General features: G+C 43.0%; 1 protein-coding gene across 1 annotated transcript; it reads right to left on the bottom strand.

Moving 5' to 3' along the window:
- Positions 1-735: 735 nt before the first annotated feature.
- LOC139303206 (zinc finger MIZ domain-containing protein 1-like) lies at positions 736-76,567 on the bottom strand. Its single transcript, XM_070926942.1, has 22 exons — positions 76,468-76,567; positions 36,282-36,401; positions 30,446-30,559; positions 26,508-26,613; positions 7,511-7,646; positions 6,967-7,081; positions 6,323-6,540; positions 6,009-6,210; positions 5,398-5,655; positions 5,125-5,307; positions 4,934-5,005; positions 4,664-4,832; positions 4,423-4,564; positions 3,401-3,611; positions 3,032-3,137; positions 2,781-2,941; positions 2,602-2,669; positions 2,424-2,492; positions 2,082-2,326; positions 1,800-1,963; positions 985-1,275; positions 736-893 (listed from the first exon to the last, which is right to left on the bottom strand). Exons 2-22 carry the CDS (start codon positions 36,348-36,350, stop codon positions 786-788), a joined length of 3,207 nt encoding a protein of 1,068 aa, XP_070783043.1. The 5' UTR covers positions 36,351-36,401; positions 76,468-76,567; the 3' UTR covers positions 736-785.
- Positions 76,568-121,896: the final 45,329 nt, after the last annotated feature.

Genomic DNA, 121,896 nt, shown 5'->3' with positions numbered 1-121,896 from the left:
TTTTCTGTTTTGGTGGGGCCAAAATCTTCTCCGTTCCAGCTGTCAACTGTCAGATGACTGAAAAGCAGCGATATCTCTTTTTGACAAAAATATGTATGTATCAAATTGTGGAAAAAGTGGAAGCCGATCATTCCCAAAAATCTTTTTTAAAATGTTGGCAGAGGAGCAAAAAATCTTTTAAAAAACATTTTGTCAAGGACAGACATTCGCTGATCTAATTGATCTTCCTTTTTTTTGTAAAGACAGATTTTCCTTTCTTTCTTTTTTTTTTGCATTGCCAAAATCTCTTTGTGCTTTTAAATGATGTGTGGTGGACAAAAAACAGTGCGACTAACCAGACCAGTCAGGGAATGGAGCTGTGACACCAGGAAGCTGTGGCCTCTCAGATTGGAATAACAATATGGACATAACGCACACTGGCCAGATAGCGCCTTTTTTTCAGTTATTTTTCTGTTTTTATACAGTGAGTTCCTTTTTCTTCTCAAAAGGAAACAAAACATGAATAAAAAATGCTACAACACGTTCCTAATGTGCACACATACACCTGTGTGTGGCGTTAAAAAAACTGAGTATAGCTGCACAGTTCAAAAGTGTCGCCACGGGGTGAGCCGCCGTGTCTTTGAGTTTTAACCTCTTTCAGTCAATCTGCGCTGGCCAATGAAAACTGTACAAGAGGAAGAAGAGAAAGGGAGTGCATCTTTGTGTTTATCAAGTACTGAGGGACCGCCCTGGGTTCTCAGGGAAACTGCAGGCAGTCAGAAAAGTTTATGTGTGTCTGAATTGCCTCAGTTGTTTTCGAAGAGCGATAGAAGGTCGTCGTTGCTATTGCTGGGGAGGTCTGGTGGATCCAGGTACGACAACAGCTCATCTGGGTTAGCGAGCTCTGGAAGAAGCTGTGAGGAAGACGGAAAAATGTTGGTTAGGCATTCAAGGGAACACAGATTATTTAAGACTGGACTTTTTCTGCTGCATGTCAGAACTCACGTCTAAAGATGGCTCAGGCATGTCCGACCCTGCTTGGCTGTCCAAACTGCTGGAGGGGTTGAAGGCCAGGTCGCCGTGGGGATGGTTGTTGGGGCCAGGCTGCTGCTGTTGTTGTTGCTGCTGCTGCTGCTGCTGTTGCTGCTGTTGCTGAGGAGGCAGAGCTTGTCGTGATGGCTGAGGAGGCCCGCTGTGGTGTAGCTGCTGCCCTGATTGGCTCCCAGGGTGCGGAGATGCATGTAAGCTCTGCTGCAATGGACCATGTGACTGGTCACTGCCGGCGGAGTGAGGTATCTGTAGAGAGAGGGGGGAAATATTCAGATTAGGGTTGTAACTAATAGTTATTTTGATTAATGGCTTAATCATTTAGTCTGAAAAACAGTGAAAATAGTGAAAAGGCCCATCACAATTTTGGTGACATATTCAAATTGCTTGTTTTGTGAGAGAATTCGAAATGGATTCTAGTTTCCGTAAATTCAGCTTACTATTATGAACTTATCTTAGCTTTAAAGGAATAGTTCAATATTTTGGGAAATATGCTTATTTGCTACCACATACATTTTTACACTTTACACAATTTTTGTATGGATTAAAAAAACAAGATATAACATGTTAATTTGTTTACTTAAGAGGAGCTGGTAGGTGGATTTTGTTACCTTTGTTTGAGCAGAGCCAGTCTTTGTGCTAAGAAAGTGAATAAATGTATTTCCCAAAATGTCAAACCATTCCTTTAATTCCCCTTTTCTGGTGGTTTCTGGTAAAATCTTATTTTACAGTTTTAAGTCAGCGTTGATAAACGAAATGGCGAGAGAACTCACTGAGTCAGGCATGTTGTGGGAGAGTGGCTTGTCTTGGGCCATCAGGCTGTTGGGCATGTCAGGTGGGTGAGACAGCTGGGGACCGTGCATGAAATCATTCATCGACGTACCACCAGGGGTGACGTGAGGGAAGTCAAAGTTCCCGTGCCCCTGGTAACTGTTGCCTAGCACACAAAATAAAAAAACAGTAAATACATGTGTACATTTCTTATTATTTTAAGCTCCTTTTGTAGTATACCCAACATTTAGAAGACGTTTATTTGTCTACATGTTTGTATCTACCTTGGCTGCCGTATTCGCTGTTGTTGCCCCCTTGCTGAGAAGATAGTAACGGGTACGGTGACGGTCCGGGGCCGAGCTGAGCTATCATTTCCATCACATTGGGCATGATCATCTGGCTGGGACTCATCGTCTTGAACCTCTTGGCTAGTGGTCCATCCGGATCCTCCTTGATGTGGATATCAGATTTGATAGCCACCGGCCGCCAACTACATGTCGGGTCAATGGTCACCTCCTCAAACTCCGAGCTGGCGAAATATAGATTAAATCAAATGGTTAACATGTAAGTAAATGAAGAGAAATACATTATATGCATTAAAAATGTGTTTCTTTCTCTCAACTTACTTTTGAATGGCGTTCAAGATTCCCCACATGTACTGGTCCACTTCGAGTCCTTCTAACAACGCTGTTTTACTGAGGAGAGAAGAGAGACGGGGGTCAAAATGCTGAGAGTGACAGCTATGTGGATTACACTCAAAACTATAGACAAATACTGTTATGTATTTTAAATGGATGAACTTACTTGCATACAGGACATCGCCATGTCCCCCGCTCACAGTTCAGTTGTAAATATGATTCCAAATCAAAACACTGCAAGAAAAAAAAAAAAAGTCACATTTGTTATCCAGTGCACCATTTTAAAATTCTTCTTCCATCAGATCTTTGACTCTCAGTGTGTTTGTTTATCCCTGCAGTGCTTACCTGAACGTGTTTGCAGTCATGGCCTCTTGCTGGAAGCTGTATTCGCCGGAAGGTGATTGGACATTTGAGGGAAACCTTAATGGCCGTCTGCTCCACGCCGTCCTCTCCGTTGAGCGTCGCATTGCCCGATGATGCTGCTACGCTGCTGAAGTTCCTCTTAACTTTGAGGCAGAAGGAGAGAAATATAGCATGTAAGCAAGGACTCTGGGAACGATCAGGACATTAGGGCGCCTCTGTTCTTTTGTGCATACCTTTGGTGATGCAGTGCTCTGCAGGCAGAAGCCTCTTCTTCAGTAAACCCTGGAGGACAGACCGAACTGAGGGCCTGTGGACCAGCTGCAGCACAAACAAGTGCGACTGTGGGAGGAAACATCACGGTCACTATCACAAACATCCCCAGGAGATGTATAAGTTTAATGGTTTCTTTACTGTTTCAATGTGTGTATCCAGAGATAAAAGACCTGACAGATCAATTTTTTATTTGGTTCTAAGCTTTAGCATTAAACATCATCTGCAGGTAGAGTTTTTTTATGGCTGACTTTTATTTATCTGGCAACTACTTTTTGTGTCTGGATTTGTATAAACCCCTTTTTATTAGTTCTGGAGATTTGTGTACTCACACAGCAGCAGGCAGTAACTGTGATCTGGATTGTGTTCCTTCCAGGCTGGCATACGTGTTTCAAGTGCAGGGGTTTGTGGGAGGTCTTATTGTCGCCCCGCTCGATGGTGAGCGGCGTGGCGTTTACACTGACTTGGACCGATGCCGGCCAGTTGGTGTTCATCTGGCGGTCTTCGTGGTGGTAGCACTTAAACTGCAGCTCCAGGTCCGATCTGCAGAGAAAGCAGAGAAAAACATTTGGTGGGTGTAGATGATCCTACACCTGTACAGACAAAGTGTATGAATGTAGATCCTGTTATACTATATGTAATAATAAGAGCAAGAGTTCCATAGACTGTTCATTCTCCAGCATTTGGGTCCTAATGTACGTTTCCTCCTTTCTTACCTAACTCTGAAACAAACAGACAACCAGAGGTGGGAGGCTAAATTTAGGATGATGTGATTTCACAGTTTGGCACCAGAAAGTTTCCTCAATTCATGATCTTGATAAGCTCCGGACATGAGAGCGACTTTTGCTTGAGAGGGGAGTAAAGGGAATTACAATCGTCTAAATCAGAGAAAATGAATGCATGAATGACCTTCTCCAAGTTAGCTGGGAATAGTGGTGGTTTGATTTTCTTTTAAAATAATTCTCAGCTGCAGACAGTATGACTGCACAACCTTTTCAATCTGACTGCCAAAGGTTAAAAGGAATACCCATTGGTTCTTGATTACAGGATTCTTATGTGAAGCTAAATTTCCCTGTTGACTGAGAACCAAATGATCAGAGAGACAAAATAAGGGTGCTTTACTTACAGGAGTTTTTGACCAAATAGTCCCAAAACATACACCTTGAGACCCAAGAACCAACAGCCAGGAACTAAATCAGGGATTAAATGTTCTTTTTGCACATTCATACTTGTATTTCCACCATGTGTCAAGAACTATTTAACCACATTTTTTTGAGGCTCTAACAGGAGATAAAACATCGGGGATAAATACCTGAAAATATACTATATGTGGATTCAGTGCATGATGTCTTACCTCCACATGAGCGTCTGGTGTACAGAAGGCCGTAGGTGGAAGACATGGTTGCTGACGGCCAGGTTATGCTCTAGCCTGAAGGGCTCTAGGACTACCCCATCCCGCACTGGGAATGTCAGGCGCAGTTCCTCGTTGTGATTTGCTACATGGTTGAAGAAGAGCCATGGTCAGACTATCATGAACTTTGAAAGGAATGATTCACTGTTAAGATTGTTTCATTGGGCATCTTCCAGTTACTGACCTGGAGGGGGAGGGAGAGCCGTGATATTTGGTTTGATGTCAGGAGGGAAGGGTGGCTTCACGTCCTGGTTTGGCGACAGGTATGGAGGGATGTTACTTCCTGGAGTCATGGGAGGGGTGGGGTTGCCTGGCACTGGGGAGTGAGGGTAGTTACCCACCGGTCTGGGCGGCTATAGTGAAGACAATCGATTAGTAAATCAAATGTTCATTGGACTATAAACACCACAACCAAGAGTGTGATGAAGTGATGAAACAAAATTGGTTGACTTACCCCATTCATATTTCCCTGGCTGTACTGATATCCACTCCCAGAGAAGTTATTTGTTTGACCATTAAAAGGTGGCTCTTGCTGTAATTTGATAAAACAGATTAAAATAAATTTCTTCTCCAAATGAACCTCCATTATTTCTACAACAAAGCAAATAATCATCACATTTTTGGTGACTAACAGTATCACTGCACCTTATAGTACTGGCCCATGGCACCGCTGGGAGGCGGGTATTGGCCCTGCAGCTGCTGTCCAGGCATCCTCTGGCCGGGATAGTTGGGGGACGGCAACGGCCTAGAAGGGTTGGGTGTAGGGTACTGCCCCTGCTGGTTTGGGAACTGGTTGTTTGGTCCATACTGCTGCCCACCATAGTTTGGCTGTGGAAGCAGTGATGACAAACATACATTCAACATACAGCAAACGAGCTAAAACGTGAAGGTAAAAGCGTTGAATTCACATCCACTCACCTCCCCTGGGTACGGTCTTTTCATGCCCTGCATACCCATGCCCTGAGGCCGGGGTCCTGCATAACCTTGCTGGGGCATCCTTTGGCCGTGTGCCCCGAAAGGCGGCATGCTTTGGCCCCTGGGCTGGTTCATTCCCATGGGGGGCCCGCTCATGTTGGATGCATTCATGCCGGTGCCCATGTTACCAGGCAGGGACGGAGGGCCACGCGGTCCTGGCTGGTTCATGAACTGGCTGTTGTACGCCTGGTTTGGTCCCATCTGGAAAGAGGAACTCATCTGGAAGACCAAATGGGTTCAATCAACCATTAACTGTCAATGTGGCAAATCTTGCAAGAGAAAAGAGTCTATTAAAAATCACAAAGGACTAAAATCTTCTAACTATCAAAGGACAAAAATGTTCTAACCTGAGCCTGTTAGCTTTTGTTACAGCTAAATGCTATAGTCTAAATCCACTTCTCTCAGCTCCCTGTTCTAGTAGTATTTGCTAGTATTGAAAGGAAAAGTCAGTGAGCACTTCCAAGTAGTGAGTGATGTGCACAAAAATGCAATAATTTCCTTTATGAACACAGATGTCAACACACAGGTGCTATCACTTGTTTGTCTCGTCCTACCGGTCCGTATTGGTTCATGTCCTTGTTCTGAGTTTCCTGCAGGGCAGCTACGGTCGCCGTGGCAGTGGCGGTCGCTGTGGCGGCAGCAGCAGCAACTGCGGCAGCGGCGGCAGCAGCGGCAGGCTGGGCGAAGTCTGAAGGAGGACGGGAGTGCGGAGGGATACCCATTCCTCCAGGTCCAGCATTAGGACCTCCAGGGTAACTATGACAAAGAGCAACACAATATATAAAAATCACCTCAGAACATCATGTTGGAGGAGTGTCAGAACTACTTCTCTGGATCATTGCAACGACCAGTACTAATGTCCACATACTTGCCACCAAAGCCTCCTCCTCCGGGGTAGTTGGGTCGTCCGTACATGCCCTGCTGCATGTAGCCCTGGTTGGAGTTGCCTTTGTTGGGGAATTGCTGCTGAGGGCCTGGAAACTGAGGAGAGTTCATCCCTGGATTGTTACCAGACATACCCGAGCCCATAGGGTTGCCCCCAGGGTTCATGGGATTGTTGTTGTTGGCCATGTGATTCGCCAACACCTGTTGGACATAGACACACAGGGGGATAAACGTGTAAATGTTGGCTGCTTTAACTTCAAGACAATGTTAAAAAAAACCCAACCCAAATCAGAATAGAGGTCCATGTGACTGTTGATTTCTCACCAGTGAAACAGTGACTGTATTTATTCAGAAAATAAAACATTTCCAGTTAATTTTCATCACCATAACCTTGAAATTATAGTGGAATAACCTGCTTTATTTCATAATTATGTCACTTACACAAAAACCTTGAAACTAATCACACTGCAATGGAAGCGAGCTATTCTTTAAAGAAAATGATTACAGAACTTAATAGAAAAACTGAATATTGACAAAAAGCACAACGTTTGCATATCTGAGGGCCTTGATACCCTCTCAAATGCGACTGTCGACATTCCACTCAGACACACAGGTATGTAGTCTCACCTGGCTCTGCGACGTGTTGGTCACGCCCCAGACGGTAGTCACCACAGACAACGAACCTGGAGGCTGATTGGTGTTCTGTTGCCAGGGAACTGAGTCGTAGGGAAAAGACCCATCTCTGCAGGGAACGGACAAAAACACATCATGTAGGCAAAACAACATGTGCCCTGCGTCACTTCACAAATATTTGCCCTGTACAATAGCACAGTCGAAGTAAGTATATTTGAATTTGCTGAACGATAGGGAAAAACAAAGGTTTTATTGTTTGGATTATAAAATAAGAGCACGTTCTTCTTCTTCAAATGCACAAACATTGTGTTGTAATTATTAACTACATGTGCTCGGCTGTGAGGTACCATTTGTCCCTATTGACTGTGCTACAAGCAGTTAGTCTGGCAGTTTGTCTGGCCACTGATCCATAAGGAACACCGTGCTTCATGTGGAGAGGAAGGGCTTTCCCCAAGGGCCAGGACTGTCTGTTCACACACCCAAACATACAAACACACCTCACACACAAGCCAAAAAGCGCAGCAGTGTGAACACTGACCCGTGCGAGAGGCTGGGCTTCATGGAGCTCATGGGGGGCTGCATGGGCACTTTTCCTGGAGGCTCGTTCTGCCTGTTCTTCTGGTGACGGAGGAGGAGGAGGCGTCCCAGCTCCTCACACCACGAGGACAGAAGAGCTGGAAAGAGAGCAGGAGAAGAGTGTTTCAGTGCTGTCAGACTCCTGTGAGAAATAACTGCAGAGGTAACGGTCCTCTACTGCAAGAGAAAAAACCTGCAAAAACTGATTATGTGAGAAGAGGAAGGCAGCAGATGAAACAACAACTTAGGAACAGAAGCTTCTGAGCAAATTTGGACAAAAAACTGAAAAGCAATGGCCTGACTGACAAAATGATGTGTAAAGTCTTTGTGCAAAATACCCTATGACAACTCGGGGAGTCCTGTCTGCGCAAGGTACCTCCAAAACAGAGCAAAATGTCAGTCCATGTAACTATGCAACAACATGAAACATTTGAACATCCTATAGGCCGAGAAAGAATACTGAAAACATTTAACACTAATTTAATCTGCTGAGTGAATGTTAATTATTCATTTTTTAGTTAGTTTATTTGTTTATTTATTCTACTGTTTAAGGGTCATTCTTTTTTTTTTTTCCTTTGGACAAAAAGGACTTTTATTTTGCTTATGGACTGGTTTATGTTTATCGGACATTTCCGACTGAATCAAAAAGAATAAAAGAACAGAAAATACATTTGCTTGTGACTTATTCTTGCTACATATCATTCTTCTTTTAATATTTATTTGCTAAATTAATAATAGTCTTTTAAACATAATTGTGTGGGATCCACTCATATGCACTGCCACTCTCTTAAGGCTAAGACTTAAGTCATTAGTTAAGTCTTCACTATGTAAAGGCATATCTGTTGAGGGCCATCAGGATTCAGTTTTCTGTGTATACTAGTGAATTTGTTTGCAATAGATAAATCTACAACTAAACCCAAAATTATATTCTACAGGAAGCACGGTTTTACCTTGAAAAATTTAAATGCACATTTTTGCCAGTTGAAGAGCAGCTCACCTTCCAACACTTCAACATGTCAATAAGCTGTACAGCACAGATAAAGAGAAAACAAATCGCTTTCCACACACTGTAGAAAACCCCTCTTACAGTAAGAAACAAAAGGAGGCACCTTTATGCTGCAATATAAAAGATGAGCTTCAATCCAGCATGTCACTACAGCTCTCGGCCACTAGGGTTCACTCTGGGCCTGCAGATGGACTCCAGCCCTTCCCTTCTCTCCACCCTCCTACCTACCGCTTGGTTAGGTAGCTACCACAGCGCGTGTTTGATCGAATCATATGCTTTTCATCTGCAGTGCATGTTTTTGTACTGTGCCAACTACAAAAGACTCACTTTTCCCTTTTCTCTCCCTCTCGCTTCCCCTGCCTCCTTCTAGCCTCCTCTGTGCGGCGTCAGAGCAGAAAGGGAATGTGGATTCAATCAAAGAGCAGGGCAGCCACCTCCTCTTATGATTCACAGCACTTCCAGGCTGACTGAGGAGCGAGGGAGCGAGGGAGGGGCCGGTGGGTGAAACAGAGTGCTCGGTGATTTCAGCTGCGGTTCGCGCAAAAAAGCCACGTCAATATGACAGCAGACAGTGCAGGCTGTCCTCGCAGGCAGATCCACCCTGCTGCCACATGCAAGGACGGGACGCCACAGCACATATCACACAGAGAGGGAGAGAGAGAGAGGGACAGAAAGAGAGAGAGAGAGAGAGAGATAAAAAAAAAAGGATGAGTGAGTCAGTGAGAGAGGAGACATCAGGCTAATGGGACTGATGGGAGGGAGGAACAAACAAAAGCTTCTGACTCCCATCACAAACATGGCAACCAAGAGATTTGACCACACATGAGTGCTTGCAAACAGAGTCTAGTGACACACACATGTAAAGAAAGGCACCACACTGGCTTACATTAACACACAGAGGTAGAATAAATAGGACACGAGATGTCCTCTGAGTGCGCCGAATTTCCGAGGACAAAACAGAATTTCAGCATCGACACACAAACACACACCTTCTCCTCTCAGAGCATCGCACCCCAAAAGGCACCTCCTCTCCTTTCATTTGAACACTGAGCACACCAGCCTCGCTCTGTGTAAAGATGAGGGCTGGAATACAAAAGACATGTACAGATGGTGCCAGCAGTCTCCCTGCCTCTCCCCTCTCTCCCCTCTCTCCCCTCTCTCCCCTCTCTCCCCTCCCTCCCACTCCTTTAAAAGCAGCACGGGGCTCAGGCGCAGAGGCAGCTGGGTTTTTCCTCCTTCCCACCCGCTCATGCTCCCTCTCTTTTTCTCCCTCCTCCTTCCTCCTCCTCCTGTTCTTGGCAAGGCAGGTGCCAGGAGACAGGCTGTGCTGTTCCTCCAGAGGATTGATCTGACTTTACCACGGCTGTGCTTTGCTTGACAGAAAAGGCCTCTCAGGTGCTCTTCTCCCAGAAAACATCACACACGCAGGTAGAGGCGCAGATTTGTAGGTTAGTTTTAAATACATGCAACCCGGTCCAAGCGCAGCTAATAGGTTTACGAGTTTCACATCTATGTTAGAACGTCCTGCCATGTTTCAACAGCACCCCCCTCTCCCAAGACCCCCTTCTGATGGAGAGAGTTTTCAATTCAAGGGCCTGGCGATCAGCCAGCATGTTACAGCTCAATTAGGTCCCATTATTCTCTTCCAACAAGGGGTAACTTGCACTTCTTCTATGTTGATAAACATGTCTCCGCAATTTATCCCCTAACTGTGCAACCGTGAGGCCGTCTGGCTGAGGGGACGGTATCCTCGTTTCACACCGAGGCCGACATCAACAGCCGCAGGACAAAAACAACAACAGCGCCGAGCCAAGCAGGGAAATGACAATACATATTTAAGAGAAGAGGAGGAGAGAGGGAGAGGGAGACACCAGCGCTGCCACTTAAAGAGGAATTATTCTACCCCACCATTAGATAAAGGGCTTATCACCACACAAAATTACCACCTCCACTGAGCACCAACCTGTTCAAAGGAGAGGCGCTCTGTCATTGACTCAGAGGATAAACTTCAGGTTTCATGTGACAGGAGGAGGAACAGCCAACCCGTTACTCCTCACAGTCTCTCCCTCCTCCTCCTCCTCCTCCACCCAAGCATCTCTCAGGACAGTGCGGATGATGAACACAAAAGGATTACTGTTTTTCTTCTCCTCTCCTCTCACAGACGGCCCTTCAATAGACTCATCTGTTTCCCTCCCTGAGAAGAGCCAAAACTGGAGATAACCGTCTCATGACTATTCTGGAGTGAATCAAACTGCCGTTTGGTGCTACAGAGCATCTTTTTGCTCTGTTTACATTGGTCTCCCCGGCGGCAATGGGTCTCTGTCTTCCATAAGGAGAGGAGCCTATCCTGTTTGCCTTGTAGATTGTCCCAGGGGCCCCGGCTGAGTCTGAGCCGTATTGATATTCTGGTGCTCAGCTGTGCAGCCTGATGGTCAGCCACGGCGAAGGGCGGTAAACGCATCTGCTGGGACTAGATGGGTGGTTCGGTAGCTGGGCCTGCAGCTTCCAGCTTCACTCTCTGTCATAAAGCCCCAGGGAGGCATGACAAATGACGTGGACTGCATCCCTGACAGTTGTTCAATGCTCTTTCCAATGATAATGCTCCCCCACCCCAACTTTCACCGCACATACAGACAGGCGGCAGAGAAATAAACTGTGCTGATTAAATACCTTGATTCTGTCTCTTTTTGCTCTACCGAAAGAAATGGACCTCGAGATTAAAGGGTCAGTCCACCAAAACTACAAAAACATATTTTCTCACACCTGTAGTGAGGGATGTTTTGAGCTTTCATTTGCGCTGCTCAAAATGAAATTTAGTAAAAATTCAAAAAATCTCCAGGAATACATGAATACAACATGAAGCAGTCTTCTCCTTTTCAAAGTCATCATTACTGCAACCTTTCTGCCTGCCATGAAACATGGCGATCTACCAATGTAAACACAGTTACTGTGTGGCTACTATAAGCTAATTAACGACACATCTGAGAACAATACATCAAAACTTCTGCTCTAGGTATCTACAGCGAGACTCCTGTTATCCCCTTACTACAAATCCATCTTACCAAACCAGCAGTCCCTATGAAAACTGTTGACAGCATGTTCCAATCACCTCCATTGTATTAGGGTGAAGGCAAAAATAAAATAAATGTGTTTTTGTAACTTGAGTGAGCTGACCCTTAAAAACAGACGTACAGCAAACGCAACACAACCACCGTGAATAGAGACAACAACCTGTGGGAGAGGATAACCCTAAAAACATGACAGGAAGGTCACTCCTTCACTTGCTGCCTGCTCCAAAACATTTTCCTCTTCTCTTCGTCTTATTCCTTTTCTGCCTCCCTCTTTCCCTCCGTTTACTGGCAGGAGGGCTGTAGGGGAGGCAGCAGGTAAGGCAGATGCCAAGAGCTCTTATGATCCTCGTCCCTCCCTCCCCTCCCGTCCACCTCCTCCCTCCCTCTCTGCTCTGTATCTAATAGACACCTGCTCCCTTGTCAACCCTGGACTCCCACCTGGCATCGTCCCACATGGCTTGGTCATTAACGTCCAGCACAAACACACACATCCAGTCATCACATCACACTCACATTATCAGCGGTACTTCCTCACTTATCCCCACACTAACTGTAAAAATGAAGTCCAATTTTTTTGCCATAAACCTGTCAGAGAGATTCATAACCCCCAAACGGCTTGTTTGAAGACATTTAGCCAGAAGGGCTGAAAGGAGAACAAAGACCATGAGCAAACTAACAAGAAGGGCTCTAGTGGGCTGCACTTTTTAGTTTCTGAGGGAGCTCTATTCACATTCTGTTCCTCCCTCCCTCCTCTCTCTCTCTCTCTCCTTCTCTGCCCAGAAAGGTTTGAATGGACACAAGCCTCCTGCAGGCCAAAGTCAATTAAAATAAGAGAGAGTCTAGGGAGCCCTAGTATCCCTGGTTACTGAAAGCACCTAAGAGGCCATGCAAAACTGCCATGTTTAGTTTTAGCCAAAGAATTCCTCGCTTATGTGCCTCATGTAGGATTCCCAGAACTGCTCAATTCAGGGCATTTACCTCATAATACATGGAAAACTATATGAATAACTGGTTGCTATGACATTGCTTACGAAGGCCCAGCGGTGCCAAACTATCCTGCGTAAACTAACCGGCTGGATCGTAAATCATGTCCACACAGTGCCTCGCGGCTCTCCGACACAGTCACCACAGAGCCGTGGATGCCCGCCTGGCAGCAATCAGACCTCTCTTTGTCTTTTCACAGATGCCACAAATTATTCATTGATGCCAATTTGATAATGAAATGGAGGCGACTCGTCAATCACGCAGCCTTTTAGGGAGCGGGTACAGCAGGTATAACAGGTTACGGACCTGTCAACCCATGACAGACCAGAAGTGTGCTACTTGTTCATCCATTCATCCATGGGGGGTACTTTTCTCTCTGGTCACCCTCTCAACGCTCCAACACGGCACAGAGGCAAGTGTGAACTGTGTGTTGTAAAACTAAGTCTGTAAACTGACTTCATTAGCTCAGTCGCTAAGATTTTAAAAGTTGTGTGAGTCATTTCGTGACATATTTCAGGGTGAGTGATGTTTGCAGAAAGCTGATGGAGGATGTGTGAAGTGGGAACATGTGAATGTCATGGCTGCCATGTGGCATCAAAATGTGACATATTTCCCCTGAGGTCCCTTAAACATATGCAGCTATTTCATCAAGTGAAAATGAGCTGAAAGACAAATGAAAGAAATCTCAATGAAAGTGAGTGTTTAGCAGTGGACAAGTGTGGTGAAGCAGCTACATATTGTGGATAGAAAGCATGAGCGCTAACAGTTATAAAACAGCCTGTCTATCTAGGCCAGACGACTGCCTCCTGTCTGCACCTCATCTTTGTCTGCCGTTTTTTTTTCTTCTTGCATTATTTCTCCTGCCGCTCTTTCTCTGGAAAGTCAGTGATGTTGGAGTCTTGTCAATGAGTACTTAGGCCCGTTGCCTCATGGGGAGCCAGACTTGCTGGCTAGGTTTTATGGCCCATTTCAGAGCTGCCCCGGCTTAAATACAGCCTCCTGCTGGCCACATGGCCGCAATGTCGTGCCATGTCCATCCGGCGAGGAGAATGGGGAGGGTGGGTGGGGGGGGCATTTGGACTTGTGCCAAAAAGGTTTTACTGAGGCCACAAGCATATGTGGCCATGTGGAGGCAAGCGGCGCAAGGAGAAAAAGAAAATGCTGCGGATTTGGTGTTTCTGGGTTGCTGTTTTGACATCCTGCGTTCTTTGTTGCAAATCAAAAACCACTAAAGACTACATGACTGACAGACAGGAAAGCTGTCCCTTATCTCTCCTAACTTTCCACATCTGCCATCGTAAAAACGTCAGTATTAAAATATCCAGCTAACCACTTTGTGATGCAAATTTCTATCTATATACACACACACAAATGCAGGATTTCTAAATAAAGATATGAAATGTCAAAGATAAAGACGTTTATCCTTCAATAAAATCTGTGTTCACAGATTTGAGATCAAGATTATGATTATGATATCTTTATAGAAATCCACTTGGCACTAACTGGAAGAAGATACAATATACGCCACCACCTCAAGAAGATTTATGCAGATCTCATCACTCTGACATTTCTTGGTCATGGTTACACAGGAACCAAACCTTTGCCTACGCAGGCCAATGTTTTAAAAGATAATCTGTCTTGGCACATGCAACAAATCTCTTCATTAAAAACAGGGCAAGCCATTCAGGGTCCCTGTAAGGAACGAAGGTGGAAATCTATAGCATTTCACCCCCCTGGTGAGAATTAATTCCTTGTGAATTAAAGCCAAACATCTCCCCCGACCAACATTCAATCTTCAATCTGTTACTGTATGTCGCTCCCCGCAAGAGTAAGCTGATTGGGAGCAAAACTCCTTCTAAACCTACATCTTTGTCTTAATTCAGCAGCTAAAATCTGGCAACAGCATGTCAAAGTGTCCAAGGTCAAGTTTCGGAGCTTCCTTAAAGGACCATAGTAGTGGTTTTGCATGTTTTAGCCTACTTACTAAAAATCATGTATACTCAACATCACAGCTTACCATTTTGTGAAAACAATGCCATTGTGTTTTAGACTGTTTATTTATTTTTCCTACCGTTTCAGGCAACCATTCATTTCCATTACTTTTCATACTGTACAAAAATAAACTAGCAGACTATAAAGTTGCTTGAGTTCTGTAAATGTGCATAAGTGTGAAGTTAGTCATTAGTCGTTATCATTGTGTGGAAAAGCAGTTTAAGTGCAGCTTGAACTGAAAAGTTGAGACTGCCACAATTCCACATCACGATCCTGTAACTTTGGAGGTAATGCAGACGTGATGTTCATTCTTGCTGTTTCATTCTTTTGTCTTTTTTCCTCGTTTTTATTGTTGTTACCTATAATTTGAAATGTTTACTATTTTTCTTGTTTTATGTTGCTTTTCTAAGTTTCTTACAAGTGATATATAAATAAACTCTATGTGATAATATAATATGATTCACTGTTGATTACTCAACTGACGTTTCAAGAGTTGGCTTACTGATTTTCATACTGTACAGAAATTTGTAGAAACCAATGGAAATGATTCAAAAAGGACATCTAAAGAAGTACAGCATGCATTTGAAAACAGTCAGCAAAAATATAATGCATACATGATTTCTAATTAAGGAGGAGAAAAATTCTGACATGGTCCTTAAAGACGGGAAAAGCATCTTTCTACAAGACAAATCTTCGCCAAAACTAATGGATGACCCTTTCACCTGACCACACTGAGGTCCCTGTAACAGCCGAGTGCACCAGCACAGAGTGTGTTTTTAACCGTGCACTTCTGCAACCAGATTATCAGATGAGCAGACCTGCAAAGAAGCGGCTTACAGGAGCCAGACTGCTTCCCCGAGCAACAGGCTGCTATTAACGAAGGCCCAGCCTTAAGCCCTCGTCTACAATGATACTAATTAGGCACGGAGCAGATGTGCCCGGACTAGTGCCCACCTCAGGGTGCTGGGCAGGGCCGGTAGTGTCACGGTGGCATACGCTGGTGGCTGATTCACCTGCGACCTTTTCACAGTGGGCCTGGGGTCAAAGCCTCCCTTTAGAAGTACAGTGGGAACAGACACTGGGGGAGCCTGGGCCGGGTCCTGGCACCCCTCTAGGCTCATTAGAGTCATCCATATGTGCAACAGCGCAGGATTTGAATAAAAAGCTTCCTCGTGACAAACACTAAGGCCAAATAGAAACAATGAAACCTTGAGATCATTCTTATACTGAGCTTTTCCCTACATACAGTATGAGTGGCCTTAGGCAGAATTTAACAAATATACATTTTGCAGATGATGTGCATTTTATTCATATTTACATATTCATCTAATTTCTTCAAATTGGATTCCTGCATTTCTGTTAATGTTTTCATAATTTGTTTATCTATTTTATAATGCATATAATGTATTTCACACTGTAGGAGTCTTTTTAAAATATTAATTTTTATTTCTATTTTATTTTATACAAGTTTCTGGTATTTTATCCATATACAAATCATTTACACACAATATAATAATAATAATTGCCTTTCTATATATGGCCCAGTACTGAAACTCACTGCATTTAACATCCTATTTGTTATATTCTCAGTTATGTTTGTTGTCCCAGTTTCCTTACAGTAATTATTAAAGTTTCATCACATTATTGTGACTGTGACATAAGATCCGTTCACAGCTTTTACTACCTGCTTTTTCACAACAGTGAGGAGGCGGGGGTATAATTAACATACAAGAGGGGAAAAAGGCATAAACTTAGATTGTTAATGGCTTCAATGAACAGCCGAGAACACAAGTGTGAAACTGTGACGCAGGCAAGATGATAAAACAACGTGTTTGACATGCTTCATACTGTAAAAACTCCGACAGACAACACAACAGCAGCCACGTAGCTTTTCTAAATGACCAACCAAAAAAAGAAAAAGCACATCTGATGTCATTCCATGTACAGTATGTCGACACAGTCCAGTGTGAGGACATAATGTAAGGACTGTGATGAGAGGATGGTTGCTTGGATTCAGCCAATGTGTATGAGTTTCCTGTGCAGCACTTCAACACACAGCAAGTACCTGAGTCAGACTGACACCTCCTGCAGCAGTTGGTTTCTGTAGGGTTCAAATTTTACATTTTACTGTATTTTACAAACATTTCTAAGATATTCAGTTAAATGACAGACATTTGATTATGAGTTGCTCCCTTATTCAAACACAAACCTATGAGATGGTTGAGAAATATATCAGGTTATAATTCACAGACTGTCTAAGAACCTACTAAGAAGAGGAGAGAATGATTGAACATACTGTAGTTGAAATAAGCAAAATTATTAAAACTCAAGTTCAAAAGATTATATTTTACTGTTTATATATTATCCAGTGCAGGCAGTTGTTGATCATTACTAAGGAAACGCAGGAACGTCATGTCACATCATGACGTTCGTTGTTTTCCGTGGTGATATATCCAATCACCATGGAATATCTGCTAATTAATTAACCTACTCTTCTGTATTACTATTGCTCAAAATATGACTTGAATGAAAGTGTAGCTCTGAGCAGTTAGCGAGGTTTGATCAGAATTGATCAAAGGTGAAAAAGGGTTTGTTTATGTGTGCAGGGGGCGTTGTGGATTGTTCCATAGCCGCGTGAAAGAGGAATTAAGTTCTATTGATGCCGTTTAAATCACTGCTGTTCGCCTATGGAGTCTGATAAAGGTCATAGATGACTTAATAATTACACTTTAATGTGCTGCTTTAGCATCGTCCAATACTGTCATACGTAATCTCTCGTAAGCCTCATTTTCCGGTTTGTGTCTCTTCACCGGTTGAGGATGCAGATCTCCCTTATCAGATCTCTGAAACATCTTTCCACTGCTTGCAGACTGTCTGAACGCATATAATAAAAGATCGCCTTTACTCCCTTTCTGCAGCAGGTAACTCTGCTGTAGATACAGATCAAGTTAAGCGTTTTCCTCTGCTCTGCACGCTGATACCTGATCCACAGCTGACAAAAAAAAGACCACATGTATGATTAGTTTTCACGTGTGGGATTGATCATAAATTAAGATCAAATAACAGGGCACCCACTGAAGTCCGCTTTCGGTCGCTGTTGTTTGTTCTCTTACAGCGAGAATAACAAGTAGGCAGAGGCGCTTGTGTTCCCCTTTTATGTGAGGAGGAAAATCTCCCCACGGATACACCTGGCATTTCAGTGCAAATTTAAAACTCTGATTGTCAAAATGTTCAGAGATCACATCACTCTGTCGTCTATGAAGCACGCTGGATTTCAACGCTAACCTCCACTGAAAAAGTAACTAAAAATATAATCATTCATGATCCACTACACTGATTGGCTGCTAGCATTGCTGGCCCTACCACCTTCTTTAAGAAAAGTTAGATAGATGATATTATTGTTTTTCCAGTTGTGATATCACTGAGATGCAGCTGAAAATGGTTTGTTTAACTGGTGCAATTTCATCATGTGAAAACGTTGGTGCAGAAATGAGAACATCACTAACCACGACAACCATCCTGAAACTAGACAAACAAACAAAAATATATATACATATTCAAATTGTGTCCCTTGCAGAGACTGTCCGTAATTACAATCACAATTTCACATCTGATCTTTGGAGGATTCGATATCAAATATAATTAAAATCCTATTTTGGATTTGATTGGATGATCACAACACAGCAAGAGGTGTAAACAAACTGTATCCTGTAATTAACTTATGGCTGTCATTAAAAAGCCACATGAAAAAGAGCCTGCGTGTTCTGCAAATACACAAATGCTTTGCTGTTATTTTGATTTGGGACTTTATCGGAAAAACTTCAAAAGGAAAAGGTCAGTGCAATTTCTCAGCTTGGTAGAAAAAAACCCCCGTCTCTGATACAGAGAACAAGAGATTCATTGAAGCTGACAAAACAAAAGTAATGAATAGTTGGAAGTGTGGAATACTTTACAGCTAGCCAGACATCTCTTTACCAATACCGCCTGTTGCAAAACCTCTCTTGTCTTAGCATGTTGGGAGCTGTCCCACAGACACATTTTAGGAAAAAACTGAATAAATGCCCAAACCAGGACTTTACTGTACAGCTCAACAAAACCCCTCTTGGTGGAGAGAAAGCAAAGTGAACAATAAAGAAGCCAACATGCCAGAAAAACTCTCAAGTGAGGTCAACAGTTAACAGAAACTCATTCATTTAAGAAAAATCTATTTTTTGCAAAGAAGGTGGCGCTGAAAAGTTTGGATTCAATGGAGACTCACAGTCACAGCAAAATGACCAAAGGAAACTCCTGCAGTATAACCCACTTCTCAGTCATTCAGAGATTTGAAGCTGATGAGGAGGCAAAAGAGTGACGTGGAAGTAGTTTATTTAGCTTTAAAGTGCAGAAACGGTGAGTGCTGGATGTAGATCAACGGTGGAGAGGTGGATTGTGCTGCATGAGTGGTTTGAAAAGTTTCTATGGATGTTTTGACACTTTTTTTTTGCCTCTGGATCACAATTGGGATCCATTGTAGCTGCTGTGAATGATGAGCAAGCTACAAACCTTTCAGAGCCATCTTTCAAGCCTACAGACAGGGAGTATGAGCTACTCAAAAGATAAATATATGATAATGTATTCTTTTAAGTTGAAAATGAACAAAACAGGTGCATCAGCATCTCAACAGAGTCAAATGTATAAAATGTAAACCTGTTGCTCCTGTTTAAAATAAAAACCCAGTGCACCAGACATGATTGGACCATGAGAAACACTAAATCACTGATCTGAAACCTGTGAATTCCGACATAAGAGGAAAATCTGTGCGTGTCTCTGCAGCGAGCCTGGCTGGTTCTGCTGTGGCACTGAGGGGAGTGGGTGTGATAAACTGCCAAGAGTCTCGCGGAAAACACCGCCTCAAGTAGGTCAGCACGACTCAGAGAGATAATCAAGGCCATTTTGACCCCTTCTGTGTGAGCTGTAAGTGGGTCAAATGCAGCAGTCAGCTGTTGCAACTCTATCACGCGGGGCGCTGCGAGGCACTCGTCATACTGTCAAACCCCATTCCGTTAGTTTAAGACGTGGCAGGGTGCCCGTCTGCACCCACCAATGCAGGAATCAACCCCTCTATCTGCCCCCCCAGGGGTGAAATAATGTGAAGTTCCTCTCAGCAGCAGCAGCAGATCCACCTTCCCTCTTGTCACTGAATACACCCCCAGCAAACACAACCCTCTTTAACTGTTGTCTCCTCCTTTTGACAGCTCACAGCTTCGCAGCTCTGTCCTATTCACAACAGTGAAGACTCCCCCTCTGCCCCCCCCCCCCCCCATGTCTAAAATGCCACCCGCATTTCAACCAGACTAACTCCAGCAATGTCCCTGCTTATTTCTCACTCTTCACTGCACAGAAAAAAAGGGGGACTCATGTGTCTAGAAACACTTCTGAGCACAAATCTGCAACAGCAGAACAAAGGCGATACAGGGCAGCCTTAATCTCTGCACTACTGAAGCCAGCAGCTATTTTAAAGCTCTTTCTCTGTGTCTCTCTATCCCTCCCACCTTCCTCTCTTCTCTCTAACATTCTTCCTCTCCCCCCCCCCCCCCCTCCCTCCCTCTTCTCCCTCTTTTCCCTTGGTGTGTCAGGGCAGCAGCTTCTCTCTGTTTTCCTCTCCTTTCTCCCTGCGTGTCCAGTGACTGACTGCACAATACACATCAATTATTCATGGCTGCTCTCTCCGTTTCGCAGGCAAAACCAATCACAGATGGAGTCATTGCTAATGGGCTCCTGCTGTACTTGCCACCGGCTTCTTTGCACTCAAGCAACAAATACCCCAGAGACAATGAGAGGGAAAACGAGGGGGGGGGGGGGGGGTAAAAAAAAAAAAAAAAAGGAAACTTCATACAGCACTAACAGCCACGAGGAGGAGGACACACGTTTGTGGCCAGAGAAGAAGAAAGGTACGTATCGCCACAAATAATTCAGCAAAAATTAGGAGCCGGCTTCTGCAGCAGTGAAGGGTTAAAGACAGGGGGGGGGGGGGGGGGGGGCACAGAGAGGGGGAGGGGGAGGGGGAGGGAGGGGGGGGGGGTAGGCAGAGTGGGAGAGAGAGAGAGAGAGAGAGAGAGAACCAAATGCTTATCTCCTCACCTCGGATGTATGCAGCAGTTATTGATGTATCTTCTTTTTCTGTCTAGTGATCCATTGCTTGCTCTCCCAATACACACATCACACAGAAGCAGCCACAGCCACTTCGCCAGAAGGGAGAGAGGGAGGGGAGGGGAGGGGAGGGGAGGAGGGAGGGAGGAGAGGAGAGGGAAAAAAATGCAGGCAGCTCACATTTCAAACCTGCAAAGGGGGGTGGTGCCTAATGTGCTAGACAGCCTGTATCTTGGCCCGGGTCCAGAGCAACGAGTAAAAGAAGCCTCAATCAATTCATTTAAAGCAACATTTGTTACGAGGGAGATGCACAGCCAGTCCTGCCGAAAAGTGGCGATAGAAACGGTTCAGGTGGGTACATTAAGCAGTGATTTCAGCCCCCAAACCTTGTCTTTGCATACAGTCGACTTAATCCATCAAACTAGTCATTGTAATTAAGGGGCATAGAGGACCAGGAGGAGGAGGAGGAGGAGGAGGATGGGTATTGTGGCTTCCTAATGCGCAGAGGGTTGGAATCAGAGAGGGCGGGGCCAATTAGACCACATTTGTCTTTCAGCACACATGAGCCCGAGTGAGCTTTTGGATAAATAATTACACACATATAAAACATGTAAACTGTGGGCAGACACACCACCTGAGGCTGTCTGGAGCGTCTACTGTCATCTGCACACAAAAATACTCACACAACCAGCAGCGAGTCAATTCAGGTGTCAAATTAGTGCAACTGATCTGTGGCTAAAAATACAATAACAAGCATTTAATCAGAGGCATAAGGTATGATGCAAATTAATTTCAATATGCAAACATCCGATTTTGTCGCGCTGCAAATTACAGAGCCATATGCGAGTGGCTGAAGATGCTACCAATCACCTCCTGCTGCCACAGACATAATAACTGCGACAACTACACAGAAGGGAGGAAGGACAGACGAGCTCAGCAGCTCTTATCTCTGCGCTTTCCTGTCTGTATTTGCTCTCCTGGTATTTACTATCAGCTAAGTGCACGGCAGGTGACTTACAGCCCTGCATCCCTCCCACAAGTTAACACATCAATCATGGCAGGCTGGAAGACTTCACACACAGTGACCATATAGTGTGAAACACACAGATTGCCCGAAGTAGACGCAGTGTAGATACTCTTATCTTTTTAAGAATCAGGTGAACATACTTGCACATGATAAGCCTTTAACCTCGTGAACTCTGATGTGGGGCCATCTTTACAAACTCAAGTTTTTTTGTGTTTTCAATTCTAGTGGAGAGGCGAATGTTTCCAAAGATACCAAATGTTTTGCACCGAATTTTGGAGAAATGTGTATAAAATGATGCACAACACATCTGCAATATTTCCATGTGATGTAATGGTGCAGCTGTTTGAATAAAATAACTTGTGGCTTACAGAATAAACGTGATATTGTCGTACAGTGAGAGAACAGGTTTTTCTAATTTTAAAGAAAGTTAAGGGAAAGTCTTAAATCTGCATTTACATCTGATTAACTAGTGGCTGTTTATTTTTCATTTCTCAAACACAATCAAACAAGGTCTCGGCCACCAGCAGTGTTTTTAGACGTCCGTGTTATTCTCTATTTAGGAAAAGCCGCAGCTAAACTATATGTTGAAGCACACCGGGTGGAGAGACAAACAGAAAGTTTAAAAAAAAAACATTTTGGTGTGGAAAGCTCTGGGAAGAGAAATTACAGCCCTGCAGGCCCGTGTGTGTTTATCTGACCTCTGCATTGTGTGTAAAATCGGAGACCTTTCTACAGCTCAGTGACGACATGTCTGACCTCCAGCGTCTTAAGCACCACTTCACTGGAAGGCACATAAAGCCGACGTATGATCAGTACTTCAAACTACAGTTTAGAGGAACTTTGCATTAGATTTGCACGCCAGTGAACTAAAGTCAACCACTTCAGTATGAAGTATAAATGCTTTACGGGACACTTGAAAAACGTTCATCTTTTTTTTTCTTTGAGAATCTCTGCAATGTTTCTACAAGCATCAACACACTGTTCCTCTTTCCATTTAAGAAGAAGAAGGAAATCATTAAACTATTCAACAGCATTTGACACAAACTTAATTTACTCACCTGGATTGTACATTTAGTTTGAAATAGAATTAACTGTTATGTGTGTTTTCACTCCAAACACCTTTATACTTTTCCATAATGTAATTCTACTCCTGCTACCTGTCTACTCTGTACATACAGCACCTGTGGTCTGTCTGTCTAAAGAGAGAGAGTCGGATGTTGTACGGATTTTAAAGCCCTCTTGAAAAAAACTTAGATAGATATAATTGACTTTGCTAACTGTTATGATGGATATTGTAGATACATTTTTAGATTTCTATAGGCTAAAGCAGTTGGTCACACGGCCTAATCTTTATCTGAAACTGCAAACAAACACACCGTCCCCTCCTACACTGGCTGCTGCTTCCTCATGCTTGAACTGGTTGGAGACACCAGAAGTCCCACTGTAAAAACTCCCACAGTCAAACCAACTAAACAAGATGAAACAAAGGATAAAAACTCTTGCTGCTTGGATGTTTTTTTTTATCATGCTTACACCGTTAACTACGACCCACAATATCTACTGATCAAACCTGCGTGTGTAAAACAAATGTAGAGACAAACCAGCCTGACAGAGCGAGAGAAGCCCAACTAATTATCTGCTGAATAGCTGATTCACCAGGCGTTTGTTACATGAGAGAATGAACGAGGAGCTGAAAAACTTCAACTGCTCCCCCCCCCCAACTCTCTTATAACTTGGTGCCTCCTTTCACTCTTTCAAACTGAGGAATTCCAAGAGCTTGCTGAGGCGCAAATGATTGGGAATGTGCCACTCTGACCCTCTTGGAGTAAAAATCGTGATTAAGCGTTTTGTCGACGCTCTCCAACCAGACTGAACCACCGCAGCCCTGCAGGAGGGGTGTGACACTGATGAAATAGGCCTAACAGGGTTTGTAATGTAGCCTGTGACAGAGGGAGGCCCTGATGAGTTTATCCACACCGAGCGAGTGATCTCCCTGCTTTGATGTTGCCACGACTCCACGTGCGTGGCTTCGCCCTGCGGTAAGACAGTCCAAGTAATCACAGATTAATAGAGCAGGCTAATCTCATTCACAAAGAGGTCACTACTAGCAGACAGACGCCCCTCCCCCAGCTCTGCCCGAGCATTGTGGGCCGGTTGCAAAAACGGCAAAAGGACTACAACTTCCCGATCCCCCTGAATACATCGACTGAAGAGATCAGCAGTACAATCCACTAAATCACACTGTGTGCAGAGTTTTCATTCCAGGCATTTAACATACAACAAGAGACAATATCTAAACCTCTGCTCACTTTGCTGAAATCCAGTTACATATGTTAACTGATAAAATCAATAGGAGGTGATAATGAAGTTTTCCTCAGGCGAGAAGATACATATTGCTGGTGTCATCAGGATCGAGGTCTATTTCTTTGAGTTTTGTCCTTCTAAGCTTTTTCCTTACAACAAAATATAACAATCTAATGCCTTAAACTGTTGGAGGCATTTCATGATGAATCGATTTGTCAAAGCTACAACCTGTTTCAGCTGTAAGTTGACTGTGAACATTGATTTCCTACTGTTGAAATCAGCTCTGCCCTCCCCCTCAGCACAATTTTCCCCCTCAATTTTCTCCCATGTTTGGGCGAGGAATTTGGATGACATAACAGAAATGTAATAGCTCGACCGTGCCGTGTGTCAGACGACTCAGAGCCAAGACAAGTTAGGCCTGGTTAAAATGGGACATTAAATCTGATTTACTTATTAGCGCTCATCCATTGACCTGATGTCCTGCCACGACTTTTAACATAGATTTTCAGAGCAGATTACAAGATGCATGACAGCTGCTGAGCAGGCAAGTGGTTATGAGAGTAAGATTTGCTCCCTGGACACTTTTTTCTTATAAGAAAACTCCCAGGGTTAGGGCTACACAAGCCCCTTTGTTAGCAGAGATAAGGAACAAACTTAAGGTGGTTCAAGCTGACTATATCCAGAATGATAGAAAAGCTTGTTATGCAGCAAATGGCAAACTTGGAAAAACTAACACGTCTAGGAAAACTGTCAGATTTGGCTAAACTAATCCTTTTGACAGCATCATGCACAGGACACTGAATTCAATTAACCATAAAATTCTCCACATCCCATGTCCTCTCTACCCAGACTTAATCTAGCATCTCAGATTTGTTCTCGGCTCTTTAAGGCCTCCAAAAGTCTCCTCGGTGAACGGCAGTCTGTCTCTGGTGGCGGATGGCTGACCTGCTGCCGCCATCCTGGCCCTGTCATGTGACTCACTCCCTTCCCCCGTCACTCGACAACGGCCCCCGCTGGATGGCGGGGAGTGGGTCCTGCCCGTGGGGCCCTGTGGGAGTGTCGTTTAAGAGCCACCTCCCTCTGGCTGCCAGAGAGGGCTTTCTATCCGCCTTAACAACCTCCTCGACTGGGGCCTCCACTCTAAAGAGCTTCTGGGAGCTTTGCACAAGAATGACTCCTCAGTGGTTTCCATTGACTCTATCCCTCGTTCTACAGGCCTCTCCTCTCAAAATATTCATGCATATACAGGTACATAATTGTCCATGAAATGCACTTTGGGATGCTGCCTAGACTCGAGTACTTGCCGGTTTCCAAATGACTACTGTTGCAGGAAATTATTCAGACAGAGAATCAATTGGCAATCTTATCTAAGCCCATAAAGTAGGGCCTGAGATTTGATTTAGCATTAAGTAGAATTAGAACATTTGGCAGAGTAAGTTAATTGCAGGCACAGAGTGATTCCCCTCCCGTGGCTGACATGAGAGTGACATTGCATGATTTGAAGCTTCATATTACCACATGTAAAGCCATGGGCGCCATAAATTAGAGAAGGCAAATACAAGCAAAAATTCAAACAATATGTGGGTCTGACTTTTATGTCCTAGTCGACTTAAGACGGCTCAGCGGAGAGGCCGAGCACACAGAAGCAATTGCACAACCCCGGTTTTCCTCGTAACCTGAGACAGGTGGAAACCACAAATCAAAAACTGTAAAGGAGCACGAAATATTCCTGTTATCTTTCCGAGCTGCTGACAGCCTATACATCTTCATTCCCATCGTGCTTCAGCATGCTTTTTCGCCAGCTTGATAACAACATTTAGCAGTATACATCTGTCCCAATAATCCATCACTGTACCAAGATGACGGTGCTGTACGAAAACAGGATCTCATCATCACTGATACAGTAGTTTTTTGCCACGTTTGACAAATGGATTATACTGCTGTAGACACTTTGTCTTAAACTCCAGAGAAGAATCCAAATCGGGCAAGTTGTGAACAAGTTTGGAAGTGAGATGTGACATGAAGAAGTCAAAGTTTATGCAGATATTACAGGGTAATGTTCAGTAAGATTGAAAAAGGAAAACATATTATAGTGCTATTTTTGTTGAAAACCCCCCCCAAAAAGATGGTTGGACTGTTTATCACGCAGAGAGATATTAAATAGTTATCATTTGTCTCATTTAATCTTTGCAAGAATACGATAATCGACTGAAAACGTTAAATGACACGAATTACAACATGCCAAAGACCATTTGGCATACTTGAAACGCTGTCCAACACACTTAGGTGTACAGTACTTTTCTGGAGTATCGGGATCTTACACAGTCTAGTAGAGATGGGTGGGTATCATGAAATGCTGCCAAGAATGCAGACAGGAACTTTCAGCCCGGACAGGCCAGCATGGCCAGATGGTCTGAGACGGTGGTTGAGAAAACTCTGGTCTTACCTGCTGATTTTGGAGTGAACTTGTCCCTGTTGGCAGCGCACACGGCCAGGAGCCGGTAGCCCAGGTCCAAGTCGTAGCCCTGCTGTGCTGCTACGCGGCTGACCACCTGAACACGACGACAGCATGCAGTCAGGACAGTATCAGATATTCTGTTTTTATGAGGCTCATTTCTACTGAGGAAATAACTAAAAGAAAAACATTAGCACATGTCAGACATCACATAAATATTATGATACTGTAAGGCTGCGTATAGACATGTAAAGACATAGACATGTTAAATACACATGGTGACAGTCAATCGTGGGATGTATATGTGCCTGATTTTTATAAATTGAATGCAGAAAACATTCGGGTTTTTAAGAAAATATATTTTTTAATCACCGGTTCTGCACCAAAAGCTCTTCTTCTTATGGCTAAAGTGTTCACCAAATTTCACTGAAATGTGTGACCTAGTTTTAGAGATATCCTGCTAACTAACAAGCAAAAATACAAAAGACAAATAAACAGCAGTGGATATAATCTACTTGGCCAAAATGATAATATTGTTCTGAAATGAGTATTCGATTCTAATTTTCAAAGCACCGTTGCATCCACAGATTACTTCAGAAAAGTACATTGAATACAGGCCCATCCTGGAAGTTAAATTCATCAAAGGACTTAACATTTTGTCTTGACATTTTCCCAGATTCTGACTCTTGCATAAGAGCAAAGTTTGGCAGCATCAAAGACCCAGTTTAACTTAAAGGATAAAGTCACAACAAGTTTATCAGTTCCATATGAGTTGCTGGAGAAACTGTGGCCTCCAGAGCAGCGTTGCCCACTGAGAGGAAACATTAAGTGAAACATCCACATGCCACGGGAGGTGATGTAAATCAACCTTATGTGGCAGACGTTGTTTTGATTTACCATCCCCATTATCAGCTCAAAGAGATCCGCTCAAGACATTTAGACCTTTAGGACATGAGGCCTGTATGGACCAACGTGCCTCACTGGAGACGGATTCTTCTCCCTGCCTGGGTTTTCATAGCCACGATCCTGCTGTCACACTCCGAAGTTCAAGACGAGCCCCGAGGTAGTACAGCTGAACACTGCTCCCTGCACCATATCATTATCTCCTGTAAGTATAGTCTTGATGTGACACCAAAACAAAGTATGGTATATCTGGCCTTTATTTATAGGAATCCTCCATTAAGAAGAAGATATATGAGTATAGAATTGAAACTTATGAGGGACGTTTTGCTAAATGGTAATTCTAGTGTAAGAAGCTACAACAAGTGGTTCTAACTCCAGGACTTAAATTGTACACAGTCAGTGGAGTTGTGGTGCTGGATCTTCCACCATACAGTAGTCACTCATTTTTTTCGGCCACTTAGCCGTCGCGAGGCAACTGGTGGCTTACGGCATGAATACTGCAAAGTGTACGTGAGAAGGGGGGAGACACTAGAGGGCAGCAGAGAGTCAGCATAGCACCAGCAGCTGGATTTAAAGTGTGGTGACGTCATCTCAGACTGGAAATTAGCATTTACAGTATATTTATTTACAATGACCGCATTCTTTCTCTATCAGAATCAGAATCAGAATCAGAAATACTTTATTGATCCCCGGGGGGAAATTGTACTCTAACCTTAACCAAGTGGTTTCAGTTGCCTTAACTTAACTATATTGCAGAGAGAGAGAAATGAGGGCATTATGTTTTTCCTCTTGCTTTTCTCGTTTGCAGTGTTTTGAATAAAGAAATGCAAAACCAAGTGAAAGAGATGATGAGAGAGAGGCTGCTGAACTGAATGCGCTGGCAGGAGGTGCGCTCCAGTAGCCAACGCACAACAATCACACAGAGGAGTACAAAACAAAGCAGCCCATGAGCCATGATACTCCAAATAATCTAAATTGTCTTGCTTGCAGTGTGAATACTGCATAGCAAAAAGGGTGATTCAATCTCCTGGTGAAACTCCAGGAATAAAGAAGAAGAAAATATGCTATTAAGATGATTTAAAAGACAAATAACGTGGTTTTAAACACCCTTTAAGTTTTTACAGTCAGATATGTTTCGTAGTTCCCTGATTTTTTGTCCAATTTCAAGAAATCTCATCATGTCATTTTTGCTCACCCGATCGGCAGACTGTAAATTTCTCTTGATGACACAACATTCAGCTGCTTGTAGAAAGGTTTTATTTTTCTATGCAGTGTAGCCACCTGTCTGACATCACTGAATGCCACTGTTGAGACAGCGGTGAGATACAAACATGCAGGCAACAGGGTGAAATGTTTACCAAGACAGTCTGAGACCGGATAATTTCACAATCACATCAGATTCTCTTTGCTCCCTGCCAGTGTGGCTCACGCTCAGGTCTATACAACCCATAAACTAAAAAGGAAAAGCCTTGAGATTTTCACGGCAGGAAACAAATTGAATTGGCGAAATGGAGGAAAAGGCACCTGCTGCTGCACATTAAAGCAGTAACACAAACAATCCCTTGAATGGAGGGATGTGTCACAGCGGTTTCACTGTGGTGCTCGAGTACAAATCTCTCGGGTTCCTTCGCTTGCTACAGCCACGCTTGCTCGACGGGGTTACAAATTGCGCCTAACAGGAGCTATATGTATCTCTTATCTACTGCTGGAGGCAGTATGGAAATGTGCAAGTAAAAGAACAGTATGGCCCAAGGTGACAGGTGAGTGACACATCCATCCATCCAGTCCATCCATTGTTCTACCTGACTGCCTGTTCTGTCCAACATTTCCAGAGGGGAAACATTCATTTAGTAGCTCTACTGTCTGGATTGACACAGAATAATAAAGAGGATTTTATTGAAGAAATACACCATTAAAAATATATCTATCAAATAATTGTCATTCGTGATCAACATAAGCTATCGTAGTTGCACAAAGCTGAACAGCTAACCGTTCTAGCAACATATGCTGTGTATTTAGGCATAGTTTGGTTGATGAAACACCCCTCTGTTGTCCCTCTGAATGTTCAACATGTTTCAAAGACTATTTCTTTAACAAAAATATACCAAAACATGTCTAAATGGACAGCTTCCATTTGCCGCTTCTGCAGTTAGCTGTTTGTCTTTGTTTGCACGTAACTAGCTGCATTTGCTAACAATGGTTATGGCTGGCAACAAACAAAGCTGTGTATTTAGCCATATTGTTTCGGAAATATGAGCATTCGACAGCAGAATACTGCATTAGGAATGGTTTGAGAAGTTTTTTTTAATGGACATTTTGATCCTTTTCACCATGAAACTGCATTGGAATCCATTGTACCTGCTGTAAATCAGCTGCAAACTTTTCAGAGCCACCTTTTAAACCTACAGAGGGTAAGTGATACACATATGAAATATTTGGTGGAGACATTGAACATGAGAGAGAGTGTGAAGGATTCTTCAGGCTACAAGTGAATATTTACCTCTTTCCACAGTTTAGTGAAACACTGTCTGATTAGATCAACTCAAGATATGCAAACCTTCCTGAAAGCTACTCAGATGCATTCTGTGTTTACAGTATCAAACAACAGTCAAGTCTTTTTTTCCAAATGTCATGGGACACTAATTATTCAATTAATCAAAAGCCCCTTGGCATTTAAGGGAATTAAGGGCTTTGTAACTGTATTTTCCTATAAGCACTGATTGCTTTGTGGTTTGAGGACGTTGCACTCATTTTCGTGTTCCAGTGTTCCGACTTCATGAGCCACAGCACAAAGTGTAACTGAAGTCCCTGAAAGGTGACTAACTCTCAGTAGTTTCTACAGGGTGAAATGCTTTTTATTTTCCATTGACCTCAGTGAAGATCTGGCAGCTAAACATTAGTTCCCTCGTCTCCCTGAGGGAGTTCTGGAAAGAGCCAATGCAGCAGTTGTTTCAGCGGCCCTTTCATTGTCCTTGAACCTTTGAGTATGAGGCTGCAAAGAGGGGGGGTCGTGACTGGCGACTTACCGTTAGGCATCCCATCAGGCTTTGCTCGAAGGGGCGCTGGAAGGCTCTTGGGTCGCCACACCAGTCCAGCAACTCAGTCGCTGCTGTTTGGAAATTTGCTGGATTTTGTAAGTGCTGGAGGGCAAAAAAAAGGGACAAGTTTGGGAATATGTTAGAGTCCAGTAACATTCAAAGGTCACTGGGAAACAGAATAGAGATTATATCATCATTAAGTTACCAATTTATTTATTTATTTGTGGATAATGGATCAGCATAGTAAGACAAGATGAGAAGGCACTGTCATAAAACCCAACCAGTCCTCCATACCAAATAGATAGATACCAGATGCCACCAAATAACACCAAAACATTTAATCAGTATGGGTCGTGTACGGGAAACATGTAAAATAAAATAAAATAATAAACACTGTTAAATAAAATTGAAACACAATCAAGATGTTATGCATAAAGTTGAGGAATGACAGGATAAAAAAAAAAAGATGTTCTGGCCTGCATACATGAAAGTTGTGACGTGGTGATTTAGTCATTAAAGGTATTAAAAACTAATACTAACACTGTATAAACTGCAGTTTTGCTAATCTCCAGTCTTTCAATTTCCTTTAATAAAAAGTTTTACAGTTTTATGTCAGAAATCGATTATGAACATCAGACCTCAAAATCTACATCACACCAATAACATGATGAATAATTAAAAGCACTCAGAGTGGCTTAAAAGACAACAGCATTTTTACGACCACATTTCCCAAAATGTATCTTATTACACTTCAGATGACTTATGTTGTCGGTTTAAAGTATTAATGCGCAGGGCTGAAGGGGTATGTCCCCATTAGACTCATGCTTCTTCTTCACTCTCCCCAGGTTTCTATAGCACTGCCTCGCCACTGAGTGCAATAAATCTCCCTGTATGGCTGCATGAATACCCGAGGACCCCTTATTTCACCAGCCGGCCCTGAGCTGTGCTGTGACTTTATCTGACAACAGGCTCCTTGACCTACAGGCACCCCTTTATGGCATTCATTCCCCAACTGGAGCCGGCAGCCCACTCGCTAACCCTGTTGTATGTCTTGCTGTAGAGCAACAAAACGAAACTGAAAAATGAACCTATCTGGGTCGCCTCATCGGACTCACTGTTGGTCATTTCTTCTCTAAAAGCTTTCAAACCTCAATATGAATCACTTCATACAGAGAAGAGCAGACACACCACCTCAACTCTGCAGCAATCTATTGCCTTTGGAGAGATAATGCACACAAGCCTTTGCAGTGCACTTGTACAAACCAGGAACAAATGGACCCCCACTCCACGGCATCAAAGGTAAACAGAGAGGTTTGTCAGATTAAAGTGAATGGCTGCCTTCTTACCACGTCTGTGTGCTTTGATTTCACTGTCAGGGAGAAAAGGAGAAGAGGAAGTGACAGTGGTACAGTCACTACCTCGCAGTGCTTTTTTCTTGTTTGCTCTTTAGGGGGCAGCAGAGGTCAGGATTTGATAAGGCAGCTTTCATATCAATTCACAAAGCCGGCTTTTGACAAGGGCCGGATGAAACCAGTCTTGTTTATTTTATGTTCTATCCGCGACTGTTACCCACTCGCCCAACATGTCTTTGTTGGGGGGGGGGGGCTAAGGCGAGATGTGGTGGGTTTGCTGAGCATGTAAAGTCTACTGGTGGATAAAGTCTCCTGGAGAAACACACACATCCACAGATGCTAAATTTAGATGAGACTGGAAGCTAGACAACACACGCAATCAGTGCACCAAGGATAGAAAGGGGGAGGAAAAGGGGGAGAATATGTAGAGGGGAGGGGGGAAAAACACACCACCAACACTTGGGCTTGAAGTGATTACTGTTCTTTGCACTCAGAACAATTGGTCCCACCAGTGTGGCTGTCACATGGAGAGCTTGGCACTGCCACGCCACAGATGTTCCCCCTTCTCCGGCCAAAATCCACCAATCAAACCTAAACTAGTGGCCAAGAGACCCCCTCACTCCCCCTCCTTATCCTCGTCCCCTGGGTGAGAATGATCCTCCAACATTTACACTCCAGTCAAAGCTTGGCCGAGTTCGAGGGAAACAAAAATGGACAGGAACTCGCAGTGTCCTGAGAATACAGCTTTCTTCAGATACAATCATCCTCTGTAGTCACGTCTGGAAACAACTTGATCTGCACATCTGCAGCTAAACTGAATGTGACAGCGCACGCGATCTGGCAAAGACTCTCTTCCCTTTCAAAATCATAGCTTTTGGTTTTGCTGCTGTTGTTGACGCCCCAGAGCACCGAAAACATATTAATGGAGACAATTAACCCTGGAAAGAACCTAGTGGCAGGCAAAAACAGCTGCATAGCCGTGCAGCGCAGCAGCAGCAGTACAGAGAGGGTTGTTTTCCAGTTTATCTTGAAATATTGATGCTTGCAGTCTGAGGAAGTGCTCCCACAGCGAGAGGAGAGCTCATAGTTTCCGCCAAACCCCCGTACGTATCACTGGAGTGGAGAGTCTGACAGCAAACTGGCTTCCCCACAGTGAGAGGAAAACTACTGTCTCTGAAATAGATACCAGCAGTATCACGGAGCCCATCTTCCCCAAAGTGTTCACGATGGTGCAATTCCAGGATGGGAGAGGAAAACAAATTGCCGCTGAGAAACTGTGTGTTGCGGGTGAAATCAGATAACTGCTTTTATGTATCATTTTTTAAGCATCCTCGTCTGTTTGGAGGTTAAACAAGTGAACATATTTATTTTGCTCTTTGAAAGTTATACACATGTTCCCTCGAGGTATTTAGCACCACCTGCACACATCATAAGGAAACGATCACTATCAGTATTGTTTACCTTTTCTAAATTATGCTTTTAAATAGTGAAAATTGGCCATCACAAGTTCCCGGAGCCTAAAGGTGACACCTGTCTTGTCCCGCTAAAAGTCCAAAACCCAAACATAACCAATTTATAATGATATAAGACAGCAAAATCACATTTCAGAAGCTTTTGTCTGGCATTTTTGCTTAATAAATGAGAAAAATGATTAATCAACTATTAAAATAGTTGTCGAGTAAATTCCTGTCTGTAGACTAATCAGTTAGTCCACTAATTGTTTCAGCATTAAATTGAATAATTCATTTTATAAGCTGAAATCAAAACAAACCTTAAATCACACAGGGGTTGGATGTTGTCATTGACTTCTACCTATTTACTTATTTTCTTAACACTAATGTAAAGTAAACCAGACATCTGATGGATTTTAGTGTACTGGAGTGAGAAATAAGCATGTTTTCATAGTTTATGAAGAGTTTGGTCAAGTTGTTGTTTATAAATCACATTATTGCAATTTCACAACAAGACGGTAATTTAAAAATTACCACCGTAATGATTTCTGATTTAACTTTCAACCCATGATTCAATCAGGCTGACAGATTCCAATTTCCGCTACTTTATCATCGCGCTCAGCAGTAATTTATCATTTGAGCAACAAAATCAATTTGTTCCCCTGTCCGCTGCACTGGCTGGGAGTATTCAGACAGACATGTCACATCTCCCAGAAAACAACAACACAATGGAGGAGGCTTCATTTATATTCCTGCTCCACGTCCGTATTGCCTTCGAGATGCCAAAATTTCAGCATGTGCACACTTTCAATTAAAGCAAACAGCTGGATTGGTTTACAATATTTCCTTAATTATTTTAATGGCTTGGATATTGGACAATGGGGAGCAGGGGGAGAAGATAGTGAGTTAATTGTTCTGATCTCCCCTGATGATCATCTTTGTGTGCGGGGAGGAGAATAGACGGCTGGCTGAATGGGCTCACTGCTAGTCTAATTGGCAGGACATAAATGGTATTTATTATGCGGGCCTTCCAAACCCTGATTGTCTGCGGCACAAAGCTGCCTCTATTAGCAGGGTGCTGGCTCTTACTGGTTGGTTTGAAATGACCCGGTGTTTAACCATTTATTAGATGGACTGGAGGCCTCCTTGTATGCCATGGATCTCTCTAATTGGCATGTTTACCCATGTGCTGCTTCCCCCGGCCGCTAACATTGGGACATGTTTGTTTAAATTTTTGCCTTGCGGGGTTAATACATTTGACCCCGCAACATTTGAACTGTTTACACTTTTGTGTTAGACAGATGCAAATCCCTCTTCCTGATCTGTGAACGTCCTTTACAGAATAATTCATGAGCTGTTAGCAATACAGTGCTTTTATAGAATCCAATTTCACCTCACATATAACTAAAGAAGGAGTGGATATTGAATATTTAATATCCTGCTGTGAAGAAGGTAACCAGATTGAGGACAGAGAGTGTTTACCTCTCCCTACCTTATTACTTACTTAAGGACATCAAAGCCTGTCTCTACACATAGGGGCTTCCCTCTGTTTGCTCCCTAAACACTCGCCCTGTCTTGCTATCTGCCTCACCCTGTCTCTCTTTCAGTAATAGCTGGGAACTCCCTGCCGAGGGTAAAACAATTTGCCACGTCCACACTTGTGTTTAAGTACAAGCCCCATGCATTGTCCCGAAGGCCTTGTGATGTACTTTTCAGGAGGTGGACCTCAGCACAGAGCCACAGAAACAAAACGGGCCGTCAGTTAAGAAAAGAGATCAAAGGGAAAGCCCTGTAGCCCGGGGTTACGCAAGTATGTCTGTTTAATTCTGCCAGAGATTCGTCCCGCAGCAAACGGTAGAGAGAGCAGAACAAAAGGACTTGCTGGGAGTCAGCAGTGGTGGAGAGAGAAAGAAGGGTGATGATGGGGGAGGGAGGGGAGCCTCCGCTCTTTGACCCCAGTCAGTAACCTGACTCACCCCACAGTCCTGATAATAAGACCGAACAGATGATTGTGGATGTGTGTACAAGCACGATCTTAAAAAAGGAAATCCAGAGTGATAGTTTCCTACCTTTTTTCTGTCAACGGCAAACAGCCAAAGTTTAAACTAATTCTTTCTCAACCCACTGAAGATCCTTTAACACTTAAACTTTGTTGCACCAATTGGTGGAAGAAGTACTAATATCCTTTAATTACTCTTCTCACTGCAACATATGTCCAACGCACCATATGTTATGTTACACCGCTCATCTGAACACTATACTGACAAAAGCTCCATCTCCACCAAGCATCCACCTGTAGTTATTTTCCTTGGGGGGGGGGGGTTATTATTGTCACTCCCCACTCCCTGCTGTGCTGAGCCTCCTCTGGGGGGAAGGACGAAGTCGGAGCCTGGATGTCAAATATCAGCGCTGTACATACTCTATGTTTACATAACAATATGTCCTACGGCAAACTGAAATTAAGTGGAAGTCATAATACCACAGAGTATTTTTACACAGTTTCCCTCTGTGCAAAAAATGAAGTGCTCAAGTATGAAAGTAAAAGTACTTATATTTGGATTAGCCCGTTAGCCTGTTAGCACAATATATGGTGCATGTTCCAGGTGGAGCTGAGTCTGACTATTGCATTGTACTTTTGGGGAGGTTTACTACACTGTCAAGGAAATATATTGTATATCTAGTTTGGGGAAATCCCCTGAAATTCCAAACTAGAAGTTAATGTAAGAAGATAACATTTTCCTCTCTAGTTTCAGAAGTTTCTCTTTAAAATGCAAAAATGCATCATTATCAAGATAAAACAGCTGTTTTTCAGAAAACCTGGAAAGTTGACCTCCCCCTAAAATAGTCGGACTAAAAGTAAAACGTTTCCCAAAAGTACCAATACCTCAGTATACGTAAGATTTTACTTAACTACAATACTTATGTAAATATACTTAGGTATGTAGCATACATTTTCCTGATGTGCCTTATGTTTCAAGCCCTCACATAAGGTAGCGACCTGGTAAATCAGACAACACTCACCTGTTTGATACACTGCAGACGGTCATTGGTCTGCTGTATGTGTCTGTCCATCGACGGAATCGAGTTCATGTTGATTGTCCCTCTTCGGCCTCTACCTGCCAGCCATTAAACTGCAGCGTTCTGCAACAGAAACACAGACACGTGTCAAAGCTCGCCTCTTCCCAGGGAAGCTGCCAATCCCATCACCACCAGGATATTGCAGTTTAGAGTGTGTATATGTGTGTGTGTGTGTGTGGCGCTGTGAGCTGTGTAGGGAGATATTGATTTGGCAGGTGACAAGCACCTCAGAATGCCCAAAGGATGACATTCCTCTCAGCTCCTTGTGACACTCTTAACAAGCCCTGGCGGTTGCCCCGAACGCCACCATACACCTTCGGAGAGGACACACTGGATGACTTAGAGAGGATGTCTGACCATGTTTAAAGCACCTCGGGGTGAAAATGAACAGAGGTAGAGGGACACACACACACACACACACACACACACACACACACACACACAGTGTAGAGTCTGGCAGCATTATCTCAGAAAACTACATGAAATCCTTCCATCCTGGCCTGTGAGAACATTAACTTGGCATGTGGTGCTCTGTTTACATTACTTAGCCATTATGTAATCTTTGGTTAACAATTATCTGTTCCCTGGGCCCAGACATGCTCTACATTTCATTTCTCCCTCCTCCTCCCACCGCTCTCCAGCTACATAAGAGTTCCTCTAACAAAACCCCTTACAGTGCACTATTGATTTTGGAGCAGCAGCTTATGGAAAACCTCTTTCTCTCCATTTTTTTCCCCCAGACGAATAATTTTTCACGGAAGGCAAACAATAGGGCTGTGATCTGACATGCTACATAACATTATCACAAGGTAAAAAGTATTACAAGCTGCATTAAAGGTTATCAATTTAGCCAGTGGGGCCCTGATTTAATGTTGCATTCAACATCAAATAAATATCACACCCGGGTGTCGGCTATAACTCATAGTGACCAGCAGCTTCATGTGGGGTAAGTGAGTTAATAAGCACATATATGGGTGGTGGTGGAAAGCGGACCCCTCCTTCTTCACCCGTCTTCTCACTCCCCCCTTCATCTCATCCCGTCTCAATCTTTCATTCTTGCTACTGCAGGGGCATCTCTTCCTGCGGTGCATCATCTCTCACTCAAACACTCGCCCCCATCACTCAGACCCCTCCCACCCCCACGCCATCTTTCTCCATTACCATCACACAGTGAGAAATTTCACTGCACAAAGTACCGGTGAGATGAGGGAGAGAGAGGAAAAGAGAGAGTGAGAGGAGGCAGCATGCTGCACCATACTGATAATGCTCACTTAGGGGTCTCTAGCTGGATTTAACGGTAGGGCCAGTAATCTACTCCACTAGACAGCTAAAGAGCTTTTATGCTACCTATTGGAGCTGCTCATGCCTGTACTTGAGAGGAGAGAAGGGCACACTAGTGCATTCCTCTCCATAAATTAGAAAGCTCATAAAGAAAAGAGACATCGGATCGGAGGAGTTTTTCCACTCAGACTCTCTTTGCAGATGAAAAGTATTTGTTTGTTGACATTTCTGAAGTCTCACATAGGTGGACTGTTGAGACTTGAGGGAGGTCTGGGCTCACCAGTTGAACACCTTTGGGACTTGGCAGGATTTTGGGAGGGTTGTAAATATATGTGTCATATGTATAAATTTGGTAATTTGAAGGCATTTACGACCATGAGTCAACAAAACTGATTCAATATATTCTTTTCTCGAATAAGAAATGTCCTGATTTCAAGAGACTATCTGGTTAATAAACGAAATACATTAAACAAATCATTTAAAAATGTATCATTACCACCACTACTAGCATAGAAATATTTTAAGTATTTTCAATGAACAAGAGAAAAAATGTCACCCTAAGCGATAATATATGTTCATGCGCTGACTTTCTTTACATCCCTCTGGTGTTTGCTGCCATAACACCCCCCTACGTCCCCTCCCCGTGCCAGCTGATACTGAGCTGATCCTTGGCAAGGGCGACCCTGAACCATTGTACCCCTCAACCACCAGCAGGTGTCTCCCTGGCCCTTCAAAGGCCTGGCTTGTGGTACAAAGAAGGCGGAGCGGTGTTGCTTTAAGCCTTTACAAGCTCTACAAATCCTCAGCTGCTGCTTCCTAACAGGGCCCACTCAGCCCGGCACTGCCTGTCTGACCTTGTGGTTATTGATGAGCGAGTCGACCTGCTCTCTCCGTCTCTCTTCCCTCCTGCCCTTCCCTTCGCGCTCTCTCCCTCCTTCTCTCTCTCGATGTCATCTCTCTTACCTCCAACAGTGAGTTAAAATGAGGGGAAAGAAAGAAAGAGGCTGGGCTGCCATTCACCACCCCTGCTTCTTTCTGTTAAACACACATTGTAATGATACTTCTGACCTCCCTGCACTGTGAAGCCTGCGTCCACATACTTACATTTATTTTCTTCCCAAGATAATTTTAAAACGTATAAAATGACACTGCTGGGGAGTAATTTAATTTTCAGATATTCACTTGTTCTAATTAAACACTAGTCCTTTGTTATATCTTTAATGACTAACAAGAGCCAAATTAAAGATTAAACCCGCGATGCTGCGGAGATACGACAACAGATGCAATTATGAGCCTTCCCCTATTTACATGCTCTTTTCTATCTCACAGATTATCATTTATTATTTTCTCTGCGACATTACCTAATGTGAACTTATTTGCCTTGATTCAGCAAGTTACCCCAGAAATCCTGCGGTACGCTTTCCACTGTGTGCGTGTGTGTGGGGGGATCAGTGCCGATACATCCGTTACTTGACCTTAATTTACTAAACAGCGTGGCAGGCGTTACACAACAAGTTGAGGGCTGTAGATTCCTGCACAGCAAAAGACACATGGGGGGGGGGGGTGTAGGTGGGATGGCGAGTGGGAGGGGACGAGGGAGACCAGCTTTCCTTCCCTATTCAAGGGGGAGCTAAAATATATGTATTGAGTGGGAGCTGTAATAAAACGAAACGGGTGAGGAGATGCAGGCTGGGAACAAATATGAAAGGCAGTGGAGGATGGCGGCAAGGTGATGGAGCACCACCGGAGGATTGGATGAAATTATCTCTTTATAATCAGGGGGCTTCTGCATGGCTGCCTCCTCCATTGCCCAGTGACAGATGAGGCCTACCTCTTCAAATGGGCTTTTCACAGTGCTATCAGCCTACCTCTAGGGTAAAACAATGTTTTTCTTCCCCCCTTGTACCACCACTTTAAAAGCTTTGTTTCCACACGGAACCCCACGGAGGACAGGATTGTCTCCCGTCAGACAGGGTCCATGTTTGTCTCATTACGTGATCATGTTACATAAGTGTACCTTGAAAAGAGCTGCGGATTTAATTTGATGACAAAACTGTGCCACGACGGGGACTGGAAGATGGTGACGCTAAATAATGTTGAATGAAGACGCTAAAGCAGAACATTATCTCCAGTAAGTAAGAGGGATTGCTTTTTGAACTGTCACAGTCGCACAGTTTGGAATCTAAACATTTTTTCAGACACCCAAAACCCAACCTTCAAAGAGAGTTTCTAGCCTGTTAATGTAACATAGACGAGTTGTGCGCCTCTGCTCTGCAGGATGAAAACAGTCTGAGGGGGAGAAGAGTAGACAATGATTAGCTTTATCCCACCATCACAGCAGAACAAATGGATCACGAACCCTCGCCGCTTTACACAGTCTCTCAGCTGAGCTGTCAAGGCACAGGGAAGTGGTAAACAGATTTAATTTATTCATATAAATGGTTTGTGAACCAAAGCAGTCAGGCTACTCTGGGGCCAGGCACAGTGCTGCTAAAAGGATATTTCCAGTTTATTACAGCGTGGGTCTTATTTTTGTAGTCTTGGCTATTGGTTATGATAACATTGTGCTCAGTAAAGTGATTGTTAAGTTCTGGGAACATGGTGACAGCGCTACAACAAAGTCTGACAGGGCAAGAAAGAGCCGCCAGACAATCAGACAGGTTGTAAACAAGCCAACAGCTTAGCCAGATTATCTAAAATAGTAGGAATAACAGGAAAACAGTGCACATCTACGGCAAGTACAATAGGTCAAAGTTGAGCCAGGATGTTAGTTTGTAAACTGTAATGGATGTTGACAACAGACAGTTTGGGTAATAATTGTACCGTTCACCTTTGTTTTCTCCTCCAAATAAGTTTGTCTAACCGGGGGGTTCGTTTAAAATATGTACGATCACCGCTTCGATATTGCTGCATTCTCAGACCTCAGCAGTTATCTTGGTGATTACAGTGTTATTATTATTGATAGGAATGATGTTTAAAGATCCCATCCAGACATATTTTAAGATATATAGTGTAAAAATACTTTGCTTGGAATAATCATTTGTATCCGATATAGTTTTTACACAGAAAAAGTTAAATTACCTAGTTAAAGATTCCTTCATCTCCTTCTCTCCCAGTGAAATATACGTGATCTATGAATATGCAAATATTTGCCCTTCAAAAGTTCAACTGCTGGACAAAAAATGTCTCCTACTTCACTGAAAAGTCCACTCTCAGAGTTCGTGTGCTGGAGATTTCAAGTTTCCACACCCCACTTGTTTAAGTTGCATATTGGACCATGATTGGCTTCCAAACTGGTTGTGACAAAATCACCTTGTATGTACTCATCTTAAACTTAAACTGAAAGACTCAAGGGTTAGCACATAGAAACAGCCTTCTATCGTCAAACTCTGCGCATACATCTTCTGCAGAGTGAACGTCAAACATCCAAGAGAAGCAACAATAATTTTTGAGAGGGATGGGACTTTAAATACACTGAACTTGTGCTTTAAGGGCGACACAGATGCAGCGTTTGAATAGAGACACGTTTCCTGCCTCAAGAGTGACTCGGCCGAAGTATCGTACACAGGCAGAGAGTTGGAGGGTGGCTGCAGGAGTGGAAAGACAGCAAGCCACGCTGGCCACCATCCCGACACACACACACACACACACACACACACACACACACACACACACACACACACACACACACACACACACACAAACAAACAAATACACAGATCTTCTCACCTTCCCTTGAGTGCTGGACCGGCATCATGATACCATAACAACACCCTCAGTCACTCCTAATGTGCTTTACAACAACACTACAGGCAGGGTGTTACACCTCCGCAGAGCTGTGTGAAACACCCCCCCCCCCTCAACCAACACACACACAGAAACACACACACCTCACTAATCGAAAGCTCAAAGTAGTGCTGACACTATTAAAAGGGAACGAGGTGGCCTGAGCGGAGGAATCAGCATCACTCTCGCACCTCGTGGGGACACATTGAGACGCGCTGCTCAAGGTGATCGCGTCCCTGCGTGTCGTCTATTGTAGGTGAATTAGGCAATAAAGGACTAATCTGCGCCATCATTGACTAGGGCTCGGCTGTTTGCAGCACTTGCTTAAGGGCGATAAAGATGAGGGAGGAGGAGGAGGGGAGGAGGAAGAGAAGGGGGAGGAAGCATCTCTTCACCCTCATGATTTTAATGAGCTCTGATTCCGAGATATGTCTTGTTTTCTTCCGACTGTCGGCCGAGGCCGGCGTGAAAGCTCCCCTTTAATTATCTCAACATTGTGGAGACGCTGTTTTCTTGCACTAAGGGAGGGGTGTTTAGTTTGGAGAGGGCAGCTCTAGGACTCCAGGTGTCCGCCTGGTTCTCTGCCTGGTAAGTGGCCAGGCAGGCAGCGAGGACAAAGCTGTGTTTGTTCGACGGAGGAAAAAGCAGAGAGGATGGAAATGTGTACGAATCGGTGCCGCTTCCATTGTTGCTTTACAGAATGTGCCATAATCCTCGGCAGGCTCCATCCAGAGCTGGCACGGAGGATAATATGAGCTGCCTCCTGCCTGTCCCACCTCCCTGCTCTGCCTCCCCTCCCCTCAGCCCTTCTCCATCACCTCCTCCTCCCTTCCCCCCATTTCTCTGCTGCACACACATATGGACACACAGCCACTTGAGTGCGCGCGCACACACACACACACACACACACACACACACACACACACCCTCACACCTCCCCACATGGCTCCTTAACAGGCTTGGGAATGGATTTCTTTTATTTAATGTGGTTTGGTCTGCAGCTCCAGCGGCAACCGTGAGCAAGGGTGGGCTCGCAGTTGTGCCACTCACTCACACACATTCACACACACATACACACACTCCAGGAAGCCCTGCTGCGTTGGTCGCTGTTCACTGATCTCTCCCTCTTCCCCTCTGTCTTTCTCCATCTCCCATTCTCCCTCTAACTCACTCCACTCCCTCCTTCTCTCACGCAGACCCACATTCACTCCCTCCCTCCCTCCCTGCCCTCTCACTTTTTTTTTCATGACAGCTCACATAAGCAAGCCTCCTGGATTCCTGCGGGAGCCCCACATTCAGTACACAGAGATTGTTCAGCCATCAGGCACATCTGCAGCGTGATTAGAAAAGCAAAGGGAGCATGGTGGTGGGGGGCAGGAGGGTGGCGTGGTTGAAGCCCCCACCACTGCTGCTGCTGCTGCTACAACCCCCCCAGCGGCAGCAGAAGAAGAAGAAAACAGAGGGCCAGGGATCATAGAGGGGCCTAAGCAATATCTCCTCTCTAACCAAGTGTAACGTTTCACCAAGTCTCAGAGGCCTATCGCCGCCTGCGATAAAAAAAAAAGAAAAAGGACAAAGGCAGATGGGGTCCAGTCTCTCTTCACCACCAAGCCCCCACCCACCCTCAAACTCGCCTGGCTACCAGAGCAGGCAAAGGCAGAGGAGATGGTCCTAGCTACATGCAAACATGAGGAGCGTCATTGTGCACGTCTCCTTCTCCCGTTTGCCCTCTACCGCCTCCTCCAAACAGCTACTCTTTTAATTTCCTTCCACCCATACACTAATAGCAGGGGAGGGAGTGGGGGGTCAATTCCCCCGGGGCGCTGGAGGCAGTACAGATGAGCCACATGACTGCGTGTCGCCTCCAAAGAGCCCCACCAAATGCAGAGCAGCGTGGCGCTAACAGCTAGCCGGCTAGCCTCGCCCTCTCTCTGTGCGCCTGCCTGTGGTGCTCTATCAGCCTCACCGCTCGCTGCCAAGCTCCCCTCTCTGCTCCGCAATCCTCCAGGAATTTTGTCGGCATGTGATGATGATGATGATGATGAAACCAGCGAGCCAGAGTGTAAACCAGCACTAACTGTTGCGATATGAGGTGAATTCGCACTCAATATCTCACAAAGAAAGCCGTCACTACTACCCTCAACCTCAGTCTTAAAAATTGCCTTTGATTGTGAGCACGGGGGGAAAGTCAAAGAGGCATTTTAGTTCCATTTCGGTGAGTGATATTGTTGCCGTGTAGGTGCTGACACTGTTTTAGACAACTTGTGAGTGAGTGTTTTTCCTTTTTCCCCCTCCTTCCTTTCTCTGCTTTCTTTCTTTTTTTTCTGCCAGTCTCCTGGTTTATTATGCATTCAGCTCATGTGTCCCTCCTGTGAGTGGCTGTTCATTTTCCACATACCACGCTTAATCCGGCCAGCTAAAACTTTGAAATAGCGGGAGCCGCAGACGCAGCCGCTACCCAGGAGGAGCCATTATGAGGTCTGTGAGAGAGAGACTGATAGCGCGGGGGGGAGGAGTGACAGGCGAGCTGCAAGATACATGGGAAGGAATTCAAAGAAGGCTGAGAGCAGAACACGAGGGTGTGCGTGTTTGTGTGTTCGCTGCCTTGCAAGAGCGTAAGGTGTGCGGGCAGTGGTGATAAGTTAGGGGCGGTTGTGTGTGTTTGTTGGCATGTGTGTGTGTTTGATGGGGTTATTGGTGTGGGCAGGGGGATGGAGGACCTCCTTGTCTCCATTGTGCCGCTGACCTTTGGCCTTTTTGTGACTTTGAGTGAATGGGAGGAGGAGGAGAGAGAGCAGAGAGTGAGAGGGAGAGATTTTAAATAGTGCATGAGCTCAACCTGCCCAGACACTGATGGACAGCAGCAACATGAGCTTTCTCTGTTTCACCGAAGACGCCTGAGACTCATAACGACCTCACTAACATCTCTGTTTTAAAATATCATAAGCAGAGTTTCTGGATTCTGGCTGCAACTAATGACTATTATCAATAAATCTATCCATTATCGATCAGCCGATTCATTGTTAATAATAATAAAAACAGTGCCCATTACAATTCCCCAAAGACACGATTATATTTGTAGACTATTCTCGCTGTCTTCTCACCGTGCATCCTGTCCTACACCCCACAGACCTGCATTAGGATCCTCTAACTGACATGGCTCATAAAGATATTTCCATTTCATTTATCTCTTTTTTTTGAGTATTAAAATTGTGTTTTTTTACATCATCCCTCTGATCTCATTTGTTTTGTGGATTGTTTAGTTCATGTTTTAAACATTTTATCAAAAGCCTGCGTCATATATTCTTATGTTTTACAGCTGTCTTGGTCAGGATATTCTTGTAAGATATCTTTAATCCTTATGAAGCACTTTGGTTAAATCAAATCATTAAAGTTAAATTCATAAGCAATAAAATACACCATGGCTAAATTCAATACACTCAGGGGATTTACTGCTACAGCCTTTCTTGGTCTGGTATAACCAATATAGCTTATGGTGGCTAATGTTAGCTCGAATTAGCTGTGTAATGGACAGAGTCAGAGTTAGCGGACTTCACGACTCCACTCTTACTGCCACACTATGTTTTATCATCTAACATTATCAATTGCAAAAGTTAGATAGTCTCTCTTTGAATGAATACAAAATATTACATACAGAATTTCCACTCTTTTCATTAACTTTCTCACGTTCTTGTGTCCAAACTTTCAAGGACCTGCATCCTCTCCTGCACCTCCACAGACCTGCATTAGGATCCTCTAACTGGCATGGCTCATAAAGATATCATTTTTATCAAATCAGCAGATTGTTTGATAACCTTACTGAGCGGACTGATCCTGTGTTAACAGCTTGCTCGTATCTGCAGCCATCGGCCCCTCCAGGGAGAAGCCTCTCATTCCACAAATGTGCTCAATTAAAAAGAGCAGAGTGCTTAGAGAGGGGCAGCGAGGGGCCATTCCCTGCGCCTGTTTGATCTGGATTTCCTAATTGGTCAATGACAACACATTACCAGACAGGCGGACGCTTGATCCGCAGAGAGGAGGCTTTTGACTGCAGCAGTCCGGCCTCTCTTCCCTCCCCCTCCAACACCCACCCCCGTCCTACCCGGCCTGTCCATGACCAGGCAGAGTGCGTCTATGTCTGAGTGTGTCTGTATGTAAAGGAGGGGTGGGGGTCTGCTGTGTGGGAGGGGGGGGGGGGGGCTGATTTAGAGGTTAGGTAACACAGGCTGCCGTAAATCTGTGTCACAAATGTTCCTCGTGGAGCCGTGGGGGAGACACACAAAGGCATGTGATGGATCCCATGCAACAGACAGACCTCCACCTCCCCTCCTCGGCCTCTGACCGGGTCCACACTGCGCCGCTTGCACTGCTCTAATTTGCCAGAGACTGCGGGCTGCCATGTTTTGGTTGCCTTTGTGTAAATGAATCAGGAAGCCTCTCATCTCTGTGGCTGTGAAGAATGCCGCTGTGTCTGGGGAGAAAAGGGGAGATTCTCCAGGGGAGTAGACTTAGCAGAGTCCTCAACCAAACACTGAAGACATTTATTCAATATTCTTTTTGTGCATACCTCCCCTTCTTAGTGGAGGCATCCTGAATTATTCCATTCAATGTATATCATTTCATCCACCCTACTGTGCGGTGCTCTTTGTGAACGGCATACAAAAAAATAAACTAAAGGCAAGCCAAAGAGCATGCAAGTAGTCTCAGTGATGCGGATCACATGTTTGTAGAACAGTATGTCTCATTTTATATAATCTTACAGCGAGCTAAAAATAGCATCAAATGAATATTGAATGCTAGGACAGAGGAGGCGTTACGCAATCCACGACTTATGCTGTCAAATGAAGCGATAACAGCCCTGTCCTTTTCACACACGTACACACACAAACATCACATAATCTCTTTCATACACGCTAAAGAAAAAAAATTATAGCCTGCACACACTTTATAATGTGAGGAGTTGTTTATTTATACCATGATGTGTCTTCAAAGTGTGCTTTAAGCTTATTCTAACACACAAACTGACATAAACAAAAGCAATGGTATAAGCAGGAGAGGTTTCTTTGGCCATGTCATTAGTATACTAGCATATGAAATAATAAGGTTCACATTAGAGCTGCAACTAATAACTAGTTTTATACTTTGTTTTCAACTAACTGATTATTTGTTCGAAAGTTTAAGATACCCACCAGAAGTCCCGAGAGGCTGAGGGCTCATCTTGGAATTGCATGTTTTTGACCAAACCCCAAATAATATTCAATATACAGCAGAGAAATAAAGCAGCAAATCCTCATCCTTTAGATTTGAGAAGCTGAAACCAGCAAATGTTTGGCATTTTAGCTTGACAAATGACGATTAATCAATATCCAGTCAAATGTTTGGTCGCCAGTCCACCCTGCTACTGAAGAGAGGTGTTTTCTGCCTGTGGCTCGTATAATATTCCTATCTTGTATGTTCATGGGTTTAATTTAGCTACAACCCATCTCTAGCTGTTGGCAAACAAGAGAGCTCCACATCATCCATCAGGGAAGTTGAGGTAGCTTGACAGGTGAACATAAACAATGCTGCCTGCAGTAGCATTTCTAGAAGTGTGCGGGACACACACACACAATCACAGTTAAAGACAAACACATACACAGACAGACAGAGGGGAAAGGTGTGCGAGGCAGCGAGACACCGAGGGAGAGAACGAGAGACGCACTGGATCAGAAAGAAGGAGGAAATGAATGCTGCAAGAAGCGGAAAAAGCTGAGAAATTCCGTATCCTCCTGTTTCAGCCCCCGAAAACTGCTGAACCATCAGCAATTACAGGCTGGCTGGGTCATGAATCTCTCTCTGCAGTGGCCCTCTCTCTCCCTCTCTCTCTCTCTCTCTCTCTCTGCTGGGCGATACTGCGGAGGTGTGCGGCCCTCGTCACCTGGACGGCAACAAACACAAAACAATGGGAAGCTTCTGCGTGATCGGCAAGTATTATTAAGCCTCTGTGCAAATCAAATTGACACTTTGCATCTCCTTTTCCATGACTGCAAAGATTACGCTGTCAGGAGCGAGCCGATATGCAAAGCGGTTGTTTTCACAGGTGAGCGTGATGCACGAGCAGCCGACCAAACAGGCTGTCACGGTGATACAAGCAAGCAGCCGTGGGACAAAGGAGAGGGCAGACACACGAGTAGAAAGTGCTGAACATATAATTATCTAATCCAGTAGAAAGCACAGATAGGCAGTCACTTAACTCAAATGATTAATTAAGGGCAATAAAAAAAAACTTCCTTCCTTCAAAACTGCTGTCTATAATTACGAGTGACTCCCTCTTCTCTGTGGCAGAGGGCTTCAATATGTGTGCCCGGGAGTATGTTTGCATGTGAATGTGTTTGTGTGCGCGCACGTGATTGGTGTATCCCGACGAGAGGGAGGGAGAGAAGTCAGTTTCTGCGGCTCATTCAGCGTTAGGATCCTCGGCTAATGAGATTAGTAAATAATGGATTGAAAGCAAGTAGCCTCCCCTCCCCGACACAATGGCCAGCGAGGCTGCCCTGTCAGCGACACATCCTCCACTGGTCGATACACACACACACACACACACACACACGCTTAGAAACACATCCAAACAACAGGGGCCACCTTTTTAACATACAAATTGTGTTATATTATCGAGCGGCGCCTGTTTGAGACGGTGCTTCGTGCCTTGCAGGCCGCAGACAGTTCCCTGGGATTTAAATTCAAATTGGGAGTGTATCTAGTCTTGATCTACAGAAAAATGCATATTGTAGACATCATGCCGGACCCTTGAAAAACCCCAGATCTCTTTCATCACATGAATGAACGCTTCGTAGAGACCGCTGAGAGACAAGAGTCCCTCTCGATCCACCACTGCTCGGAGTGTCTGAGCCCAGGAAGGACAAACAAGTCTTGAGAGTTGAGAACTCTTCTCTCTCAGATAAACACAAAGACACGAAAGAGGCTTTAAGGCCGGCTACAGCACAAACAACAGAACGTGTGAACAACCTGTTTGTGGGGGTAAAACAAACCTTGCACAAACAAGACGCAGCAGAACCTTGACGCATTTACAATAGCGAGTCTTTAAAGCACCAGCAAACGCCAAAACTCAATTGCTTGCTTGTATTTATGTTGACGATCAGAAATCTGCTGTTGCATCTATTCAAACTTGCTCTGAATGACACCTGGCAGCCTATAAGCACGGGCCTCATTTTCACTGCGAATGAGGGGGAGAGGTCTTCATTTTACTGTCCTGCTGCCATCATCCAGATGACAGAGTGGCTGAGTTGACAGAAATGCTGATTCAATCATCGTTTGTTACCACTCACTCACACAATAAGCTTTACGAGCCGCACAAAGTGCTCTTTTTGTACATTTTCTTCCCTGGGTTTCGTCTGTCAGGCTTCACACAGGCTGTCCTCTGATCTCCACTCAGGACTTCCTTAATGTTGTGTGCATGTTTTTTAAGAAAAAAAATCATATATTCTGGATGTGTTGTTATTATAATATTCTCCTAAAAACATGATATAAGATAAGGCAGTAAGTGACAGTACTATTTTTAGTCAACCTTAGTGCCCGGCCTCTATTAATAACACTAAATACGGTTAAGTAGTACAAGTAAGTAAGACTACTGCATTAAGCAGTAAGTAAGACATTAATATTACAGCGATTTGCATATCTTTTCTTATCAAATTCTACTACCATTATTATGGAAAGCATGATAACCAATTTCATTATAATGTGTAATTTGCTTGGTTGATATAAATGTATATAAATGCAGGAAACAATGTTGAGTATTAACCAAACCCACACCCTTGTCTGTAAGTGTCTATATCAGATCCAGATTGGCCTCTTTGGCACTGAGGTGTGTTGGTGCTCCTGTCAGGAAGCCTCCCTGGCTGGGGTCAGCACGGCGCTACCAAAGGTCAACCCCCTGGTAATTTGTTTTACCGCTGCCCCATCACCGTCCAAACACAGGGCGTCGTATCAGGTAAACCAATTACTATCTGACATGAATCGTACAGCACAGAGGTCCCACACGACCACGTCCTCTATTATTAGCAATGTGTCCGCGAAAAGGCCCCCAGTCCCTGATTCCCAGCGCGTCTTTGCTGCTGCTTATCAGCTGCCAAGTGACTCATTTACCTGCAATGTGCGATTCTGTGTGGAATTTAAAGGTAATTTAACCTACATTCAGACAAGAAAATGAATAAAGCGCTGCTGTGCCTCTCTCTCATTTTGCCTCCCTCTTTCTGTCTCAAAAGCATAAACCGCAGTCAAAACGGAGAGAGCTTTCTCCTGCTTAGTATTCAGCTGTAATTCTCCTGGGTGGACACCATGCTGTGTAGACAATCTGCATTTTGATTGGTGTACACTGGAAGTTTCCGCACGGCTCTTTAAAAGCAGATGCATTGGAAAACAACACAGAGTCGCCATTTAAAATACATTTCTAAGAATATTTAGTCGACTGTGCTGTGGAACAGCAAACAACTTGGTGAGATTTATCTTGTTTCATTAACCAGAGCCAGCGCTGACACGAGGATATGATGTGAAACTGATCATTTGTTGCGCTGCGACTGTGTTGGCCAACATGGAAATGCCAGCGATATATAACCCTCTCAGAGAGCCATTTGTACAATCTCACCATTAGGAGCCACTTTGTTCCTGTAGCCCCTCTGGCCTCAAACCAGGCTTCAGCCTCCGATGGCTGTAACCATGGCAACTGCCTTCATTCAACACTTGCAAATAATGAAGACAATGTGTTTTCCATTTAGATGAGCTTTTTTTAGTGCAAGAAGATATGGAGAGTCCATCCTGACTGTTTCATTAAGGAGGCTTAATAACATGATTCCTTTTGCTGGATGCACTGTAGGAGCTGAATCACTGATTAAATTGGTCTGGTGGGACACGAGTCAATAGCAATGTTCAAGATTCAATATTATGTTCAACGACTAAACTTGGAAAAGTTTTTTTTTTTTCTTCCCGGCCTCGGTGGACTTGCGCGTTGATAGGGAGAAACATAAAAAAAAAGAGGAGTGCCTCAGGCAAAGAATTTAGTATCTTGATCACACAACGCAAAACAAAAAGTACAAGGAAGGAAGGGAATGTGGGCTCTTTAACAGCCTGTCGATTATATTTGACTTATAGCACGACTCTTATCATTCCTATCAGTAATAATAACATGGTACTCCCCAAGTTAATTGTTGAGATATGCAGCACTTACTAGCTTACAGTGTTGCAGAGAGGGATCATTACAGACAATCCGGGTGTGTTCACTTTTGCGTATACTTTCAAATACAGGGATTTACGTTGCAATCTGTTTCATCATCTGACCACAGTTTTTTTGCCCTACCAGACTTTATTGTAGCAATGTTGCCGGTTTCCCAGACCTCAGCAATTACATGCGAGTACAATGTTATCATAATTGAGAAAAACGATGGCTACAACGATGAAAACAAGAGCTGGGTTGTAATAAAAGAGAATTGTCCACTTGTATCATCAACATCTTGGGTGAAAACAGTGGATAAAAAGCTCAAACAAGTCAAGTCCTAACAGGGAACATGTTAGGATTGTAAATGTGTACAAACATAGTGGAAAGAACTCGAGGGGCAGGAGTCTCCTTTCCACTGTTTATAGGGAAAACTCCCTGGAAGCAGAGCCAGCTTTCCGGGCCAAAATTAATTCAAGAGTTTTACAAATCACTAGACAGGAAACATGGTGTTGTTCTCCACTTCCACTTTTGCAGCCCAGTAAACATTCTTTTGATTTGCTGTGTTGTTCCGCTCACAAGGAAAAACACACAAAGCGGATAGTTACTCTAATTCCTTGATGACAAGAGTTTATCTTGCAGTGTGGAGCGCGTTTCACAGAGTGCAGCTTGTTGCCTCGTGTGGCGTCTGTGTTAACACAAAACCCTGTAAAGACTATTGACTGGAGGAGCTGCTGTCAATAGAATTCGCATGATTTCTATTCTCGCCGTTGCTGAGCTTTGTGAACCTGCAGTCTGAGGACTCTGTTCTCCCGACAACAGAACAGTAACCTTTATAAAAATGTGTAAAATAACAAGGGCACTACAATACAACTCCAGAGTAGGTTTGTTGCTACAACAAACAATGTGGTGAGCTCTGGTGCTCGTGTGCGCAGGGGGGCCACAGTGCACCGTGATTGATATACAAGAGATAAAACACTGTTTGAGTCCTGAATCCGACTCCAATCGCACGCTTTCTGTGACGCACTCGCCGCACGCTATCTCTGCCACACACGGCCCGTGCTGCTGATAAGCAGGGCTGCACCGCTCATATCTACCGCTTCTGGAAGAGTTTCCTTCTTGAATAAACTACTCCTAAAAAAATAAAAACGACATTTACAATGCTCAGGTGCTTTGTGGATTTCAGTAGCCTAAGTGGTACAAGTGACAGCATGGAGGAGACTGACAGCAATACAGATCCTGTCCAAATCCATAGTCCTGATTAGTCAATTCATCGATTAGTTGTTGATAGAAAAACAATTAAAAGCTTCTCAAGTGTGAAGATTTGCTTTTCTCTGTTTTATATATTTTTAAACTGAAAACTTTGGGTTTTGGACTCGCAGCCAGACAAAAAAAAAATATTTGAACACGTCACTTTGAGCTGCTGAAACTTTTATCGATAATGAAAATAATTCTCAGTGGCGATCCTAGTCCTTTCCTGGAATGCTATGGAACATAGAAAATCCACTTTAGCTTGTAGCCGCTCGTTACCTGCTGATTGTGAAGCAGCACGAGGAGTTTTTATGGAAAGCTTGTATGATTGGTACACTTCAGCTCAATACACTGCATGTATTTTTAATGAGACAAACCTTCTCAATGGAGAGGGAGATTGCTGGAACGACTGGTGATGCATTACATCTCAACTGGGTATTTGAGAAATCTTTTATGCAGGTCCTTTTATCTTTTGAAGTGATCACAAATAATGATATTGAATTAGCTTTAAGCGGTTTGTGGTCCCAAGGCATTAAAAGACATTCTCTTAAGAAATCATCTGTCCTCATGATGGACGCTGGATTATTGGACACATTTAAGTGCAGTCTCTATTTTATCTCCCTGTAGAGATGAAAGTCTGTCATTTGTCACTTTGTAGTGGCACTGACCGCATCTTTACCTGGTCATATCCAACACAGAGGCTCAGCTAATGCCTCTTATTGGGTCTCAATGTCACTGCTAAACACATATAAACACTTTAACACACTAAAAGCACAAACACTGTTAAAGCACTTTAGAGTGGGACACGAGCGGACAGTGTATAACAAAAGGTTAAAGAAAACACAACAAAAATGAAGACAGCAGGAGAATTTTGATTAATGTTAGACCTCCACCACACAGACACACACACCTATTCCCAGACCACCACCAGAGAGGGGACAGAGGCTGCAGCGAGCCTGTAAGAGACCACCAGGTGTGACCTATTCATTATTTACCAACAGAAGCAGACTAGCAGCATCTGCACGCTGTGCACAGCCCTTCCTTTGTAGGAGAGATGTGTCGGGATCAGATGAGAGAGGGCACCTTTGTGGATAGACATCTTTGTTCACACCCTGCCTGTCTGTCGCCCTTTACTGCTCCTCAGCCGGACAAACAGACAAAATTCAAAAGGGTGGAAAAGATGTTTCCACTTGTCCAGAGCGGTGTTGGACAGTAACATGTTGCAATAATGTGATTACAATTTCAAATTCAGTCATTATTCACAGTAAGCTGGGATCAGACCACGCAACATGTATGTCTTTCCAGATGGTCACTATGTCAGTTAGGAGTCCGACTACATTGAACCCCAACCAATATTAACTTGATGTCATTCACAACCTGCATGACATGCAAGAAGGGCCGGACAAAAAATATGCTAGTCATTTTAAACGGACAATAAGTAATGAGTAGCGCAACAAGCTGTGAATACAACACTGCCATACTATCACCTTATAAAGTTGTTATAGCTAATGTGTTAGCAAGCAGTTGTCTATTTACACACCTAGCAGATTGGAGCAACATTAGCATTCATTTGGAGTTGTGTTTCTCTCTACCCGAAGCCTGATATTCACTCTCCTTTTGGTTCTGTTTTTGTCTACAACAGCTCCTGAGATACATATCTGGCTCTTTAAGAGGCTAAATGCTCTCTCTCTCTCTCTCTGTAGTGTAAGTGCAGCTTTAAAAGACAGCCTACCGAGCCAAAGGTAAAGAGAAGGTCGGGTTGTGTTCCACAGGTTTCGACCATTTTGCATGAACATGGAACTGAGCTTAGAAACGCCTACAGATGTATGGATGACATCGCGCACAACTTCAGCAAAGGTTGCTGCCTCTGAGGATGAAGAGATTTACAACAGACGACCAAGGATATGAAATGTTGACAGATGGGAAATAAGCCTGATGTCAATAAGAAAACCACACGGGGGGGGGGGGGGGGGGGGGCTCATATCATATCAGTTATGTAAACTCAGTACTCAACACTTAAAATAAAAGCCCTTAAGTGGAGCTATTTTAATGGCTTAGGTGAGACAAACAGGCCACCTTCCTGTGAATTATCTATTATACTCTATTCTATTCTACTTTCTTTTATCTTCCATATAACCACAACACTAGTGGAGATAAATTGCCCTTCCATGGACAACTTGGCAGAGGTTCACACACATCAAGGGTCATTAAGGCAGCTGACAAAGGCTTTTTTCTTAAATGAATTTGTGTGTAAGAGTTCAGCCTCTTCTGGTTGAGACAGTGTGTGTGTGTGTGTGTGTGTGTGTGTGTGTGTGAGATGAGCTGCAGTGTGTGCAGGAGCCTGGTTTCATTTCTTCTTGTAACACCCTAATGACTTTATTGTTTCATTCTTATCCAGCCTCCAGAAGGTATTACCATATAAACACCTGTGTTATCAAAGCACCGCAAACAATTTCCTGGATAATTTAACAAAGATGCAATTGTTGATTCGGTATGAGGTGTTGTGACTTATGAGTGTGAGTGTGCATATTTTGAGATATCTATTATCTCTGTGTGTGCATATTTTGAGATATCTATTTTCTGTGTGGGTGTTTGTCTCTGAGTGCATTTTGTGATATCCATTTTCTGTGTGTGTGTGTGTGTGTGTGTGTGTGTGCAGAGCTTAAACCTGCCAGAACCTGGCTACAGCTGGCCACTTTGCAGCTCCAATTGTAGAGGAAAATATGTCTGAGTTACCTTAAATGGAGGCTGTTTTGGTGAAGAGGGGACAGACTGAATGTTCTGCATTACCATCATGCTTCATGCAATCTGTATCAAAACCCCGAGTGAGGCAAACAAAAAGGGAACACTTGCATAACGTAGGAGCCTGATGTTACCCTGCAGAATTGGACCTCTCTACTCTCTACTTCTTTTTTTTTTTTTTAAACCCCCCCTCCTCCTCTCTGGTCCTCCCTCTTTCTGTCTTTGACTCGCTCTCTCTCTTTCCCTCCCTCCCTCCCTCCCTCTTAGTCACAGGGGCTGGATTGTTCTGCTGAGGCTTGGCAGAGGCCGCGGATGGGAAAAGTGCAGGGGAGGCAGCTAACACTTCCTGCCTCCCTGAATCAGAGAGTTAACCTTCACCGAGGGCACAATGGCTTCTCGTTAGCGAACCCACCCCACATGCAGGCAGCCTGTCATCAGCCATGTTCCTGTCCGCTGACCCCTTTTTGTGTTACTCTGTCCTCTCTCGGACTTCATGTCCAACCAAAGCTGCACCTCAGATCTACACAATGGAGGAGGTTAACACGTTGTACAGTATATCCACAGCAATAACTTTAAAATAAAGCTTTTATCCATATTTCCATATTATATATCCAGAAGCCAAAAGTCTTAAGAACGGGTATTCTTCCTCTAGCAATTGAGGTTGGCAGATTCAAAAATATTCAGGAGGAAAATGTACAGACTGATTACTTAACTCAATTGAGTTAATTATTCATGAAATGGACAAATTCATGAAATATTCTGGTGCACAAATAGTCAAACTTGGAATAGTAGTTTTGATGTTGATGTGTGTAAGTGAGCTAACTTTATCTCAGAAGCCTGACATAATGGACCTGTAGGTTACAATTACATATGAAAGTATTAGTAATTTGAAAAATACTAATTTCAGTTAAATTGAATTAGTAATTTATTGATTTTGCTGTAAGCAGTCTGAAAATCTGATTATTTAAGTTGTGTGAATTTATTAGTATTAGTGTCCTTTGAAAATGTACGTGCAGCACTGGATCTGGTTTCTATTCATTTGTGTTGTCTTCTAAGTCCATGTGAGCAGGGCATATTTGAATATAGACCTGCAACAATTAGTTGACGAACAGAAAATGAATCTTGCGAATCAGTTAATCATTTAAGCCACTTTTAAGCAGAAATGCCAAAAACTCTCTGGTTGCAGCTTCTCCAGTGTGAAGATTTGCTGGTTTTCTCTGTTTTATTTCTTTCTAAACTTGGACATGGACTGTTGGTAGGACAAAATAAGGCATCCAATGACGTCAACAAGGAATCTGGGAAAATGTGATGGCCATTTTTTTCTATTTTCTGGCCTATTTACCTCATCATCATCATCATGAACAGTCACACAGGATAACAGCCAGACGCAACCTTAAACAAGCTAGGACGAACACACTCAACACTATACACTTACCAGAGTGGCAAAGTGACACATAAAACCTCCCAGTACAACTACTGCAAAAACATGCATGACATCACCCACCCACCGCTATATCGAGGTGGATTCATGCCATGGAGATAAAGGAGTGAAAAAGTATGTGGGCCAAAGAGATGACGAAGAACAAGGCTGAATTTGCCATAATGAGTCACAAAAGTCAATGGAAAGGATGAAATACAATGGAGGTAAATGGTTTCTCCCTTGTTTTCCTCTCATTTTCACTGACAAAAAAACAAGCATGAAGAAGGCTAGCCTAGGAGAAAATAAAGCATTGATTTTGCACACTGCCCTCTCTACTGCAGAGGACTCCAATCAATAGGCTGAAGTAATACTCTGCACAAGTTTAATGCTTGAGCTGTACAGAGGCAGACAAGTGCTTTGTCTGGAAATTATTCCTTTTTTTTATTGCACCAGCACCACAGTTTGAAAGCAAAACAAAAGCAACTAGATCTGTTTAAAGAAACAGGACGACCAAAGCTGTAGGGTCGTTGGAGGGATCGTGCAGGCAGATCAAGCCGTGGTCAATGGAGGAAATTACACGTGTTAACCACTTTGAAGGATCATCAGGAAAGGAAAGCATGCCAGGTAGAGAGGGGGAAGCAGTCAGTCCGTCAGGAGGGAGGGTCACATTGCCAACCGGCAGCCGACCAGGGAGACGACCTCCCGCTAAGGTTGTGACCTTTGAGACAGAGCACTACCAAGGCAAGAGAAACAGACACAGTCACTCTCCATAAACTGAGAGTCAAGATAAGCATGAGATTCTTGGAAGTAGTCATTGAAAAACTGCACACTGAAGGCTGTGCAGGTGATCCAATGCCTTCTGACAGTGTGAGAGCAGACAGAGGAAATCTGTGAATGACTCTGATAATGAGGCAACGACATGAGCATGAGGGGAATCTTTTACTCCGCAAAACTTTCATTTCCTGACTGCTCACTCTTTTCTTTTAAGGTGCCTCCAAAGTCAACGAGAAAAAACACCTGTAAAACATTAAAAAAGCGTTGACCCAGAGATTTGAACACTCATTAAGCCTTTTAAAGTGGAGAGTTCTCTGACATCCCCTCTCTCAGATGTTTCCCTCCGAGTCAACCAAATGGTATATCAAGTTCAGGAAATTAGCCAGTTCCTGTTGGGGGAAGAGAAAGAGGGCTGAGAGAGGCCAGCGTCAATGCAGCACAGTTTTTACTACAACGCTTGTCAGGCCTCTATTACATCCTGAAGACAAAAATCACACCAGCTCGTCTACGCCTGCACGTTAGACTGAGAGACCATTTCATTAAAATCCTGGTAAGTAAGGAAAATACCCAGCTCATTGAATTACCCACTTGTCTGCTTTAATACAGAATATATACTCTTTCACAGAACAGTAAATTGAATCTTAGACGAGTGAACACCGAGGCAGAACTGTGGCTAGACATCTCAGCACCTTACAAACACAAGGAGATTCCTTCAGGTTAGTTCTGCGCAAATAATACGGCCATTAGGTCATTTAATATCCTCTGGATAAATTGCTGAGGACCCCTGAGACACGACTGCCGTCCACACATCAGGAACCAATCAAAGGTCCCTTCTGGTCATGGCAAAGATTTTTGCCTGGCTTGAAGCAGCAACATTTCCCCGGGGAAATAGAGAAAGGCCAAATAATCAAAGACACTCTGCCACTTCCTGCCCTTTATCAGTCCAGAGCATCTCAACAGGCCTCGTTCTGGACTGTGATGAGGTTAAGACGGCTTTCTTCGCTTAAACAGTACAAGTTGATGCACCGAGAGGTTGGATGAGTGACAGCGCCACCACCAGCCTGGGTTTGGCATGTCACACAACTGTGACCCCTGTCGCAGTCACAAACCAGACACACACAGTGTGGTTGTAGCATAGGTTGAAACCCTAACCCCGCTGTTTCCATTGGACTCTTCAGACGGACAACTGGCCCTGCAGCATGTGGTGCAAAAAGCTGTCTCATGCATGAATAAGCAGGCACACACTTACACACAAAAACAGGTTCATGTGAGAAAAAGTAAGTTCTTAACAGAATTTTTCCACGGAAAATCCTCTCAAAGTCAGAAGTCAGGAGGCTGTGGGTAGAAAACTAGCCAACTGGGCTCCAGAGTGGCTCGAATCTGCACAGTGTCTACTCAAACTCTATTGACTGGCAGGCATCGAGGCAGACCCTCGCATGCTGCAACTGAAATTATTTTAGGAGAAGTCATTTGTCTTTTGTGGAGGGAGAGTGAGGAAAAAAACAAAAACGGAAAGAGGCCAGATTGAGCAGGAAGGCTGCAAAGGGGAAGGAGTTCATGCAGACTAACATCTGTGATATTTCTTCACTTCATACTTGTTCCCCCATCCCCCTTGCCTTGGGTGTGCCAAATGCTAAGGTGGGGCTTACAAAAACAGCAAAGAGTGAGGGTATTTTTTGGTTAGCACAAGTGTTGTGCATGCTGCTCCAACTGATGGCCATGTGCCCCCTCAACTTTTCTTGGAATATAACTAAACAATATTAGTTATATTGATGTTATCAAAGTCTGTCAGAAATTGTGTATTAGACCAGAAAATAAAATGTCTTCATTCATGATTTCCAGGCACAAGCTGAATAGTAGTGAATTACAGGTTAGCTAAAATGAGACATTGGAATGAGAAAGTTGGTAAAGCTCACTACTGAACTATTTAGAGAAGTCAGTAGTAGCTAACATTGACTCATTGACAACGTTTATATAACTTGTTAGGTTTCATGGCCAGCGAGCAAAAAGAAAATGTGTACAAGCTACCTGTATCATTATATAACATTAATTATGTTACAGTAATTACACTTGATATTTCTAGGCCATGACGTGGAGAAGAGATTCTTCTTTTAAAGGTTAAATCCAATTGTTTCAGCATAAGAATAATAAATCTAAGATGTATGTGAATAAGTATAATTAAGTAACCAAATATGTACCGAACTGGCAACAGAACATGTTGAATTGGCAGTGTAAAATGTGATACAACTTTCTCTTTGAGGCTTTCGTGTGTAGCGTCTTGACATTGAACCCTTGTATTTTAAACGCTAAATCATATTAACCAACCGAGTGAATTCACATGAATATCTAAAATCTAGATTTGAAGCAGTCTATAGAAAAGTGATCTGTCTTGTCATACCTACGTCGTAATGAAATGTCTTAAACAGTAACGTTTCTTTGTCCATTTCAAAATGTGAATTAAAAAATTAAACTGTCAAAAATGTCAGTTTTCTGTCCCGAGAGAAACCAGAAGAACATGCTAATTTCTAAAATGACTAAGAACACAACTGCTGTCAAAAGACAAGAGGCAGACTGCTATCAGTGATAACTGCTTATGGATAACCTGTAATTTTGCAGCCATGCTGTTGTTGAGTTGTTTATAAAAATGGATCATTAGGGGAGCTAACAGGCTAACTAGCGTAGAAAGCTAACAGCTCATCCCTCTCTGGTGGGGAAGAGCCTCACTTCACCGCAGTGGTTCATTATCGCTGCCTCTTCCCAGTTAAGGTAGAACCACAAGCTGCCTTGGCTTGCTTGAACAGATACTTACTGCTTGTTGGGCTTGCCCCGCTTCACCTCAGATACATTAAACACACACACACACACACACACACACACACACACACACACAGAGGTATACACAAACACAAAGCATCTCAGTGCTCTTATCAAATCACTTGGTTATAGGTGTGTTCTTACAGTGGGGGCAACAAGAAGTGCAGCAGGCTTTGCTAATAAGCAGCTAGCAGGGTGCCTGCAATTTTCATCAAAGTGCACTCAAGATTTTTGTGACCTTTCAAACACTAACATGAAACATGTAGCCAATTTCTCAATTTAAGTCAATGTGGAAGTGAAAACAGCTTTAGATTTCAATAATGTAGCAGTTGTTTGTTCACAAGGGGTCTGATTTTTCACACTGACAGACTGCTACATTTTCAAGTATTACAATACCATATTCATCATAAACATTTAGGACATTTAAGACATTTTGGAACATGCTAATGAGCTGATTTGTGGGGCTGCAACCAAACATTTGGTCTATAAAATGTAATAAATCAGTGAAAATGACATAATATGTCAATGTTTCGTTTTGTCCAAACAGAGCAGTCAAACGCCAACATATATTAAAGTTAGAGTGATTTAAAAGACAGAAAAGTAGCGAATCCTTATCAGAATTGCTGTTGATGAGTTTTTGATCTAATTGATTTATCAGTTTATCATTTCAGCACCACTAATTCCTGCCCAAAGAGACCCTCTTCTTTGGGCTAATGTTTGTCTCTGGATGTGTCCCCTACAGCCCCCCCTCCTCCATGACCAGACAAGGGACAGCACTGGTCTGCTGAAAAACACTTTGCCGTTGCTGCCACCTTGTTCTCGTGTCTGGAAACATTGTTTGTCTGCTGGCTCAGATGGTGCCTCCTGTCTCCAAGATGAGACCACCCCTCCTTTCCCTCCCTCTCAGCCCTCGTGACCCCCCCCCCCCCCCCAATGGTTGGGCCCACCCCACAGGGGGGGTTGAATTTAATAAAGGCTCCCTCAGCCACATGCTAAAAAGGTATGCAAATGTGCAGGTCCTTCTGTTTTCTGATGTTTTCCCCCCCATCCAACTGACTGCTCTTCTCTCCAAGCCAAAGCTTGAGAGGGAGGGAGAGAGACAGTTTGGGTGTTTGTTTTTCAGAGGAATGGATTATTTTGTTAGGACCGCTCTTGGGTATTTGATCTGAAAAGCTATTACGATGATTGCGATTAGAATTAATTACATTATGAGCTACAGGAACTGTGAAAGAGGTACTTGACGAGCTTCCTTGTGGAGAGAGGAATCATAAACGCGCACGCATCCAATAATTCCTCGAGAGCGACAAGATGAAATTAATAGCGCCACAAAATTGGTAACCTCAAGGCCATCGCTAATAAATAAAATAATAAAAATGAAAACACCCTTACATATATGTGCTGTAAAAACCAAAACAATATTGACTTCTCCAGCTGTCTCTGGTTCCTCCTCCTCCCCCTCCTACCCCCGGATATCAGTGATCCCTATCTAATACAAAGGGCCCAGCCTTTGCATGGCTACCATGATGACCCGTGTTCATGAGGAGGTGCGAGCTGATCATTTTGTTCCGATGTAGTGAGCCGTGACAGGCAGCAGTGCGGGAAGGAGGACGGGAGGAGGAGGAGAGAGGGAGGGAGGTAGGGAGGAGGGGGGAAAGGGAGAGGAGAGGAAGGCCACAGAAGGACCCACCAGAAGCAGCAGAGAGCCAGGCCAGACTGAGGGGACCAGCCTTTCCTGCTGCTTCCTTCCCGTGCTCTTGGCCAGCTGAGCAATCAGGTCACCTCTCTTTCCCGTGTCGCTTCTGGTCAATTGTTCTCCTCCCTCTCTCTCTCTCGCCCTCTCTTTTCTCTTTCTCTCTTTCTCTCCCTGCTCTCCTCCCAGTGCCACAGCCTGCAGCTGTTGCGGCTGATGTCATTTTTTGATAGGATTTTTGTCTGTGCCTGCTTGTTGGTTTCTGCCTCTCTGCCTAAACAAATGCAAACATGGCGAGGGCTCATTTAAACAGGCGCATGCTGAGGATCTTTCATGTGGGACACACGGAGGGGAGGAAGAGTGCTTGCAACGCTGCTCTCATGCAAACTCAAGATGCAAACTCGAGTTCTTCCTGGTATCATTATGAAAAGACGCTGCCTTAACTATGCAACAACACAAGAACACACCAGGGACTACAGCTACTTTAAAAATAAGAGATCTCCATTCATGCTAGCACGCTCTCAGTGTTTATTCTTGACCGGCACTAGCCAAGACTAAGGAAGAGAACAGGAAGTACACAAACATGCCCTTTTGACCTCCCACAACCACCATTCAGAGAGTACAAGCAGTCCTTCAAGCTAAATATCAGCTCATACTGTAAGCAGAGCTGAATCTATACCGACCCGCATTTACAAAACAATATCAAGGCTTCATCCTGAGGGCGTTTCAGGAAAATCCACTGCTAATACAGCGTTCGCTTCAAGCTATGAAGAGAGACAGAGAGAGGGAGTTGTGATGATGCTAGCTGACAGTTAATTCCCAGCTTTGAGCGCAAGATTTACTCCAACATGGTCGTGGAGAAAACTCAATTTTTTTACACGTGTTCCAGGAGAGTTTGCTCTAGACTCAGAGACACATTAGATCACGTCTTGGCTTGTTCAAAGACCACAAATATTTACATTATTGGCTCAAATGGCATCCGAATGAGTACATCAAGCCCCCATCAAGGACAGAACAGGGCATGCCTGCAGATTTGGCACATTCTAGTCCCTATAAAGAGAGATGAACATGATATTCAGTCTTTTTTTTCCCCCCAGTGGTAATCCTAAAATGAGCAATCTCACAAGATTGAACAGATACTAGAAACAGCAATCTGTTGAAAGTGAGAAAGAGATAAATAAAGTCTGTATGTATGTGTAGCAATGATACACAACTGTTGTCCTGACCTTGAAATAACTGCCACTTATGAAAAGCTGTTTTGGTATGAGAGACACCGATTATAGCCCATTTCTAGGCCAGCACATAATCAGTGTCCAAGTTCCAAATCAATGACCTACTTCCAGGCACACATATATCCACTGCACATACGCTGCGAGGCAAACTCTCTTTTAACAGCTTAATGTGCTGAAATACGGAAATCAAATCGAGCCGACACTTTGTTTTGATCTGAAAATGTATCCGAGTGTAGATACTTAGAAACACAAATGAGGGCAGCGTGATTTCATAACAGCAGGCAGAGCGGCGGAGGCCCACCGCAGAGCTGCTTGTGTTATTTTGACACTGGCTGGCAGCGAGGGGGGCACCGGGGTCACGAGCGTCAGTGCTTTACTAGTGAGAGTAGATCAGATCTGACCTGGATAAAGTGGAGAAACAGTCAGCGCTGACTTCCATAGCCTCCCGTGCTGTGAGGAAATGTGAGCGGCGGCTTGGTTGGCGAGGTCAGGACTGCACAGAGCGCAGCCCCGGCATGCCGGTTCTTAACGCAGGGTGGGCTATTTACAGAAACACCCCCCTCACCGGCTCTCCTGCCCCCACCCCCCAACTTGCCTCTACAACCCCCTCGAGCAGATCCACCACCATCACACAGCTCCATGTACCATGCAGTCATGCAGACAGATGGAGACATCCAGCTCTGTCCTCTATCACCAGGAAATACTTCCGTCCCACAACGCAGCCTTCTGACTTTATTTTTTAAATGAGATTATTTGACCTGCGGGTGTAAACATTCGAGATGAGACGGAGAAGACAGAGGGGCTAAATGTGCTGTCCATACATACACATGCTGCTGTCATGAGGAACCGCCCTAGACAGGCTGCAGGCTGATGACAAAGACAGACCGGCAGACATGATTTAATGAATGGAGGACACTGGAGTACATGTAGATTCATTCCCTGATGGTTTTAAAGGGCCAGTTCCCCAAAATAAAAAAAACAAACAAATATACTTTCTCACTTAGAGGATAGGTGTATTGATTTTAGTTCATCATTCCTTGTGTTCACACTGTCTGTGGAAGAAGCCTTTCCTGACGCATCTCCAATGGAAGTGACGGAGGACAAAACACACAGTCCTGTTTTCCTGCAAAAAAAAGCATTCAAAAGTTCAGCTGAAGCTAATATGAGGCTTAGACAAATCAATTGGGTATTTTTTCCACAGTTCGTCCTTTGAGTTCAATATTCCCTCTTTGTGTTTCCCCAGTGTTTCCTTGCAGAGCAGCTGCAGAGGGACAGTAAAACAAAGAGGGACTTTTGTGCTAAAAAGACAGTGGCTTTGGGAGGTATCCACTTGATTTGTCTAACTCGGAAGCCTCATATTAAATCAGCTGATCTTAAAAGAGTACTCCACCAATTTAGCATTGCACTCCTATAACACTGTCAGACTCAAGATGGACAGTTTAAAATAAAAAAGGATCAAAATCGCTGCAGCAGAACCAGAGAGATCATCTTTTTTATGGCACGCATTCTTCCTTGTGATTCGTGTGTGTTATGCTTGTAGAGGCCACGAAAGGCTTTACTCAACAATGGTACTCCCCAAGACCTATAAACAGACTTTGATGTGTAAAATTGGTTGATTTTGTCCCCTAATCATTTACACTTGAATTGCATTAAGAAGGGATCTCTTCCCAGCCAATATAAACAGGAGGAATGATTGCAGAAACCACTAACTCTTGAAATGTACAAATGAGCACGAGAATATTGTTTTAAGATGGACTTGAAAAAATTAGAACTCATCCTTCAATAGCCATGCAGACAGTTATGGTCTTAGGTTTTGATATATTTGTCTAGGAAACTCCTGCTGCCACAAACCTTACTGTGAACGGTTATCATTGGAACTACTTTCATATTGAGTTGGAGGCAGATATCTCAAAACTGAATAAAACCAAATCTATCAGCATGGCTACTAGAGGTAAGTGTGAAAATGTGTGGACCAACCCTTTAAAATCAATTTCATATCATTTTAATGGGTTTTTTTTGTCTCTTTTCAGAAAGGTATCAAAGACATTAGATTAATTCTGCGAGCACAATAAAAGCATCCACATAATTGCAGGTATGTGGTATGTACCTTGGCCTGCTGAACCATCAAAAAGAAGCCTAGGGCTGTTACATATTTTGACGCACTCCTCCATCTCTGTGTGTGGCGTTTGAGCCTGCTGTTTCTCTGGGGAGCATTGATCCAGCATAATGACTTTTGTTGAAAAAAGCTCTTTCCACAATGGACAGCCTTGTCTTGTGCCACACTTGTTATCAGCTTTAGACAACACAGGAGCAGAATATGAACATGCCAGCGAGTAGAGTAATCCTTCCCCTTTTTCTATCAGGTTTTGTCACTGAATCAGGGCAAAAAACCCATTATACTGAAATGATATATAAACAAATCAATTTTTTTTGTTCATGCATGGTTTCACATAACTATTCCTCTAGCCCAGAGAAACAGGCACGAAATTAGTTTGGCTGAGTGCGGCCGTTAATACACTGAATTAGTGGAACCGTTTGGGGAAAGTGATGGAGAAATCAGTTTTTTATCAAAGAAAAGGCAGCAGAGTTAACTATTCAACCGCGCTTTATCACTAAATTAATGACTTCCTTTCTCTGTGCGGTGCAGGTCTCCAGCAAAGGTTAAATGGGTTCAACCTTAAACATGACCTGCTTTGGTTCTTGCACTGCAGCGGAACAGAGTGGACAACTCAAGGAGTAAAAGTTCAAACTGTAAAAGTGAAGGAAACGAGATATTGAGCCTTCTGTTTTCCAGTATCTGGTCCAAATACGGTAAAGCAAGCAATTTAAAAATTATTTGACAAGAAGCAAATTGGCACACAAGTAGAAAAATCATCCGGAAACAAGACAACAGCATTAAGAGCCACTGTCCTGCCCAGGGCATTGTAGTCTGACAAAGACCTCAAAGCTGTGTTTCTGGTGAAAAAGCAGAACAAATGGGGATTACAATATTTGAGGAAATAGAGCCTTTCAGTTGACCTACATCCCCCACAGAGACTCCAAATTATAATCCCAGCATACATGCTCAGCTATTGAATTTTTAGATTCTGTATCAACACCATGAAATTGTGTTTGATGGCAACTAAATGGGCAAAAAAAGGAGATTAGTGGCAAGAGATGCTGACAGCACTTAACACATATGGAGATTGAAATGTGACCTTACGGCTCGTGATGTTATTTCATTTTATTCCAACTTGACAGCTTTAAATCAAGACATTTACAGTTTGTATATGAACTCCCTCTGTAGACCAGAACATAAAGCTAAAAACACAAAGAAGAATCCACCTAAAGCTGCGGGCTTAAAAAGAAAGCCTGAGACACATTAAATCATTCTTTACCATTTAGCAGCAGCCTCCAAGGTTTTGATTAGAGTACTCATTGAACCCTGCACTTTAACACTCCAAATCAATTAGATGAACCAGTGCACACACACACACATTTCAACTGGTTAAATCGAATAATGATTTAATGCATTGCCATCCTCTGGCAAAGTCCAGCGCAATAATCGTATTCACACACACAAACAACATCCATTAATGGCTTTAGTGATGGTGCTGTAATTGCTAAAAATATGCTTTTTAGTGAGCTAAATGCACAAGAAGTGGATTAAACTGCATCCTATGGTTGTAGTTGAAGCTGTCTCTACTGGGAATCCAGTTTGAAGCTTTAATCCGCTTTTAGTTTATTTATTGTAAATATATTTCTTGATGAGTATGAGAACACAAAAAAAGGAGAAGTGCAAAATAAAGTCACACTTCCTTCTGTTTTTCTTTTCTGAGTCAGGAGTGACCACAAGTTGGAAGCAGTTATGCCACTTGTAGCAGCAACACATTTAGAACATGATTTAATTAGTCTCATTTTGAAAAAGTTTATTTGTAAATGATTTATGAATGTTTGCAGGACATTTGTGACATTGATAACTGCACGTTTGACTTTACAAACTTCCATTTATTCCTCCCTACATTTTACATAATATTCACAGTTTCTTTTGTAAAGATAACCCTTACTTAATCAGAAAAGCCTACATGAGATTAAAACTCTCTATTTCAAGATTCCTTGGCCAAAAAAGGTACAATAACAAAGAGTTACAGACTAACAAAAGATGTATTATCATGCCTTATTTTTTCATGTCATCTTATATGTTTTATAGAGACAGGTTTTCCTTTGCTTCTGCCCTGTAAAACACTTCCCTTGATATACAAAGTATTATATCATTATTATTGACTGTTTAAACATAACCTCCTTTGTGTTTGTGTGTGCAACAGAGAGAGAAAGAAAGAGAGAGAGACAGGGAGAGAGTGTGTATGTATGTTTACGAAGCCTCAGGAAATACCAGGACAGACACGCTGACTCTCCAGCACTTCGGGCCCATGTGACTGGAAGCACACAGGCCAGATTGTTTACATGTTTGCTCGGGGATCGCGATAACAACATTTGGTTCGAGAGAAATATCAAAGCAGAGCTCAACATCTGAATCCAGGCCTGTCACTGGAGGTGTGGTCCGGTTTGGCCGCTTATCTCTTATTAAACTCTTGTTTGCGAGCGATCAGCCATCCTGCTGATTTGCATGATGACTCTTGTGTTTGTGTCCCCCCGTAGCGATCCAGCGCAACTAGCCTCCATTGGCTTCCTGCTCTCATTATATTAACATAATGCAGATGCAACCAGAGTCAGTAACCTTGCTGTTGCTAAGCACACACGAAAGCTGCGAGAGCTGCAGTGCTTGACAGTTTTTCTTTACTAACCTACTTTCTCGCTACATGCCTCTTATATATCAATACATCAATGTATCTATATATATACTGTGAGGCGTAATTTTGACTTCTGAGGATTTACAAGACTTTGAACTGAAATTGTATCTGCATATTTGACACCAGCTTTTTCACCTTGAAGTCACAGATTCAGTCAAACTATGCACATGTCCAGACCTTTAGTACTGACTCAAGTTTCCAGCCTTTTGTTTTTACTCTTTGGCCTTTTACTTCAACAAATTGTCTCCACTGATTAAGAAACTGCACTGCAACAAGACAGAAACTCTGTCTTCTCTTCAATAAGAGGAGAGGTTTCTGCTGTATTTGATTATTAGACAAATGTAAATCACACAACAAAGACTTTTTGTCCACGATCAAGAGAACACCAGGGCAAAAAATCCCCTTTTCCTAACGAACACGAAAACATTTCCAATCCATCGAAGTGCCGTCCTGTCTCGTGAAAGGTCAGTGGAAACCCGACTACTGATCATTACAGAACTCAGCCTTTTCCTCGAGCTGCAGAAGCTAAACAGTAAATATTGTGAGGAAAGGCTCTAATCTCTTACCTCTTCATTTCCTCGTATAACAAATATTTTGTTAAATCTTGTTACCATGGGTTCATGCATGTCAGTCTGAAACAAAATGTTCCAGATTGCACAGAATGAGAGACGAGGTAGGCATAAAGATGTGTACGATCCTAGGTGATGAATTTCAGAGCAAAAAAAACTGGATGCTGCCATAAAAGGCTCACACCCATCGTTCCCTTTGTGTTTGTACCTGGCACGCAGCGAGCTGTCTGGCTGGACTTTTGTGCATTTTCTGCTTTGATAGCCTCACATCACCATTAATCTCTCACAAAGATGCTATTATAGATGTCATTAAATGTGGTGTCCAGCAAAACGTGCGAGCAGCCAGTCTGAATAATGAATTCCTCCTGTTCGTGCTGCTTCTGATCAGAGCTCAACCCGGCAACACGCTCTGTTATGATTGGCTAAAGCAAGGTCAGGGTCTTAAGAGACCTCGCTCTAATATCCAGCAGCAATTAGTGGCTGCTGCGCGGGTGTTGCACATGTTATTATGGGATCAGATAGTGAGAGTGACCGCAGGTAGAGATTTAATATTGTGTTTGTGAATGCTGTCGCCAGGCAAAACGGTTTATTGAAGAGCACACAGACAACTGGTTACTCAGCGGTGATCACGTGGCTAAATACAAACACAGTTTCCATATAAGGCCGCGTTCAAACAGATACAGGGTTAAAAAAAACCAAAGCCTCCTCGTTCATTTCAGTGAGACCAACTGGATCAACTTTTCTGCAATGCAATGTCATATGGTAACACATTGCAGTGGCCAATCACATACGTACGCACGCAAATCCCTGGTAGATTACACTGTAACAGGAAGGGCTAAATTCTACAGTTTACATTCGTCAAGACAGAGGAGATCATGATGGCTGCTGTGGGCTTTTCCGCAGCTTTAAAATCCCGCCTCAAAGAACTATACATTATTAACACTATACAGCTGCAGTCGTTCCCAGACTTCTTAAAACAATGGCACCTCATCGCAGTAGCCCAGTAGCTTTCTGTGTTCAATCTGATTTTAGTTCAGTTGCTCAGATTTGTTTTGAGCCGCAGACTGTGTTGTCGCTACTTCTGACTGCTGGCTACCTGGAAAACTCAGGAGCCGAAAAAACGTGTTGCGTTACCGTGACAACCAGCACATCCTCCCCAGGACAACAGTGTGAGAGTCAGCAGTGCAGGGAGGGGAGGAAAACCGACCATTCCCATTGGAATGAACAATGCAAGAAAAACACACAGTCATAAGAAAAGACCACTGTCTCCATCAAAACACAGAGGCAACAAAGGAGTCAAACAGAATGTTCCAGTAAAATGGCTGAGAGATGGACACTGAACAAGCTCGCCGTCGACTCCCTATGAGTCAGTCCATTGTGAGGCAAACAACACACAAGTCGAGTTCCCAGTGAATCAGAGCAGTCAGCTGCCATCCACCACCTCAAGGCACGGGGCCAGTCTAGCACAGGGCCGCAGACATGTGACCAGCTGTCTCACACAACCGCCGTTACTGTACCGCGTCTCGCCAGTCAGGGCTGAGGACAGAGACACGGACAGCGAGCTCACAGATGGGTCTCTCTAACGGATTAACTTTAAAACATGTTCGAACAAGTTTTCACAGTTTACTCAGTTCATGCAGATAATATACTGCTATGTTATCGGAACAGAGGCGGCAGGTGTCTGTAAACCTATAGATGACTGCAACTTGTGATTTACAGTGTGCTGTCAGGAGGGTGCAGTGACCTCAATACTGCAGCGGGAGTTTGTCTGAGGCCTAGCTGAGGACACCAAAATATATCCCTCCACTGCAACCCCCTCCTTCCACTGACAGCGATACTCTGCACCACACGTGCAGCTGTCTAAATATTACTTCTCCCGTCTTCTGCTCTTCATCTTGCCATTCCTCTGCTCCTCTCTCTCTCTTTTTCTGTCCCTACGCGAGCTCGCAGCCGCTGAGCGGGATGAGTTTAGGAGGGACAACTGTTCCATCGGCACAACTGGGGATGTCCACATTTGGTGCTGCGTTGTCATGTCAACAGTCTGAGGCAGAAGGGCCGAGGGCTGGGAATAACTCACCTTCTGCTGTCCAGTGTTGAGCTATAACCAGCCGCACACCTGTGGTACCAATTATCTTGTGGCTAACCACAATTAGATTATTTAAAATGTAAATTACATTCTCTACAAGGCACTGCAGCAGGCAGGCAGTACCTTTTTTTGCAAGTACAAGTCATCACTAAATCACTGTATGCAATTAGGCTTTTAATGCAATTCATATAAGAAGCCAGACTAAAGCTAATCTCATAAAAGGACAAACAGCGCCATAAAAAGTCCTCGGCTCTTTACTTCATTACTGGCTCAGCTTGCTCTCCTTATGCAAAGAGTCCCCAGGTGCATGAATGTTTCATGGCCACCCTGCTGCCTGCTTCCCTCTGCTCAGATTCAGCCTTTTCTCCCTCCTCCCAGAGGAAGCTCCAACTCCACTGTCAATTGCACTCACTTACACTCTGCTACCGTCATCATCAGCCATTAGTGGGGGGGTGGGGGGGGCACATAAGACAGCTGTTTTGCCTTGATGACTCAATCATCCCCTTCAGTGGGATTAGCATCAGTATCATCATCCTCATCATCGCCTTTGATCCCAAAAATTACCAAACAAGTCTAAAATTGATGACTATCAGCCCGTCTGCCACAAATTCCTGAGTGTTCAAAAAGATCCGACTTCATTGTAGGACACTCAATCATGCTGTAGACCATGAAGAAATAAATTGGTAATATCCACCATATTTTATATCAACGCTTTTGAAAGAACCAAAGAAATAAATCAATAATTTCACAGTTTATAAGGTAACAATGTGCTGTAAACCAAAAGGCTGTCTGTAAATACTAAAATATCTGTTTTTCTTTCATGGCTAAATATCTGTTGATCAGTTTCAGATCTTTTCACTGAAATAAAAAATACTATAAAATCAATCATAAGTAAATGTTTAAGTAAGTATTTGTAGCTAGCTCTGTAAAGCCGAGGGGAGCTGACCCCTTTCACATAGTCATTTGATAGATCGCCATAGTAAAAAAATACTGATTATAGCCACTTTAACTACCTAATATACTGTTGAATAGTTCTGTAAAAATGCTGTACCTATACCTGTCAAATAAATATAGTGGAGAGAAAAAAATCTCCCTCTAAAATGTAGTGAGGATCTGGGCTTATATTTGTCCTCCTGCTGTAAATACATCTTCAAACTGCGCCACTTGAATGGCAGTCAGATCAGCTGATGGGCTAATTCAAGGCCCCGCAGCGCTGCCACCACTACCATCATTTCATTAGCTTTAAACAGACATATTACAAATAGAACATTTACCAGAAGCTGTGTGGAGTCGAGTCGAGCTTGTTGGGTTATATTCTGCAACAAGAATGTACCAACCTAATGAGACCACAGTAACTGCTTTCACTGTCAAAGAGAAATGCAATAATATGGCAGCATTAGGGCAGAAGAAAGGCTCATTAATGCATTCATATTTCAAGACGCGGCATCGAGGTAGACCATTCACAAGCCAACAGCATCTCAATGCCAAGTGTTCTTAAAACATATTACGCTTATGCCATTAATTAATTTGTTGGCTTGTGAAGCGTAGCTTATTCAGGCTATTCATCACGAGCAGGAAATTGACAAGTAACCCGCGGAAGGCATGTCGAAAGGGATATTCTTCAGAAGGGCAGGTAGCTTATACAAAAAGACACAGGAGATGTAAAGGAGGCTCCGAGATTCAACAGGGTCACAGAGCGGTGGGGAAGTTCATCTCGGAGCCAAGTGTTGCTTAATGGCTTCCTCCTGCTGTACGTCAACTCAGACCATCAGAGCAAGCTGTGGAGAACATCTGTCCTGAGCACACAGACACTTTGTACCGCCGCAGTCACCCTGTCAATCAAGCATGTTCTGGCATGTCACTGACTATCACCAGCAGTTGCGATCTGAAGACACGAGGACACACTGGTTTGAGGAGTGTCCATGTTTGTATGTGTCTATGAGAAAGAGGGGTTGACGCCACGTCTATTTATAGTCCAGTACACTGAGTTCTGCCTCTGTGTTATGCTGCTCTGTTCCTACGACAGGCACCCGGGTCATCAGCAGCTCCAGCTCTGCTCCCCGACCCCCGGCCCTCCACCTCCTACATCAGTGGGAGAGACTTACAAGATTACTAGGCGGCAGTTTAGGGGAGGCTATCTGGAAAAGAAAAAAAAAGAAAAAGAAAAAAAAAGAGGCGCTTTCTTGACGGATGCCATGTTAATCCAACCTCTTTCTCTCTCCGGTGACTAATGGGCTAATAATTCAGCTGTCACCCTGGAACGTTATCTCGTGCTTTTTCATGGGAAGGATACCACCCCGGAACGTCTCCGCCACAGTCTCAGTCCTGGAAAAGATATGCCTTAGATTCCCAAATTTGTTTTTCAACTAAAGGTATTATAAAGACAACCAGTTTAGATCAGATGAGCTAGATGAGATAATAGATGGATCTCAAAGAGAACCTGGCTCGAGTGCCATCTTGTCATGCCCAGTTACTCACCCAGTAGTGTACAGGAAAATCATCTTTCCACTCATCTGCTTCACGTCAATACTGAACCTTTGAGTTAATAGTCTGCACCATCTCTGTCATGGTGACACAAAAGCTTCAAGGGCAAAATCCTTACGAGTGGTTCAATTCATTCCACACAGTTTTTTTATTCAGATAGCTTTGTATTTACTTTTTGTTGTTTGTGTGTGTGATTATTATCAATTTAAGTGAGTTCCTGCATTTCCCAGAATGTTTTTGGACGCTCTCACAGACTGAATTTGATCATGTTACATCCAGCCGCTGGTAATAAGTGGAGTGAAAATATCTGGAGAACCCACACTGAACCTACAACGTGTCTCGTGGATGCGCTGCACTTGAATCACTGAAAGTACTGTTTGTGTAGAAACTGATTTTTGAGTCAAATAAGAGGACCTTTCTCTTAGATTCAAGGGGAAGTAAAATACTTTTGTACAACACTGCTGGTACTGCTGGTTTAGGTAACAACAAAAACACTCTTCTATCACTCTCCATGGTAGCTGCACCGAAAATATCCTGGTATCATGTCACATCATGTATGTTTGTCTTGTTATCTACCGGAATAAAATGCACCAGCAGAGAACAAAATGGCCCAGAAATGCAAAGTAAAGTACCGTCCCAATGGCTGATTTTCTAGTTTCCAAGACCATGTTAACATATGGAGGGCAAACACATATGACAAAATAATGGCAAAACAATGACATGATGCATAAATTACACAAACAAATGTAAGATATTATTAAAGAAAGCACCTAGTTTGCATATAACTTCTGGCTTATGTGATTGTAATAGCAAAATAAACATAGTTAGACGGTTTAAATAGTACTTTGGCGAATACTTTTTCCTTTTTTAACTATAATGACATTCTTACATTTAAAAAGAAATCATGATGATTATCATTACAATGATTACAGATCTTCTTTTGCCTTTCCAGGCGCTTTTATCTTCCACTATCTGTTGTTGTTTATAACCCTGAAGTTACAGATAGCCTGTCTGTAATTTCTGTTTTCAGGCAGTAAATGCTTCACAAATGTTGTCCGGTCTGTGATGTTTGCATGACAAGCTCACCAAAGTGAACTTTTTGTTGTAATGGAAAATTTAACTCACAAAACGAATCTTTCAACCTCTTATTCAACAGCTTATTCCAACCAACGTCCCACTTTGAGTGTGAAAGTTAATTCTGTTTTCTACATTTTTCTACATTTGTGGTTTCTTCACCCTTGGAGCACCTGCTTCAGGAAACATCTATGTATAGACACCACAACAGCCCCATCACGGTTATCAGTTTAACAGCTTGTCATTCAGACCTCTGGGTGTGTGTGTTGAATGTTAAACTCTCACTGCTCCGCCATGTGCTTGTTTAATAAAGTACTTCCACTTGACTCAACACTGGTCAGTGGAACAAGGGCGTTGTGATTGTGCCTGGGCGTGAAGCTGCTGCAAAGCATTAATTTGGCCGAGGTCTTTTTCATCAAAATGCCTGTTATTACATCCAACAGAAATCTCTTCAGAACAAGCGTTCTCTCCGACAAGTGATAATAATCCTTCTAATAGGCTTAAATGTTTTGAAACTTCAAGTTAAGTGGCAGGCTCCGCTCTCTTTGTGCAGGGGAGGTGGACATGTGTGCAGAGGCAAGGGGCTCCGAGGCCAGGCCCTCTATCCTTCCTGTTCAGTTACCAGAGGCCTCACACTTATCAGTTCCAGATCTCACAAGAACAGAGAGAAAGAGAGACCACTGACAGGAAGGGGATTTTTTTTTTTTTGTTCCTTTAGCGAGGTTAACAGAATGTCTGCACCCCTCACATTTCACAGAGGAAAGCAATTATTCATCAGGGCTCACACTGGCGCAACAGAGACAGAGACCAACCTGGCAACCTTCAGACATCAACCCACTGAAATGAAACTAGATGCCAAAACTGCACAGTGCTGAAAGAACTAGTCGATTGATCGATTAGTTGATCGACAGAAAATAACTCAGCAATTTATCTAGGAAAATTTGCCAGGCTTTCATTTGCTGATTTTTTTCTGTTTTATGTCATTGTGAACTGAAAATCTTTTGGTTTCGGACAAAACAAGCAATTTGAAGATTTTCTGACATTTTATAGTCGAGAGATTAATCGAGAAGAGCTTAGTTACAGCCCTACACACATTTCATCTCTGGAGGTTGTATTTGACTATCAACCTCAGAGATTATACACTTGAGACTGTTGCTATTTCTTTTGACGGCAGCCTTTCCATCAAACCCAGCTAGAATTTCCATCCACAAAAGGCAACCTTACGTCAACAGCAGGAGGGAAAAAAGAGAGAGTCATTGAGAGAGAGAGAGCCGACTGTGTAGTACTCATGTCGTGCCCCTGTTCATGTCATATCCCCTCCTCTCGTTTCACTTGCTCTCACTGTCTACCTCGCCTGACATTTCCACAATAATCACTTTGGTTTATCCCACTCAGCTGTGTGGCGGGCAGATGTTTGTCAGGGCACCGTATTTCTCAGCATTCACACTGCTCTAATCAAGATTAACCACTCTTATCTATTCTGTGTGTGTGTGTGTGTGTGTGTGTGTGTGTGTTGGATGTCCCAATTCCTAATCCATGAAGCCATAGCTGTATTGTATAATACAGTGGACGAACCAATTACATTCCCTTTCCGCGACATAATTCTCCCTTTTAGTGGAACTTACACTGAGCTACATATTGCATAAGGATGAACCAGAGGCTTGCTAGTCATGACCTTCTGTGTGTGTGTGTGTGTGTGTACATTTGACTGCATATGGACCTGGATGTCGGCAAAAAAACATAAACAGATGCAACATCTCAGCACTTTGTTACTCAGAGCCCCCCAGGAGCCACTAATGAAATCAACATGCCCTGTGAGGTGAGCCGACGCTGGCCACACACAAACTGCTGCCATCTAATGTTTACCAAAGACACTCGAGCACAGTGAAGGACGGAGCATGTCCGAGCAAACACAGTTGTAGTCTTTAAATCACTGTAGTGACAGGGGAGGCAGATATCTGTTTCCAGTCACAAGCTTTGTTTAATTCCAACATCTTTTCCAGAAATATTGCAGTGAAAGCGATATTTCAGGTAATTAAGAAGGTCCTTACAGAGCCTGGTAAATCTTGGGGATTAAAGAAAAATGTATTTGTGTACACAGATAGCCAATTTGTGCTCTCAAAATTATTAAATTCTTGCACACAAATTAGTAATTCCTGCTCTTGAATTTCCAGAAAATAAAGTTAAACAATATTGTTGTTACCCGCCGTGCAAGAGGTGACTACTCACAAGGCTACTTGGTGAACTCCTGCAGCTGGCAAGCTCTGGCTAACACGTTAGCACGCTGGGGACTTGGTAGTGCTAATAAGCCATAATAGCTCTCCAAGCTTCTTTTTATTTTCTCTCTAATGTGCCGTTTACTCCTCTAGGGTATTTTGTTGGCAGGGTTGTATATCAAAAAAGAGTTATTGATGCTCTCTGAGCTAGCTAGCTTGCTAACTATCAGCAAGCAAGCTCATTTTTTACAACAAACATTCTTCTTTTGTGAGTTTATACGTCGACAGAGGAGGGTTAGGCTCAATAAAAGTGGATGGTGCGAGACAGCTAATAATGTACGATGGCTTCCTCCATTTTGGACTCTCTGGATTCATTCACCAAAGTTGACATACTAATGTAGCAAGCCTTGGATAGACAGTGGTAAGCTATGTGCAACTGATAGCAGCCAAATGTACTATCACAACTGTATTGAAAAGAGTGCAGAGGACAAATTAAATGAATAACATGAGCATGAGGCAATGAATTCACTGTAGGCACCTCAACGCCAAACTGCTAGCCTGCCGCTAACATTCAACCTGTACCTTCAGTTTCTGCTGCTAGAGTAACACTGAGAGCATAAATGTTTGTGCACACAACTTAAAACAACATTTAGCCCTGACACCTGCAAGGCTCGACAGGTCCCACCACATACGTATAAGACAAGAAATGACTCACCTGCGTTGACTTCAATCCTTGATTCTTCACCACGAAGGACCCCCCCACCCATTCACACACCAGGAGGAGAAACTCTTCAGCGCCTCACGTCTTCTGCCCCTGAGAGAAATCAGAGGAGAAAAAAGAAAAGACATCAATCACCTGCTGTATTATCCACCAATCTCCAAACAATGAATTATTACATATGCATTTTTCTTTTTTTATAAAGCCCACTCGCTTCTCACCGATTCCTTTGGGCTCTGAGTGGCTTCCATCTGTGCCTCAACATTACGTGATACACGTCTTCCCCGCACGGATAAGCTCCTTCACGCTATCATGCCCATGAAGGACGAATCAAAAGAGCAACCGATACTTCGCATGATCAGTATGGTATCATAAACATCCACCACAGAGTAGGTTCACTGCCATGGCACATTCACAATTCACTCCCGATTGACAGATAAGCCTATTAAGAGAGGCCTTCGCGACAGCTTTGCACTTAGCCTGCGCTGGCAGGGCTCATATGTATGCCCAGTGACATTCACATCCTTGAAAATGACCATATTAGTTATTGGTGAAGTTCAAAAGGTGATAACCAACGTGTGAGACACCATTACAAATAAGCCAGTTAAAGCCTTAGTACAATAACCCAGAATATAAAAAGAGCACTAAAATGCAACCAATTTTTAAATCATGAAAATTTCATTTATCTCACAGTTAATAATCGTGTCTTATCTATGTTCGCCCAAGCAAGTAAGTAGACAGACTTAATTTTCCTTAGTGAATTAATCTTTGTGAGTAGTTGTAATTACTAGCATAATAAGCATAGGCTGGAGCCTAGCATGTGTTATCTTTCCATAAATCACAAGTAACTCTGCTTACATCTGACAGACACTAAGCCAACCAAAAAAACCCTGTTATGAATATTTACATTGCAATAATTTCAAAATTCGAACGAGTGGCTGTGAATGTGGAGGAAACTGAGACCATGTGATTTTGTAGTTCCACAGTAAGTCAAATTTTGATGTTTACAGATATTATTCAGGTCTTCATGAGAGGGCGAGTACAGTGTCAGCTAAATTAAAGTCCTCTTTGAATGAACAGTCTGGGTTAAAGATAGTCAGCTTTCAGAGGTAGTGCGGCTCTCAGCAGGTGACAGAGTAGAAACAAACTATTGACCTTTTCATTCGTTCCTGGACTGCACTCAATTTTACCTTAAAAACTCTCTCCTTTGTTCAAGGAGCACGACACTCATTTTCATGGAGTCAAAGAAAAAGTTGCGCTGATCGGGACGGTAGAAGAAAAGATTGTATAAAAATGTCTTAAGGGAGTTTTCTCTAGCTTTGTGAATATATGTGTGCAAGTATGTGACAAATGCCTTTTTCCCCCACCCCTCCCCTCCTTTATCCCCTCCACCTTAAAGTCTACAGGGTATCACTTTCATCAGGCGTCTGCTTAGCGACACACAGCATGCTAGCCATTTCTATCCCCAACCAGAACTCCTTTGGCTTCTCCTGAGCTCATGCTTTGGTTGACAGGACAAGGCTAATGCTCCAAATATAAAAACTGTCTCACCACAAGGTGTATTTTCACATTCAGCAGGAGAAGGCGGTCCCTTGTGCCTCACACTTTTTTTTAATCCTCTTTTTTTTTTTTTTTTAATCATTGGAAGATTTTTCAGGCAGCATTTCTCCCCTGTTGGAAGTGCCGCACTCTGAAAAGAGAAAGTGGAGGAGCGCTGGGGGCTCAATGGGTCGGGAGAGAGGAGGAGGAGGAGGGGTTGATGCTGGGTGCCTCCTTTTTAAAGCCAGATTCTCCCCAGATACCTCTGTGCTATTCATCAACAGCTTTTCCAGGGCTGTGAAAAATCAATGTGCTCTGCACTGCAAACAGTTCATAATGACGGGGGATGGAGGGAAAAAAAGCCCAACTGCAACAGAATTGATTTGTTTAAGTACAATAACACGGCTCTGCAGCGCAGTGAGGAGGAGGCTCGGGCGCCCAGACAAAGACTGACTGGCAGTATGAAACCACAAGCAGTAATTGACAAACTGCTGGCAAAGTGCAAATCTGAAATACAGAAGCCTGTTATCTAATTAAAGGAGTTTTTCTCCGAATTACCACCTGACAGAGGGAAATACACGTTGAGTCTCAAGTGACTGCACATCTTCTCTAAGAAAGAGTAAATGCCAAATAAAGAGTTGTATAATGTATTCATAAAATACAACATTTCTTTATTGTAAAAGGTTGAAAAAATACTACATTTCTAAAAAGAAAAATTGAAACTGGGATCTGAGGTGTTCTTTTTTCTCAAGTGCACACAACAGATTAATTGCATTAATGATTTATTTTCATTATTGATTAATTGATTCAAATGAAAAAGAAAATTGGAAAACAATACCCCTCACAAGTTTGCAGAGCTCAAATTTACGTCTTCAAATTGCTTGTTTTGTCTGACCAACAACTGTTAACTGTTAAGACATTTAATTTACAAAGATATAAAAACAAAAAAGCAACATATCTGAAGCTGGAACCAGCTAATTTGCTTGATATGTAATTTAAACGATTAATTAATTACCACAATTGCTACATTTTCTGGAAATCGACTAATTGATGAAACAAACATCACACATTCACATATTTTCACACACACACACACACACACACACACACACACACACACACACAACTGCATGCGTGCAACTCGCACACAAACAGATAAACACACGCACATTATTTGTACTTTTGGCAGGAAGTCACTACATCCCGAGCCAATTCAAAGCACATGCAGAGAGGGTTTGATGTTGCATAAAGCCAAGTCATCACAATGTTTAAAGATGACACCAGGCTTCTCCGAGAATAAAAAAAAAAAGCTTTCACAAGGTGAGATTTTAAACCTCCTGATACGGCAAAAAAACAGAAGCTGGGAGTAAATTGTGTCAAGACAGGCCAGCACAATAAAACATTTCTCCCGGCCTCTTTTAAGCCGGCCACAGAGGTGCATTTATCATTGTTATTATTCCTTCAGAGAGGCCCTCCCAGGTTTAATTGGGTCCTCATGGAGTCAAAATCCCCACTGTCGCTGGAGCCGCCGGAGCTGGACAGACTCATTCCTCGCCAGTCAGAACTGGGTTTTACTGGCTGTATGAAGAGCAGTCATTCTGTGCAAAGTGGCCACGAAACCCGCTGGTGAGTCAGATGAGTGGTGGGAGCTGGACGCCACCCGCTAAGCCTGGACAATGGCAGGAGCGAGACACCTGGGGAGAAGCTCTCACCTGGCTCTGCTCTCAACTCTGTGGGAAAGCTCTCGAGAGCCACAGGCTGTCCGTCCACCCAGTCAGCTCTCTGGGGCTATTATTCCCAGTGGGCCACATTTGCATTTTAACTGGTAAATACAGTAGGTTTTTGAATGCGCCTGGACGTGACGCATGTGAACAAATGGAACAGGAGAAGGATTAAAGAGGTTTTTTTGGGGCTCAATGAAAAAAGGGAAACAATGAGCTAAAGTGATAAAATAGCTCAGACACAAACATGCAGAGCTACTTTGCATTTGTAGTGTGGAAAATGTTGTTAGCTGAGTGAAATTAATACTTCCTCAAAAACGTTGCAAAATATTCCTTTTTTTTAAACACATATCTATTGACAGATATGTAGCAACGGTTCAAAGTTTCAAAAAGCAGACAAAAACAGAGAAATGTGTGAAAAGGAACAGTTTTAATCACACCAATATGTTCTCAGTAAATACCAGCTCTGAAAATTTTGACCTCCCGTTCACCTCCCTCAACAGCGCTCCACTTCCACTTGCTGTTACCTTGGCACAGAAATCACGACGCCTCCTTCAGGCTGCTTCCTGTTGTTGATACGCTCAAGACAAGCAAGATCAACCAAGATACGCATCTCTGCTTTTCAAAAGACACTTGAAGTCAAAAGGAGGAACGCTGGAACCGCAAATGTAGGAATGACAATCTCAGTCGTTTGTAATGATTTTCAGCAGAGAAGCAGGTTTTCATTTTCAGAGGGATTGTGTGGAAACACGCTGGCAATCATCTCGCCTCACAGTCAGTGTGTTTACATATACACTGAAGTGATTATAGACAAATTAATTAAGAGGACTGACTTCTACAACTGTCATGTAACACTTTAATTGTGTTATCTTAATGGAATTAAGGTTAAAGGTTGATCAGTCTTTCTAATTACATGTTTTGTATAGACCTTACAGCTGCAACTAATTCATTTCACTACATGAATGCATGTATGTACTGTGCGTACTGTACTGTACTGACACCCAAATCCAGGTAAACACATATTGATTGAACATTCCCCCAACACACATGCTGCTGGTCTCAGAGGACATCCATATGGAATGATTACATTAGACAGAGTCACATCTTGTTGTGGGGCACAGCCAACATCAAGCGTATCGCTGCAGTGAATGAGTGCTGTAGTGATGATTACAGGTTTAGAGATAATGGTTTTTAGTGTGATACATTTAGAGAGCATGAGACACCAGCTCAGTTAGCTCCCCAGTCTTCACTCTCCACTGATTAACACAAATGCCGGCGCCTAGTTAACCACTGCTGCTGTAATTATGTGGAGCCTCACACACAAACACACATAACCTATACAACACACACAGGCAAACACACTCAAGTGCAAAACAGTGCTGTCGTATACGTGTTTTGTGCCACTAGATCAGCATCACAGCAACTGCCAATTATGTGTCTTATTCATGCAAATGCAGGTAATTTTCTTCCTGCTGCGCATAACTTCCCAATGTGTTTGCCCTCTAGCATCAATTGTTAGTGTTGTGCATCGCCTAAACAAGTGGAACAATTGAATGAGGTGATCCCAAAAAGGCTTCTCTTTCAATTGAGAATCATTTTAAAAGGTTAATTTAAAGTTTTGTTACAACAAAGTCCAACAGGACAAGGAAAGAGCCGTCAGACGATCAGACAGGTTGTAAACAAGCCGATAGTTTAACCACAATACCACTAAAACTGACGGAGAGCGCATTCAAAATGTCGCTAATAATCATAATAATAAGTCCCACCCCTACTCTGTCTCTGATTGGCTGACCCTAACCCTGAACACCCTAACTTTAACCAACCTGACCAACAGAGGCAACGAGTACAAGCCAATCAGAGGCAGAGTTCCAGGGACGCAAAGGAGATGAGAAAAGCTGTGAGCGCCCAACTACGGTAAGTATGGTAAGTCAAAATTAAACCAGGAAGTCAGTCTGTGAACTGTGACGTATGGAGACAGTTGGTTTGGGTAATCATTTTCAGGTCACACCAGAAAGTGACACACTGAAGTTTATCACCACTTCCTAAAGACATAGGCTAGATGCTTGCTAAGCTAGCTGACGAGCTAACGGCTAACATGCTAGCCAGTCAGGAGCAGGCTCATGCTATTCAGTCAAAATAGCTCTCTTGTCATTTCATTCAAAGAAGTGTTGTTGAAGAGTGGAAAGCTAGCTAGCTAGCCCGTTGTTATTATGATTAATGATAGGAATAATGGCAAAAACCATGAAAATAAGACCCAAGTTGTATGAAACCAGAATTTTAACTTTAAATACCTCTTGTTGTTCTATTTCAAAAGGGTGAGCAGATGCTTATGTGAGTCTTACATGAATTGATGGCTTCAATATTATTTCTCCTCCTCCTCCTTTCTCTCTACAGTATATCTTGTTTCAAAAGCGAGAGCAGCCCAAGAGGGCGCCTGTATTTTTCTTCCTTTGTTTCCAGTCTTTCCCTATCAGAGCGAGAAGGTGGTAGCAACTCCCACGAGGGAGATAGAGATAGAGGTGTAGGCTGCTGGCAGAGCGCTAAAGCAAAGAAATGCTGCACCGTCTGACCACAGACATAAAAATTATGCCCCCTTACCTCCCCTACCTCCCCTGCTGTGTCCTGCTTCATCTGCAAAGCAAATCTTGTGCCCTGCAGCCAGAGATTCCTCTTTGGTCACCTGGCTGTTCTCACCGTTTCACCGGCCCGAGCGCAGGAGGGTTTACGAGAGGTGAAAGACTTCATAATGTAATGGAGACAAGCAAGACAGAGAAATACAGGGGAGATCGTTCTGAGCCAATTGCAAAGGAGAGGTGGGTGTAATGAGGCCTGATCTGTCACAAGAAAGAACCACAGACCTGTATTTGCATTTTCAGCCCCTTTCTTCATCTCCCTCCCTTATCTTTTCTTCCCTTCCTTCTCGTAATAAGGAGAAGGAAAAAAAAAAGCAATGAGAGGGAAGAAAGGTGGGGAGCGGACATATACACAGAGGAATCCAGGGAGGGGAAGGAGAGCACATTACTATTGGGAGGGAAAAAATGATTAAAGGCTGAGATGAACACAATCTGCTGGTTCTAGAGGAAAGAGGAAGGAATTTCCAGAGCCAATAATCAAAGCATCACAGGGAGACCTGCCTCTCCCTGCTATTCAACCATGACCATGCCGGCAGCAGCACATTTTCTACATCCGCCCTTTTACACTAGCCTATGGCCTGTGTGTCTCATGCACACACCGTCATTAGTGGGTCTATGATATTGATTTTTAGAACATTGCTACCTTCTAATTACAGGAAATACAACAGATTTTAAACGTGCGACTCCTCAGGATTGTGATTGTTGCAGCTAACCGGGTAAAACAGTGTTGAGATGACTCAGTTGCAGAGGACTCTCGAGGCAAAAGGGAGAGGAGAAAGAGAAAGAAAAACAGCAACATCAATAATGAAGTGAAGGAGACGGGGGGAAGAAAACAAAGCCGTTCATAACAAATGAGAAAACAGGCAGAGCGTCTCATTGCTAGAGCGCTAACGACAATCAATTAGCAATTGCTCATGATCTTGGGTGCGTCGGAGTATAAGGTGTCTTAATGAGTCCCATTTCCATTAGCTGCTCAACTCGAGAGGCATAAGGAGGAGGCTGCACCCACCAGCTCCTCCATCTCAATGCCTAATGACTGCGAGAGTGGATTACTCCATCAATTCCTCGCTTCTCTTTGTTTATCCCCTGCGTAAATAATGGTCAACCATTACAATGTATTAAGCGAGCCACTCTACGCAGAGCGAATGAGAGGGAGAAGGAGAAGCACAAGTGCTCTGACGGCATCCTCCAGTGATCTCTAGGAAATCTGGGCGGGGGGTGAGGGCTGGTTTTTACTGGGAGGTATGGCTGGAGAGTAAATGTGTGAGGAAACAAAAAGGTAAAGGAGTGCCATATCTCATAAACACCTCATGTAGTCAATCATGTTGTCTTACAGGGCCAATTCACCCAAATTACCAAAAAAAACTGATTTTTCCATCACAGGAACCTTTCCAGGAACCCTGGAACCTTTTTGGGGATGAGCAAAAGAAGCAAAACAGTTTAATTTGCTCAATATTTCCATATGTATTGAAGCAGAAATAAACAGCCAAACATTCAGCACATTGTTGCTACTTGGAGACAGACAGTCTGGCTTTTCTAGTGTCTCTCCACCTCTGCAGGTCTCCTTTACAGCCTCAATTGAACATTGCTATTTTGTCATGTGCGAAAAATGCCTCTCCAAGTCATCATTTTTGTATCTGGATTCATTTCCTAGTCTTCAATGTTCTTGAGATGCTAACTAGAATGCACAAAAGGGTTTAGTTCGTGAACCAGCTCCATGAGATATTTGTTTATAAAGGGCCAATAGGGACTATTTCCTCTGTAGAAAGTAGTTCCAGTGAAAACTGTTCACAGCAAGGTGTGTGAATAGTAACCAGGACATTGTTCACATACTGCTGTTGAATATTTCAAATGTCATTTTCCAATTTGAGCATCACAAGTGGAATTCCATTCACCTCCATTCATTATACTGGGGTTTTCAGAGACCTGAGCAAACAAAAACCAAAACTCTGCATGGCAAGATATCACCTGGTGGTAAGTGCAAAAATGCGTCATTTTGTAATTTGAGTGAAGCGACCCTGTAAGAAGGTCACTTTTACAACTCCACTCGTCAGTGACAAAAGAGGGATGGATTTGAGTCTTGTGCAATCAACACTACAGAGAGGTTTTTTTGTGTCATATGAGAGAATATAATGTTCCTCTGTTGTTGCAGTGCTTTCATTCTAGATTGCACCAATCAATATTTCACCCAAGGCTTCATCACTCCCTTTCTATTTTCCTCTCTCTTTCTGGCACTCTCCGGCTTTCCTCTTGTGTCACAGCACCGGACAGGATAAAAATTAAACGCATCAGCAGAAAAACACACAAGTGGAAATGATCTCGCCGTTCCAGCCGCTCGGGTCATGAATTCAGCTAACTGTGCTTATCACAGGCTGCCGCTATTAGTCTTAATAGCTGCGGTGACAACCCGCCTTGAGAGGAGATGAGCTCTGCTTCCCAGGGCTCAACCACAGACAGGTGATTCTCATCTGCGGCCTCTTCATGTGTCATAGCGAAGGCAACGCTGGCTGAGAAATGTCTGGCGGCTTACCGGAGCACAACATCAGAAGCCGGCAGGCCAATACAGACACCAGAGCCATATGTTCTTACGCACTCGGCATCAATCAAGGACAAATTAAGAATTCAATCAAATGTTGATCACATTCATGCTGTTCCTTAGTGGTTATCTTGAATTATGAGGATATAAAGACCCAAAATAAACACACAAGCCAAATTACATACACACTGTATACTAATATACAACATGCTAACATACACTGTGTAATAAGAATTCATTGTATACTGTTTGTGCAGTCAGTACGCAAAACGCCTTGAGCCACTGTTACTGTGGAGATTAAACCAATTAGAGGCACAAATTAAGAACGTTTTATTGTTGCATTGGGAACCACATTTGCTGAATTCATCCAAAACTGAACAAAAAGTAAACTGCTAAATGTCTTTAGTGGCACACACATGCTTTATGTACACAGGCTTGTATCTTTTGACTTTTTGTCAAAGAACAAGATGTTTTCTAACAAGCTGCTCATCTTTTGTACCAATGATTAAACTGGTTTTCTTGCCCATCCAAGCCTTGGAAGTGCTCCAACTGCCAGTCACATTACATTATCTATGGAGAGAAGTATCAGACTTTCACTTCAACAGCCTTGGAGAGCAAAAATAAGTCCTCCTTTTCACTACTGTGAGTCCAGCGGGCATCCAAACAACAAATACAGTATTTATTACATTGCGTTTTTGTAACACCACGCACAGCTCTGCAGGGTTTAATGCAAACACAATCATTTATTTTGCTCAATGTGAGAGCACTTCATGACTACAGTGTAAGAGGGAATATTGCCAGGGCCAAGAAGTGTATGTGGCACAAGAGTGAGTGTCTTACTGAGAAAAACGATTTTTTTTCCCTCTGAACTAAAGGTTACTTGCTGTAGCCTGTCGAGGAGCCGTGCTGCGCTGCCATTGAATGGGACACACAGCCTGGCAAAGCTGAAGAGACGGGGCGGCAAAGTGAAAGTGTTAAGTTAGGTACCTCACAAAGTAAAACCACATAAAAGAAGCACGTACAATCAGCTCACATAAGAGAAGTCAGCCTGCATCAACACCACCGTACAACAGAAAACCCACTGCCGCTTAACATGAAGCCAGACAAACGCTGTTTGGAAAACAAATGTCAGGACATCTTTTCAGCCAGAATGCTTTCCCACGAGCCAGAGTCCTCCTCCACAAACGACCGAGCTTGTGACTGGGACCATGTCAACGTTGCTTGGTTTGGACAGGGGGAGGGAGGAATCACTTTGATCCACTTTGAGGCATGTCTTCCTTTATTGTCGAGAGCCGGTTTGGGTCTATGGAGGGAGTGCATCCACTCTGTGGCAATGCTCAGGCTAATTTCTTGTGCTTCAAGTACAAATAAGATTAAAGTGTTAATTAATTACGGCAAGTTGGGAGAATTCAATGTTGTTATAACTTCCAAAACCACAACGAGACAGTAGAGGTAGCAGAACCCGTGGCGACCTCTTATCACAGCTGACAGATGACACTGTATTTTACCAACATGACAAAGTGCAGAGATATTGGACAGAGCAGCCTGTAGCTGCAGATCTGTGTGTAGAACAATGGGAGTCTGTGCTGATTTCTGGCCTGAACAATGGCAGGATGACATGGAGCCTGACAGACACACACAGAGCAGCAGGATCTACACTGCAGACAGGAGAGGGAGCTTCACAGAGCAACAACACTGCCAAAAAACATCTCCTCATCTTCCTTTTTCCTCTTCCAACATCTTTTATGTGTTTTGGCACCTCTGGCACTCATAACTCAAAAGTGAGCAGTCTAACTTTGAGCACCACCATGAGCACAACCTTGTGGAGTGAAATGAGCCAGTCATCGCTGAACAATTGGGCATGAGCTACATAAATCTTACTTGGAAGGTATCAATAGTTACCATCCAATTCTAGTGCAAATTTTAACCGACTTTCAAGTAAACTGGCAAAAGAAGATGAGAATAAATGCGCGTTTCCATCCACTACAGATATGCAAATATTTGGAGTTGGACGCATTGAGATAAACAGTTAATTCTCCAGTTGGGTACAATTACACCATTGGAGAAGAAGACGCTGGCATTTCCACATGGGATACATTTCAACAACTAACTAAAATGAAAATAAAAACCTATTTGGGGCCATATTTAACAAAAGCATGTGGGGGACCTTCTAAAATTGCCTCGCGGGCCAAGTCTGACCCCCAAGCCAGTAGTTTGAGACCCCTGGTGCATACCCGTGGTATATTTACATATACAATAAAATAGAAAGAATAAAGAATACAATATAATTTAAACATTAAAATCATATCAAAATAAAACAAAAAACATGATATATATAAATAAATATAATAAAAATTACACTGCAAAATAATAAAATACAAAAACAATAGTGGTGCTAAATCCAGGAGATGATGAAATCTCTTGTCTTCTGTACGCCACTGAGGCGCTCATGTGCTTGTCCTTCATTATTAATGTCCTCGGAGCAGGACTTGAAGCAGCTTTGCTTCTCTTATCAATCATTCATCTGCTTTCCATTGAACACACTCCGATCCTCCAGCGTCAAATCAGACTTGAAGTGGCTAAAGAACCGCCAATCTCAAGTCTTTCCTTAATTAAACAAGGCTAACATGAGCCTCAGACACCTGCTCTCAAAACGATCAACAATGCCACACTAATGTGGAGATCCCAAGCAATCCGTAACCTGTCAATCACACTCAGGCCTCATAAATTAGGAATAGGATGCCAAAACCTATTTGTGCTGGCTCCTGTGCGTGTCTTTGTGTTTTGAAAACACCTCAACAGTGAAAGCATGAGATTGAAGCAGGCTGAAATAATAATGTTGATGCTACTTTTATAGCAAAACAGATTACAAGAAGAAAAGCCCAAGCCGCTGCCTTCTCACCTTCCCTCCTTGCACCCTTGTCTGAACAGGATCCCATTTCACTCGACTACAGCGGGCGTTTGGTTAACAGCAAACATAATCAAACTTTGTGGTCTGTCTCTATGTGGAGTGGAATTGAAAGCACATCGTGCAGAGTTCTTTGGTGGCAATCTCCAATTACCTTCTGCGTGCACGTGCTCACTGCACTGGAACTTTTCCATTTCATCATTACACTCAAGCTGCCCCCATCGAAAGCCAACCAGCAGCGGCAGCGGCTGCAGCAGCACAGCAGACCGTGTCATCCGTGCACCGTGGGGGGATCCTTCCAGGCTGCAGTGAATTCCTCATTTTGTCTGGGAAAACATTCATGTCTATACAAACTGCAGGTGCAGTGAGTTTTTTTTAAACCACCACAGTGAAAAGGGGGCAGGGCGACACTCAGCTCCCCCTCGGCTATGTTTGTCACAATTACTCGGTAGGTCAACTTTCCCCCAGCCTCATTAAGAGGTAAAACACTGAGGCTAGAAAACCCTGTCTTTTTCTGACCCCCGCAGGAAATGTTTCAGCGTGCCACTGCCGCCGTGCTCGGAAAGCCACTGATACAATCGTTCTCCAGCTCTCACAATGGATTTGGGAAACAAGAATGAGGGATTATTTGATGCAACTTCCATTCAAGAGGCCAATTCAGCCCGACCAATCAATACTAATCAACGGGGAGATGACAGGAGATGAAATTCCCTCTGCTGCAGCCAAACGCTCATGTGCCAGGAGTCTGCACTCAGGCTCTCTCTGCTCCTCCTCTCACAAACCCAGTGCTGGAAAGTAACTGAGTATATTTAGTCAAGTACTTTTAAGGTACTTTATTTGAGTATTTCCACAACATGCTACTTATTCCAGTACATTTCAGAGGGAAATTTACTCAAATCAAAGCTACAGTTTCTAGTCACTTTTCAGATCAGTATTTTACAAACAAGTCATGTGATCAGCTTAAAAAGTATGATGCATTGTTGTAAACTACAATGTTATAAAATTAGCTCCACCTCAACCAGCTATGCCAGCACTTTAAAATATGCCATAGCCTACTTCATAAATGATTTGTAAGTTGTAACTAATTTAGTTTATTTATGGTTTTAATAAATCATGTATTTATTCGTTAATAGACCAAAAGTAAGGCATCAAAAAGGACAACTTCCAGATTGCCACATTGTGAAAAATGGGTCCTCTTCAAGCAGAACTTGCTTTGAGTTTTTGACTAGCTCTTCATATCATATGGTGTGAAATGTCATCACAATTACTCAGAGTCCAGAGTGTCAAATCCTCTCATTTGACAAGCCGGAATCATGGAAAGTTTGCCATTTTAGCATTAAAAATGGCTTGATTGATTGTATAAAGTGTTGGATAGTTTACTTGAGTAAGTGTACATTTCAGCACTGGGCTTATAAGCCTTGTAATGGAGTATTTCAACACAGTGGTATTAGATCTAGACCTTAATTCGTCTTCCACCACTGCCCAAATCTCATTGCCAACACCCTGCAAATGATTCATCTGCAGCATTAAGCACGTTGACAGTGTCGCGCTCAGACAGAGTAACAGCCTGTAGAGGGTGTCTTTCATCTGAGGCAAGGAACAACAAAGAGCATGAGCTTTTCATGTTAACACAGGAAACGTATATTTAATGAGACAACCACTGCATCTCCACCGCCATGCTAAGTGAGTCTGACCCCACACCGCAGCTCGGCGGCGCTGCCAAACAACAGTCACGACAGTCTAGACGAGAGCGGAGCGGCGACCGGGCCTCCCGAAAAGCTCTTGTAATGCACAAGGAATTTGGTGCGGTTTCCCTCGGAGCAGAGAGGAAACGCATGAGTGAGAGTAAAGAGGGAGCGAGATCCCTGCAGAGGTCAGAGCGTGTCCCCGGAGGTGTCAGGGGGAGTAAATGGGCATGACTGCAGAGCACGGGGTTATACCCGATCTCCTCCCTCATCCTCCTCCTCCTCTTCTACACAGGGTGCCTTTACTGACTCGTCCCAGAGCGATGAGCAGCGCGGCTCCCCCTTTGCACGCAAATTGGAACAGGAAACGATTGTCAGCTTCAGGCGAAATCACCACCTTATTAGAAATCAAAACGTAAATGTGACGTGAAAGAGGATCTCTGTGAAGACACGAGGGCGGAAGGAGCCGCATGTCGAGGGATCAAGCTTGTTTGATGAGGCTGCTGCTGGTTCTCTGCACGGCTGGCTGAAGGCTGACACCAGTATCAAGCCTCATGAATATTCAGTGGCCAAGTAAATAAGGCAGATAGCACTTGACATGTTTAACATCCACCTTTGGCACCCTCCTTTCTACAAAGCCAACAAGGTGAAGCAGCTCAACAAATATGTTGCTTGTTGGTGGGCGGCGACAATCCCCGCTGATGAATTGGATGGTTTTTGAACAAAGAGAATGAGTTTTAGTGGGCGAGCCACATCAAAATAAGCTGGACTTGGAAAAACAATCTGATTTCCTCTGCGGGATTTGAGTTGCTAAACTGCTGTTTTTTGGAGACTGGCATTAAAATGAAAATATGTAGCCTTGCAATATGCTGACATTTACATTCTTAGAAAAACATGTTTCCCTCAACTATAATCCCTGCTGGTATCAAAATGTTTGCTCTCTAAATATTTACCAACCCAGAGTCACATCTAAAGCCCAACACAGGCACCTTGAGACTTCCTTTTTTTTTCTCCAAGTGTTGTGTCCCAAAGGAAATGCAGTGAAAGCACTACAGACTATCTTGCAAGTGAGCAAACTCTGTGAGCACACAACGCATTCCTCCAACACCTCAAACAGCTCTGAGAAAGAAAAAGATATATATCTGCCACCAACAAACTGCGCTGCTTAAAAATCAGAGTCGCTCCTGTGTGCGAGAGACGAGCGAGAGCATTGACAGCAGTAAATGTATTATGGTGACAAGGAAAGTAACGTGAATATTGACACTTTGATAGTTCTCGCCACTCATCCACTGGATCTGTCCAGTTAGAGCCATTTAACATCTGCTCAGATGTTTTCCAGGCGAGGGGGGTTAGAGCCATCGATCTTTCAAGTATCAAACACTCACAGAAAGTTGGAAAAGTTTGTTCTGTCTTCCTTCAAGGACGTCTGCAGCTGTAGTCAGCTTGGATTCACAGCAGTTACAATGGAGTCTAATCTTCAGAGACACCTTTTTAATAGATTGGATAATAATTCAATAGAGCAAAGCGTTATTTAGTTCAGGCAGAGCACTGAAGTTGAACGGGCATCAGCTGCATCATTCATGATCATTCATGACGTTCACCATTATAAACCGACACTTCTCACTATAGCTGCAACTTGGTTATTTTCATTATCGATTTTGAAAGATTTGGTCTATATATTATCATAAAAAAAAGAAAAATACCCATCATCATTCCTTCAGCCCAACGTGACGTCTTCAAAGATGTTCAGTTTACTCTCACGTAAGAAAAGCAGCAAAAAAAATGATTATGAGGGATTTGGTTCATCAGCTGATTCCTTATATATACCTCCAATAGCTTCGTCAAACAGTTTTTTTTTATTCTAAATCAAACTTTTTAGCCATTTTGCAAAACAGTAAAATGGTCAATTCCTTGATGTAAGTATCACGTACAGAGGTGTTATCACTCACTAGCATTTAGAGCTGAAGTGATAAGTCTATTAATCTATTAGTCAATGGACAGAGCATTAATCAGCAAACATTTTGATGGCTGATTATCCTGATTAATCATTTTTTCACAAACACGCCAAACATTATGTGGTTCCAGTTTCTCAAATGTGAGGATTTACTGTTTTACTGGTTTATCATTGTGAATTGAACATCTTGGGTTTTTCGCTGGAACAAGATAAGCAACTTGAATACGTCACTTTGGGCTCTGGGTTAGTTAGTTGCATTGGATTCGTATTGTGGTGGCATGAGCACATTGTGTCATCATCATTGTGCAAACCTATTTAGTGAAATTTATAAAATTTTTATTGTGAGATTGATTTCAGCCCAGTTCTAATAGACATGAACATTAAATACTCACCCAGGAAGGTTTTATGGTGGAGTATTCCTTGATGGTGTTGGTTAGCAGCTCATACATGATCACATTCATAAATACGCATATTCACAAGCTGAGCTGTGAACACAAAGGGAGCCATGCGTGCAGCACTGCCCAGCTGTGTCTGTGCAGCAAGCACACAGCTTCCAAATGAACTGAGAGGTTGTGTGCCACTGAACACCACACAAAGTCACACACGCACACATGCACTCTAACCTCCTATTACCACCACCACCACCCCCACCCACTGCTCCGTGCTCCCTGCCTCCTGATAAGCTGGTTTGCCAGGCTTGCCAGCGCCGCTGATGGCTCCGTTTGCACAACCGCTCCATTGTTGCTGTGCAGAGTGGACAACTGCACTTTGGACCTTTCAGAGGGGAAAGCCTTCTATTTTGTTTCCCTTAAGGGCATCCACTGTGGTTTATCCGCAAGCTGCCAACCACACACACACTTTAAACACTGCGTTAAGGATATCTAAGGGTGGAAAACATAAACAGTAGCCGCTGCGTATCCGATGCTGCTGCTGTTAAGTACTGTACAGTCAGTTTGCCTGGCTGCTGATTTTCCCGGAGCTTAAAAAGACTCATAAAAAGGCAGCTGAATTATCTGGTTTGCTGGAACCTGATCTACTGCCGGCCGACCTTTTCCACAAAGCAATATTAGGCATAATAGTTGAGCTGAGTTAAGTGATTGCAATTTATGAGTTCATTTAAGTAGATTCAATATTGGATGACAAATGATTACCTCAGTGAAGTAAAGCTTACATACAGGAAAATAACCCGGCCACGCACAAATACAGAGCTTTATCAAACTTAACAATCAGCTCAGTGTCTGTCTGCTGCAAGTCTGGCTCAGCGGAGGGCTGAACAGAATTTTAAAAATGCATGACAAGACTAGAAGAAGAAGGAGAGGTTGCATATTAAATATCCACAGATTTTTTTTCTTTGGCTCAAACTCCATTTAGCTAAAATTGATGTGTATTGAATAGATGTTGCCTCAGAATCTGGTCAACTGGCCAAATTGATTAAGTGCATCAAATCCATTTCCCTGAGTGCAATGAGGAAGTGTCAAAATGAAACATTTTCAATTTAGCCCCTTGAGGTCCGAAGATTTCTTCATCCTGCTGTAGAACAAGCTGCTTACCCGGCAAAAACAGGCTGCAACACATCGCTAAAACGTGGCCCGGGCTTTAAATTAGCCTGACACAATCCACATATTTGATTCACTGTGCAGCCAGAAAAAAAAAAAGAAAAAAAAAAAAAGAGTTGCATGACTTTCAGGCATCCAGCTCAGACTATAAAGAAACAAAGTAGCCTACTTTGCACACTCCTCACTGCTCTCTTTTCAGCCACATCCTCTTGGATTTTATGACTCTGGTTAAAATGCAACCATTAAATATTCATGTGCGAGGGCTTTCACCCGTGAAGCAGTCTCCCTTCCTCTCTCTCTCTCTCTCTCTCTCTCTTTCTCTCCGAGCTTTAGAGAAAGTGAGAAACTTTTTGATTTTAACTGACAGGAGCTAAATATTAAAAAAGACGCTTTGGGAGTTCAGCAAAGTGTAGACTACTCCTCTCCTATATCCGACTCCGCTGATATGAGCCTCGCCTTCTCTGCTTTCATCCTCATTGTTCGTTAAATTTCAGACGGTAGTGAGACTCCTCGTCGAGTAAATTAACATGACAATACAAACTGTGGAGATTAATAAAAACAAATACTCACTAGCTGAACAATGACATTTAGGAAAATTGATGGTTGACAATCATTCCAAAGAGAAAAGTGGAGTTTTTTAAGTCATCGGCAAACATCACACCACATGCATCATAAACTATCTAGTGCTCATTAATTTTTCACTTGTTGTCTTGGCTGTTTATTATGCAAAACATTTCCTATCAGCAGCAAAAGTAATGACACAAATAATTCATACTTTCCCTCTTAGAACTCCTGGCATGCTAAAAACCCGTAATATACGGCAAGCTGGAGCGTCTATAAAAGATTAAAGGGTGAAATGATGTCTTCAGGTATAGACAGTAGCATAAATGAGGCTGAAATGTGATTTTTGCTGCAATGAACATTAGGGAAATTTTGGAGGCTTTATTTGGGTAGATGTGACTCGCATACAAATCGCAGGATGCAACATTCGGGGCTTCTCCAAACAAGCGATTCTGTAGACAAATGAAGCAACTGCTCAGACGTGTGCGAGTCCTGCGCCCCGGTCTTTGTGCTCAAGGTGGCAGAACGCGTGTAGGACAACTTGCCGCCATAAGTCGCATTTAACTGCCGAAAAATTCATGAGGGGAAAATAAAACGAAGCCAAACAACAGCATTGAAAAGTTCATCCATTCTGAACTAATCTTTTTCAGTGATTTGGGAGTAACGATTCGTGCCACTCCCTAATGAATGAGGGACTGAACTAATCGTTTGGATATTTATGAATAATATTGCACCAGCTGCCACAAGCAAGTGTTCAAGTCGATCACTATCTGGAGTTTGGACAGCAAGTGTATGAGAAGCAAGCAGAGCCGATTGCTCTTTCATCAGTCACAGGAAGTCTATCCTGCTTCGGCGCTGAGCAGCTGATTGAGATGAATCAAAAGGTTTTTTCTTTCTGCTGCACTAGTTTAAAAGGAAGCCACTTGCCAGAAACGGAGTCAAACTTTCCATCGCTGTTCATCATCCGTCTTTGATCCCAGACAAACAAGAAAACAAAAAGTGGAGGATGGCTTGTGAAACACGGAGGCTTTCAGAGGCATTCTTCCACTCTTGGAAGACTGCCCGCTCCTCTGAAAGGGGTTTCCTTCAAAGCAAACGCCGGTGACATTACTCCATTCTCCTCCCAATTAAAATTTATTGAAAACAACCAGGAAACGCTGTACGGCTAATATCATCACAACTAGCTCGTCAAAAACAAACAAATACAGCCATCGCGAAGACAACAAAGGGATCCTTCCCCTGCCTTTTTGAGTTCATAACCAGCATCTAATCCGCTGTAATGATTTACAATATGACAAGTCAGGCAAAATTTACTGTGACAGATTGAATGGGACCCAACATAACTATAATTATAGCTCACATGATCTTCTCCACTCCCCTCCTCCGAAGGCAGTGCCTGCCGATGCCACACAGGGAGGATGCAGGATACACGCAGCCTCCAGTGATTTGCTTTTTCAATTTGCTCCTCAAGATCAGCTGATGCCAGAATAATACAAAAACGAATCCACAAAGTATCGTGGATCTATGAGAGCTTGACGTAGGTCTTGATATCAGGTGTGTTTTCTGAATGAAAGTGGTCTTTGTGGCACCAAAACCAAGACGTGCCACTTGACCTCAAACATGAAAGGTCAGGCGAAACTACAGAGCAACAGTGTGAGGCGTTTCTCACAGACAACAGCTGCAACTAATGCAATACGAGTACATTTAAACGATGGATGCTTTTACACATGCCTGAAACAATTAGAATCAGAAAAACGTTAAAAAACAACTTACTGGTTCTGACTTTCCTGATTTTCGTAGTCCTCTATGATAGCAAATTAAATATCATTTAGTTTTGGACATTTAAAAGACCAGGATAAATATTCTTTTTACTATTTTCAGAGATGTTATGGACTAAAAGATTAACCACTTAATCAAGACAATATTAACAGATAAAGACAATAATCTATAGTTTAAGCCCTACGTTCGAATATTGTAAGTAAGTAAGTTAACAAATCAAATTTGTCTGTAACTGAGTCTTAAAAACCTTATTTTGTTAAAACAGTCGAATAAGTCAGAATATTTCTACCTTTTTCCTCTAGAAATGAGTAAACACAGGAATAAAGCTGCTTGCTGCACTTGAATCAAGTTGATTCGTATTAGAAACAGGCTGAAGTAAGGTCCAATAATGTTTTGCAGGTTTTAAGAAAAGAAGACTGATAGGAAGATTATCTGCTCACGTGCGGTTGAAGAAATATATCGTCATATCATAAGGATGCAAAAACCGCAAGAACAATGAAAGTGGTTTACAAAGTTATGTAGCAGCCAGATTTCTCTGTCCAAAAAGAGTCATAAACTAATTCTCCAAAAGAAATCCCATGTGCCCAAAACCCCCCCTGCCCCCCCAGCCCAGATTAGGTTTCACATTCCTACCTCAAACACACACACACACACACACACATCCGAGAGAGAAGACAGAGAGGTGAATAATACACAGACACTTTTGTTGAGACATTTCTGACCTCAGACTATTTCATCTCACTGACGATGTTTACACCATAAGTCAAGCACAAGGATATCTTCTCTCTTGTTCTTCGTCCAAGATGTGGAGGATCAACCCCACCCTCCCTCCCTCTGTCCCTCCCCTCAACAACCCCCTCAACAACCCCCTCCATCACCCCACTCCATCACCCTTCATGCTAATGTAACACACATTAGTGAAACCAGCCGCGCACTGTGCACGCCCATGGTGACACGAAGGATGCTGGGCCCTCGGGTGAGCCATCTCTCTCCCTCCCCCCCCCCCCCCCCCTCCCTCCACATGCCAGGCACATCACAGGCGCAGCCTCACACCACAGCGTCTGTGACTCAAACATGCCCTCCTTTTAGAGCAGATGGTCAAAAATAGCGTCCGCCGTCAACATTTTTGTAAGCCGTGGGACCCATTGGGCCACACACCGTTTGCCAAGAAGGAATAGGGGTGCAATGTGTGTGTGTGTGTGTGTGTGTGTGTGTGTGTGTGTGTGTGTGTGTGTGTGTGTGTGTGTAAAAATACTCCGGTCAGTTACAGCTTTTCTCTGTTTGATACTGACAAAGTGAGAACACCCCGTTGTTAGAAAAGAGCTTATGCAATCCTCACCTATAAATAGCAGCGTGAAGTGTGTCTGCATATGTGCCTCGCTGTGTTTACATCCAGAACAACACTTCCCAACTAATTAGCATTCATCAGCAGCAGCAGTAGTTGTTGTTGTTGTTGTAGTTGTTATGATATCTGTGATTACTATTAGTGTGTGAAACGATCTTTAGTCTCGGTTAATTTCCCTGAAGCCGGTGCAGAGGACGGGACGGCCTGCCTGCCACCGGACGAGGGAACATAAGGAAACAGACAGGACGTGTTTACAGAGGAGTTATTTAAAGGCACCACTGGGACGGCATCGCGCGTGGCTTCAAGCCATATTTCTGGTCACTTCCATGCTGTGCCGATATACAAATGCACATTTCATATCCTGAAATGCCAGGTCCGCCAGAGACACGTTCAGCAGTGCGTTAACTCTTTGAACCCTGGATTCGGCTGCTCAAAAACACCCTTGTTTGACATGTAAAGTGTATTGCACATGTTCTAGGACACTTTTTATGAAGAAAAAAAAAAAACACTGTCCACAATTTGAAATAATCTGTATGTCCACAGGTATTCAACACACAGCACATGTCTGTACATGAATGGAGAGAGGAGAGTGTCATTGTTCCTGGAATATAAGAACCATGTGATGCCTTAGCACTGTTGACAAGTATAAATCATGTAAATCAAAAAAATAAAAAGCTATAACTTTCTTTGGATTCATCCCTATTGATTTTTCTGTCTTATTTCCATTTTTATGTGTAAGCTTTGGCACTACAGTTCCCATCACGCTTTGGGTGATGCAAACAGGAAGTATTGTGCTGCCATGGAGACACCAAGTTAGCTGTGGGCAACACCTGAGTCTATATTTGTTTACATTGTGAACCATGAAATGTCAGGGCTGCTGTAGCTACTAGCAGTTCCTGTTTACGCTACAGACGACAATCACCTGCATCAGTTGGATGCTAAAGGGTTAACCCCCATCCAGGGCTGAGACTTCTGTCATGGTCTTCTTTCACTGCGCACAGCTGTCACGTTAGTGTATCAGCTCTGGTCTGTGATGCATGCCTCGCACCTGGGAAACCGACCGCACACAGACACCATGTTGGAGTGAGGGTGCAATGTAAGCTGACACACAGGCGGTGGGTGTGGTGTCACTGATGTCTGCGCTTCATCATCACTTAGACAGTTATGTTCGAGCGGGGTGAAAAAAGTACGATCCGGTCACAAAAGAGACGAAATCAGGTTAAATTTACTGTTAAAGCTCCACTGATAACAGAGACATCTGAACTTCAGGAAACAAATACTGGAAGGAATTATGCATTAAATACAAAAGGAGCTTTTCTTAGTTTTATATACAATAAAACAATAATATATTGAATATATTTGTGATAGGACTGTTGGTCAGACTAAACAAGCAATCTCAAGACGTCACCTTGGGCTCTGAAGGCAATTTTTCACTACTTTTGGACATTTTATAGGCAAAAGAACAAAAAATATAATCAAAAAACTGTTGACAGATTGTGAAAAAGGCAATTTGTCGTAGTTCTGAGTGTTTGTATTACACTCTTATGTTTATATTTATCAGGGACAAGTGAAGAGAATCTATCAGCTCTAAATGAAGTTACATTTTTCTCTGTAGTAGCTCTACTTAGGCACAGTTTTACATCAAGAGACCTGAAAACTAATGTTCGTATTCAGCTTCTTCCTCTAAGCGATAACAAGAACTACTGGTTATTTGAAATCAAAGACTTGTTTTATTTGTCTATGCTCTTTTCACTGCTTTAAAGTGAGCGTAAAAAGAGGTATTTCCATGCAGCAATCACAATCTAATAATATAGCTACTTCTATTGATTGACACATGGTAGAAAATAGTGAAAAATGCCCATCATTAGTTCCCTAGAGCCCAGGGTGACGTCTGTCTTGTTTTTTTACTCAACCAACAGCCCTAAGCCCAAAAGATATTCAGTGTTCAATAATACAAAACAGAGAAAAGCAGCAAATCATAACATTTAAGAGGCTGAAACCAGCAGGAATCAGAATCTGGTGACAGTTGTTGGGTTGTTTTCTTCTGCCATGTCAATCAAATGTGATGAAATCACACGCAAAGAGTTCCTGATGAAGCAGATTTATGGGTTTTAGAGTGTTAAAGTGTTATTAAATCATAACTAGGAACATACCAACCCAAGTTTTCAAGTGCTGTATAAAAAAAAAAAAAAAAAAAGATCTCCATGTTGGTCATTTGGAAACTATTTTAAAAAGGAACATCATCAGTCAGAATGACAAAGCGATGAAGCCCTCTTTGTTTTGGGTCATCTCAGGCTTCGTCACACTGACTATGCAAAGGAAAACAGGTGAAATGCAAAACAATATTTAAATAGGAGCCTCTTGTGTGTCGACATGCGGCAACAGACGAATGAGAAACGGTGCAACATGTCGGGGATTTGATGAACTCGTGTTTTACATCTTGATAGCAAACTTGAAAGCAACTGGCGTTTGTGTTTGGGGTGGAGTGGAGGCGTAGGAGAGGGTGGGGGTGTTGCTGGGGAGAGAGATTACCCTCAGACCTTTTCTTTGAGAGCGAGAGAGAATGGGGGAAGCACGTTCTCTGTGCATTAGTAAATCCCAGTTAATTTTCCCTGTCAGAGAACAATGAGATATGGACCCCCGCGGGCTCTGTTGAATGTAATTCCACCACTTGCTCAGAATCACCTTCATTACTCATCAGAGGTGTGGATCGCTCTCTCCTACAAAAAAAAAGAAGAAAAAAAAAGAAAACCTCTGCAGCGCTACTAGACGCTGTGATGTCCCTCAGGAGTCTTCCCAGCGCCCATTTTTCTGATAGAGAGATTACACCTCTTGCGATATTTTCAAATTTCGAGAGCAGCTGCTAGTTTATGCTGAAATTTAAAGGAGGGAAACATGTCTGCTGTGCAACACTATCCCACACTGCAAGACTTGACAACCCCTTCAAGGTTCCTGGGTTGGACCTTGTTTAATTTATAGAAGCTGAGACTTTGGGGAAGCCGGATGTTATTCATGATTCAGAGCCTTTCATTTACACTTAACACTGCCGTGCTGCTCTGTGACATCATCTGCGTGTGTTTTTCACAGCATGTCACATTCAACATGCATGAGCCTGTGACTGCTAGGGAGCCTCAAAAGCTCCAATTATATCCATCGTGGGTTAAGAATCGCAGATTGGATCTAGTTTCATTTCTTCATCATGTGGCACTCTGACTCGCCTGTATGACCCTGCTGATGACAACAAACATGTAAGCAAAGTATTAGCATGTTTTAATTGCATTTTAGTTTTATATTTAACTGCCACGTCATCCAGATCTGACAGCCAAAGAATTCTGCACATAGAGACTAGGGCTGCAACTACTGATTATTTTCATTCATCAATGAATCTGCTTGTTACGTTGTACAGTCATTGTTGAAGTCTAAAGTCTTGTTTTTCAACATTCATCAACAGTCTAAAACCCAATGGCATTCAATTTACAGTGAAATAAAACAAAGAAAAGCAGCAAATCCTCATATTTTAGAAGCTGGAACCAGAGACTGTTTGAACATTTTTGCTTGATAAATGACTAAAACCAAATAATTGTTTCATGCCATCCATATCTTCAAGAAATCTGTCAGCCACTTTGAGCACTATCAACAAGCTGCAACGATAAGTCAATTCTTTCATTAGCTGGTGGACAGAAAAACTATTTTGATTATCAAATTTTCAGATTTTGAAAGGAAAAATGCCAACATTTGCTGGTTCAAGCGTCTTAAATGTGAAGATTTTAAGCTCTTCTTCATCATACATGATAGTAAAGTGAACATCTTTGTGTTTTGGACTGCTGGTCGGACAAAGGCATTTGAAGACGTCACCTTAGGATAGTTGGCATTTTTTTGACATTTTTTTGACATTTTATTGACAAAACAACTAATCAAGAAAGAATTATGAAAACATGAGTTAGTTGCAGCCCTGAATCCTGCACATAATTGATATTTTACTGGTGTACCAAAGCAGGCATGGGATCAAGCCAAAACTACAGTATTTAGGGCTATTAATCACGAGATGTGTTTTCTGTTCCGGCTAACTTCCCCTCCAGCATGGCTGCAGCTGTAAAGAGGAGGCAGGCCCATTGTTCAGACTAACAAGGGGCGCAGAGGTCACTTGCATTTTCACAAGAGCTTTGCCAGAGGGGTTGAGGAAGAGGCCGGCACACTAGTCTGTTTGGTATGGATCTACACTAAAGCTTTCTCTATGAAGTCACATCATTCCCAGTCTATTATAAAGAGGGATAGATTAGATTAAGTGAGATTATGCAGAGAGGGGCTCCCTAAAAAGAGCAAAAATAACACACTCAGTACTTAGCAGGCGAGTCAACAGTGGGATTAAGCAGAAAAGGACGCGTTCAAATCCAATGCTAATATGCACAATGGTCATCCTTCCACAGGCTCAACTTTTAAGTGGTCTCAAATGTTGTTGCTTCAAATTTCTCAACACATTTCACAAGCTGCAGCAGCAGCAGCAACATGAATCTTACTTTTATTACCATATTTTGGTCACAAAGCTGAAATTAATCTTCAATTTGACGAATCTCAAAAACCCCAAAATAAGAGTTATTTTTCCTTCTCTCACATCCAACCGTCACCCCCGTCTCCCCTCCTGTCAAGCCCTCTCTGTGCGTACAGTTTGTACAATAACAACTCCTATCACCAATGCGACCGAAAATATGCACAAAGTGGTTGCACACTCTAACGTGATTAAATGATGTGTGGTCTGGCGTCACTCCCAGCACCTCTCCCATCCCTCGCTCTGCTCCGTATCTCCCTGCTGCACCAACGCAAACGCACACAGATTCCCTTTCCCTGAGCTGTGTTTTGAAAATAGACGCTCCATATTAACAGTCAACAGTCAAGCTGACACTGACAGGTACAGTCTGACCATTCTCTCTCTCTGCCATGAAAACCTCTCTGTGGATATCGGCACAGCGCACATGTTACTGCAGCTCCGTGTCACAGAGGTGGACCGTCACAAATCATCATAGACACCCACATGAGGAATGGCAAATAACTCATGAGGGTAGAATACGGTGGCATGATGTAGAGCAAGTGCTTATTTTGTTATTCTGAGAGGTGGAAGAAGTATTCAGATCCCTTACTGGAATAAAACTAGCAATACCACAGTATGTGTATGGGTTGCAATACATGTTGCATCATTTTTAAAGGGTCACAATAACCCAATAATACTTACTCACTACAAAGTCCTTGCACTGCAGAAAGTCTTATGGGCTGACTGTGAAAGACCCCAAAATCCTGCACACTGTCGATCACTTGTTCCTGCTTTATTATCAATGTTTTCGGCCTTAAGATCGTCAGGAAAATTTTGACTTGATGAAGATCTAAGGACCGAAGCGTTGCACAAGCCAAAAACACTGGTTTAATCTATAACAATGAAACATATTTTATGACATATCATCAGTGTTGCGTGTTAAATCTTTATCTGCAAACTAACTACTAACTATAGCTGTAAAAGAAAAGTAGCAGATTTTAAAAAACTACAGTATTTCCTTCTGAAATGTGGTGGAGCTTGGGTTAAAATGTATCGAAAGTGCTTGAGTAAACGTACTTAGTGACTTCCCTAAACAATCTCACTTCCAGAGATACTGCAGTATCGAAATAACTCTTTACAATGTTATAATTGCTCCCAAGTCACATAATAATGGGATTATTCAAAACGAAGTGCTGTTTGACACCAAACTAAACCTCATGATTAAGCTACTACAGTTGCCCAGTGACACACTTTCTGTACGTAGAGCGAGCCACGCTTGCCCCTGCACTCTCTTCACTCATTGAAAATAGCCATACCAGCAGGGTGATTCATCCCAGGAGTTTATTCTCTCCCAGCAAAGACAACACAAAAGGGACCTTGAGCGAAACCTACACAAACCTCCCACAGGCTCTGTGGCCGGAGGAAGAGCAGTCGGCCGCTTGCTCACTCGCCTTTTTCCTGTTAGGAGTGCTTAAGAGGGGCTCTCCGTACGCAGGAGCCGCTCGCCACAAGTGGAATTCCTAAGCCAAATCAATAACATTATGATATTATGCACCATATAACAGCCATGTTTACCAGCTACTTAAACACACGTTGTTGGTAAAAGGAGGCTCAGGCTGCAAACCGTTGAGAGAGGTGTAAAATGACACTGCACACTATGTTGTGTTTCAGGAATATTTTCAGACAAAAGGAGCATCCGATGCAGCACACAGACAATATTTCAGCAGGTGAGCGTGGCTAGTTAAGACACAGCGGCTCTCAGTCTCCTTCACAGGCTGGCCGGTAGTTCTGCTTGGAGGTAATGAGGCCTCTTGTGTGTCCTCTCTGATCTGAGAGTTGAATTATTTCCCATGTGGCACAGCCATTTCCAGCTTCCGCCTTTACTCTCACCTCGTCGGGGTGGGAGGAAAGGCGAGAGCGAAAACTCCCACCCCGCACTGAGAACGTGTTGCCATTGTCAATCCACAGAGCCACACACACAGACCTCAGGCTGGCTGCAGCCAGGACAAAAAAACAAAACTCAAAAAAACTTGATTTAAAATCAAGGCAGAGCTCTCTTTTCTGTGTTTATTTTTAGGTTTTGTTCACTAATCTGAAGCAGCTCTGCGTCCTTTAACAGTTTATTCTGCCTCTGACGCTTCTTATTGGTCAGCAGGAAACTCCGAGTTAATAAATGGTCTCTACTTCAGCGCCCAGACACACGTGCTGGGTTGCAGATCTCTGTTTCAATGTGTCTTTTGTTTGACGGCTGGTGTTTCAACATCCTCAACTTGAATAGAAGAAGGTCAGCCTGGTGGGGTCTGCCCCATGGTTATTCAGGAGCCCAACCTGGGGCCCCAACGAGGTTTGTGGTGACTAGGAGGGAGGGGACGGGACAGAAAACCTCCTCCTCTGTCTGACACCACCCGAATCTATGAAGCCACTGGGAAGTTTGGAGTTTCCTCCGCACAAGCTGAGCTCAATCAGCGTTTAATCACACATGCCATCGAGTGCTTGTTGTGATGAGTGCAGACTGAAACGTGGCCCATGCAGGGACTCGAGCAAAGAGCAATCAAAAGGGCCAGGTGCATAAAGATGGCAGCTTCCTAGTTTGGCATCCTGTACATCCTGAATGTTTTAAAACCAGCTGAGTTGAGAAGCCTGTCAGTTCAGCAGCTATTAAACCCAACGAGACCACTGGATGATTACACGACAGGAACGGAAAACAAGCAACTGAGGCTGCGCCATCACTGGTTATCACCACAGAAGTTTTACATGACCCTCAGCAGTCGGATGCTGCAGCAGCTAAAAGCAGACACGAGGAGAATGAACTTTTTAGCAACACCACAAAAACAGGAAGCACTCTCCTGGACATCTCACCAGAAAAAAAAGAGGAGAAACATCTGCACGTGTGTTTGTTGATGCTCCCAAACTGGGATTTTCAGAAGCAGAAACACAGTGTACACACACACACTCTCTCTCTTCCACTCACAATGGTTTAAGAAGCAGATCAGGGAGCTGAGTCTAGCCTACTTTTTCCACTTGGCCATGCTTTTTGCTTCCTGGACAGATGTACAGCAAGTGAAAAGGAGCCCAGTTCTGTCCGAGAGGCCCCCTCAATCCCAACTGGTTCCACATTCAGACAGCAGGAATTTGGGGAGTCAACTTGTTAAACCCTCATGAAGCAGCAATGACCTACAGCAGCGAGATAACTCCAGGCTGTGACATAAATACGCTGATATTTAAGAGTACACACGTGTGCTTGCTGTTAACAAAGTTCAAAAATAAACATTTAACGTGACATTTAGTGAACAATCCGCGCGACTGCAGTGACCGCTGCCCTGCCGTGTCCACAGTCACTCTGCAGCCTGCATGAATCACATCAGTTCCACGGCACCACTGAACCCACATGAGACAAACCATGTGCTATGTGCGCATCAGAAGCCAAAGGTAAAAACAAGACCTACCTCAAAACCTTGCGCACACACACGCACGCAGACACACGCAGCGCGGCATGATTCACTCTGCAAGCAAAATGCACAGGCTGCTACAATGTAGCCTCCAAGCCCCCAACGCTTTGGAGATCAACGCGGCATCTGTTACCAACGAAATGCACAACCTGCTCAACAGCCCGCCGGTTCAATCCCGACGGCACCGAGCGGCGTGATAGTAAATAAAAAGCTGCGGTCGGTTATTACAGGCTCCGACGTGCTGCTCGGTGCCAGTTCAAGTGGTCACTCTATTGTTGAGAAACAATCTGAGCCAAAGTGGAAACAAAACCTTCCCGAGACAAGAGCCTCGCAGCGCCACAACGGGAATGAGCAACGTTAAGTTTCCAGTTACTCACCGGGTTATTAAGCGGAGAAAGTCCTCGGTAATTTTCGGCTCTTCTTTTTAAATATCTTCCCCCCTCACGGCCACTGAGAATGGGCTCAACGTCAGTGGGTGAGTAACTGAATAGACTCGGAGAGAGCGCAGTAAGTTGAAGTGTCAAATTACATTGGCTATTCTATTACCAAAGGGACCCATGCTCGGTGGCTGCTGACAAAATGTGTCGCGGATTCTGCGCGGAGACGCCATCAGGAGGGAGCCGGGAGCGGAGCCGGACTGTCGCTCAGCTCAGCAGCCATCCGGTTACACTGGATCTGCTGGAGCGACCCGCTCCGAGTGCGGTACCAAGCGGGTCTGTCGCATCTTATAGGCTACACAAAATCTTGATGGATAAAAGGGAGAAGTAGTTTCACACATAAAAATGTAAATTGGGCATGCTGGGTATTTTATGTCCTCTATCTCTTTATTGATTAAATTAGCTTAACAACATATAATGGTTATTCATTGCAGTTTAAAACGAATTATACTGGCACCTAACAAAGTAATACTGGTATCAATGCACGGCTATCTGCTCCCTACTTAATACTGGTACTATTGGTCTCTAATAGCAATAAAATATATTTTTTAAAATGTCATAAAAATATAATGTACAGCGTTATAATAACAATAAGAATAATGTATTAATAATAACAATGCATATGAATTATATATAATATTGATAATGATAATCATCATCATCATGAATCTTTATTAAAATGAACTCTGTTATTACAACATCTTTATATGATCTGTCAATTTATTATCTGCACATATTAAATATGAAAATAAACACCGACTATAAAACGTATAATGATACATATAATAGCCTATTAAACAAGAACAAACACGCGCACGCCCTCACACCAGCGCATCGACGCATCCACGCGCGCGCTCCGCCGTCCCGTGATCCTCCTCTCCTCCGCGCGTGCGCCACGCTCCGTGTTTTGCAGGTCGCCGCTCTCTGATGGAAAGCTCTGAATAACAAAGACATGTTTGAGAGCAGCAGCGGCATCAGCAGCAGCAGCAGCAGCAGCAGCAGTCTGGGCTGAGCGCTGACGTCAAGGAGCCATGACTGTGCCAAGCAGCATCCAGACTCCAGTCCACCACACACACACACACACACACACACACACACACACACTGACCTGCTGCCGCCACTGTGGCCTGTTTGGAAGCACCCCATGTCAGAAGTTAGAAACACACCACCCTGCGTGCTGTGATTGACTCTTCAAAGTTGGGATGTGATTGGGGTCAGAGTGGTTTTCTCTCTCAGAGGCTCTGATAGTAGAAGTCACCACACAAGTGATACACTCTGCTGGTGTGTTTGGAGGCCCTGCTTTCTGGCCTGTGTATCTACCCCAGCTGTCTAAGTTAGGGGGGAGGGATACGCTGGAACAATAGGCGCCATTTGTCCTGCTAAAAGGTGACAGGAAGCATTGATTTCAGCCTGTTCCAGCCATCCCTGAATTGGCTAATGTGAACATTTCCGTCTAACGGAGATTGGAAAATTTGAGGTAATTGGGATTCACAGTAGGTGCACCAGGACGCAGGAGCAAACTTTTGATTCCAGGATGCCAAAGCATCATCAATTTTAATGAGCTGTTCATTGCAACAAAACCCTCCCGTGTTCAATAGGTGATTGTTGCTTGCTGCAACATAAACAGCTTACAGCTATACAAAAAGCTACTATATTTAAAGACAGTAGGAAACAAAGAACAAGCTGGCAAACTTAAATTATATCTAAATCAATAATAATTTGGTCTAATTAAAGGCAGTCTAAACAGCTTAAACAATGTGTTTAAGTTACTTTAGAGTGTGCAGCAGCTGAAGTTCACATGAGGTAAAAAGCTAATAATTAAAATGATTCTTTTTATAGCCAAAGTCCAATTTGAGTATGAGGCAAAGTGTTAACACTGTATTGATATACTTCAAATGAAAGCAAGATGGAGAAGTTTAGATCTATACATACCTTACCATTCCTAAGAATTGTTAAATAGCTTAAAACAACTCTCATTCACTAATTTGTTTCAAGCCTCTTAAGCTTGTCACACTCAGCTGGAAGAACTACAGGTATTCTTATGGGTCAGTATCGTCACACTCCATCAAAATCAAGATCAGTTCTCTGTACTTTCAAAATGTTCTACATATTTGACCATCATCTCTCTCCACTGGTATGTTTTGACCTGTCAGACCTGTGATCGCAGCGTTGTGACACCTTCTCTCTCTCTCGAGATGACGTGACATCTGTGATGTATGCCAACGCAAGACGAGACACGCTGATCCAAATAAAGCAGGGAATCTTCCTCATCACAACTGGGTCAAGGAGACTGAGTCAAAAACAGTATGTTAGTGAAAAGCTTTAAAGAAGTATATGCAAAGTGATGTTCAACAGTGCAGCATCAGCCGGCTCGAGTGCAGACTCAGTGTGACATCAGATTTACCCGACATGCTTTACTGCCAGGGGTGCGCTGGTCCGCCGGTTAACACTGTCACCCCACAGCAAGAGGCACGCGGGTTTGATTGTCAGTCTTTTTTCTGTATTCTACCAAAGTTTATTCTGGTTTCCTTCGTGACAACAGACGTGGATTAGATACCAAAAAGCTTCAACCCTCAAGTAGGTGCTATAGACAGTAGAGGTGGATATTATTATTTAAAGCTGCACTAGTTAATATTTTTATATTAGCAATGGGGGAAAAAAACAATGTGCAATATGAAAGGGGTCGCTAGTAGGGATGAACTTGCAGGAAATGGTCACCCAACCCAGCAGTTTCTCTCAGCTCTACTGAGCGTTTTAGTGTCTTTCAGCTCATTGTTTTGGTTTTACAGCCCGCAACTTTTGTTTTTGTTCAACACCCCATCTCATCAGCTTTTGTTTCGTTTTCAGCAAACAAGCTCTGACAAGACGAAGAGTCTACAGTCGTGCTGGCAGCTCTGTGAGGATGTATTAGGCATAGCAGTGCTTTAAGCTAGATGCTAACGTTAGCGTGCTAACATGCTTACAATAAGGATACTAACATGCTGATGTTAAGCAGGTGTAATGTTTATCATGTTCACCATCTTAGTTTAGCGTGTTAGCATGCTAACATTTGCACTAAACACTAAGCGCAGCTGAGTCTGCATTAGTCATTAGTTTTGCTGTTATTTAGTCACAAACCAAAGTATTGGACTAATCAGAAATACTTTATACTTTATTGATCCCCAGGGGGAAATTGCACAGTACCTTAGAACTCTTGACCCGATGATGGAGCTATAGGAAAAGTCAAGAGATCACCAAAGTTGTTGCATCCTAAGGGGGACACGTGTGTGCCAGATTTCATCTCTTTTTTTTGTGTTAATTGCAACAATATTCTTGCATTTCTTCACTAATACTTCTCTTAATTAATGAGCTGAGATTATATTTTCCATGTGTAGACAAACCCTCTCAGTGAATTACAAAACACACCGTCGATGTTGGACTCCTTACATAAAAACAGCACAATGTGATCTTTGAAAAGTGTAGGCAGGGAGATGTCTGCGTTTTCATTTACAGTTCCCACCTGGTTTATGAATGAACAACCGCCAGGCTCCAGAGACCAGCCCACATCCTCCACTACCAACCAACCACTGGCTGTCTTCCAGTTCAAATGTGTTCACAGTGCACACTTTACTCTGCTGTGGACAGAGAGCTCATGCTGCTCGGTGGTATGTCTGAAAATATGGAGAGAGACCGTCTTGGAGTCATACATTCCCAAGGGTGTACTTACTACGATGCTCAAGTGCTGTGGAGGCTTATTTTGCTTTACTTTCTTTCGCTAAAACATGAAAATGTGGGTTAAATTAGAGCTGTTAACAACAGACTTTGTGCTTTCGTTTTACCAAGCCCCTGAGGCTCATGTGCGTCCTTCCCCTAACAACTGTGTTATTGGGGGTCTGTTGTGTTATGGGATTGTGTTTGACCTGGAGACAGCACCGCAGATTGAGCAGCGGAATCTGGTCAACAAATAGGATTGCAAAGGATGGAGGGAATCAGCAGGGCAATGAGGAGGAGGAGGACAAGGTTCTGCAAACAGAGGAGCCGACTATTGCACTCCATTTGGCAAAAAGACATGAGGGAACTGTGATAAACCCCATTGATTCTCATTACAGCAGGAGAGGCAGACAGAGAGAGAAGAGACATACCTAGACAGGTTGTGGTGAAGCCTCCTGATGATTTCCTCCCCTAGTTTTCTTCTTTTTTTTTTTTCCTTCAGACTCTTTTTGAGCAGCACCAGCAGAAAGCTGGCTGCCGGCACCCCATGCTGCTCTGCTTTTGGGGGAGCGGAGAGCCAATCAATGTGTGCTCACAAAGGGGGAAGAGCATTCAGAAAGCCAACTGTTCCCTCAGGCCATGGGCAATGAAGAAGTGAGAGAGACAGGGGGAGACAGTGCAGAGAGAGAAAGAGGCGAGGGGGTTGACAACATGTTTCCTTTGCTACTATATACTGAGAGGAATAACATGATCGCTGCAACACAGACATGCCGGAAATATAATACAGTTCACTGCAACGCACAAATGGAGTAATGCTTGTTTAAAGGGCATCATAATAGAGCTGCTGAGTGATTTCATTAACAATTAATCAGTTTAATATTTAAATGATTAGTAGTTCAGTCCGTAGAAGCCAAAAAACAATCGTGAAAAATGCCCCCATCACCAATTTTGAGAGCCCAAGGTGACATAGCTACCAAAAGAAAAGGGAAAAGCAGCAAATCCTCACATTACAGACGCAGGAACCAAGGAAGTTTGGCATTTTGATATATGACTATATAAATCCAAAACCCAGATATATTCAAATTACTACGATAAATAACGGAGAAAAGCAGCAGAATGTTTTGCATTCCTGTCCAATAAATTTAACATTTAATGAAACCGTTGCTTGATTTTCTGCCAATATTCTAATTAATCAAAGGGATTCTCCACTGATTTAGGATTGCACCTCCATAAAGTTGGGGTAGGTGTGAGCGATATGTTTTACGAAAGATCTCCATGCCCTCTAGCCAGACACATGGAAGCATTTTCTAATCTGGCGCCACCATCAGCAGGCCGACATCATTTACCTGTGCCTTCCAAAAACAAATCACTGTTGAAAAATAGTCAGTTTTATGATGTAACAACACTATGGTAAAGGTTTTGGTGAGGTTGAGGCATAACATGATGAGGTTAGGGTTAAAGTAAGTACTTTCGTTGAGAGGTTCGTTGTCATAACACATGGTTACGGTTAGGGAATGATCATGATCATGGTAAGAAACCAAACGTTGACTGTCTGTTGTAAACGAAAATCAAACAGCTGTCTCCCGTGTTAAAGTCCTATGTTTTGTTGACGACCCTGATGACATCATCAGGGTTTGTTTTTTCTTCAGACCCCCTTTGGAGCCGCGGAGGACATTACACAACTGTTTTCAAAAGATGAGTAGTACTCCTTTAATAGATTAATATATATATATAATAATTCATATATATAATTAATATATATATATATTTTTAAGGTATTTATAAAATACCATGTTTACACTTGGGTAAAGAACATCACAAGAGAACATGTAATATTATAACCATCTCTTTCTTTTTCTTTTCATGATTGATCAATTATTGGTTTCACATTTTTCTCAACAACAATGATCACTAAATAATATTGTGTTTGATTTATTGGTGCCGTTCAGTTATTTGTTGTCTATATGGCACAGCGCTGCGCTGTGGAACCATATTGCATGTGTGTTGTCATGCACTGGGAATTATGTATAATTTGCGTCAAACAATCCCTGCGTGACAGATTGAGCTCACAGTGGGTGTTCCACTTAATAAAATCACTTGTGTGTAACAACTCCCACCTTGACATCCCTCTGTTCACTCTCAGAGGAAAAGGTTTAGGTATATTGCAGTGCTGTGAAGACTTTTTTGTTTTCGTTTTATGTATTACCTGACAGGAGGTTAACTAGCTATTTCCAGCCCCATTATTCTCCTGTAACTCCAGGGCAGAGTGAAAAGTCAATTATACTCAAAGCATACTGTGTTTGTCAGAATCCCAGGCTTGTGATCTCCTCTGCCGAATCATTTTCTGCTAAATGTGAGCGTTTAATTATTAGCAAGACATTATAAGGCTTAATGAGATACTGCAGTAAATTGCATTGCGGTTTCATATGCACTAATAAGAAAAAAAAAAGCATCTCACTAAGATGGCAGTTCCTCAACAGTATCAGAGCTTGTCCGTCCATCGCTGTGACATTTAAGTAAGATGCTCTCCTTATCGTAGAGGATGGGTTCCAGCTCCTCAACTGGGAAATGTCGCATGTTTTTTAAGGTCAGGTTGAATCTCTCCAGTTATTTTTCATCAAAGGAGCTTAGCTGAGTGATCCCCTCATATGATAATTTACGTCTACGACAGGTATCAACATGACATACATGATCTAAGATAGCATAGATCTACAAAGTAATACAAAAGTAAAAATACAGCCTTGGATCTACTTTTTCCTCAACTGGTCAGTTAGTGATTTCTTACTTTTCACAAAATAACTCTCACTAAATCCCTGTGGAGCAGGCGTGAAGTTGCTGCAGGTGTTTCTTGTCAGTGACAGAGCAATACTGAAAGCAGAGCAAGAGCCGTGTCCCTTTACTGAAAATGCAACATGTCTTCTTGTTGCTTTGTTGCATTATGGTATACTGAGATCTCTTCAACAATGGATATCTCTTGTGTAATTGTTGGTGCAAATTGGTGAGTGCAGAAAGAAGCTCTGACACCCTGTAACTCTACAGTTTACATGTTGTGTCTTCTTAGCTGGCTTGCTAACGTTAGCCTATATTCTGAGTTCTTAGCTACGGGGTTTAAGCTGACTGTAAATACCTCCAAATCATAGGCTGGCATGTTGAAGGTAAACATTTTTATACATCAAAGTCTGTTTACAGGTGTTGGGGGAGTGTTACTGCATATGTAAAAAAAAGTTGTATGAGTTGTATAAAGCTGCGTGAAGTCTGATAAGTGGCAACGTCGGTTGGGGCTACAAGACTACAAGTTGGAAAAAAATCTGAGGGTGTGTGGAAGTGAGTTTACCACACCTCTGTCGGCGGTCGAGGTGCATTGTGGGTAATGTATGCGTAATGCGTAATTGATTATGATTTTTTTTTGTAACTTTCCCAACACTGTATTCTGTAGATAACATTAACAATAAAGCATTCAGGGTGTTGGACTACCTTTCTTGAAGACCACCAAATACATTCCTTCATGTTAATGTACCAAGTGCACTTCCCTGTGCACTGAGGTGAGTAATGGTACACATATTATTCATTGCTACAAAATAAATAAGGAATGAGGAATTGCACGTCAATCTGAGGAATGGGAATCAAAGTACACATGAGATTCTACGTGTGACTTTATAAACTGTACAATACAAAGGATCTGACCTTGTGCTGGCAGCGACGGCAGCTGTGATTCTATTCATTCCTAAAATACTTTGAACATTATTTAACGGGCACAAACAAGACCTGTGTTATGCTTCTTATTAACTATTCCTAGAATCAGTCATTGCCATATTAGACAGTGGGAGGTTAATAATGGGGATGGTGCAACAACTTGTTAAGCCCCATGGAGGGCAGCAGTAGTACCTGCTTGCAGACTCAAAGACCCGCACATTCTCACACACACACACACACACACACATGTACAGACACCCTCATGACAATATCTACTGCTACTGCTTTACAGCTTCCCTCATCCACCAGTCTGTTTGGCAGGGGTTGCCGGGCAACAGGCAGCGTAAACACGGCACCTGACATGTCGAAAGAGAGAGCAACCAGGCGCTCAGGCACTTGTCTGTATAGCTCTGTCGACTCCACTGACAAACATGCACTTATCATACAGAAAATAAAAGCACACTCCTACATGTGTACACGGACTAGTTGAATCCTCATTTTTAAAGTCACGACAGAGTGGATAAATGAAAAGGGTCTCACAATAAATGGGTGTTTGAATAGAGGGGCTTTATCAGGAGAGCATCTGAATCATCATAATTTGATTACATTTGCGAGGCAGAAGTCAAAAATAAACACAGGAAACATTTCGACTGCTGCAAAAGGGATACTTGTTATGACTAGAATATTACAGACTATGTCTCAAAGAATCACAGTAATTTTGTTAAAAATGCTTCATATATAATAATGTGTAATTTAGATATAATGTGTGTTTATGGCTTTATCCATACCAGTACTTTCAATGAGTGCTTCACCGCTGTATTTATCAGGCCAGGCGCTTTCGACATCAAGGTCAAGGGCAGCTTTATTATCATCAACAGTACGGGATGGAGCAGCAAAATGCAGTTGTAGCCCAGCTGTAGAGGGAAAAAAATGAGAGTAATGGTAAGAAATGTATTATAGCAATAAAAGAGTAAAATATAAATGGAAATATAAATAAACAATTCAGCTGCATTGTGATTGTCAAGATATAAAACACAACTGCTGGGTTGTTAAGTTGTGTCACATTACAGTGTCATGTAAACATTGTGGCATTCTGCACTGAATGAACATGAGCCGATAACAATAACAGGGCACCGTGTTTATTCATGATTTCAAGGGGCCAACAAGGGAAATAAATATCCAGATACTTTGGTACTTGCAGTGCAACGTGTAGCGCGGAGGTACAATAGTTGAGAGAAGCGATGTTTGAGTCTCAGTCCTTATTTGTGTTGTTGTGAAGGAGTCTCGCAGCCCGAGGGAAGAGGCTCAACAGCAGCAGATACTTTTGTATCATTTCACAGATGGCAGCAGGGAGAACAGGCTGTAGGCTGGTTGCTGTCCTTAAACCTCGTCTTGCTGGGTATTGACGTGCTGATGATGTTCTCAGCTGCCATCCTGGGTTTTACATGTGCCATGCCAGGTTATCACAAGGCCAGTTTTGATACTTTCGATTGCAGAATCAAGTCACTATGTGTCGATTTTTTTAAATGAGATTTTAGCATCTTTTAAATCAATCTGATTCTGCGTGATGTTGTTTTTGTGGAAAAATTAGACATTAACTGTGAAAATTGATGCATAGATGGGATGTTGTTTTCAGCCCACTCTTTTTCAGTGTTTGCAGGTCGTATTATTGACCTTCACAGTGCCTTTTTTAGCAACTTTAGCGGTGTCACTCTTGGGTTGGCAATGTCGGTCGGTCTTTCCACCACTTTGAGAGACTGAAATATCCCAACAATTCTTGGATAGATTGCTACGAAATGTGATACACGAATTACTGGTCCTAAGAGGATCAAATCTACTGACTTTGTTGATTTCCTGACTTTTCATCAAGTGCCTCCAAGAGCTCCATCATTAGACCAAAATTTCAATTTGTCCAATACTTTGGTTTATGACCAAATACCTGCAAAGCTAATGACATTCCCATCAGTTGTACTATGTGTTTAGTGCTAATTGCATGTTAGCATGCAAACACGCTAAACAAAGATAGTCAACACACTGGTCGGTGTGTGTGTTGCGAGCAAACTAATGTCAGTATATTAGCTGCTAGCATGGCGAAAATTCGCTTTGAACACACCATAGCACTGGGAGTCGCCAAAGTCAAAACAAATGTTCAAATAGATTTATGAAGAAGTATACTGAGTTTGACTACAGAGTCCACATCACGTCGTCTGTAACATCTATTCCCACAGATTTTTTGCTGTTGATCCGTTCCGCTTCAGCTCCACTGATGTTGCCGTGGCGTGTACCTTCACAGTGAGTTTCCTAAAGTCAACTTTTTTTTCTTTCACTGATTTTTGTGTCACTGTGGGCATTTCAAAGAGAAGCCTCCCCATTGATGTGTTTCCTACAAAGGACAGAGTTCAGAAACAAGATGGATTTCATATATCTATTATCTGATGTGACTCCTCCTCTAAGAGGATATAGATTTTCTGCCACTGATTCGAGGAGTTAGGTAGGGCTGAGGATCCCCTGCTTCTAAAGGTTGCACCCAGTGGATTTTCTCTGCTCGTAGGATCACAGACTAAAAGGTTGCACTGTACTGTATAAACTTTAAACTGACATTTATCTTTGTGGTAGCCCCGAAATACTGTTTTCCAACACGAAAACATTGTGCTAATGATTTGTTTCATCTTAGGTGATTGATTATAACAGCAGAAGAATATTCAGCAGGATTTGTCTTCAGCCTGATCAAATTGGATGTGAGTCTCCCATCCCATTTCCACAATATATTCTACAGCCACAATGTGGACAGCACGCAGCGTTAGCACCATTAGTGTGCTAGACTGTCCACAAATCATCTCCTTAGTCCTTCCATCAGACTCCCTGCATTTGGCCGCTGCAGATAAGGCCCCGTCAGAATGACCAGGGGGGTCACAATTTCACCACTGAAGTCAACGGCAGAGATAGACCACCGTGTCCATCAAAGTGTAACTTCGGGCTGTCTCCGCAGTGTTGTCATTTCCCAGGCAGTGGGATGCTTTGAATTAATCTGAAAAACATGGAGGGAGAGATAGCTCTGCCAGTTGTGAGGGTTGAAACTCCTCTTGGCCTCTATTTCTAACACATTGTCAAAACATTCATGAGGTCTAAATGGGATTTATAGAATTGCACATCTCAGTATAGTGACAGTAGTGATTATCCTGTTTTGACAGAGATTATCTACAGATGAACTCCTGACTAAATGTCATGAACGTCTTAATTTAAAAAGAGAATAATAGATGCAGTATGTACACGATGTACATGTATGTCCGCACATTTTAATGTGTTATTGTTATTTAAAACATCTTGAGGAAGGTTTTTACGTCTGTTAGGGAATATTATTTAGGGCGCGGTCACACCAGCATTTATAATGGCAATATTTTGTGCAAAAAACAATTCATTTCAGTGGAGTAAATGAAGTAAATCTGCACAGAGCTTTTGCGTAGAGGTCGACTTTGGTTATCTTCTACATTTTTTGAAGAATTAAGTCTTAACTACATCCTCACAGTTAACTAACTGTACAGTTATGTTTTGTTCCAGAATATATTTGCCTTCCCAGGGTTGCAGATAATATGTTAATGCTGCTGTGTATAACACATTTTCTGTTTAAGCACTTAATCATTTTCTAAGATATACTAAGGGATTATATGTGCTTTATAACAATGTATGTTCCACTGTATGTATGTATGTTCCACTCTACAGCACATCAGGTCGCCTCAGTAACCACAGACCAAGTTATTGATAAGATGAACACATTTCAGAGAATACATCATTACATCATTACAGCATGTGGCATGAAAAGATTGCAATGATTCTGCAGAGGTTGCACCAGTCATAAAGGATTAAACTGTATTTGAGCTCTGTGCGTGTGTGTGTGTGTGTGTGTGTGTGTGTGTGTTATCATAGAGTAGATCTTCTGTGTGTAGAATTGATTTGTAAATAAATTCCTTTCAAACTCTGTGAAATAAATCCCATTCAGACCAACAAGCTGCTGGCACAGCCTTTTGTTTGTCCATGACTAAACAAACAGGAGCTGGAACATTGAATTAGCCTCTGTGGTGTGTGTGTGTGTGTGTGTGTGTGTGCGCGCAATAAAATGCAGCTATTACTGTCATGTGAAGAAGTTAGAATTCAGCTTGAAGGGGCCTTTTTTATTTACAGTGTCCTTCAGAGATAAAATAAATATCTTTCAGCTGTTCAGGTATGAGGAGCATGTCACTCCACCTCGATACTGAGCATAACTACTATGGAAGTAAATTATGTTAAAGGGCGGCCAGTTCACACAAATTACCTCCAGATAACGAATGAAGATGCCAGAGAGTTCAATCCCTGGCTTCTAGAAAGTTCTAGAAATGTTTGGACACAGCCAACCGACAAGCAGTTCTGATGGGGTATACTGGTGCCTTAAAAACTGATTAATCGACAAGTCAAAAATGAGCAAAAAATGTTTATTTTAGTTTCAACATTCTCATTGCATGATTCCTGATATTACTGGAGAAGCTGACAATGCACCCACTCGCTTTTTAAAGCGTGTTCATCAGGTTCAAACGTCTAGAAGAATGTTCCTGTTGATTTTTGGAAATATAATTGTTCTGTGTTTTGGAAACTTTCCACTCAAATCCACAATGCTGTGGTGGAGACAGAAATCTCAAAACCTGTGCAAACAAAACAAAAGCTATCTGGTAAGTGGGGAAAAATGTTTTATTATTTTCTCATTTTTGTTTGTATTTATTGTATATATACTCTGTTTTATATTCTTGTTTTGTGTATATTTTCATACATGTGTAGTATTTCAAAACCAAACCACTGCACATAAAACAAAACTTACTGAGCATAAAAGAAAGGAAACAACAGCCGCTAATTAAAGTGATATTAGCAAGAAGCATTATGATGAAGTGTCTAAATAACAAGAGTGAACAGCAGAAAACCAGTCATGCTTGAGGTCCAGCAGGACACTTGACACCACACAAGGACATCCTAAGGGCACTGCGACAACCAAAGCACACACACACACACACACACACACACACACACACACACACACACATCGATGCTCCGAACTTTAAGACCTTGTAAAAGCTAAACTGTCCTCATTTCAGCATTATGTCGGTGCCAACTGTCAAAGGTGTCTCTTGTTGTTCCATAATGATGATCAAGAGCTTCAATGCATGAGGCTTTTCTCTTTTTTTCCTCTGCCGGCAGCCCCGTTTGCCAAATGATAAAAGGCTTTTTATGATCCTACTTTTCTCTTCCTATATGTATTGTTTGACATATGTTGTCCCCTATATTTCCCTGACCCCTCCTTGAACCCAACACATCCATTTAATGCAGTGGATAAATGGCGGGGAGCGGGTCTTAGCTCTGGGACCTCTTGGCACTCGGCCTGGTACTGAAAGAACACTTATCCCCACTCACCCACATCAAATTCATTTTCTGGCATTGACGCGGAGCAGCACCGTGGTCAGATCATTTCGAGTCAAGGTAAACTGCCAATAGTACACGCCATGAAACAAGATGAAACATGAAATATGTTGGCACACAAAGAGCGGTGTGTGTCTCCTTCGCAATCTTCTCCTAACTTCCTCTCATTTTCTCTCACTCTCAGTCACTTGAGCTTTACTGGCGCCATAACCCCCGAAAGGCAATTACCATGACAACAGCAGTCAGGATTTGCACCACAGTAATTAGTGTGGTTAAAAAAAAAAAAAAAAAAGAGAGGGAATTATGCATTTTTGTCTGAGAATTGATATGACACACATCAGAGTGTAAGGTGCAGCCCTGGGGATGAACCTGTGGGTAGAAACGAGGAGGTAAGAAATATCTCCAGCAGCACACAAAGAGAAAAGCAGAAAGCTAGCTGTATCAGGTCAGTGTATTAAGATCTCCATTAATCACGAAGATACAGTGGAACCAATGAATCGAGCAGACCGTCTCTGTGGAAGTGATGTCATGCTCATGTCCGTAGTAAAAAATGATGGTGGAAAAGGGACTGCTCCCAGTCTCAGCAGGGCTGCAAAAAAATCATAAAACATCATCTGATGAAGAGACTCTTTCTTCAAGTATGTAAACAGCGGCTATGGCCCTTGACTCCTCAGTGGGGAGTGAAAGTGGGAGGGCCATTTGTTTTCTTTATTCTCATTCTCGTTGAAATTCCCAGCGTAGTGCATCCTGAATCTCATTGCCCTGGATAGCAGCTTGTTGGAGGTGTGTGCGGGCTCACCTCCAGCCTTGCTCAGCCTGCTGTAATAGATGTGTTTGTTGCTAAGTGGCGGTTGTAATGGGATGCTTGTTTGCCTTGCTCGGTGCACTTTCATCCTTCACTGTAGTGCTAATGCCACGCAGCAATTTGTCTCGCGGCTGCAGATCTTTCTGGTAGAAAGAAGAAAACAAAGACGCGGGGAGTTGTGCGGCATCTTACACTCTGTGTGCACATCTGAATGTATGTTGTACATGTGGGTCATTTGCCTCCAATGGGGGGGTGGGGTGGGGGTGAAACAGCCATATCCCTGTCTACCTAAATCATTTCATTTGTCTCCTTTGTGCAGGTTGTTGAGATGGAGAAGGGTCCCCCATGGGCTGCAGTCCAGTACTGAGCCGCCATATACGCCGCAGTGCTCCATAAAGAGATAAAGAGAGGAGAGTGAGGAATGGGCAGAGGTGGAGGGAAGGGTAAAGATAGCACCAGGTCTCATCCCACACACTCAGACTGTCGCTGGCCTCAATGAATCATCCAATCATGGATAATCTCCATCGCCAGCCTCCAAAGAAAAGTCCCTGCTGCTTTCTCACAAACACTCCTCGCAATTCAGAGGCCCCTTAATGTCGCGTACAGTTGTTGCTGTTGTCAATGCATCATTTATGTGTCTGAGTATCTTGGCCTCTACACAGGATGACCCGAGGTATGCCCGTGGTGTCATGAAATATTCAGCGTCTCGCAAAGCAGAGACAGGCTTCTTTAATTTCTGGAGTGAAATCCTCTTTGTTACAACAAAATCAGATTCTTTTGAGTTTGTATTGTCAGGTGCTGCTGCCACACTGGTGCAGTCACTGCAGCAGAGTGTGTGTGTGTGTGTGTGTGTGGTGGAGACACTCCATGCTGACTGTAAGTGATATTTAATTTAATTAGACATAATCATAGGATGGCGCATTCTTGTGAGTCGCAGGCATGACCTGGATATGTGGATTTGTGCAGAGAAATCCGGAGCATCAAAGATGTAACCTTGTTTGTTCAGGACATGTGTTGTTTGCTTCTCACGTAATAAGTGTCACGACCTTAGGGGAGATGTATTTAGTGTATTTGCACATGGTTATTGTCATGACAAAACAAATAGCATTGGAGCTTAAGGAAGCAGCATGACAATCAAAACGTTCTCGTAGCTCCGCATCTAAATGTAAACGCTGATTCAAAAGGATTCCTTCAAGATTTTATTTCCTTTCTAACCTTTATAATTACTGTTGTAGGCTACAGTGGAAATGGATTCACCACCTCCCACTATTTCTGTATTTTTCTATCTCTTTATTTTACATGCGGTGACTTGAAACGTAGCCAGTGATGAGGTTTAAGTGGATTCCATGCTGTGTTTTGGTAACTGGGCAGTGCGAGAGTCCTCACAGTGGACCCTGAGGAGGCTCTGATTTCATGTCATAATGGGACCCAGCAGTCAGAAACAGAAACCAGGCTCTGTCAACAAATATATTTTCACCTTGGTTCCATAGTAAGTCACACCAATGAGTGCTAAATGTATAATTTGTCTAATGGTTAATACATTAGATAATTGGCGTTAATTTCAAATATGTGTCACCTGGGATGAGAAAGAAAAAAGGTGAAGGTAATAATCTGTGACAGTTTTGGGAAAATACTTAAAACAAATCAACATTTTGCTGCTCTTTATTGTTATTAGATGTAACACAACAGCTCTGACCTTTAGATTTTGAATGTTTTTATATTGTATATGTTTGGTCTGGTATGATATCCTCAATGTCACTGAACAACTCTCCTGGATAATGCAACAATCCTATATGTTTACGTTACGACCACAAGTTTTAATTATTTCAACTTTGTTTCTGAGAAACCATATTTTGTTCATTTTGGCATTGTCAGACGGCTCTAATTACTACAATACCCATGAGCCCCGGCCACCATTGCCAAGGAGAAGAATTCAATCAGAATGGTAGTGAATTCAAAAGGCATTGTCGTTACAGCGCCATAGTTGCTAAATTCATCCAAAATTGATCCAGAAACTTCTACGTCTAAGTTTTTATTTTCACAGGCTTTGACTTGTTATCAAAGAACCAGATATTTTCATTGTTTGTACGGGACAATTTGACCGGGATGCAGTAGTTTTATACCGATTCAAACTGAAAAATTGCTCCAACTTAACATCATCAATGGGGAAAGCGTTTTAGCAAACAGTTGCCTATTCACGGTACACATCTAGCAGACACATAGATTATCATTATCATTCATTTTGAGTCGTCTTTCTGTCCACTTTATGAGCGTAAGTCCAATTTTCTGCTTTCGTCCCCACCAACTCCTGAGGAAGATTTTAGCTGGATTTAGCTGGATGTTCACGGCACACGGTGGGTTTTTCAGAACTTTTTTTTTAATTGAAAACAGCTGCTTATTACTTCTTGAAACAAGGTTCATAAGAGCAGTGAGACCGGATTGAGACTGTAAAACCAAAACAATGAGCTGCAAGAGGCTGAAAGGGTCCGTAGAGTTGGTGATAATCCTGCTAGGAGGGTTTCATATTTTCACATTGTTATTTGATTCATTGTTAATAGAAAAAATGTTAATTAGTGAAGCTTTAAGGGCACCAGGGAGAAGTTTACTCCTGGATGCTTCCTTGGCTTATTTACAGGGATCTGTTGCATGGCAGTGCATCCACACAGCTGGCCTCACTGCCTGAGCTCTCCACAGGGCATTCACATGAAGCAGACTCAATATCTGAGGTTTACTTGGTGCCACATGCAAATGGCGACTTAATGTGTGCTTGGGCCAGATCAGGCGAGGCAAGGTCACCGCCCGCTGTGGTAATTAATTTTGGCAGTGGTGGGTTGTATGCTCACTAAGGTTGGATGTGCCATCCCTCGGGGCTCACATGTATGGTTAGATACTCCAAGACTTCTCCACAGTCTGCAGCCCAGGGCTACAGCAGCAACATGATGCTGCAGCTGACCATCACAAGAGGCGGAAAGACCACAGACAGGCTCATTCAGCAGCTTCAGTATAAGTGGTTGGGTTGTACCTCTGCACAGAGCTGAATGGAATAGCAGAAGAGGAATGCATTTCCTTGGGTGACCTCAGTAACAGTAAAAAACGTCGAGGTGCAGCTTGACTTGGTGGTTTGCATGATAATATTACAAAGAATTTCTGAAGAGCTGGAGTTCATTTTCT

Source organism: Enoplosus armatus, chromosome 20, assembly GCF_043641665.1.
Source record: "Enoplosus armatus isolate fEnoArm2 chromosome 20, fEnoArm2.hap1, whole genome shotgun sequence".
In the NCBI taxonomy this organism is placed as follows: domain Eukaryota; kingdom Metazoa; phylum Chordata; class Actinopteri; order Centrarchiformes; family Enoplosidae; genus Enoplosus; species Enoplosus armatus.
Note: the sequence above shows the minus strand (reverse complement) of the source record. Positions and strands in the feature narration are given on the sequence as shown.

Coding starts and splice junctions, on each gene's coding strand:
- LOC139303206 (XM_070926942.1), bottom strand. CDS start 36,350: ATGAACTCGATTCCGTCGATGGACAGACACATACAGCAGACCAATGAC. Junction 4,565..4,663: donor GGCTCTCCCTCCCCCTCCAG/GTCAGTAACTGG, acceptor TCAACCATGTAG/CAAATCACAACGAGGAACTG. Junction 3,138..3,400: donor CAGTTACTGCCTGCTGCTGT/GTGAGTACACAA, acceptor TTCCTCCCACAG/TCGCACTTGTTTGTGCTGCA.